This window comes from Rattus rattus, chromosome 9, assembly GCF_011064425.1.
Source record: "Rattus rattus isolate New Zealand chromosome 9, Rrattus_CSIRO_v1, whole genome shotgun sequence".
In the NCBI taxonomy this organism is placed as follows: domain Eukaryota; kingdom Metazoa; phylum Chordata; class Mammalia; order Rodentia; family Muridae; genus Rattus; species Rattus rattus.
In genome coordinates, this window is record NC_046162.1 from 83969030 (window position 1) to 84090925 (window position 121896).

Genomic DNA, 121896 nt, shown 5'->3' on the forward strand with positions numbered 1-121896 from the left:
TTCCCAAATTATATATACATATATATAAAATATATGGTATATATGTATATATACTTCTTTCTTTCTTTTTTCTTTTTTTTTTTTTTTTTTTTTTTTTTGGAGCTGGGGACCGAACCCAGGGCCTTGCCTTCCCTAGGCAAGCGCTCTACCACTGAGCTAAATCCCCAACCCCCTTTCATTTTTTTTGAGACAGAGTTTCTTTGTGTCACTCCGGCTGTCAAGGCTCACTCTGTAGAGCACACTGGCCTTGAATTCAGAGATCCACCTGCCTCTGCCTCCTAAGTGCTGGTATTAATGGTTTGAGCTATCACTGCCAGACTGCAATATCTTTAATGAATAAAGAGATAAAGAAGATATCTTACTAAATCTGATCATTCAATACCAGACTTTTAATAATGCTTAGCATAGATTTTAATGGTAGCACTTATACTTGTCAGCCCTTTTTTTTTTCTCCTATAAAGAAATTTTATTACATTAGAAAAGTCAAAAAGGACAATACTAATTAAAATATTAAAACAGAAAGCAGTTGGTTGCACTATGAAATATGCCTATATTAAATATGTATACATGGTAATTCATGCCTTTACTTCCAGCACTCAGGAAGCAGAGGCAGGCAGATCTCTGTGTGTTCGAAGCCAGTCTGGTCTACATAGTGAGTGAGTTCCAGGACAGGCTGGGCTAAGAACATAATTAGACCTTATCTCAAACTTTTTAAAATTAATTATTTATGTTTCAATTTTCCACTTTTTTATTTGTAATAATTGAAAGGTGCTTAGTTTGAGAGAAATGGTACTGTTTAATTTTTATTTTAAATAATGTTGATGCTGAAGTTTCTCAAACAAGCCCAGCTTGCCACCTTCAGGCAGCTGCAAGATTTACATAGACCATAGAGATAGAATATTAATTTTTCATCTTTCTCAAAAATCTTTAATTAGTAGTATTTTGATCTAATGGTACCTTTGCATTTTGCTCTCTTAAAGTTTCTCTAGCATTTATCGGAATGTTCTGGACTTCCAAGGCTTAGTTCATTTGTCATTAGCTACAAAAAGCTTCCCCATCATTTTAGCTCCATTGTGTTCCTCAGAATGGCTTCAGGATACTATGTATTTTCTACACAACTACCACATGCAGGTGAGCCACCTTACCGATCCCTTGATCACTTTTAAATGAGAAGAATACATCTGAGGACACCTTGTTTCCTTGAATCCCTTCTGCTAGATCTTTTCCAACAGCATTGAACATTCCTGTGCTAGCCCACTTGACAGTTCTTTGTCCTTTCTCCCGATCCTTGTATCATTACACCTTCCTTCTCTCTGCTTTCCCCCAAGACCCTGCTGCTTCTATCAAAGAGAAGCAAGCAAGCACAGGAGGCTCTAGTTTGGTCCTCTGCTCAGGAATATCCTTGGATCTTTGCTTTTGCCTTGGGGAGAGCTGAGAAGGAAGGCCTCACTTTACCAGTCAAATCAAAAAGGGAAAGAAAAAAAAACACAGAGAATCAGATTGATATCTAAGGATTGGAATTTGCTCCAAATGTAAATTTAAAATACTAATCTTAATGATTCTGAAAATGTGACTTCTTCAATGCCCCTAAACATGTTTAGTTATGCCCCAAATAATTTCATTGACCAAGTCTTTCTTTTTGAGTCAGGGTCTCACTATGTAGCCCCATTGGCTTGGAACTTCAAGTGTAGACCAGGCTAGCCTCAAACTCACAGCGATCCTCCTCCCTCTAGATCCAAGAGCTGGGAGCAAAGGTGTGTGACACCATCCCCTGTCCCAGCCTTTTCCTAACCATCACACATACACTGAGCCTATGGTGTCTTCACCATGTGTTCTCTCTCCCTTTCACTTTTCTTCATCCATTGGAACCAGTGATCGACAAGCTCATCAAGGACATTCTGTTTGTGTTGTAATTCTCTTCCCATCCATGTACAGTATGGATTCTGTCTGCTTTTCTTTATGTGACCAAAACAATTCTTACTTTAATAAGATTAGTGAGTAAAAAGAATCCATGTGCTGTGGTACTACGGTTCGGTCTTTCTATGAGCCAAGAGCCATCACGGTCTGTCCTGGGGTCTCTGACATTATCGTGTGTCTAGTGTTTGTAACTCTGCTTATTATTATATAAACAACACATGATATCTTTGATTCATGTATTGGCTTTACTTCACAATATCTTATTTATTATTGTGTGTGAGAGTGTGTACAGTGAGCATGTGGGTAGGGTGGTGGGTTAAGTGTGCACATGTACGATGTAGTCCAGTGGGTAATAATTGATGGGCCCTTTATCCATCACAGCAGGGACCCTATATTTTGCTTTCTTTCTCAAAGATGATGTAATCACGTTATTTCATTGTTTTGAAAGTCTTTACAGTTGAGACCCTGATGTTCAGAACTAGATTGCTTGGAATCAAGAACATTTTGGAAGCCTGCTCATTGAAACAACAGCAGCAAGGTGCAACCCATAATCCTTGCTTATCACTTGTAATCTCTCTTCCGATTCAGAGGTAACTAGACATAGATTCAATTTTGGGGATCCTTACTTTTTTTTTTTCAAAATTCAGCCCACACATTTTCCATTTTTATTCTGTGTTTGTGTTCTGTTTGATGTTGTAATCTAATCTTAATGATTCTTAAAATGTGGCCACTTCAATAGCCGGGTTACAATGCCCTTAAACGTGCTCAGTTACACCCCAAGTAATTTAATGGACCAAGTCCTTCTTTTTGAGTCAGGGTCTCGCTATGTAGCCCTGTTGGCTTGGAGTGTAGAACTTGAAGTGTAGACCAGGCTAGCCTCAAACTCACAGTGATCCTCCTCCCTCTGCTTCCATTCTAAGCTCAATGGTCTGGAAACACTAGTCATATCCATAGGTCATTAATAGTAACATATTCTGCATGGCCTTGGTTGGGGAAAGAGCAGTGCTACCATCTGGGCTCCTTGACTTTATTTTCCTTCATGCTTGGCTTCCAGTTTTACTCTGGATATTTTACTAAGTGGTTCTCAAAGAATGGAGTCAACTCTTAGAGTTACAACCACTGAAAGAAACTCCTCATTTAGATAATTCCACTTCTCATTCCAGTATTGGATTCATATGTTTCAGAAATTTCTCACACGTGAAAACCAGAGAATAGCAGCCTTTAATCCTATTGCCCTGGGCAGGCGAATCTCTGGCAGTTCAAAGCTAACCTGACCTTATGTACTGAGTTTCAGGCCACCCAGGACTATAGAGTGATATATAGTGAGACTTTGTCCAAAACTGTATATATCAAATACTTTATCTTAATCATCCGAATACAAATTACTTAGTAAATGGTCACAATTATAGATTTTAAATGATTCTGCTGATTTTCTAAGGAAGTGACTTTGTGAAATAGCTGGTCTATCGCTCAGATACAGAGGTCACTGATATCTTCATGGTCTTACTACAATTGTATGCTTTGATCTCTTCTAACATAATAGTTTGAATTACTAATAGAACTCAGAAGGTTCAGAGATGGTTCTAATGTTTTGGTGAAATCTAAGCTATTCTCCTGTTACTAGGGGCTATTGCTGTAGTGCCCCAGCTATTAGAAAGTTACACCTTTTTTGCTATCATTTGAAATCTGACAAACTTGCATTAAAGGAGTTGTCAATCAGTTCCATTAAAAAGTTGTTGATACACGTACATTTTAAAGCAAAGTCTTGGATTCTAACAACATCTTACATCTTTTCAACCCAAGTAAGGTCTTGGGTTGATAGGTGAACGGCAGTTTTATGTTGCCTTCCTATAAACTGTGATTAGTTTTAACAGCAGAAACTAATGAAAAGTGCAAGAAGCAAATGGACATGATACCATCTATCTGTCATCTTAGCACTTGGATACCTGAGGCAGAAAGATCATGAGTTCCAGGGTAGCCTGAGCTACATAGTGATGAAGTGGAAGAAGCAGGTTTCTTCACATTTTGTTACAACTGACTCAACTTATACAATCAGCCGGTATTATCATTGAAGGACTGGTCCAAGATCCTCCCCACCGATCTCCCTCTCTCCTCCCCTCTTTTCTTCTCCTCTCTTCCTCTCTCCTCCCCCTCTTCTTCTTTCTCCCTCTCCCCTTTATTCACTTCCTCTTCTGAGACAGGATCTATTTCTCAGAATTATGTCTGTGGTAACCTGGAACTCATAGTAATTCTTCTGCCTCTGCCTCCCAAGTGTTGGAAACATGGGTACAAGTCACCACATTCAGCTTTGATAAAGTTTATGTGTTGTTCTGGGTATTGCATCCCAGGGCCTCCCATATAGTAGATAAGTATTCTACCACTGAACTATATATACTCCAAGTCCCCAGTGTTAAAGGTATATTGGGGACTTAGTGTATAAGTTCAGTGGTAGAATACATAAACAACCCCACCTCAGATAGTGTGTACCTGTAGAATTTTCAGCAGTTGTGTTTCCTAAGGAACATACTTCCATTAAAAGTCAGCTTATTTTAAAACAGACGGTATTCATTCATGTATTCTATTACCCACCTTGAGTCACAGCTCCCGTTGGGTGTACAATGAATAGTGTTTGTAAAGTCTAACTCTTGTGGGCCTTCCCAGCTTCTTGGAGGGTATGGGAATATGCAAATAGATGTAAATGAAGGGTTTCACGAAGGGAGTGAAACAGCATGGGAATCTAAGCTTTGAAAACTGCAGAACTACAAGTTGGAGGGCAACTCAGAAGCCATGTGTCTTGATAGGGAGATAGGTAGAGAGTTGCCCAAGGTCACATTGTAGGATGGCTTCGGCTCCTGGAAAAGGGTCATTTCAACTGGTGTGAATGGAGATAGACAAGACTTGGGATGCTGTAGCACCTAAGGGACGTATTGCTCTGCCATATTTCACACCAGAAAAATTCTGAACTGGCCTTCAGGTGTTCAGGTGTGACTTCGCGGCTGATGGAGGCACGTGGCAGTGGGCGGGACTCCTCGGGGGTGGGGCCTCGGACCCCCAGGAGCGCGGGTCCGTGCGCGTCCAAGCAGACGCCGCCACGTCACCGAGCCGCTTCCCCACCCCTCGCAGCCAGTCGCACGCGCGGAAGTAAACACCCCAACGTCATCAGGGCGCGCCCTCGCCTTTCCCCTCCCATCTCCTCGGCTCCGTGGACGTGTTCGCTTCTTCTCCGGACCGGGTCTATGTCCCGGTTTCCCGCCGTCGCGGGCAGGGCGCCAAGGCGGCAGGAGGAGGGCGAGCGGCCAGTAGAGCTCCAGGAAGAGCGGCCGTCAGCTGTTCGCATCGCTGACAGAGGTGCGGTCCGCGGGACGCTGTGGGAGCCGGCGGGAGTTATTTGCGGGGTGAAAAGTATATTTGTGGGTGGCAGAGGAGGTGGGGAGGAAGCTTAGGTGTTCTTTTGGTCTTTTAAGCCAGACGGCGAACTTTGCGTCCAGTGAGCACTTTGGCTTAGAGGGGGGCGGTCCCAAACCCAAGTTGGGTGAGAACCTCGCTGGGGGGCAAGAAAGTGGACCCCAACGCCCAAATGCCTTCTGCTGTTCTACAGCCTCATAAAGCCTTTGTTCTCTACCCGTTCATCCCCCTCCCCTTCGTCGGGCCGCCAGCCTGCCTTTGGGTACGGTATGAAGGGAGCCCGTTTCCAGGAGCCAGTTTCCATGGTTACCCACCACTTGGCCTTCTGGGATATCAGTCACTCTGAACAGGGACCTAACTTGAACTGTGAATCAGAAGCAAATACAGGTGGCTTCTTATTCTTCTCAGAGTTGTTCCGCTGTGCTCAGGTTTTTGGTCTATTGTTTAATAAAATTGAGTTTAGTACTTCTAGATAGGTATGCATACATACACATTGCCTTGTGCTAGACTGACTTTGTCAAGTACGTTGAGTTACACATCAACAATGTTGAAGTTGTTTGATTTTGCCAAAAAGTTATTCTGAGTTTATAAACTTTCACGTGTGATTTGTATATGGTTGACATCACTTAAAAGTCATAGAGTGACCCTTCCGCTCGTGTGATTCCTGCACATTCTTCTTTCAGGACCGAGGCATTATCAGAGAGATCTTCTCAGGTGTTTCAATCGCATAATTATTTTTGTGTTGTTACAGAAGAGAAAGGATGCACATCACAGGAGGGAGGAACAACTCCAACGTTTCCTATTCAGAAACAAAGAAAAAAGCTCATTCAAGCTGTGAGGGACAATTCGTTCCTCATCGTTACTGGAAATACAGGAAGTGGTAAAACAACTCAACTCCCTAAATACCTCTATGAAGCAGGTAATTTTATTCTCGGATAAAACTGGAGGCACTAAAGAGAGAAAACTTCTTTAAGGTTTAATAAAAGTACTGTAGTGTGCAAATGCCCATTGCTGCCTTGCTTTTCCAGAACCACCTTCCTATGTCTCCTTGTCTTTCTGGATTTATTTCAGGCTCTGGAATTGTTTGGGTAACATTTTAAATTACAATGATAATAATAATAGTAATAATAATAGTAAACGAAGAAGGCCGATCATGGTGACACACACTTGATCCTAGCACTTGGTAGGCAGAGTCAGGAGCATCTTTGAGTTTTGAAGCCAATATGGTGTACATAGTGAGTTCCAAGCCAGCTATGGTTATATGATAAGGTGGAAAAATAAAAGGATGTTATTTTTCTTTTTTAAGATAAAGTTATCTTGTTAGCCAGTGAGAACTGAAGCTATTGTGAAGCAGAAAGGATAATTGATCTCTGTTGCTAATATATTTTTGTTATTGGTAGTGGTTTTTTGAGACACGGTTTCTCAGTGTAACCCTGGCTGTCTTGGAACTCACTCTGTAGACCAGGCTGGCCTGGAACTCAGAGATGTCCCTGCCTCTGCCTCTTGAGTGCTGTGATTAAAGGTGTGTGCCACCACTGCCCTGCTGTTGCTGACATTTTATTTATTCTTCCTCTAGACCTTTATTAGGCAAATATTCTCAGATTCTACTAGAATCAAGCTAACAAATAAAGTGTCTCATCAGTGTGACAGCGTTCTCTTTCATAAGTTCAGAAAGAGAAAATTATTTTGTATATGATTCATATCAAAATAAAAGTTAATTTTGGGGGTGCTAGAGAGGTGGCTCGGCAGATGAAGGCTCTTGCTGCTTTTCCAGAGGACCAGATTTTTGTTCCCAGCACCTACGTTGGCAGTTCATAACCACCTAAGACTCTAGTTCGAGGGAATCTGTCACCCTCTACTGGACTCCCGGGGACCTCAATGTGCACATTCAAGTACAGAAATATACCCACTATACATAAATAAAAACATATCCTTTGAATTTTCAAATTTTTTTTTTTTTTTTTTTTCCTTTTTCTTTCTAAGACAAGGTTTCCCTGTGTAGCCCTGGCTACCTTGGAACTCAGAGAGCCACCTGCCTGTGATTCCTGAGTTCTGGGTTTAAGGTGTGTGTTACCATTGCCTGGGGAAATTTTAAGTCTTTTTGAGAATGGCCTATGTATGCTGTTTAAGCCTCCGTCATGCCTTGCCCTCATAGTAAGTTCGTCTCATGCATCCATCCATCGTAATGATGATCTGTTAAGACATACCATTATTTTACATGCCATTAAGAAAGAAAGTGCTGGGCTGGAGAGATGGCTCAGTGGTTAAGAGCACCGACTGCTCTTCCAGAGGTCCTGAGTTCAAATCCCAGCAACCACATGGTGGCTCACAACCATCTGTAATAGGATCTGATGCCCTCTTCTGGTGTGTCTGAAGACAGCTACAGTGTCCTCATATACAAAATAAATAAATAAATCCTTAAAAAAAAAAAGAAAGAAAGAATGTGCTACCCATGGTATAATATAGCTCCATTGGCAGAGATGTTAAAATGGTTAAAATGTCTGCAAACTTGTATGCAAAAGTGGTATATTTAAGTCCAATTTTATTTCTATGGCAAAGAAAAGTTTAGGAAGTGTGTGGAGTTTTTTGCACTTCAGTTTTACTGTTCTTCCCTTTGGCCAGGTGCAGTACTCAGGCCCGTAGTACTAGCTACTTGGGAGGCAGAGCCAAGAAGATGAATAGAGCCCAGGACTTTGAAGCCGATATGGTAGACAAATGGGATCATGTCAAAAAGGAAAACAAACCAAAAAGCCAAACTTACAGATTCCTTGGCTTATTCTTTAAATGCTTTTAAAATTTGAAAAATAAAAACCTCAAATCCAATTAACATGTATATTTAGAATGGCTATGGTTTTCCTTTTAATTGCCTTTTATATACTATCTATATGTGTGAATATAGGCACGTATGGGACACTGCATATAGAGGTTAGAGAATAACTTTAGGAAGTAGGATCTCTCCTGCCAATATAGGATCTGGGGTGGAACTCAGGTCATCAGGTTAACATGTTTACCCACTGACCTATCTTTCTGGCCTATGAATGTGCATTTCTATTTTAAATTATTAGTAAGATTGTTTTGATGCAAGTTACTGCAGTATGTTACTAATCTGTAGGGTTTTCTTTTAGAAACATACCCTTTGTATTGATTGACCAGGAACAGTTTTAACTTTAGTTCAGTAAGAAGAAACAATTGCTAATTAAACTTTGTGTTTCTATTTCTGGCTTTAATAGGGTTTTCACAGCATGGTATGATTGGTGTAACTCAGCCACGGAAAGTCGCCGCCATATCAGTTGCTCAGAGGGTTGCTGAAGAAATGAAATGCACTTTGGGATCTAAAGTTGGATACCAAGTTCGTTTTGATGATTGCAGCTCCAAGGTATAAACATTTACGAGTGTACATTTAAAATACACTCACACCCCAGCCCATACGTGTGTCTGTGATCTTGTAGATGCACATATGTGTTGAGCTAGAGGACAACTCTGAGTGCTGTCCTCCAAGTGCCATGTATGCGAGTTGTTGTTTGTTTTTTGTTTTTGAGGTAAGGTCTCTCACTGCCTAGAACTCCCCAAGTAGACTTGCACCTTCATAAAAAGAAAAAAAAAATGTAAAGGAATTGAGGGAACAGGACATGGCCTGGGGAGATAGCTCAGTTGGTAAAGTACCTGCCTGGCAAGCATGAGGTCCTGAGTTCAATCCCCAGAGTCCACATACAGTAGTTTAGTTTGTTTGTGTGTTTTGTTTTGTTTTGCTTCACTTTTTTTGAACATAAGTATTTTGTCTGCTAGAGTCTTTGTACACCATGCTTGGTACTCAAGGAGTTTATAAAAAGGATCCCAGATACCTAGAACTAGAATTACAGATGGTTGTAAGCTATCATGTAGGTGCTGGGAAATGAATCCTTGTTCTCTGTGAAAAAGCAGAAAATGTTCTTAACCAACTACTAAGGCATCTCTCTAGCCCCTAGAATTAATTTTTGTTGCATATTGGTAAGGCTTTGTCTTAGGTACCTGATTCTTTATTTCTCCATCCTCAGCTAGTTTATGTATTATCAGATGATGTTGGTCTTAGGGTTTTACTACTGTGAACAGACATCATGACCAAGTCAACTCTTATAAAGACCACATTTAATTGGGGCTGGCTTATAGGTTCAAAGATTCAGTCCATTATCATCAAGGTAGGAGCATGGCAGCACCTAGGCAAACACAGGACTGGAGGAGCTGAGAGTTCCTCTTGTTCAGAAGGCAGCTAGGAGAAGACTGACTTCAGGGAGCTAGGATGAGGGTCTTAAAACCCATACCCACAGTGACACATCTACTCCAACAAGTTCACACCTCCAAGTAGTGCCATTCCTTGAACCAAGTATATTCAAACCATGACAATGCTAATGGTTTTTTTCTTTTTAAAGATTTATATATTTTATTTATATGAGTACACTGTAGCTGTTTTCAGACACACCAGTGGATGGCATTGGATCCCGTTACAGATAGTTGTGAGCCACCATGTGGTTGCTGGAATTTGAACTTAGGACCACTGGAAGAACAGTCAGTGCTCTTTTTTTTTTTTTTTTTTTTTTTTTGGTTCTTTTTTTTTGGAGCTGGGGACCCGAACCCAGGGCCTTGCGCTTCCTAGGTAAGCGCTCTACCACTGAGCTAAATCCCCCAGCCCCTACAGTCAGTGCTCTTAACCGCTGAGCCATCTCTCCAGCCCAATGTTTATTTTTCTTAAAATATTTTTTTTTTTTTTTAAATCATAGGTTCCTTAACATGTTGAATTTTAAAAAAAAAAAATGGAGAGATGGCTCGTAGTTAAGAATACTTGTTACTCTTGCAAAGGACCTGGGTTCAGTTCCCAGCATTCATATAATGGCTCACAACCGTCCATGACCCCAGTTCCAGGGAATCCACCAGACATACACAGTACACATAAACTTATACAAACAAGATATTCATACACAGAAAGTAAATAAATAGATTTTAAAAACGTATTTATTACTTTAAAAGTCCATTTTATGTATGGGTATTTTTGTCTGCATGTATGTCATGTACCACATGCATGCCTGGTGTCTGAGAACGCCAGAAAAGGGCATTGGAGTTCCTAGGATTGGAGTTAATAATTGGTTGTGAGCTGCCATGTGGGTGCAGGGAACCAAAGCAGGCCCCTCTGCAAGAGCAGCCAGTGCCAGTAAACAGTGGTCCATCTCCTCCACCTCAGTGTTGGTTGCATTCATATTTAAACTTTATTTTGTTGTAATAAATGTACATAATAACGTAATATAAACTTTACCATTTTAACCATTTTAAGTGCACAATGCTATATTGTCAGATACAGTCACAGTTTACAGTGTTGTGTAGCTATCACTGTTAATTAAATCTCGAATAGAAACTGTGTATTCAGTCCTTATAGACCTGATCTCTCTCTATGAAGATGCCTAGTCAACGTATCCAAGTGGAATGACAGTAGTTTTATCTTGTGTCTTTTGCATAACACTTAGCTGTTTTCAGAGTCTCTCGAGTGTATTGGTTTGGTTTTCTTTCTTTCTTTTTTTTTTTTTCTTTTCTTTTTTTCGGAGCTGGGGACTGAACCTAGGGCCTTGCGCTTGCTAGGCAAGCGCTCTACCACTGAGCTAAATCCCCAACCCCCCCTTTTTTTTTTTTTTTTTAAAGATTTATTTATTATATGTAAGTACACTGTAGCTGTCTTCAGACACATGAAAAGAGGGCATCAGATCCCATTACAGATGGTTGTGAGCCACCATGTGGTTGCTGGGATTTGAACTCAGGACCTCTGGAAGAACAGTCAGTGCTCTTAACCACTGAGCCAGATTTCCAGCCCTGGTTTGGTTTTCTTTACTGTGATAAACCACCAGCCAAAACTAACTTGGGGAGGAAAGAGTTTATTTGTCCTATAGGTTACAGAACATCTTCCCATGACTAGCTTGCTTTCCATGGCTTCCTCAGTTTTCTTTCTCATAGAACTACCTAGGACCATGTGTCCTAGGAGGGTACTGTTCCATCAATCATTAATCAAGAAAATGCCCATAGTCATGCCCAGAAGCTAATCTTTGAAGACAGTTTCTCAGTTGAGGATCCTGCTTTCCAGGTGGCTGTAGTTCATATCAAGTTGACAAAAATTAGCCAGTATATTCAGTGTGTTGTGTCTTAATGTTCTCTAAGTCAGTGGATAACTTTTTTTTTTTTTTCTTTTTTTTTCGGAGCTGGGGACCAAACCCAGGGCCTTGTGCTTGCTAGGCAAGCGCTCTACCACTGAGCTAAATCCCCAACCCCTGTCAGTGGATAACTTGACAACTTAATAACAAAGCCAGCAAAGTTTTTATTTTAGTTTGCTTGCGGTGCCACAGATAGAGCCTAGGGCGTGTGCATGCTAGAGAATGCAAGCCCTCTGCCGTTGAAGTATCCCTGTTATCTGTAAGTATTTGTCTTGCTACATTCCATGCATCTTTTTATCTTTTTATTGGCAATTTGTTCTATCTCAGGATACTCCTTTGTTCCTGACTGTATAAGTGACCAACCATCCTTGTCACACAGTTTTATGTTCTCTTTTATGTAGATCTTTGTGATTTGATCTATGCATTTGGGAATAGAGACTTAGTTGAATCATGGCAAAGTTTTGTGATGCTTCAAGTTGATGTCCTCTGCTTTTATACATTAGGAAACAGCAATCAAATACATGACTGATGGGTGTTTACTCAAACATATTTTGGGAGATCCAAATCTTAACAAATTCAGTGTCATTATTTTGGATGAAGCCCATGAAAGAACTTTAACTACAGTGAGTATTTTGTTTGTTTGTTTGTTTTTAATTAATGAGAAGTTTGTTTGAGGTAGCTTTTTCCTGTATGGAGAATTGTCTTCTCTTACATTTTAATCTGTTGAACTAGAAATCTCTTGATTATAATAGCAGTCTATTTTAAATAGTTCAGGACTGGCATGGTGGCATAAACCTTAAACCCCAGTGTTCAGGAGGCAGAGGTAGGCAGATCTCTAAGAGTTTGAGGCCAGTGTCTATAGAGGAATTCCATGCCAGCCCATGCTACATAGTGATTTTCTCAATAAAAATAGGTTACGTGGACTGGGGATGTAGCTAAGTTGGTAGAGTGCCTGCCTAGCATGTAAAAAGCCCTGGGTGTGATCCTCCACATCACAGAAATAGGTCTGGTCAGGCGGTACACGCCTTTAGTTCCTGTATTCTTGAAATGGAAGCAGGAGGATTAGAAGTTCAAGGTCCTCCTTGACTATGTGTTAGTTTCAGACCAGCCCTGGACTACTTGAAACTCTCTCAAAAATAAATATTCCTAGTACTCAGGAAACAGAGGCAGGCAGATCTCTGTGAGTTGAGGGCTAGCCTTGTTTACTTAGTGAGTTCTAAGTCAAACTGATCTAAATAATAAGACCAAGCTTCAAAGATAGGTAGGTAGGTAGGTAGGTAGGTAGGTAGATAGATAGATAGATAGATAGATAGATAGATAGATAGAGCGATCAAATAAATGAAATAATAGAATGCTAGCATTTGTGGCTTACTAGCTTTTCCTTTCAGGATATCTTATTTGGTTTACTGAAGAAGCTGTTTCAGGATAAGTCTCCTAACAGGAAAGAACATTTAAAGGTGGTGGTGATGTCAGCAACTATGGAGCTAGCCAAGCTCTCTGCATTCTTTGGAAATTGCCCCATATTTGATATACCTGGAAGACTCTATCCAGTCAGAGAGAAATTCTGCAATTTGATTGGCCCACGAGACAGAGAAAATACTGCATATATTCAAGCGGTATTACCTTGCAATCTTTTATCTTTTGTGTGTGAGATTTCATTTACTTGAATAATTTGGTAATGTATGTTGTTTTTATAAATTTCATTTATTATAGTGTATGTATAATGTGTTGGGGGGATGTTCACATATGCGATGGCATGCAGATAAAGGTCAGATGACAGCTCTGTAGCCTTTGTTGTCTCCTTCTACCTTTATGTGGGTTCTAGAGATTAAATCAAGTCATCAAACTTAAGTGGCAAGCGCCTTACCCAGTGAGCCACCTGGCTGCCCTTTTTTGTTGTATATTATCAGTAGCCTTAATGAATGCTAAGACTTCTTGGGAACCTGACTGAAATTTTTTTGTGTGTGGAGCAAGGGGATATGGTAGTTGAGGAACGAGTATGTTTACCTGCATATCATTTTTATGTGTTTTTTTCGTTTGTTTGCTTGCTTTAGATTGTGAAAGTGACCATGGATATTCATTTGAATGAAATGGCTGGAGACATCTTAGTTTTTCTGACTGGTGAGCATTCCCTACTAGGTTTAATAATGTCTGCTATTTGTAAGCCCAGTGTAGTTGTGGATGCTGCTAACATTAGAACTCTGGAGTGTGAGGCAGGATTACTGCAAGTTCTAGGATAGATAGGGTTATGTAGTTCAAGACTTTTAGCTCAGTGGTAGAGCGCTTACCTAGGAAGCGCAAGGCCCTGGGTTCGGTCCCCAGCTCCGAAAAAATGAACCAAAAAAAAAAAAAAAAAAAAAAAAGATTAGCCTGGGCTGTATGATAAGATGCTGTTCAAAAACAAAAAGGAACAACAAAAAATAACCTTAAATAAATCAATAAATAAATAAGTAAAGAAAACAATTTTGTGGTTTTTGAGACAAGGTCTTTCTCTCTTTTTTTTTTTTAAGATTTATTCATTTATTATATATAAGTACACTGTAGCTGTCTTCAGATACACCAGAAGAGGGCATCAGATCTTATTACAGATGGTTGTGAGCCACCATGTGGTTGCTGGGAATTGAACTCAGGACCTCTGGAAGAGCAGTCAGAGCTCTTAACCGCTGAGCCATTTCTCCAGCCCCGACAAGGTCTTTCTTGATATATTGCTCAGGCTGTTCTGAGAGAACACCAACACACCACTGTGCCTGGCTAATGTCTTCCTTTTGTATTCAGGAATTATGGCACCAGTGTAGACTGCAGCTTTTCGTAGGATGTGTGGACTCTGTTCAGCTGTTGCCTTATCTTTTATGATTCTCTGTTAGATAACAGGTACACAGAATGTCAGGATCACCAGTAAGCACATGGGATCCACACTGCCCTTTCACAGAAAGAAATTAATTCTGCAAAATGTGTTTGTTTGTTTGTTTTGTTGGTTTGTTTTGTTTTGTTTTGCCTACTGCATACAGAGCTCTAACTTGACTAAGTCAACCTGGTTCTGAATAATTAATTCTGTTATTCAAATGGGATCCCAACTGTCATTTCTTGAAGTGGTGACATGGCAGTATTGATAAAGTGTAGAATCCATGCATTGCAGACAATCTTGAAGAAGCTTCGTGGTAGGGCGTCAAAAATAGAAGAGTTACATTCGAGAGTATGAACCTTTGTAACTAGCTGCTTCTGAGCAGGATAAATCATTTCATTGCTGATAATCTGAAGTAAGACATTGAAACTATGTCTTGTCTTTTGGAAGTAAAATTCAAGTTTTTTAATTGTACCTGGAGTCAGTATTTCCTGTATTAGTTTCCTTTGTGTGTGAGTAGTTAAGTCCTCCTGAAGCTTGGTATTAACAGCATGAAGGCTTGAAGATGATAAACACTTCGGTTTGTTTAGAAATCAGGAACATGCTTCTGCTTAAATTTTGTTGTTGAGGTTGGGCATATCCTACATGCTCTTCTTCTTTAGATCAAAAGAATGATTTAGAATAACCTTAAACTAACTTTAAGTTGGACATTAAAATGATCTTTAAAATTTGCAGTTCAATTCCCCAAGTTTTCTCACGTCTCCTCTCAGGCCAGTTTGAGATAGAGAAGAGCTGTGAGCTGCTTTTTCAGATGGCGGAGTCTGTTGACTATGATTACGATGTACAAGACACCACGCTCGATGGCTTGTTGATCCTGCCCTGTTACGGCTCTATGACAACAGGTAATTCCTTACTAGGAAAGAAGACATGACTGGCTGGTAAAGAGGTTTTTAAATGACTTCTTTTTTCTGTACATGTATTTGTGTGTGTCAGTGTGAATATGTGTACAGCTTCGGGGGGGCAGCTAGGCTAGCAGGGGTAATTGTGTACCTCAGCACTGTAGTTACAGACAGTTGGGAATTGCTTAGTATGTATGAGTATTGGGAACAGAACACTGGTCTATTCAAGAGATGTCTCTCTCTGTGTCCCTTTCCCTACCCCTTTTCTCCCCCCCCCATGTGAGTGTGAATGTGTGTGTGTGTGTGTGTGTGTGTGTGTGTGTGTGTGAGAGAGAGAGAGAGAGAGAGAGAGAGATGAATTGTTCTGTGCTCTACTAATTTGTTTTCCATGGTTTAATTTGCCATCAAGCTCCAGTGGTAAACATACTTTCCAAAAGCATACTTCTGGTTCCACCATGACTGCAGATAGGATCATCTTTATTTCTGAGTATATGTGATTTTCTGTGTTCACATATATATCTACATGGTGGAGTTATAGGACTGGGTGTGATATAGCTATCATTAGAGGTGTGGGGTTAAGTTTTCTTTTGAGTGCCATCATGGGTAAGCTATTGCTGACCCATTATGAGCATAATTATTATAGTAGTTTTAGCAGTGCAAAGTGGCATTGAGATGAAAATGATGAAATATGGAGTAAAGTTCTAGGAGGTTAGATGAGGAAGAGAGAGACCCCAGATGCCTGGGATCTGCCCTTCCTTTAAAGATTTTTCTTAAAGATTGATTTTTATTATTTTCAATTATGAATATGTCTGCGTGTGGGTATTTGCACATTTTTGCTGGTGCCTGCAGAGGCATTGTCCACCTGGACTTGTAGTTGCAAGCAGTCTGTTGTGAGAAGAGTGTGTGCCCTCACAACACGCTGCATCTCCGCAGCCTGTGGATCTTCAGCTGCTTTCAGTCAGGTTGCTGCACCACTGCACCTCTTCTCTGTGCTGTTGTTTCTGTGGGTATTGGGGATACTTTTATAACCTTATTTCTTTGCATTCTTTTTTTTTTCCTTTTCTTTTTTTCGGAGCTGGGGACCGAACCCAGGGCCTTGCGCTTCCTAGGCAAGCGCTCTACCACTGAGCTAAATCCCCAACCCCATTTCTTTGCATTCTTGTCATGGTTTGGTGACACAAAAGCTTCACTTGAGAATAAGGAGATGGAGAAGCATTTCTTGGTTGCATCTTATTGAAGAGATTTTTCCCCTGACCCGTAGCTGGGTTGGATGAATAGGTAAAACTAATGAGAGGATGCTGTGAGGCAGGATCTTCTTTTTTCGTTTTTTCGGAGCTGGGGACCGAACCCAGGGCCTTGCGCTTGCTAGGCAAGAGCTCTACCACTGAGCTAAATCCCTAACCCGTGAGGCAGGATCTTATTATGTATCCTAGGTTGGTCTTGAGTTGGTTTCCTCTGACACTCTCCTGAGTATTGAATTTCTATGTGTGAAATACTGTGTGCAGCTCAAGGCAGAATATTTTCTATTCACTCTTTTTTCTACATTAGCCATGATATTATCATTAAATGAATATCTTAAAATGTCTTCCCGATTGAAACATCTAATATTCTCATCTGTCAAATGTGGATAGGTGCTATGCAGTCCCTTGTAAGATTACATGAACTGGCTCTTTGGCCTGGACTGTGCCTAGCAACCACTTATTACCTTAGTGTAGGCGATGTTTTTATAATTATGTGTAAATATATGTGTGTCTGTGTGGGTGTGTGCAAGTGCGAAGCTGTGCATGAGAAGGCCAGAGGAGGGTGTCAGATCCTTTGAGCTGAAGTCACAAGTTGTTGTGAGCCATCCCTTGTGGACTCTGGGAACTGACATGGGTTCTGGGATCCAAGTCTGAGTCTTCCACAAGAACAGTAAGGTCTCTTAACTTCTAAGATATTTCTCCAGTTGGATTTGAAAATCTGAAAAGTGAAACAGTTTTAGTTTTTGTTATTACAATCTAGATTATTTAAGAGGTGATAAACTAGGTGTAATGGCACACCCCTTTAAATCCAGCACTTAAGAGGTAGAAGTAGGCAGACCTCTGAGTTTGAGGTCAGCTTGGTCTATAAGGAGGGTTCCAGGACAGTAGGACAGCCAGGGGTACACAAGAAAGAGAACGAAGTAAAGTGTGTAGGGGTTGGTGGGTGGAGGAGATAGACACAGAGGAGGGGAGAGAGGGAGATGAAATTACAACTTGTAATGAAAAGAAATGAGTTATTGTAAAGCTTGATGTCCATAAGAGCTTGTTTTAAACTAACCTTTTTCTCCACTCTGTATATATTTTAGATCAACAAAGGAGAATATTTTTGCCACCTCCACCTGGAATTAGAAAATGTGTTATATCCACCAATATTTCTGCAACATCTTTGACAATAGATGGGATCAGGTACAACTTTTAAAAGTCTTTTATTTGCTTGTATGTGTGCTACAGAGGTCACACATGACAGCTTGTGGATGTTGGATCTTGCCTTCCACCATGTGGGTACTAGAGTTGAATTCAGATGGCCAGACTTTCGTACAAGTGCCTTTACCCACTGGACTGTCTGGTTGGCTCAGGTTTAATAACTTTTTTGCATTCTCTAAATGTAAGGCAATTATTCGGTTAGTCATAAATCATTACAGACTTTGCAAACCCGTGTTCTTCACTAACTCCCTTGGCCCCTGTTGATTAGTGTTTCTTTTTTTTTTTTTTTTTTCGGAGCTGGGGACCGAACCCAGGGCCTTTCGCTTCCTAGGCAAGCGCTCTACCACTGAGCTAAATCCCCAACCCCTTGATTAGTGTTTCTTAAGTGTCTTTTCAGTGTGCATACACACAGAAGCTACAGGACATTGTGTGTCCTCCTCTGTCACTCACCTTATTCCTTTTGAGACAGGATTTTTCACTGAACCTAAGGATCCTCTTTTTCATCCAGGCTGACAGCCAACAAACCCCATTAATCTCTGTCTCAGCTGCCCTGCTAGAGTTACAGGCATGCCAGGACCATGCCTGCCTGGTCCTTACCAGGGTGCTAGATCAGAGTGCCAGTCTCTCCATGATTGCATAGCAAGTGCTACAACTGCTGACCTATCTTTCCATCCTCTTTTTTTTTCTTTTTCTTTTTTTCTTTTTTTCGGAGCTGGGGACTGAACCCAACCCTCCATCCTCTTTTTAATGTTCTTCACGTATGTTCACTTTTTAAAAACAATTCGGGTCTCACTGTGTAGACCTGGCTGACCTGGAGCTCATAATGTAGACCAGGCTGGCCCCAAATTCAAATCTGCCCGTCCTTGCCTCCCAGGTGTTGTGATTAAAGGTATGCACCACCACACCTAGCTCGCCTTTTATTTTTTTATAATTACTGATTGCTTTAAATGGAAACTGGAGTAGGAAATACACTCTGAATTGTGTATTCCTTATAATTATTTGATAACTTGAGGTCTTTTTTCCTAAATATAAGATGATACTTAAAATGCGTCATAGATTTCAGCCAGCTGTTGTTCTGTCTTATTAGTGTGGGCCCGGCATAATCTGATGTGTCTATCTGTCCTCCAGCCCAGTTTGGTAATTTTTTCCATGTAGTGTTTATGTGGAAGTACTGTTTCTTCTCACTTCCTTGTAAAACTCAATTATACGTCTTTATTGTTTTGGATGTAATCAATAATGTAGAGCGATTTTGAGTAAAATGAGAATCACCTGCAGAGTTCATTTCTGGATTCATAGCTCACGTGAGATTCTTTCAGGCTTCTGAGCCTCATCTCTTTCTAATACATTTTTATTCAGTATCTTTTATATCCTTAGCTAAGTCTGTCTGCCTTCCACACAAAGGCCAGACCACAGTCTTTAAGACTCAATTATATTTCTTTTGAGTGAATGAGTAAAGAGAAACTACATATCTTTTACTTAAAAAGATGGTTAAGGGCTGGAGAGATAGCTCAGTACTTAAACACACACGCTGTTCTTCGGGAGGACCTGGGTTCAGTTCCTACCCTCCACATGACAACTCAGAATTGCTTGTAACTCCAGTTTCATGGGATACAGTACTCTTTCCTGGACTCTGCAGGTACCAGGGACATATGTACACAGACATGCATGCAGGCACCACACACACACACACACACACACACACACACACACACACACACACACACACACACAGAGACCGAGAGAAAGACAGACAGAGATTTAAAGAGTATTTGCTGTGTCTACAGGGACCTGGTTTTGATTCCTAGCAACTCAAAACCGTATGACTTACAGTTCCAGGGGTTCTGATGTCATTTTCTGGCCTCTGTAGGCACTGCATTTATATGGTGCATGAGCTCCTGCACACGCACATGCAAACATCTATGTGGTTAAAAAATAAAAATAGGGCTGAAAAGATAGTTCAGCAGTTATGAGCACTGACTGCTCTTCCAGAGGTCCTGAGTTCAATTCCCAGCAACCACATGGTGACTCACAACCATCTGTAATGAGATCCAATGCCCTCTTCTGGTGTGTCTGAAGACAGCTATAGTGTACTCATATACATAAAAATATATAAATAATTCTTTAAAAAAATAAAAATAAGCAATGGTTTCTTATTCAGGTGAGTTGGAATGCATCTAATTCTGGCATTCAGGAGGCAGAGGCAGGAGGATTTTAAGTTTGAAGCCATACCGAGCTACATAGTTGACTTTAGAGTCCCCCTGTGCCACATAGTAAAACCTTATACCAAAAATAAAACTACAGATAAATAAGTAAAAATTAAAAGAAAAAATAGTGATATTTTAAATAAAGGCGTTAGTAGAAAAGTAGAGTACATTGACTTCTTTAATTTTATGTTTCCCATACGGGCAAAGCCTTTAGAATGTTGTTTAGTGAAATGGTACACTTGCTACTTTGGTTTGTACTTGAGAATGAAATTGCTAGATCATATGGTAATTCTATTTTAGCTTTTTGTAGAGCAGCCAAAATGTTTTCCTCATTACCACCACTATTTTGTGAAGGTCTTCCTTACCGTCAGCTTTGGATGTGGAGTCCATGGAGCCCATTTCCTGAATTTCCGTTTACATATATTTGCATGTGTGTGTGTGTGTGTGTGTGTGTGTGTGTGTGTGTGTGTATGTGTGTGTGTGTGTTTAGGTGTGCAGGCGTGCAGCCGTCAGAGGACCACTGTGTGAATTGGTTCTTGTACCATCCTGGTTCCAAAGATTGAAGTCAGGTCATCAGGCTTGTTGGCATGTGCCTCGACTCTGAGCCACCTCACCCACCTGACTTTAAAATTTTATATTTAACGTAAATAATGCTGTAAGTGAGGTACAAAAGATATTCTGAAGTGGTTAAAATTCACAAGTCTAGGGGCTGGAGAGATAACTAGTGGCTAAGAGCACTGCCTGCACTTGACTTGGTGACTTACAACAGTCTATAAACTTCATTTCCAGAAGAACCACTTCTTGCCTTTGTGAACAATAGACATGCATCTGGTGCACAGTACAAAATGCACTGGAAAACACTTGTGGGGTTGGGGATTTAGCTCAGTGGTAGAGCGTTTGCCTAGCAAGTGCAAGGCCCTGGGTTCGGTCTCCAGCTCCGGAAAAAAAAGAGAAAAGAAAAACAAAACAAAACAAACAAACAAAAAAAAACATTTGTACATATAAAATAAAAGTAACAATTAACACCCCTAGGCTTCCTTTCTAGCATTTAACTTGCTTTCATTCTTTTAGGTATGTGGTGGATGGAGGCTTTGTGAAACAATTAAATCACAATCCGAGATTAGGGCTGGACATCCTGGAGGTGGTTCCTATTTCAAAGTAAGTCTCTTTATCTAGCTTTTCAATTTAATAACACAGCTGGCTGGTTAGAATATTTCTACTTGGTTTGAACGTTGGAAGTAAGTTATTTGTCAAACCCACAAAACAGTTTTGGGACTGTTTTTGCTTTCTTTTGTAGAAGTGAAGCATTACAGCGAAGTGGCCGAGCTGGCAGGACTGCCTCAGGAAAATGCTTTAGGATTTATAGTAAAGATTTTTGGAACCAGTGTATGCCTGATCATGTGATCCCAGAGATTAAGAGAACTAGTTTGACATCTGTAGTTCTGACATTAAAGTGCCTTGCCATACATGATGTCATAAGGTATGTGGGCAACCATGAACAAACTATGGATAGAATGAAAGAAGCTTGGTTATTTCTCAGAAATTGTTGTGTATTATTTGGTTTGTCCCTAAGAATTGAAACTAACATATTTCCAGGGTTGGTTCTCACGTTGGCTGCTTTTCAACTAAACCAAAAATGTTAATCCACCTAAAATAAATGAAGTATTACAGCCATTTTAAAATATACAGTTCAAATTGTTGTTAATTGGTTCACAGTATTATATGACCATTACCACTCTCAAATTTCAGAACATTTCCACCAGCCTCAAACTGCTGTAATTTAAGTTTGAGGAATCCAGAAGTAAACATTATTTAACACTATTTGCCTTTAAGTTTTTTGAAATTTTTATTTTAAAGCTTCCATCACTTTATTGAGATTTGATCCACTGCTTATATTTATTTTTGATAGTGAGTTGGCCCCTAACAGCTGAGCCATCCCTCTAGCCCCCTTTGCTTATATTTAAACTTTGGTTTTTTTTATGCTAATGTTCTTTTGACTAACTTTAGTGACTGCTGTTTAGTTTTGTTTTGTTTTGAGACAGGATTTCACTATAACTGGCTGTCCTATACCATGTTATATAGACCATGTTGGCCTCAGACTTACAGAAACCTGCTTGTCTCTGCCTCCTGGGTGCTGGGATTAAAAAGTGTGCACCACTGTGCCTGACTTTACCACTGTTAATTTTTAATTTAAGGCACGCGACAGTAATTCTAATTAAAAAGTGTTTTTTTAGAGCCATATTTAATGGTACATACCTTTTATGTGTGTTATTTTGAGTCATGGCCTCACTATATATCCCTGGCTGTCTAAGAACTCACTATGTAGACTAGACTGGTTTCAGCTACCCTCCTGCTCTTGCCTCTTGAGTGCTATGTTTATGGGCAGGCCTAACTCTTAGGAAGCCAATTTAGATGGTTTCAAGTAAGACTAGAGATCTTTTGTCTTGGGACAGGGTCTTATTATGTATTCCTGGCTGCCTAGAACATGCTGTGTAGACCAGGCTGGTCTCAAACACACAGTGATCCACTTGACTATGACTTCCAGCTACTAGTATTATTGGTGTGCAGCACCCTATCTGTCTCAAGACTAGAGATTGTCTAATTGAGAATGCAAAGAAAAACATGTAAAATTTAACCATATTCATAAATTATACCAATGAAGTAACAAGTCATTGAAAGATCCAAGTGATCCAACAGGTTTGAAACTTTGAGGTTAATCCAGATTTGAAAACAGTGTTGTTATATCTTCTCATTTAGGAAGAAGAGCTCTGAAAGCAACTGCCCAGTAAGCTTGGCATTAATTCCGAGCATATTCTTCCAGAACTACAGAGTACAAATAACCAAGAGTGACTATACATTAGAAAATAAGAACGACTATTCTTGTATTTTTGGTAGTGAACCTAGCCTTTAACGGCTGAGCCATCTCTCCAGCCCAAGAATGAATATTCTTTTTTTAAAGAATGAATATTCTTATTAGTTTGTTTTAAATTGCTTGTCTGTACCATTATTCTCTTGCTTTAAATTTTTTATTAATTTTTATTTTAATATTTTGCCTGCATATAAATGTGAGTACCACTTTTATGCCTGAGATCAGGAAAGGGTATTAGATCCCCTGGAACTGGAGTTACAGATGGCTGTGAGCCACCATGAAGGTATTAGGAACCCAGCCTGTGTCCTCTGCAAGAGTCACAAGGGCTTTCAGTGCCCGAGTCATCTCCAGATGCTCTGGCTGTTTTTTGAGACAGGGTCTCATGTTTTCCAGGCTGGGTGTGATCTTGATATGTAACTGATGCTGGCTTTGAACTCAATGATCCTTCTGCCTCTGCTTCCCAAGTGGTAGGATTGCAGGTTCGTACTTTCACAGCACATACCTGTCATCTTCGTAAAGGAGAGCTGAGGTGGAAAGACTGCTGGGAGAAGTGGGGATGCACAGCACCCCTGTCTCAAATAAGACCAAAGAGGAAAGAGCAAAAGGAAAACAAGAAACAGAGTAGATGTAAGCCTGCTGTGGTAGTACTTTATTCTCTGAGCCATTTCCCCTTGTAATTAATTTCACTTCTTAGGAGGCAGAGTCAGGGAGGTGTCTGAAATCAAGGCCAGCCCTCGGCTACTATGAGATAATGTGAATTTATCGAGTAGTTGCTTTCAGTTGTTTTTTCTTTTTATTTAGATTGTATGTTTGCACACACATATGTGCTGTGGTGCACATGTGGAGGCCAGCACACAACTTACAAGAATCAGTTCTCTTCTTCCACAGTGTGGTCTTAGAGATAGAACTCATCGTCAGGCTTGATGGCAAATACCCTTACTCACTGATTCATCTTGTTGGCCCTCTCCCCTATTTTGTAAAAATTTAGTAAAAACAGTTGTGTTTCAGAAGAGAAGAAAAGAGAGAGTAGTTTGCTACAAAGTATGAGTCAGGATTGGTTAAGAGCACTGACTGCTCTTCGAAAGGACCTAAGTTCAATTCCCAGCAACCACATGGTGGCTCACAACCATCTGTAATGGGATCTGATGCCCCCTTCTGGTGTCTGAAGACAGCTACAGTGTACATGTACACATAAAATAAATAAATAAATCTTTTTTTTTTTTTTTTCTTTTTTTTTTTTTTTTTTTTCAGAGCTGGGGACCGAACCCAGGGCCTTGCGCTTCCCTAGGCAAGCGCTCTACCACTGAGCTAAATCCCCAACCCCTAATAAATAAATCTTAAAAGTGTGTGTGTGCAGGGGGAGGCTAGAGAGATGGCTCAGTAGTTACGAGCACTGACTGCTCTTCCAGAGGTCCTGAGTTCAACCCAGCAACCACATGGTGGCTCACAGCCCTCTGTATTGGGATCCAATGCTCTCTTCTGGTGTGTCTGAAGACAGCTACAGTGTACTCACATATATAAAATAAAATAAAAATAACCTATAAAAAAGATAAGAGTATTCCATTCAGCCAAGGAGAATGAAAAGATGTATATTTTGAACGAGAGGAATGTGATTCAGAAAAAGCTAATTTTTCTTGGTGATAGAATGTTTTCAAGGAGAGGAGGACTCGAAAAATGGAGCCAGGGCTGGGTGTGGTGGTGTACAACTTTAATCCCACCACTTCAAAGGCAGAGGCAGGTGACTCAGAGTTTGAGGCCAGCCTAGTCTACATAGTGAGTTCCAGGACAACCTGGGCTATGTAGAAAGATTCCTTATCTCAAAAAGAAAACAAAATAAAACAGAATGAAGAAAGACAAAGAAAATGAGGTGGAGAAGTGAAATTTTTTAAGGAAGTTTCTCTGAGGGGGTTAAAAGTCTTGCTATGACTAACCCTGACTTTCTCCTATCTTATTTAAATACACAGGTTTCCATATTTGGATCCACCTAATGAGAGACTTATTTTGGAAGCACTTAAACAGCTTTACCAGTGTGATGCTATTGACAGGTAAAAAATACAATCCAAACATAACTTTAGTCTTTTTGTTTGTAGCTATGAAGCTCAAGCTGGCCTTGAATCATAATCCTCCTGCCTCAGCTTTTTAAGTACTGGAATTACAGGTTTGTCCTTTTTTTTTTTTTTTTTTTTAACACAGGTTCTAAGTGTTTAACAGTAGAAAGCAATTTATTTCAATGTGAATGAATCGTTTTACATAAACTTAAAGTCTGTCCTTGGTCTTTGCTCACCAGTTCTTAAGCACTGTGCTGTACAGACATTTTCTTGTAGTTAAACATGGTAGTACATGGCTGTAATGTGTAATATCAGGGCCTGGGAGCCTGAGGCTAACATTTGAATTGCTGGGAGGAAAAAAAAAAAAATCCCTCAAACAGCCATAAAGTTCTGTAAACAGGAGAAGAAAAACTAAAAGCCAAACTAAAGCAGTTTCCGCACTACTGTTTAATGTGTTTAATGTGGACAAGTCATTATTAACACCACTTCAGTGCCAAGCATTATTCTAGCTGCATAAAAATGCTAAGCACACTTTATTGTCATGGGGTTTGATAATTGTTATTCCCTCCGTTTCTTCAAGGACATCTCTGTTCTGTTGAATGTTTGTAGCTTTATAGTACCTCTGTCTTACTGAGTAGATTTTTGGATGTATTAGACTTCTAGGCTGGTGAGATGGCTCAGCTGGCAAAAGATGTCTGCTGCTAAATTTGACAACGTGAGTTTGATCACCTGGATCCATGTGATAGAAGAGGAGAACCATTTTCCTGCAAATTGTCCTCTGACTGCCCTCCCCCCCATGTGCTGTTTCATGAGCATGCACATACAATAATTAAATAACTACACAACAAGAAAACGGGGGAGTAAGATTTGACAGTAGAAGAGTTCCTCTTTTTTTTTTTTTTCTTAAAAAAAAAAAAAAAGACAGTTTCTCTGTGTAGCCCTGGCTAGAACTTGTTCTGTAGACCAGGCTATCCTTGAACTCAGACATCCACCTGTCTGTGCCTCCTGAGTGCTAGGATCAAAGGTGTGCACCAAGACTGCCTGGCCTTTCTGCTGTTCTTGCCAGTGACCACAATGGTTCATTCTTTAAATTGATTTCTAGAGATGAGTTGAATTAATTAAATTACATCTTACTTGTTCTGAGTGATGAACATTATATTGTATTGTCCCAGATTTGAAAGGCCTAAAAACTTTCTCTTTCTGTTAAGGAGTGGTCATGTGACAAGATTGGGTTTATCCATGGTGGAGTTCCCTCTTCCCCCACATCTGACGTGTGCAGTGATCAGGGCTGCTTCTCTTGATTGTGAAGATTTGCTGCTTCCAATAGCAGCAATGCTATCTGTGGAAAATGTCTTCATCAGACCTGGTAAACACTTTATCTTATTTATTTATTTTTTTTGGTTCTTTTTTTTTTTTAGGAGCTGGGGACCGAACCCAGGGCCTTGTGCTTGCTAGGCAAGCTCTCTACCACTGAGCTAAATCCCACACCCCGCTATCTTATTTATTTTAAAAGCTCTCCTTTTTATTACGTTATTTGATCTGTTCATGTATGTGTGTGCACATGTGCACAAGTGCACACACACCACAGTGCATGTATAGAAGTCAAACCAACTTGAAGGAGTTGGTACTCTTGTTCACCCTGTGGGTCCCGGAAATCAAATGAAAGCTTGGTAATTAGCTCCCTTTACCTGCTGAGCTATCTAGTGGACTCCCGTAAGCAGTTTTTATTTTTCGTAAAAAGTTTAATTGCTGGTTATGGTGAAACATGCCTGTAATGTGTGCTGTCTTGAGATAGAGGCAGAGGATCCTGATTTAGGGCTAGACTGGGCAGCTAATGTGACTCTGTCTCAAAGAAAACAGGACACTGTCACCCTGTGCCTTATAGACTGTTTCTTTAGGACAGTTTACATTTACAGAAAAATGAGGAGTAAGTTTAGAAAGTTCCATTCCCTCAGCCACACATTTTCCCCAGTTATTACTGTCTTTTATTTGTGAAGTATGTTATGGTTTTATCATATCTCCAGTAGCCTGTGGCTACCACTGCAGAATCATAGTGAACAGCTTTACTTGTTTAAACATTTCCTGTTCTCTAGTTATTCATCCCCTCATCGTCTCTCTCTGGTTGTCCCTGGGTTTTCAGGTACATATGAGAATGTACATGCCCCCCACACACACAAAATAAACCAGCTCAGATGGCATTTGATCTTATGACTGTCTTTATGGTTTTGTCATTTCCAGAATGCCTTCTGTTTGTGAAAAATATGTAACATTTCAGATGAATTCTTTCACTTAGCAGTGTGTATGTATTTTTGTGACATGATGGCTCATTTCTTTTTTAATCACTATACTGTATTCCATTCTGATATATGGAATTTGTTTATCCATTTATTTTTATTTATTTTTTTTAAAGGTTTATTCATTTATTATCTATAAGTACACTGTAGCTGTCTTCAGATACACCAGAAGAGGGCATCGGATCTCTTTACAGATGGTTGTGAGCCACCATGTGGTTGCTGGGAATTGAACTCAGGACCTCTGGAAGAGCAGTCAGAGCTCTTAACCGCTGAGCCATCTCTCCAGCCCCGTTTATCCATTTATTAAAGGGAATGGTTATATTCTCATGTTTAGGCTATTTTAAAAAAAAGTTGTAGCCAGGTGGTGGGAGCACACATCTTTAGTCCACACCTTTAGTTCCAGTACTCAGGAGGCAGAGGCAGGCAGATCTCTGAGTTCAAGGATAGCCAGGGCTATACAAAGAAACCCTGTCTCAAAAAACCAAAGTAAAAAAATGTTGCAATAACATCACTATCCATTTTGTTTGTTTGTTGTGGAATTTTGAAGTAGGGTCTGTCTATGTAGCCCTGGCTGTTCTGGAGCTTACTGTGTAGACTAGGCTGGCCTTGAACTCACAGAGATCCACCTGTCCCTACCTCTTCCTAAGCACTGAAACCAAAGGTGCAGGCCACCACCTCCTGGCTGTTAAGTATTTTCTTCAAATCTTTCTTAGTAGATGGAAGGTTTTGATTTAATGAAACCCAATATAACTCTTTTCTTATGTGGCTCTTGCTTCTAGTGCTTTATTAATGCAGTCATTGCTGTACCACAGTCATCTGGATTTTTCTCTTAATGTTGTCATATAGTAGTTAGATATACATTTGTTTCAACATCATTTGTTCAAAATACTGTTTCTCTTTTGAAATGCCTTTCTTCCCTTTGCCATAGATCAGTTGACTATTCTTATATATTTGGTTGTGAGCCTAGCCTTTAACGGCTGAGTCATCTTTCCAGCCCCAGTTGACTATTCTTGTATTAACCGTGGTTTTTTTTTTTTTTAAGGATTTATTTATTTATTATATATGAGTATACTATAGCTGTCTTCCGATACACCAGAAGAGGGCACCAGATCCCATTACAGATGGTTGTGAGCCACCATGTGGTTGCTGGGAATTGAACTCAGGACCTCTGGGAGAGCAGCCAGTGACCTTAACCGCTGAGCCATCTCTCCAGCCCTTGTATGAACCTTCTTAAGAAGTTAGATAAGGCAATCCCTGATTTTGTTCTTCCTCTTCAGTATTGTCCTCGCTGTTCTTGGTCTCTTCCTTTCCACATGAACGGCAGAGTAGTTGAAACCCAGAAAGTGACTTGGTGGGATTGTGTGATTTGTAAGTCAAGTTAGGAAGAATTACTCTCTCAGAGTGTGGAGATTCTAACCAGGAAATGGAGTCCGGCTGTTTACTCTGGTTTCCAGTAGTTCATGGAGCCTTTTAGGGGGCTTACCGTACTGTGGCCAGGAGACAGGATAGGTAGTTGTATAGTTCGTTATACTTTAACCTAGTTGTTTGGCATAGGAAGTATATAACATTCCTAACTGAAAGTTAATTTCCCTTCAGGATAAAGTTAGATATAAGGCGAACCTTTGTTCTTTTGTGGTAAATTAGTAATACATTAACTTGTTTTCTTAGATTGAGAAGAACAGGCAGTTCAGCCCTTTATTCATAGAGTATCTTTTTTAAGGTTTCTGTGTCCTTGTATATTTTCCTTTCCTTATTTCTTGGTGTGTCAGTATGAGACATTTTAACATGTGTTGGCTTGGTTTTCATCTAGAGAAATAACTTCTTCCACAGGGAGCTTCAGAGTAGTTGCTATGCCTTGTCAACAGCTCATACCATAACAATAGAGTATACACCTCACCGGCCTTTCTTTTTATAGGTTTTGAGTATTGGTTGAGACTAGTTTGTCACTGCCACAATTATAATGGGGGATCTATTTTTCTGTAAAAGTACCGTATTATTGAATCAGTTTGCTGTCTACCCCAAGCAGACCTCAATTTTAACCATCAAAATTTTGATTCTTGGGCCTGCAAGATGGCCCAATAAGTAGAGGCATTTTTGCCGAGTCTGATGTCCTGAGGTGTTCATTGTTTGTTTTGTTTTTTTTATATGTATGGTATTTTGCCTACATGTATATCTGTGCACCATATGCTTGCCTGGTGCCTGGTGAGGCCAAAAGAGGATGTCAGATCCCCTGGAACTACTGAGAAGAACAGCTAGTTGTCTTAACTGCTAAGTCATCTCTCTGGTCCTCATGTCCTAAGTTCCTCAGAATTCAGAGCATGATGGAAGGAGAGAATTAACTCCCATAAGTTGTTCTCTGACTATCACATATATGCCTTGGCAAATGAGTATACACAAACACAAAATAAATAAATATAATAATTTTTAACAAAATTATAATTCTCATAATATGCTCAGTTGCATTTTTTCCTAGTAACATAGTATGTACAATAAATAATGTTGATCAGTTTCTATTAGGGAGTATCAAAGCTAAAGATACTTCCAAAATTACTGGAGAGTATAAAGTAGAAGTAAGAGGTTGAGTGTTCTAACTGTCCTGCCCTATTATCCAGGTATCTGACCATGAGCCTAGCTTTCTCAGACTCCCATGTTTTTCATTTAAAAAACAAGAGAGCCATGTGTAGTGGTGCATAACTGTAATCCTAGTATTTTAGAAGTTAGCACTGGAGGAACTCAGAGTTTGATGCCATTTTGGGTTATGTAGTGACTATTTGACCATCTGTGTGCATATGTGGGCAGGGGGTGTGAAAGGAAACCTTGGTACCTTGTCTCAGGTAACCAAAAGGAAAAAACTAAACAACACTAAAACCAACAAGATAACAAAAAAACAAAACAAAACAAAAAAACCCAAAACCCCAGGATATTGGGTCCAACTCTAATCTAACTCCAATAGGTAAGGCTAGAAAAAGATGCAGAATGGGACAATCAAGTGATTTTTGAAGGCCTCATTTACATTTTAAAGGCATATTTTACATTATGTGAAAGGTATACATATTAGTATAAGTCAGCACATTTTGTGAAATGGATACACCCACATAACAGGAACCCCTATCCAGACAGAGAATGTGAGTTCATTTTTGGGACCCACAGAGTGGAAGGAGAAAATAAGTCCTCCATGTTATCCTCTGACCTCTGTATATCAAAATGGCATTTTTGTGCCCCACTCTCGAACATCTAAAAACATCTTTGAGACAGCATTTCTCTTTTGTAGTCCTGGAACTCCCTCTGTACACCAAACCAGCTTGGAACTCAGAGATCCACCTGCCCTTCTCAGTGCTGAAATTAAAGGTGTGAGCCACCATCACCCAGCTTTTTGTGCAGAGTGTGTGTGTGTGTGTGTGTGTGTGTGTGTGTGTGTGTGTGTGTGTGTGTTAAACATTTTCAAAAGATACAGAATGGGTCTTGTTTTTCTTTCTTTTCTCTCTCTCTCTCTCTCTCTCTCTCTCTCTCTCTCTCTCTCTCTCTTCTCTCTCTCCCCCCCCCCTTTTCTTTCGATGTGCATAGTCCTTGCTGTCCTGGAGTTCTCACTGTGTAGAACAACAGGTTGGCCTTGAACTCACAAAGATCCTCAGCCTGTCTCAAGTGCTGGGATTCAAGGCATACACTTTTGTTTTAGTTAGGGCTCCATTGCTGTGAAGAGACACCACGACCAAGGCAACTCTTACAAAGTACAACGTTTAATTGGGGCTGGTTTACTCATCCTGAGGTTCAATCCATTATCATCATGGTAGGAACATGGCTGGCATAGAGGAGCTTAGAGTTCTTGTTCCGAAGCCAAACAGGAGAAGACTAGCTTCCAGGCAGCTAGGAAGAAGGTCTCAAAGCCCACCCTCAAAGTGACACACGTCCTCCATCAATGCCTTAACTACTCCAACAAGGCCGCACCTCCTTGTCACGCCTTGGGTCAAGTGGGTGCAGACCACCACAACCACTATGCCTGGTGATAAGGGATGCTTTTAGTCACTAGTACAACAGTGGTTCTCACTTTAGCTTAACTTAAAAAAAACCAAAAACTTGGGAAAGAAATTGTGTTTTTGATCAAGTTTGTGGTTAAGAAACAAGGTGGGTGTAGTACTTAATCTCAGCACTAGGGAGGCAGAGGCAGGCGTAGTGCTGAGTTTGAGGCTAGCCTGCTCTATATAGTGATCTGAAAACCAGTCAAATGTTATCTCAAAGTAAACATGAGAGGGCAGCGTGAACTAGCTTGTGCATGCCCTCTTCCACATTTGGTACTTGCAGAATCTTTTGCATTTTACACATTATATTATATATTTATGTCCACTTTGGCTATTTGATGGCTAACGATGAGGTTTTTTGGTTTTGACACATGGTCTGGACCTCTCAAATTCAGAGAAATTTGTTTGCCTCTCCAGTGCTAGGATTAAAGGCATGAACTCTCACGCCTGAAGAATAATGGGTTTTTTTCATGTGTTTATTTAGTAGATTAATTAAGAGATTAGACAGGGTCTCACCATGTAGCCCTAGCTGGCCTGAAACATTCTGTGAAGACCAGACTGTCCTTATACTCAGAGATCCACCTGCCTTTTCCTCCCAAGTGCTGGAATTAGAGGTATGTGCTACCACACCTGGCCTTGGTTTTTGCTTTCCCTTTGACTCTGTATTTGTATCTTTACCTTTGTGTGTGTGCAGGTGTGTTTGGGTGTGGAAGCCGCAGGACAACTTCAGGTGCCGTTCTTCAACATTCTTCAACATTCTTCAAGCATTATCTTTTTTTTTTTTTTTTTCTGAGATAAGATTTCTTCCTGGGTGTGGTGGTGCATGCTTTTAATCCCAGCACTGGGGAGGCAGAGGCAGGTAGATCTCTGTAAAGTCTACAACAGACTGGGCTATGTAGAAAGACCTTGCTTAAAAAAAAAAAAAAAAAAAAAAAATTGTTTTTTTCTTACTGGCCTGCAACTTGCCAAGGCCAAGTAAACCGGGCTGGACTAGCCAGTTAACCTCAAAGACCCACCTGTCTCGCTGCCACTGCAAGTAGAGACCAGCGCATTTGATTTAAATTTTTCTTTAGTTAGTTATTTTCATTATATAGGTCCTAGAGATCAAACTCAGGTGCTCATGCTTGACAATATCAAGAGCTAGTATCACTGAGCTAGCTTCCCAGTAGTTTTGTTTGTTTGTTTGTTGAGACATGGTCTGTGCATCCCCAGGGGACCCAGCAGAATAAAATAATCTGATAAAGTGTTGGATGGGGAATTTGGCCAGAGAGCATGTCAGTCTTAAAATGAATTCAGGAGAAATAGGATCAAAGTAAATAAAAGGTAAATCTCGAAAACGATGTTGAGCGAAAGCACTTAAACTCATCAAGTACATATTATGTGATCACATTCATGTAAAGGTTAGGAACAAGGCTGGTGAGATGGGCCAGGGGTAACAGTATCGACCACTAAGATAGGCAACCTGAATGTCACTGTTGGGACCCATATGATGGAAGGAGAAAATTGGTTATTGCAAGTCATCCTCTAACCTCCATAGTGCATGCTATGGCATGCTCTCATACACAAAATAAACAGACGGTTTTTGTTTTTTGTTTTTTTTTTCTGAGGGTTTTACTGTGTATCCCTGGCTGTCCTAAAACTCACTCTGTAGACTGGGTTGGCCTTGAACTCAGCGATCTGCTTGCTTCTGCCCATTAAGCTCTGGGAGTAAAGGTATTCACTTTCATGGCAAAAAAGCATGTTTTTAAAGGTTAGAAACAGTGGTAGAGCGCTTGCCTAGGAAGCGCAAGGCCCTGGGTTCGGTCCCCAGCTCCGAAAAAAAGAACCAAAAAAAAAAAAAAGGTTAGAAACAGGAATGACCCATCTGTGGAGTTAGAGGTTAGGTATGGTTGCCCTTCTGGGTGAAGTGTTAGAAGGTTATTAGGGTTCTCTAATGCTGGTATTTGTTGATCTGTTTGAGTGCACTATTACACTATGCTTATGACTACCTCCAGGGGGATACATTAACAGCGTGAGTAGTTTTCCTTTACTTGTTATACGTTACTGTATTTATATAGGACTGTTTATATGTAGGTCCTGTTTAATTACCCAGTATTCTGAGTTCCATATATGTTGACTGGTTAAATTGTTTTTATTCTTTATTCATTTAGGCAGTGCTTGATCACTCTCTGTATGTGTATGTTGTATTCATTTGCTATGGCATTGTATAAGGAAGTAAGAAGACAAAACTCTATAGGCAGTTCTCTCCTCCTACCTTTACATGGATTGAACTCAGGTCATCAGGCTTGTGAGGCAAGCACTGTTACCTGTTGAGCCATCCCGCAGACCCTTGACTGGTTTGATCGTTGAGAACCATATAGTGGAAGGAGAAAAGTGGAAAAAGTTGGAAGAACACAAACTTAATACAGATGTTCTTGATTTACAGTGAGGTACATATTGATTCAATTCATCAAAATTAAAAACATCCAAAGTCAAATATGCATTAAAAACACTAACCTACAAAAAGCTGCATGGTGTACTATGTCTCTGTTTTTATCTTATCCTTATGATTGTATGGCTGACAGGAAGCAGAGGCTCCTTATGCTACTAGTATCGGGAGGGACTGTTGTGCAGAATGTTGAGAAAGGATGGAAATAGAGAGTCAGAGGCACCCCTTGGATGGGATGTAAAGTGTATACTGCTTTACACTGTTATTCAGTTAGAGTAGTCTAAGTTGGGACCATCTGTAATAGTGATCAGCTTTGAAGACTGTTCATGTGACAAACTGTGCACATGGAACTTTTACCTTATATTCTTTTAACTGTCGGCTACTCTTAGGTTTTTTTTGAGAAGAGTAAATTCCAAAGAAAAATAAATTTCAGATACTATTTTAAAGACCATTGATTGAGAGAAGTAGTGTTTACTGTCATAAATCTCTAGCATGTGTTTAAAAGAAAAATAGGGGTTGGGGATTTAGCTCAGCGGTAGAGTGCTTGCTAGGGTTCTGTCCCCAGCTCTGAAAAAAAAAAAAAAAAGAAAAGAAAAGAAAAATAGCTATGTGTGGTGGTACACTTCTGTAATCCCAGTACTTGGGAGGCAGAGGCAAAAGAATTTTAATGGCACACTATGTTCCAGTGGGCTCCATGCCAAATTCCAGGTCAGTCTGAGCTGTGTAGGGAGATGGTCTATCTTGTAAAACAGCGTCAAGGTGATAATCTTGGTGGGGAACGACTGATGAGATTTAAGGAGAAACAGAACTTAGGAAGAGCTGATTTACTTCTGTCTCAGAGTGAGGTGAGAGACAGCACAGTGATGTGGGGACTTGATTCAACATGGAGCTAAACTAAATGTGACTTCTAGTTGATCCAGAGTATCAGAAGGAAGCAGAACAGAAACATCGGGAATTGGCAGCAAAAGCTGGAGGATTTAATGACTTTGCAACTTTAGCCGTCATTTTTGAACAGTGCAAATCGAGGTATGTGAGCTTGTCCTTTGTACTGGAAAACGTCACTTTGATCTGCAGCATCCTTACATACTCAGGATGTATGAGCTTAGTCATTCAGGCTCAATGTTGGTTTTCCTTTTTCCCTCAAATCCTGAAATGAATTTCACAGAGTTTTGTTTTCATGTAGATACTTAGATTAAATGATGGTTAGATATTTGTTAATTCATGTATGTAAAAAAAAAAAAAATCTCTTTACACATTTTTTTTTTTTTATTTAGCCAGAGGACCTGATGTTAATTCTTTGTCAAATTTTCTTCTCTTGATTTAAAAAGACTTATTTTAGGCACAGGAATGTTTTGCTTGCTTGTGCTTGTGTATCACTGGCATACGTGGTGCCCATGGAAACAGAAGAAGGCCTTGGATCCCCTAGAACTAGAGTTACAGATGGTTGTGAGCCAGTATGTGGGTGCTGGGAATTGAACCCAGGCAGGTTTTGTGAAATACCCGCTCTAGTCGGCTACTTCCCTGCATGCCACACTGTACAGCCATCTCTCTGACCTGGTGAATCCTCCAAGAGGTACAGAAATGTGTGGAAATAATGAAAATGTGTTTAGATCGTTGTACTGAAGAATAGCTGACACACACTGAACTTAACATAGGCTGCTGAGAAGAGCAGGAAACACTCCTAAGGGGTGAGCTCTCTCAGCCCCTGATGCTAACTTTTTGTCACATTTTCTAAAATGCTGCTTCAGTGCTTGTCCAGATCTCGTCTTTTGCTTACAGGTTTCTTTTGTTGTTGCTTTTGCTTGCCTGCCTTTTTGAGATGGTCTTTTGTAGCCTAGGCTGGCGCAGCCTGCTGTGTAGTAGAGGATGCCTTGCACCCCTGGTTCCTTCTACCTTTACCTCCTGGTTGTTGATTACAAGCACCCCAGCCTGAGTCACCACACCCGACTGGTTTCCATTTCTATAGAGGCAATGAGGATGTTTTTGTCTGACTTAGAGAAGGTGTTTTGAAGGCAGCAGTGTTTTTGTGTTGCAGTGGAGCTCCAGCTTCGTGGTGCCAAAAGCACTGGATTCACTGGCGGTGCTTATTTTCTGCGTTCCGTGTGGAGGCTCAACTTCGGGAACTGATCAGGAAACTCAAACAGGTGACTGCTGTGGCTTCTGCTGTCTGTTTTCTCCTCTGCCACTGTAGGGCTGTGGTCTGTATATGTCAACTGAAATTTCAGTGCAGTAAATTTATATTTGTGCCACCCGCTCTAGTCGGCTACTTTCCCTGCATGCTACACTGTACAATCATCTCTCTGACCTGGTGAATCCTCCAAGAGGTACAGAAATGTGTGTGAAATAACCAAAGTGTTCTTTAGTTGACACACACTAAACTTCATATAGGCTGATAAGATGACTCCGCAGGTAAGGGTGCAAGCCACCAAATCTAATGACCCAAGGCTAACCTTGGGAGCTCACATGTTGGAAGGAAAGAATCAACTCCCAAAAGTTTTCCTGTGACCTCCACACATAGGCTTTGGCATGAGCATGCCTACTCACCAGGTAAATGTAAAAAATACTTTAAAACATTTTTTAAAAAGTGTATAGTTCTCTGAGTCTTGATATCTGTATATACTTGTTAAGTCATTACTACGATCAAGACAATAGGGCTGGCCTGGTGCATACCTTTAAACTCAGCATCCTTGAGGCAGAGGCAGGTGGATGGATCTCTGTTATGTAATAAGTTTCCAGGCTAGCCAGGGCTAAATAAGGAGAGCCTATCTAAAAAGGAAAAAGAAGAAAGGTTAATAGTGCTGGAGAGACTGCACAGTGGTTGGATCACATCCTGCTCTTTTTTCTTTTCTTTTCTTTTTTCTTTTTTTCTTTTTTTTCGGAGCTGGGGACCGAACCCAGGGCCTTGCACTTGCTAGGCAAGCACTCTACCACTGAGCTAAATCCCCAACCCCGCACATCCTGCTCTTGAAGAGGATGAGAGTTCATTTCCCAATACCCACACCAGGTGCATCATGACTGCCTGTAATTACAGCCCCCAAGAATTGGATGCCTCTGGTTTCCATCCTGTATATATATACTCATATATACTCTATATATACTCATATATACACATTTACATATTTTAAAATGATAATATGTACACCTCCCAAAGTTCCATGCTATTTTATGTGCATTTTCTGAGGGAGCAGTGTCTTGGTGTGACTGTGCAGCACTGGCTAGCCCAGAACTCATTATCTCAGGGCCAAACCAAACTCAGCAATCTGCTTGCCTCTGCCTCCGAAATGCTGGGATTAAAGGTGATCCTTTTGTAGGTGCTCCATCCCAAACCAGTTCTTAGAAGGTATTCACAGTACCATTCTCTGCCCGTAAGTCACCAAGCTGTGATCTTGTTATTTATTTGGGCAGGTACTTTCTGCAGATCTCTCATATTTTTTGTTTTTGAACATCTCTCCTGAACTTACTCTTTCCTGTAAATTCTAGTCAGTCTCTTGACTCTGTTTCCTTAGTAAGTTCTCTGGGTTCCATTTGGATTTTTTTCCTTATGCCATAGTCAGAACTCTTTCTTAAGACTAGGGTGGAGCTGTCTGATACATATTATTTGGTAAATTATTATTTTATATATACTGTTTGCCTTTTGACTATTTTGGGTACAATGCTAAATGTAATCCTTCTCATAACATTTCCCAGAAGTCTTTAGAAATATGAACTTTGAAAGATTAAATCAGGGGTTGGGGATTTAGCTCAGTGGTAGAGCGCTTGCCTAGCAAGCACAAGGCCCTGGGTTCGGTCCCTAGCTCCGGGAAAAAAAAAAAAAAAAAAAAAAAAAAAAAAGATTAAATCAAATTGTACTTGAGCTTTATCATTGAATACATACTCTTTCTACAGCAAAGTGATTTCCCAAGAGAGACTTTTGAAGGCCCTAAACATGAAGTACTACGAAGATGTCTTTGTGCAGGCTACTTCAAAAATGTTGCTCGAAGGTAAGTTACACACTGGAGAGAGTTTGTAGACACTCCTGTACTTAACTGCAGTGCTAAACAGCCTAAAGCTTGAAGATGTGAGATAGATTCTGTGATGATGATGACAATTATAGGAACTCTTTTCATAATTGCCATCTGTACACAGGGTACTACAGCGGTTCAGATTGGGGCCCTGGAAACCAGCGGGGATAAGAGGAGAGTGCATGGCGGGCGGATGTATGGGCACCTGAACAAATGACAAGGGTTTTGTAATTTGGTAGCCTCAGATGGAGTATAAGAGCCAAGCCAGACAGACGGCATCCTGGGGAAGGTCAGCATGGGTGTACAGTGTCAGGCTCAATCATAAGGTGGAGAGAGGCAAGAGACTTTTGTAAGGAAAGTAGTAATGTTGGTAATGGGAAATGCATTATATAACTGAAGGATGAGTCACTTAAGTAAATACGGTAAGGATAATGGTGAAGGTAGTTGGAAATACTCAAAGGTCGTAGGCGTGGTTTATGCCTGGTGTCCTCACAGTATCACCTGGAAGAGACTGGGAACAGTAAACCACCATTTAGGTCAAAAGCCTGACCAGGTGCTCCAGCAGGAGGACAGGGAAAGTAAAGGTGGTTCTGGTTCTAAATGGAGTCTTCTTGCTTTAAAAGATGTTGTTAGGCCATTGCTGATACTTCAGTGGGGTCTCAAAATTTGATGTTAGTAATGAGTCAGTGTCAGTTTTCCGGTTCGATGGTTTATCACAGCTACAAAGATGAGTGGTTATGGGTGTGATAACGGGTTGGAACCTTACTTCCAGTTGTCAGTCCTTCCAATAACAGTCTTTTCTTTGTTTTGCTTTGTATTTGTCCTTTACTTTGTAATTTTCTGTAAATTTAGTTTATTTTAGAATGAGATGCAGGTTGAGAGAGACACCATTGTCTTAAATAAAGTGGACAGCTATAGAGGAAGATGCCCTGAATTGATCTCTGGCCTTCCTATTTGCATGCCTATGCACACATACAAAACAATCCAAGAAATGTGAGATGTGCTAGCATCTCTTATGCTTAAGATACACTAGCATAGAGGACCCAGCTATACCTCTCTTGGGCATATACCCAAAAGATGCCCCAACATATAAAAAAGACACATGCTCCACTATGTTCATAGCAGCCTTATTTAAAATAGCCAGAAGCTAGAAAGAACCCAGATGCCCTTCTTTTTTTTTTTTCTTTTTTTCCGGAGCTGGGGACCGAACCCAGGGCCTTGTGCTCGCTAGGCAAGCGCTCTACCGCTGAGCTAAATCCCCAACCCCCCCAGATGCCCTTCAACAGAGGAATGGATACAGAAAATGTGGTACATCTACACAATGGAATATTACTCAGCTATCAAAAACAATGACTTTGGGGTTGGGGATTTAGCTCAGTGGTAGAGCGCTTGCCTAGGAAGCGCAAGGCCCTGGGTTCGGTCCTCAGCTCCGGAAAAAAAAAAAAAAACAAAAAAAAAAAACAATGACTTTATGAAATTTGTAGGCAAATGGTTGGAACTGGAAAATATCATCCTGAGTGAGGTAACCCAATCACAGAAAAACACACATGGTATGCACTCATTGATAAGTGGCTATTAGCCCAAATGCTTGAATTACCCTAGATGCCTAGAACAAATGAAACTCAAGACGGATGGTCACTCCTTCTTTAAAAGGGGAACAAGAATACCCTTGGCAGGGAAGGGAGGCAAAAGATTAAAACAGACACAGAAGGAACACCCATTCAGAGCCTGCCCCCACATGTGGCCCATACATATACAGCCATCCAATTAGACAAGATGGATGAAGCAAAAGAAGTGCAGGTCGACAGGGCCGGATGTAGATCGCTCCTGAGAGACACAGCCAGAATACAGCAAATACAGAGGCGAATGCCAGCAGCAAACCACTGAACTGAGAATAAGACTCCCGTTGAAGGAATCAGAGAAAGAACTGGAAGAGCATGAAGGGGCTTGAGACCCCATATGTACAACAATGCCAAGCAACCAGAGCTTCCAGGGACTAAGCCACTACCTAAAGACTATACATGGACTGACCCTGGGCTCCAACCTCATAGGTAGCAATGAAAATCCTAGTAAGAGCACCAGTGGAAGGGGAAGCCCTGGGTCCTGCTAAGACTGAACCCCCAGTGAACTAGATTGTTGGGGGGAGGGCGGCAATGGGGGGAGGGTGGGAAGGGGAACACCCATAAAGAAGGGGAGGGGGAGGGATTAGGGGGATGTTTGCCTGGAAACCGGGAAAGGGAATAACACTCGAAATGTATATAAGAAATACTCAAGTTAATAAAAAAAAAAAAAAAAAAAGATACACTAGCATAAAAATATAATTATTGGGGGCTGGAGAGATGGCTCAGTGGTTAAAAACATTGACTGCTCTTCCAGAGTTCCTGAGTGCAAATCCCAGCGACCACATGGTGGCTCACAACCATCTGTAATGAGATCTGATGCCCTCTTCTGGTGTGTCTGAAGACAGCTACAGTGTATCATATATAAAATAAATAAATCTTTAAAAAAATATATATTATTATTGGGTTGGTAAAATGACTTAGGGTAAAAATGCTTGCCTGAAAACCTGATGATCTCAGGTTGAACCGTGGAACTGAAATAAAGGTAGAAAGAGAATTGACTCCAAAGTTGTCTGTGGTTTCCACATATGACAAGGCATGCATGCACCATGCCCCACCACCCACATTAATATATATTTTTAAATGTATGAAGTGTAAACCCACCAGTTAATCTCTTATAACAATTTTCTTTCTTTAGAATTGTGATGAAAAGAGATGTTTTTACCATATGGATAGATACTCATTAGGAGAAATAGAAATTGAGGATGATAAGTATTTAAATCAGTTCTTGTGACATTGTTACTTAAAGTGATTCTTCTTTCCTAGGTAAACCACTGCTCATTTTAGTCAAAAAAAAAAAAAAAAAAAAAAAAAGCAGTTGCCTTATTGCTTTACTATTTTGATCTTTAGCATTTGTTTTTTTTCTGTTTATAGATCTGTTGGCAGAACATTTTGTACAATGGATGGGCGTGGAAGTCCAGTTCATATTCATCCTTCCTCAGCAGTAAGTTCTTGTGTATTTGGTTGGTTGGTTGGTTGGTTTGAGCGAGGGTCTCTGTTGCTGAGGCTGTACTCAAGCTTCCCTTTCCTCTGCCTCCCAAGTGGTGAGATTACAGACTTAAACCTTCGCCTTGTAACTAACTCTTTCGTGGTTTTGTTTTTTGTTTTGTTTTCTCTTGCACTTTACATTCTCAGCCCTTAAAAAGTACTCTTTAAATAAAAGGTTTTGTGGGCGTGTGGAGAGGCATACACTTGTGAAGGCCAAGAGAGTAACTTGTAGGAGTCAGTTTTTCCCTTCCACTACTGGGTTCTGGGCCCTGAACTCTGGTCAGTTGAGCCATCTTGGCAGCTCTAATGTATCTTATTTTTAATGACAGGTAGGCATTTATTTTTTTTTTTAATATTTATTCATTTATTATATATAAGTACACTGTAGCTGTTCAGACACACCAGAAGAGGGCATCAGATCTCATTACAGATGGTTGTAAGCCACCATGTGGTTGCTGGGATCTGAACTCAGGACCTTTGGAAGAGCAGTCGGTGCTCTTAACCACTGAGCCATCTCTCCAGCCCGACAGGTAGGCATTTATAAGAGTAGAATACTAACATACCAGCATCTTCTAGTTTTCACTCTGAAATTTCTATATATGTAGAGCTTAAAGGTATCGGTTAGCTTATGACTTCTGTTTTATGGAAGAAAATAGGAATTCAGAGAGTTTCAGGTTATTTTTTGTTATTTTGGAGACAGGCTCTCTGTATGTAGTCCTTGGCTGTCCTTATTTTCTTGCTCTTATTTAGAATGGGGCTGATTATTACTAGTAATTATTCTTAAATTTTTATATAGCTTCATGAACAGGAAACGAAACTTGAATGGATAATTTTTCATGAAGTATTAGTTACCACCAAAGTCTATGCAAGAATTGTGTGTCCAATCCGTTATGAATGGGTGAGAGACTTACTACCCAAGTTGCATGAACTTAATGCACATGATCTGAGCAGTGTGGCTAGACGTGAAATGAGAGACGATGCAAGAAGAAAATGGACAAATAAGGAAAATGTGAAACAGCTAAAGGGTGAGTGAATCACAGTTCTACTCTGTTTTTCTAAGAAGGGTTTTATGTTGTAGACCAGAGTGGCTTCAAAAGGTCTGGCGATCCTTCTGCCCACCATCCTCAATACTGGGATTATAGGTATTCTCTTACCTATGAAGCTGTCGTTTTCCCAGTGGGTTTTTTTCCCCACTTTGGACAGTGTTTCTCTGTGTACCCCTGGCTGTTCTAGACCAGGCTGGACTTGAAGTCAAAGATGTTTGACTTCTAGGTGCTGGGATTAAAGGTGTACACCACCACTGCCTGGCTCCATTTTTGTTTTCCTTTTTCCCAGTTTTACTTATTTTTGTTTTATCAAATTTTGTGACTTACTGCTTCAGAACTTTCATTTTTCCAGCAGATTTTCTGAATCGTTAGGGCTATAGATGGAAGATGTATAAAAAGTTGTAATAATGAATAAAACATAATTAGCTTATATACACCAAAAGACTTTTAAGACAGAATGATGATTCGTATTATATTTATTTATTATTTCCCTGGGAAATAGATGGTAGAAAGTATTGCCCAAGGAGTCACAGAAGGGTTTTTGTTGAGACAAAGTTTCACCATGTAACTTTTGCTGACTGGACAGTTGCTATGTAGACCCAGCTGGCCTTGAACTCACTGAGATCTACCTACAGCTGACTCCCAAGTGCTGCCACCAAGTGCATGACCCACCATGCCTGGCTCATCAAAAGGTTTTCAAATATGGTAATTACTAGGTGTTTTATTGCAACGTTAAAACACTGTCCTATATGCTTGAATTTCAGTTTTTTTCTGACTGGTTAGCATTCATGAACCTTTTTATTATTATTCTTCAATTACATCTATTTTTATTTGTGTATATAAGTTCAGGCAGAGGATGATCTATGGGAGTTAGCTTTCTCCTTTCACATAGGTCCTCACGATCAAATTTAGGTTGTCAGGATCAGCAGCAAGTGCCTTTACCTGCTGACTCATGTCCTTTTGTTACTGTACTGGTTGTCCTAGGGCCTTGTTCATGTGAAGGGTGCATTGTACCACTGAGCTCAGCATCCCCACCTGTGTGCTTTTTCAACCAGATTTCTGGTTAGACAACATTTAATTTCCTTGTTGATCTTTTTTTCTGTAATAAAAAAAATATTTGTATGTATATGGTATGTGTACTCCTGTGTGACCATGCACATGGGAAGGTCAGAAGACATCCTCAGTTACTGGTGCTTGCTTGAGTCATGGTCTCTGGTTGCCACTGTGTACTCCGGGCTAGTGGCTCTGGAGCGCCGAGTTATTTTCCTGTCTCCATCTCTGATCTTGCTATACAAGTGCATGCTGCTGAACCATCTCCGCAGTCCTTTTTCTTAACATTGAAAATAAGGTATATTTATACTATTTTCAGATGGAATATCAAAAGAAGTTTTAAAGAAAATGCAAAGAAGAAATGATGACAAATCCATATCAGATGCGCGGGCTCGTTTCCTTGAGAGAAAGCAACAGAGAATCCAGGACCACAGTGACACATTAAAGGAAACAGGCTAAGCAGTGGATTGTCCAATTCAGGAAGCAGGAAAGCAGCCAGGAAATGTGCTTCTGTTTTGCCAGTTATTTCAGACAGTACTATCAAAAGGAAGTGGTCAGCAGCTGCTCATAGCCTGTGAGCCGAAAGCAAATAAATCACGTCTCGTCAATACTAACAAATGACATTTTGAAAGAAAAGATTGGGTTGCATAGTCATAGTACATGAAACCAATGAAAGATGATACAATATTTTCCTCACTTCTGTTTTGCTGGCCTTAACTGGTATCAAACAGTGTCACGAGATATTTTCAAAGAACACTGAATTGTATTTAATCAGCGTGTATTCCATTTGCATTGAAGCATTAAAGATTATTTTCCTTAAATCTCTTTAAGGCCTTCTTATTGCTATTAGAATAGTGTTGTATCAGGTATGTGAGCATTTCCTTCAGAAGGCTGAACGTACACAAGAGGTTTTTACTCAGCAATACTTAGATGTCTAACAGTTTAATTGCTCCAGAGCTTTATAGATATTTAAAGACTCAATTAGTAAATAAAATTGCCTATGGCAGGACTCTTTCTTAAATTAATCCTAATCCTTAAATTGATTTTTTGGGGATTATACAAATTCCTTTTTATATAAAAGTATATTGTTTAAAACAGTAGCTATAGCCATTAACCAAAGGACAGATGTGTGTGTATATAAATACATATGTGTGCGCGCGTGTGTGTGTTTGTGTGTGTATCATATGTATCATACACATACATACATACACACACATTCACACACAAAGTTCTTTTTAACTGTTCCTACATACTTGTGTGTCAGCTCATGTATGTAGGTGTGACAGCGATTTCAAGCAGCCCCTCCACCTGGCCTACTCTATTGACTGTAGCTGCTTGGGCAGGACCATTTAAACACCTATTATGTTAATCCTGGGATGAGATTTTCAAAGCAGCCAACACTTCACTAATGTTTGAAATGAAAACCTTGAGGCTAATATTATACTCAGGCCACACTCAGCACTTGCCTACTCTTGTTTACTGCCTTGTATTGTGGTTATGTGTGTATATGTTTGTCTTTCTCATTAGATTATACGCTCCTTGTGGGCAGGGTCTATGTCTTTTTCACCTTTGTACCATTCATGGCACCTAGCATAGTGCTTTGCACATAGTAGTCACTCAGTGTTTGTTAAATAAAGCTATTAGTGTCATTAAAACTCTATAGACAGTATGTGGATTTTGTTTTCAGTTTTTGCTTTTATTTCTTTTTATGTAGCCCTAGTTGGCCTGGCATTACTGTATAGTAATGTACAGGCTGACCTCAAATTCAGGATTATCCTCCTGTTTTTCTCTGCCTCTCAAGTACTTGTGCCACTCTACTTGGCAGGGTTTTACATCTTTAGTATAAAAATTAAGCCTAATTTCTTTTGTTAGGTAATTATATCCTTTATTATCTAAAACGTTTTTTAAGTTCAGTAGTTAGACACTTGGAGCCTTTCTGAAAAATTGGTGATAGCCCAAATCTTGCTTTTCCTTGAAGGTAAGTAGTGATAATTTTTTTTAATGTTTGCAGTATTGTGAATCTGTTTTTAAAAAATCATTTAGGCCTTCTAGTTTTTCTTTTCAGGTGTATTTTATCAGTGTGTTTTATCCTTAGAAATAAAGATGTGGGTGGATTCTTCAAATGAAAGCTGTTTTATAATTTTTTTGTTTAGATTTATTTTTATCTTATATGTATGGGTGTGAATTTGTCTGCATGTATGTCTGTGTATCACATGTGTACCTGGCACTGCTGGAGACCAGAAGCAGGCACTGGATCCCCCGACCTGGATTTACAGTTCCAGCCATGCAAGTGCAGGTGTCAATCAAACCAAGGTCCTCAGAAAGAACAGCTAGTGCTTTTACCTGCTGAGCCATCTCTCCAGATCCTGAAAGCTCTTTTAGATCATAAGATATTAACCACTATATTCTACATTTTTGTCCAAATTCGAATTTCATCACTTGTTCCAGTAATCTCTTTTACTTTTTTAAGCAGAATGAAAGTAGATTATAGAGGAATTCCCAGGAAAGGTTCTTAAGGGAGGACTATGCCTAATATTTTGTTGTTGTTTGTTTGTTTGTTTGTTTGTTTTGAGCCAGAGTTCCTCTCTAGCCCTGGCTGTCCTGAGTAGTTATTTTATATGGTATTAGTTTGGCATTCTCTCTTTTCTCAGACCGTATTTGCATGCTCACCAGCTCATGAGTAGGCCAGGGGTAGGCATCAGGTGTTACCATCAGATACTTTTCACCCCATTGTTTTGAGACAGTGTATCTCACTGAACCTAGAGTGCTTATCAACTGGCTAGAATGGCTGGCCAGCAGGCTCCAGGAATCATCCTGTCTGTACCTCCCAGTGCAGGGATTACAGGTACAAGTGCGCTGAGGATCTGAACCCAGGTCCTCATGATTGCACATCAGTCTACCCAGCCCCACAATTAGACAATTTTTACTTGAATATTACATAAGCTACTAGAATCTTTCCTAGGTTATCACAGCTGAACGTATACGTATTTGTCCTCATTAGTGATACTAATCTTTTTTAGATGGTTTTAAAGGAAAATTTCTTCAACATACTTCTTTTATAATTCCAAAGTATTTTGGGGCTGGAAAGATGGCTGTTCAGGTAAAGGCACTTGATATACAAGCCTAGTAGAGCCTGAGATTGATTCCCTGAACCCATGTAACCGAAAGAGACAACCAATGCCAAGATGCTGTCCTCTGACCTCCGTCTTTGTGCATGGCACACAAGGCCACACAAACACATCATGCCTACACACATATAGTGATAAGCATTTCCAATTTAAAAAGTCATTTGAAGGGAAGATACTTTAGGATTATCAAAATATCACATCACAAAACAAGGATCTATGTAAACTGTTGATTCTTAACCTAAGTCAGCTTTATGGGTGTAATTTTGCTTGTTTATTTTGAAACACTGTCTTGTTTATAGGCTGGACTGGCCTAAAAATTTCCGTTTTCCAAAATGCTGGGATTACAGACAAAAACAGACCTGTTTTTATGTGGTGCTGGGGACTGAACCCAGGGCCTCATACATGCAGTTATTTTACCAACTGAGTTATAGCTCTAATTCCAGGTACTTTTAAATTCTTATTCTGCATATTTATCTGTTGGTATCATAAGGAAAAACATTCTTTGAAGAAGGAATTTCCAATAAACGTGGGAGTTCTAGGAACAACATGTACTTAAATATACACTCATATACATGTAATTAAAGTCTTTGGGCTTGAGAGATGCCTTAGGGGTTAAGCGGACTTGCTGTTCTAGAGAAGCAGAACTCAGCTCTTAGAATCCATTGCCTTTTCTTGGCCTTCATGGTTCTGCATCACATGCACATATCCAAGCAAACAGACACATCTCTACACATGTGACCCTGCCTTTAATACCAGCACTGGGCAGGCAGAGGCAGGCAGAGGCAGGCAGAGGCAGGCAGAGGCAGGCAGAGGCAGGCAGAGGCAGGCAGAGGCAGGCAGAGGCAGGCAGAGGCAGGCAGAGGCAGGCAGAGGCAGATCTGTGTTTGAGGGTGGCCTGGTTTATATATAGTTGTTGCAGGCCACACAGGTTTACACAGATCCTGCACCCTTCAAATAAAACCCAAAAACCTTTGGGGTATTTGAGAAGGGTGACTAACATTTGTTATATATGTAGGAAAGTAATGATCTGAAAAGCCTAAAATCACAGATCATGGAAACCTGTGGATTGGGAACTATGGAACATATAGAGTAATTAGAAAGGAATGACATTACAGCTTTGACATAATTGTGGTGAGAATATTAATAAAATCCTCTCAATTTCCTTTTTTTTTTTCTTTTTCCGGAGCTGGGGACCGAACCCAGGGCTTTTCGCTTGCTAGGCAAGAGCTCTACCACTGAGCTAAATCCCTAACCCCTCTCAATTTCCATTAAGAGGATTATTACGGAAATGCATGATCTAGTTAAGGCATGAAGGTGAACGGAGGTTGAGAATTAACATAGTGGTTTTAGAGGGGTCTGCTCTGGAAAGAATGGAAAGTTGTCTTCAAATTGCCAAATTAGTCATCTCATTAAAAAGTAAGAATGAACCTTAATTAAATGCTGTTTCTTTTTGCAAGAAAAGATCTTAATGAGATTTCAGTTTTCATCCCCTGTGCTAGTGTTTGTGTGTAGCATGTGTGTGCTACAGAATGCATGTGGAGATCAGAAGGACTCCTAGTGGGATTCGGTTCTCCCCTTCCAGTGTGTGGTTACCAGAGATGGGACTCAGGTCATCAGGCTTGGGAGCAGGCACCAGCAGCCACTAAGCCCCCTGGCCCTACCAAATTTAAATTGCAACCTTCAGTCTCCTATAGATTTTCAAAATAATCCTTATTACTTGTTTACTGTTCTATAAGTGAGAGAAGGTAAATGAGTTTTAAGCTGGGTTATCAAATAATAGGATTTAAATGAAACAAAAATTACAGAAAAGGAACCAGAGTTAAGCACTGGGAAAGACTTTGAATGTACTAAGAGGGGCTTTAAAAGAGGTTTTACAGTTTTCAGCATGCATCTGGGGTAAACAACATGTCAACTAATAGTTTGAGTACCACTCATTTCAGGGTCTCTCAGACTCAAGTTCATTATGTAGCTGAAGGTGACCTGGAATTCCTGATTCTGCCTGCACTCTCCATATTTTACTACTACGCTGTTTTTATGTGGTGCTGGATATTGAAGCTAAGGCTTCATGTGTGCTTGGTAAGTACTCTACCAACTGAGCTCATATCCCCAGCCTGAATGCCCTTCTAACAGAAAACTTTTGAAGTCTGCTGAGATTTTCCTTTGAGGCAGGTAGTACTTACCGTCCACCATTGTGTGCCAGTGTGCTCCTTCAGTTAATTCCCTTTGCAGAAATAATACATATTTTTAATCTTCCCTTAATAATGAGGCTCATCTAGAGGCTGAATTAATTAATTAAAATTACAAAGACTTTATAAGAGCTGTTTTTGTCAGATTAGTTTTTATTTAAAGCTTTATATTTGTGTGGCTAGTGGACCTAAAAGAGAACCTTTCATGACTCTTGGTATTATTATTTTTTTAAGATGTATTTATTATATATGAGTATTGTATTTTATATGAGCTGTTTTCAGACACACCAGAAGAGGGCATCAGATCTTATTACAGATGGTTGTGAGCCATCATGTGGTTGCTGGGATTTGAACTCAGGACCTCTGGAAGAGCAACTGGTGCTTTTAACCAGTAAGCCACCTCTCCAGCCCGGCTCTTGGTATTAACAGGGCTGACTCAGAAAAAAAAATGTCATCATTAAGTTTAAGGTAGGTTTCTATATTTGTTAACTGTGATAAAACAGCATGACCCAACGCAATTTTAAAAAGGCAGAGTTTATTATGACTTATAGTTTCAGAGGCATAACAGTGGCAGGCATGGCAGCAGCATGAAGCCACGAAATCAAACTTTGAATAGCAAGTCTGAAGCAAAATGAACCAGAATTGGGGTTAAGCTATATGCTCTCAATGCCTGCCCCAAGTGATAATGCTTCTTCCAGAAAGAATGTGCCTCCTAAGCTTTCCCAAACGGCCCCACCAACTAGGGACCACATATCCAAATGCATAAGCCTATGCGTTATGTATTTCTCATTTAAAGTATTATAGCTTATATCATGAATTTTTAAAAATCATTGCAGTATCACAGAAGGAATAGAAGCTTTATAGTTGTATTATTGGACAATGTAAAAGTTAATTACTTAGAACATGAGCAACCAGGAAAAGCCAATCATCAGGTATATAACATTTTCACAAGTTTTTTTGTCCCCCTGTGTAGCCCTGGCTATCCTGGAACTTGCTTGTAGACCAGGCTGGCCTCAAACTCTCAGAGTTTTGCCAGCCTCTGCCTCCCAGGTGCTGGGATCAAAGGAGTGTGCCACCATGAGTTTTGACAGGATAATTTATTTAAATTATTTTATTTGTATGAGTACACTGAAGCTGTCTTCAGACACACCAGAAGAGGGCATCGGATCCCATTGCAGATGGCTGTGAGCCACCATGTGTTTGCTGGGAATTGAACTCAGGACCTCTGGAAGAACAGCCAGTGCTCTTAACCACTGAGCCATCTCTCCAGCCCTTGTCTTATTTTTTAAAAACACCTTGCTGTGCATTTGTAGATATCCTGGAACTTGCTATTTAGACCAGGCTAGCCTCTTAAGTCACATTAATTCTCCTGTCTCTGCCTCCCAAGTGTGGGAATGTGGGTCTGTGGTAGAGCACTTGCCTAATAGATGATGCTCCCAAGTTTTCTTTTTCTTGTGCTCCAGGATTGGTACATATAGAGATGAGGTGACAATGTTTATTAGAGTATTATATAAAACTTCACAGTGGGGGTTGAGGATTTAGCTCAGTGGTAGAGCGCTTGCCTAGCAAGCGCAAGGCCCTGGGTTTGGTCCCCAGCTCCGAAAAAAAGAAAAAAGAAAAAAAAAAAAAAACTTCACAGTGGTGACCATAAGACCTTTTAAGATTCAGAATTGCTTTCCTGTACCAATTTTCTGAACTTTAAAAATTATGTTTATGTGCAGAGAGTGTTGGATCCCTGAAGCTGGAGTTCCAGGTGATTATGAGCTGCCCAATTCGGGTTCTGGAAACTGAACTCTGATCCTCTGAGACGATTCTTAACCGGAAGCCCCTACCATATTAGTTTTGTTTTTTTTTTTAAAGCCTTTCAAAAAGAATTTAACATCTGTGTTATTTGACTTTACAGATGCTGAAAAATATTTAAAGGCATAAACTAGGTTATAATTGCTTAAAACTTTATTACTGATTTAAAAGAAACTTTACTAAGTTTCAATCCTTAACTAGTCTTCCCTTAAGTAGAGAAAGTTTACTACAAGGCATATACACTTGTTACTGAGAACTGTTTGAGTGTGTCAAAACTGATTGCTGAAGGAACGTTTGTGGGTCATAACTTTGCTTTGACCTGGAGACAGTAATAACACTAGAACAAGAAAAAGACAGTTCTACATATATAGAACTGGGTGAAGGAGCTAGGAAGATTACTTAGAAGGTAAAATGCTTGGTATGTAAGCATGGAAACTGAGTTTGATCCTCACTCATTAGTTTTAAAAGATTTTTTTTTTTAAACCTGCACACGGAGGTATGTGCTTATAATCCTGTGCAAAATGAGGTGGACAGTTCCTAAGGATCATCTGAGGTTTCCTTCTGGCCTCCATGTACACGTGTGTGCATACACAGATTTAAGAAATGTGGGAGGGAAAGCCATGTAACAAATCATCCCCACGTCTTACTCTCATTGCCTTTTCATTAAGCAGAAGCTCTCAAGCTTTTGTGACCTGTTACTGGGGGAAAGGATGATTATCACTCACTGATCATCAGATCCATCATGAATCTACTGTATCTAAAGATTATATTTATGTATATGAGCACAGTCATTGTCTTCAGGCACCCCAGAGGAAGACATCAGATCCCATTACAGATGGTTGTGAGCCACCATGTGGTTGCTGGGAATTGAACTCAGGACCTCTGGAAGAGCAGTCAGTGCTCTTAACCGCTGAGCCATCTCTCCAGCAGTCGAATCTACTATATTTAAACCGATGTTTTAAGATGACTTTTTGGGGTGAGCTGTTTTAAGAACAGGGGTCTTATTCTGTAATCCAGGCTGATCTGGAACCTATTGTGTAGTCTAGGCTGGCTTCAAACTCAAGGCTGATCTTCCTCTTGACTTAGCCTTCCAAGTTCTGAATTAAAGGTATGACCCACCACTGCCTGAAATGACCTCTTAAGGGAATGTTCCAAGCTCCTTCCTTCCTTCTGCCAGAATCTGTTAGAAACTGGAGGAATCTATTTAATGTGACCAGAGTCAAGGTTGGTTCCCACAAGATTAGTCTTAGCCTTTCATTTGGAATATATGTGGTACTATTAAGGTGAATACTCACCACCACAGATCTTATTGCCATCCCTGATAAATTATAAAGCTTGTTTATAGGGTGTTCAAGAAAAGCTTGGCAGTGAAAGACGGTTATAAACTCAGGTTCATTTCATACTAAAATAGAAAGGCCATATTGCTTTGCAAATGTTTTCTGTCCACTCTTCATACCTGTTGAGGAACTTTGCCTACAGTCTGCTCATACTGAACTGAAACACAGTGGGTACTCTGTTGACCAATCCTGAGACCCAGGGAACATTCACTTTCTCAATGGCAAGTACTATGGTTCTCTTTTTATCTTGCATGAAAAGATAAAAACCCAGTCTACTACTGCTTTGATTCTTACCAGTACCTCTAAGGGGCTGAGATATTTCAAAGGTGCTGTTTCAGTGGCAAAACCAGTTATTTTATCTGTATAATTCCAAAGTGTCTCTTATGGTTTCTAAAATCTGAATTATATTTGGTACAAGGCATTAGAGTTCTGCTTCCCACTTACTCTCTGTCTGATGAATGTCTTTCCTCTGTGACTTTTACATTGCAATGAGCTCAAGCTGTTTTTAAAAGGCTTTGGGATTGCCTTAAAATGAACAACTATGGAGGGATCCTACACAAAGGGTTGGCTTTGGGGTTGGGGGTAAGGGAACAGACATTTTCTCAATAGTGTAGGCTGTCCTTGAATTCCCATCCATCTCAGCCATGGAAGTGCAGAGACTACAGGAGTAAGCCATCATGCGTGGCTATCAAGGTTTTTGTTTTGAGGCAGGGTCTCATGGAGCTCAGTCTGGTCAATATAGGAAAAGAGCCCTGAATTCCTGACTCTCCTCTCTATACTGGCCTCCCAAGTGTCAAGTGCCAGGATTACAGGTATGTACCAGCACATCTAGCCTTCCAGAATGGTTATACACACTTAGACCTCAGAGTTCTTGGCATAAAATACAGAACTGGTGAACAATACCGTTTTCTTGTGTAGGTTTTGAGAAACTACAATTCCTCAAAATAAAATACAAAGCAATGTTTTTGTTGAGGCACTTACTATATAAGGGCCTGCTGTTGATAACTCTGTAAAAATAGCTTCAAATTCAGACCTTGACCATTTAGTAACATGGCCTCTTTACTAAAACATGGGAAACTAAAAGCCAGGGCGATGACTCATCCATTGCAGCAGTCTGTTCTGGTAAAAGAGTTACTTACTCTGGACGACAGGGTTTGCTTTAGGGCTTATCAGGTTATTTATTTTAAGGTAGGGCCTAAAACCATGCCTTTAAGGTACAGCTTAGAAATCTTAGTGCCTCAGCCTTTGGGGTTTCTTTTTTTTTTTTTTTTTTTTTTTTTTTTTTTTTTTTTGGTGCTGGGGGCCGAACCCAGGGCCTTTCCCTTTCTAGGCAAGCGCCCCCCCCCCGGGCTAAATCCCCAACCCCGCCTTTGGGGTTTCTAAACCAGGGAACTATCCTTTCCCCTGTCTCTGTACTGTTGGAAATTTAGATAGTATGATCTCATAATAAATATCTTTTATTACAACAAATTACTGATCTTTAAGGGGCATGCCAGTTTGGAGGCTGTTTTAGTTTGGGGGAACAAGGTCCTGCTATGTGGTGGGGCTCTCTTAAATTCTAGATCTTCCTGTCTCAGAAGCCTCTAGTGTAAGGATTACACGTGAGCACAATGCATTGGGTAGCATTATCATTTAGACCATTTTTCGCTTGGAAAAAAAAAGTGCATTAACTGTTTATGGTGCCTTTGCTGAGTGAAATCTGCTTAGTCATTTTAGTTGCTTTTAGTGTTTTTCTCCAATACTGTCTTTCATACTTAGGCTGAGAGGAGACTCTGGCAGGCAAGACAACAGTCCTATTAATAAGCAAAATGATTTGGGATATCACCATCTACTTTTCTTCTTAATGATTTCTGAAAACAACTCATTCTTGAAATTTCTATGTGTGATGACAAAGCAGTCTCAGTGCACTTTTTGGTTAGGTATTCCACACCAAGGAAGTAAAATCAACTGCTCTGGGGATTTGAAATGTCCTTACAACTGCAGAGTGTGTACGAAAGTATAAGGCACTTGTCAATAAATTAAACTGTGGTGATCTGCTCTTACACCCCAAATTCTGAGATTGAAAATGCCATTTGATTAAGCTACTGACATTTCTGCAGTAAAACAATAGCTCCCTTTGAATTTTAATTTAGAATTTGTCCACTTCTAAAAAAAGACTTAAAGCCTTTAGACTCATATTAAAACAATCATTTCAAACGTTGCAGGAGAGAGCATTCAAATGTTTAAGTGAAATTATACAAACACAAAGCATCCTAAATATGGTGGCAAGGCTCTTCTTCACAACGGGGGTTTTGACTGCCTTCTCACTTGCCTGGTTCTCTCAGCCCAGGTATGAAAGGCAGTATTTGGAGAAACACTAAAAGCAACTAAAATGACTAAGCAGATTTCTGTAAGCAAAACCGCTTACACAAAATTATTGTATACCCAGTGGTGTCTTATGTTCTTTAGGTGAAAGGGGCATTGAAAATAACTTTCTCAAGAACTTTCAGGGGAATTAAGATGAAATATGTAGAATTGAATTCTCTAAATCATCCTTACTGGTGCTATTGTGAAACATTACACCTTACACTTTAGCAAGAGCTCTGGGGCGGCTATTAATCGCTAATGAATGCTGCAGATACCTTAGTGCTGTAGTCAGGCAAGGTGCTCCGGTTTTGAAGAGCTTACACTGCCCACTTTGCTACTACAGGCAATGATCCTACTAACGTGTATGACCAACAGTCAATCCCTCCGCTCCAAGAAAGCCCTCGAGGTTTCTTTCACCAGCCATCCTTTGATCTAAACCTTTAAAGATTTTCAGGTTGCCGAACACTCCCAACTCTCAAAGGCCAAACTGATCTCTACATTAGGCTGGTCTAAGTCCACCAAAATGTCCGCGGAAGCTCTCTCCAGGGCCAGCAGGAGACACTTCTCACATGGCCTTCACTGTCCTTTGAGATGGTTTATCTGAGGAACTCGAGAGCCATCCGGCTCTCCTGGCGTCAGAAGGGCGTGCGTCAGGGCAGGGAGGCTTGCAGCTCAGCACGATCCCCCTCCCTGAGGTGTCAGCAACCACCCACTGCGTGAAACCGGGCGGGGGAGGCGCGCCGCAGCCAGCCGCCCGAAGAGCGCTGCGGCGGGGCCGTTTTCCCTTAGTCACCGCGGCGCCCACGCCGCGGCCTTCTCCTCAAGCACTCGGTGTCCTCACGCCCCGGCCGCCACGCCGGCAGGGGGCTCAACGGCCACCTCAACCCCAGGAGCAGCGGCCAGTCCCTAACTCTCGCCCTCCACTCTGGCAGCCGTCAACCGACCCTTCCCTACCCGCATCACGTGCACCTGGAAGTGCGTGGGTGGGTCCTACAGCGCCTACGGAAATGACGTAGTTCGCCCCGAGTCGCATGATGTGGCAAAATGTTAAAAAAAAAAAAAAAAAAAAAAAAAAAAGTGGGGGGGAGGGGAGGAGGGAGAAACCGGAGCCTGGGGAAAGTGATGAGTCTAGAAAAAGTAGTCCCTCGGTTCCTCTGTTTCCCCGCTGCCGCATCAGCGAAGAGCGATCCGCGCACTGCGTCCCTGAATTCCTACGCCTGTCCGCTGCACGGGGTTCGTGGAAGGCTACATAAGGCGGACAGGGTGAGGAGGCTGGGCGGAGTTCTGCCCCGGGATCCTTCCGCAGGGCTCAGCCGTTTCCGGAGTCTGCGCTGCTCCCGGTTCCGCCATTGCGGCTCTCCCGGCCCTTGGAGCCTCCGCCCCCGACCCAAGCTCTCTCGTCTGCCTGCCAGTTCCCTACGTCCCCGGAGAGTATCCCTCTGAGCCCAACCTCCCCCTCCCTTCCCCTTCTCCTCCTCTCCCTTGGAGAGCCCGGGCAGGCACTGCCCTGCAGCCCCAGTGACAGGAGGAGACCATACTCCCCGACAGCGCCATGGCCCAGATTCTGCCAATTCGCTTTCAGGAGCATCTCCAGGTGCGTGTTAGTCGGGGCTGCTGAGGGACTTGTCGAGGGTATTGGGAAGGAAGCTAGCGGCCCGGCCCGAAGGGGATCGAGAGAACGGGAGTGGGGGGGGGGTGTCGGTATTTGGCATTGATGGAGGAAGGACACTGTCTTAAAAGCTTAAAGGGTTAAACGATATGAGACTAGGATGGAAATGACGAATCGGAGTGCAAAGGGCGGCGAGGCCAGGCCTTACGTCTGACGGCCTCTTATTCTGCTTCCTGGATTGCAAGAACTGCGCATACCAGACCCCCCTTCCCATTTTACTCAGTTCATTCATTTGGGTAGGGGCTAGGTGGGGGAGCTTCTCGCGCGTTTCTCCCAGAGCAAGAATTCTCGTTAACTCCGGGCGATGCAGGGCTGTCACCTTCCCTTGGTCTATTCCCATTTCCACATCGAGTCTGCACCCAGGAATTGTGTGGCGGGTGGGTTGGGGAGGAGCTGCATCTTCGCTCTGCAGCTCACAGCTGAGAAAGGCACCTTGGGGTTAGGGTAGCAGTGGCTTGTGTCTTGCCTTCCTTGAATCTGTAAGGAACCGAAGGTCACATTCACTGAAGGAACAGAAAGAAGATAGAGGGGCGGCTAGGGGCGGTGTCAGTCTCAGGGTGCCTGGGGTCAAGGTCCCAAGGGGAACGCGCATATTTTTCCTTTCTTGGTTTCTTCAAGGGTTAGTGTAGTTCTAAGACTCACTTTGATTCTTGTAGGTAGGGAGAGTTATTTAGAGGTTATTTATGGTCTTTTGGAATCTAGCAGGTAGTTGTGGGATTAAGGCAGGAGTATGTCTCACAGGACTGTGGAATTCAGCAGAGCCTGGAGTGCTGTAAATGCATACCTGCTCTGAGACAGTACCTGACAAGTTGATCTATAACTGGCTTCTTTTTAATAGGCTGGGGCGTCCCCCTCCCCCCACTGCACCTTATCCTGGAGTCAATACACCATTGTCTAACCTGGCACCATGCCAGCAGTTGGCCTAGGCAGGTGACCATTGGAGGGCTTCGCTGAATTAAGCTTCTTCTGAACTGCTGCTTTTCCTGGTTCTCTTATCCTGACTCTTTAACATCATAATTTATTCATACTAATTTACTTCCCCCCAAGGATCCCCATAAAGAAATCTGCTTTCAGCTTCATCTTTTGAAGGGCTAATTTCATGAGGGAAGGTGTAACGATCCAGTTCAAATATTGGTAACTTATTGAGTGCTTTATCATTGAAGGCAATCTGATTTACTGTTCTCCGTTGATACACGTAAAAGATGTTTGATAATAAACAGGGTTAACTAAAATTCAGCTACAAGTAAAATAATTAAATATTTCTTTATAGACTTTTACCGTGTTGATTACATTAAAAAATTATTTTACTTTAGGACTTTAAATGTAAATGATAATAGACCTTTGCCCATAAAATGAGCTAAATACACTTTCTTCAGTCATCACTAGTTTTCAAATAATTCACCTGATTTTGGCAATAAGATCTCTATTTTGCAAAGGTCTGAAAAATGTCAAGTGACAATGCTGACAGAGAAGTTAGTTTTGTCCTCAATTCAAGCTTGTTTGAGTTTCCTCTGTTAAGAAAATAAAGAGTTAGGAAGGCACTGTTCTGGATGCTAGCGGACAGTGTGCTGACCTCTTCAGGCTGAGCTAAGAGGGAGGCAGCCTGTGTACATTAACGAAAAAAAACTAGCTTTAATTAATTGCTTGCTTTAATTAATTTGGCCATGAATTGGATTGCTGTTTTCTCTCCTCCCATCTTTGGAATTAACCCTTGTCCACACTGAAGTTTATCAGAAATAGCCTTCTGCAAATATGTATATAACCATACTCAAGAGAAGCAAAGACAGCTGCTGATCACATGATCATCGATGATTTGAGTAATAGTGTTTCATTTCTGTTAAACATGAGACCAGAATTGTTGAATGGTCTACAGACTGGAATCCAAACATGTCACTAATTAAAAACAGATTTAATGCAGGTGTGGCATGTGAGTAACAATTTCTGCAAATACTTGAAACTGTTTTCCTAAATTTGAAGATTTTGAATATTTATAAAATAACTTTACAAGTGTTCTTGAAGATCTCTGTTTGTTCTTTGGAGGACCATGTTACACTTTAAGCTTTGGCTGGTAGGATTCCACTCCAGTAGATGGTGATCAGTTGCGTCAAAAGGGCAAATCACCAATCTTTTCCAAGATAATGTATTCTCCTGATCTCAGATTCCCCCCCCCTTGGAGCTGGGGACCAACCCAGGGCCTTGCGCTTGCTAGGCAAGTGCTCTACCACTGAGCTAAATCCCCAACCCCTGATCTCAGATTTTATCCTCTCTTAACACTTCAGTGTAAGGAGTGTTTCAGTTGTCATCTTAAGTCTTTGATTTCCAAGCCTCTGCCATTCTGCTTAGAAAACAACTTTTAAAACGCTTAGGAGAAGAACTGGAAAATGAGGAACTAGAGAGTGTAGAGTTCACTTGTGAAAGTTAACAGCAAGCTCTACATTTTTTTAAAGCTTTTTATGAGAGTGTTGCAAATAAAAAATTGCTATTTATTTTCATATCCCTTTGTGCATGTTTAGATAAAGATCTGTCATCAAGGCTTGGAACTACATCACATAATTTTAATATTTTATGTGATGAAGGAATTTTTGTTGAGTTGCAGATTCTGAACAAATTCTAGGCTGCAGGACACAGTAAGTTCAATGCTAGCCAGCAAAACCCTGTCTCAAAGGACAAAACAACAAAATCCCACCGCCTGCAATTTTCAATTCCTTGAATATTAAGCATTTTGCTATTGGCACATTTTGTTGAACACTTGGATACTTTTAATTTTTATTTGTAAACCTCTCCACCCTATTCTTCTCGCTTTGATCCATAAGTGAAGGCATGCAATATAATGTTGAGTTGAATAGTAGGATTCTTGCCAAGGTTGGTTTTTGAAGAGAAAGCAGTGTTTTCCTGGGACATAATGTATGCTTAGGTAGACGGGAAGAGTGCACCACCTGGAAATAGACGCTGATCTACCGTGGAAATAGTTTCGAACTGGAGACAGCTTTCTTTTCAGAATTTTCTTAAAGGTTAGTTTACTCAACTTTAAGGAGTTCTAGGTGTTTTCCATCAACCCAGAAACTCTAGTTAATGCTATTAACTTGAAGGGATGGCCAAAAGCTTGGATTTGAATGTGTTACTGCAGAGTACATCTGTCAAATGTAGGCTCTGAGTTTCTTTTCTATTATGGGAAGTATTTTTTTTTTTTCTGCTCTAAAAGAAATAATTGTCAAAACTTAATTGCCCTCCAAATCAAACTCTATTGACTGTTACAGCCACTTAAATAATACCTTTATGTACTAAAAACCTGTTAAATGTTTTCTATTCATCCCTCTGGGTAGTTTAACTTAGCATTCTTTTAGAGAGGAGAAAGCTGAAGTTACTGCAGTTAACTTATGGAACCACACAGATAGTGATTAGATTTTAATATTTATATTTTCAGCTTGGCAAGGCATGTTCTTCAGTGAATAATTACATAGTTTTAGCTGCAAAATTTATTACAATCAGGTCAGTGAGATCCTTCAACTGCTAAAGGCACTTTGCTATGTAAAGGCACTTGAACTCCTGCACTAAATGAATGCAGAGCTGTCCTTTGACCTCCACATATGTAGCATGGCATGCATATACATGCACACACACATTGTGCACACATACAATAAATAAAATTAAAAATATTTATCACTATTGCTTGTTCTATACTCAGGTGTTCTTTAATATTTACATTTAGTCTTATTAATTTTTTTTATGCATTTGAGTGTTTTTATGTAAGTGTATGCACCAAATGTATGCAGTGCCCACAGAGGCCAGAAGAGGGCGTTGGATCCCCTGGATCTGGAGTTGTAGACTACTGGAAGTCACCATATGGATGCTGGGAAAGAGCCCAGGTCCTCTAGAAGAGTAGCAAGTGTTAACTGCTGAGCCATTTTTCTAGCCCCAGCACTTTTATTTTGGATGGTTTCGTTTTGGAGACAGGGTCTTGCTGTGTTTGTAGACTAAGTGCCCTTGAATTCTTCATCCTTCTGTCTTAGCTAGAATTATTATGTCTGGCATAATAGCTTTTACATGAGCCGACATTTGTTTTTTCTCTTTGCCTTGATTATTTAGATGATACTAAAGGGGTTTTCTCCAAGTTCTCAGCAATAAAATATCCAAGAAAGGTTAGGATGAAATTAATTTTGACCAGGATTATGTGTATTCCTCTCATAAAGTAGTAGCTTTGGGACTTTCCTATTGTCTTTTCCTTAATGACAAGAGTGTGTTCCATTCCAAAGCCACCGTTGTGTATTTCACTGTATATTCATGGTTTTGGATTTATACTAACACAGTGTTAATACTTCCTGTTCTGACTTAATAGGTAAATAATTTTTGTTGTTTGGTTGGTTGGTTTTTTTGTTTGTTTGTTTGTTTGTTTTTAAGTTAGATAATGCAGCCTTTCTTTTTCAGTTATTTCTGAAAAGAATAGGAACCACACTCATTAAAACCACACTTCATCATACTATGAAATTTAAACTGCAGTGTACAATTCTGGAAAATGCCAGTTTGGGTTTTATTTGATTATGTCAGGATTTTAGCTTGTCTCAACTTCCTCGTTTAGTATATACTTCCTGGCAGCTGTGAAGTTAGACTATAGTGTAGCTTGTGTTTATGGCATAATACTTAGCCATAAATGTACATGTAAATATTAATTCTTCCCAACCGCCTCGGAGAGTTGTCGTTTCATCTACTCGAAGCGCACATGCACAGCATGTTGAAGGAGAAGACTACAGTCTGCCCATTATTGAAGCCAAGATCTTGGAGTTCTGCCAGACTGTTTCCCGTTTCTCATTTTTCTATACCTATGCTATTTCTGGAGTAGGGAAGGGAGGCACTCTATAGTGATGCACACCGAGGGGTCTTAGAGATGATGGTGTTTTGATGGTCTTAAACTATTGAAAATGAGTCCTAGTAGCTGAGAGATAGGATTTGGTTAACAGTTGCTTTCATTTATTTCTGATTAGCTGGCTCATCGGAAATGAAACCACCAATGACAACATGTGCTCAGCTTGTAGAATTTATAAACATATAGATTTAGATAACTCTGAGTGGACCTTAATTATTTGAGAATGATTAATCAGGTGAAAAGAAACCTGTAAGAGGTTCATGGTTTAGGAAACCCATCTCAGGTTTACTTTCCCCCATATATAATATAAAGCAAAGCAAGTGACTGGGTTATTTATTAAGGCTACTGAGTCTTTTAAAGTTTATACTTTCAAAGGGGCTAAAAGCTTTTGCATGTGAATGTAAGCGTGTATATGTGCTCTTTTGCTGGCAATAAACCCAGAGGGCCTTGCCCCAGTTAAGTGTAAGCTCTTATTTCTCAGCTAACACCCTAGTCTTTACAAGCCTTTTTCTTTTAAATAAAATTCACAAAACCTAAATTAGCCGTTTTCACAGCATGCCGTGCGCAGTTGTGGCACTCTCTCAGAAACCCTACACTCACCGGTATTCTCAGCTCTAGGGAGGCTGAGGCAGGAGTATGAGGTTAGACAAGACTTTATAGGAAGGCTTTATTTCCAGATAAATAATTGAATGACAATAATTGAACGACTTAGTGTTTAAATGTGACATCATGTAGGTATATTGATTTTCAAACATTTTCTTGCCTGAGATGAAAGTTGTACCTGTTAAGCAATCTTCCTCTCATTTTTTCTCTTGGCAGCTGATAATCTGCTTTCTGTCTCTAAGGACTTAATTTTGTGTCTGTTTTGCATTGAATCATACATTAGGTTTCATCTTGTTTCTGCTTTAATGGGCAGAGGAAGGCAGGGTTTGGCTGTGTAGCCCAGCCTAGAGCTAACTTGGCATCTTCTTGTCTTAGCCTTTTGAATCCTAGGATTACAGGCGTGTATCACCATGCCTGGCCAAGAACAGGTTACATATTTAGGAATTAAAGAGACCAAAATAAATGGAATAAAAGTTATTTTTAGATACTGAAAACAAACTTTGCTTATATGAAGGAAACAAGATTAGTATGATAAACTAAAACTTATAAGCAATAAAGATAGCCCTTCTCCTTGAGCAAACAAAAGCAAGATATTTCTTTTTCTTTTTGAGACAGGGTCCTACCTGAAACTTGCTGTGTAGACCTGTTAGCCTTAATCTCAAAAAGATCTGCCTGCTTCGGACTCCCAAGCGCTGGGAATGAATGACTGCACTGCCACTCCCAGTGGCCTTCAGTTCTCAACCTGTTTAGTGGTTGTATGTCACTGAGATGGATTTTTTTTCCCTTTTGGAAAAGGTGCTCTACAATTTGAATACAAGTCCCTAAAAACCTAACATCTGCTGCTTCCCCCTCAATTTCCTCAGAAATAATTGTGATAAAGTTAGAATTTAATACAGTAAAAGTTTGATACAAAAATTGTACTTAAAATACTGGATTGAAGATGGCTACTGGGGACACATGCTTGTAATTCCAGCACTTATGGAGGCAGAAGAGTCTCTCTCACATTGTAGCCCAGCCTGGACTCTACATTTGAGATTCTTTCTCAAAACAAAGCAATCAAGTTGCTAAATAGTAGGTGCTTAGTTGGTGTTGAAGACAAACTAATTAATAATTGCAATCTTGTTCGAACGTCCTGGAATGCTAATATTAAGTGATTTTTTTTTTTTTACATAGACAGAAACTTCTTGCTGAATGCAATTTCATTCATTCATGAGAACCTGAAATTTGTGGCACTTAAGTTCACAAGAAAATATTTCAGTAACTAATCTGTAAAATAAAATGATTCTGGTTTTGTAGTTTATAGCCCTGGTAAACTGTAAGCTGGTCATGCTATAAATAAGTAATCCAAGCAGAAAATGAGCAGTACAGCATTATGTCTAATTTCCTAACAGGTGTGTCAGCGTATAGTAGAAAATTCACACGAGTATGTGCAGCAGTGGGGCTGCTGGAGTTGAACTGAATGTGACCTGAGGAGCTAAACAGTCTATGTCGAGGAGTTAGGACCTAGAAAAGTGGTTTTAGTAGTCAGACCAGGAAACCCTGGTTCATACCAGCTGTGTTCATACCTAACAGCTGTGTAAGTGATGTTTTGGTGGTTGTTTTTGTGCAGTCCTGAGGCCTAAACCCAGAGCCTTGTGCCTGTCTTTGCTGTCGCTGTTTTTGATGGTCTGTCCATTCCTGAGCTCTTGAAATAAGCCCCTCTCCTCCCTGTGGTATGTTCTTTGCCTACACAATGGCATTTGTATAAGAAAGGGCCTAATCTTGGAATGACATTTCCATCTTCAAGATTTTGGGCATAAAACTTCTATATTTTCTGAATCTTAGTGAAAATTGATCAAATATTTCCTCTGATAATTGGATTTTTAAATGAATGAATAAATCTTGAATTGTTTTTTCTTTTATTTTTAATTCCCAGTAAGTAGTAGGTTATAAGTAGAAGACTGGTATGAGCCGACTAACCATCTGTTTAAAGTCCATGTCTCTGTCTGTGGTCGTTGCTTGCATTGCGCTCAGTTTCCGTTTACTGCTGAGAGTCAGAAGTCCTCCCAACAGCGACTCCTTCAGAGACTCTCCTGTCTAGGAACTAACCTGTGTTTTTATTTTATTTTACTTTGTTTTAGTTTTTTCAAACAGGATTTCTCTATGTCGTCTTAGCTGTCCTGGAACTCTCGGTAGGCTGTCCTTGAACATCAGACTCACAGAGAGTCACCTGCTTCTGCTTCCTGAGTGCTAGGTCTGAAGGTGTGCGCCACTACTGCCTGGCAAAACAGTGTGGGATCAGCAAAGGTTAAAAGTGTTTATTTGTTGTTTGAAATTTGTGGAGCCAACAGAAACAATGGCGGGCATCCTGTTGATGAAACAGACCAAGGATTGCTGCAATCTCAGCATTTTTCTTTATTTCCTGAAAACTACAGCCTCTGCGGTTTTTGGCATTCTTCTTTCTAGTTTTCAGGAAGGTCTCAGCGAAGTGACAGCTCAGCATCTTCCAGTGTGTCAGTACCAGTGAAAGAGGGAGGGTGTTTGGAGTTTAGAAGAAATTAGGCTGAATGAAATACTTAGGCTAGGTTAGAAGGTAACTAAGTCCTGAAGCACATGCCTATGGAAGACCTACACGTATATAGATCGGTTGACCTTTTAAATTGGCGGCTCCTATTTAGTAAGTCCTTCCATGCTGCAGGGATTAACAGAAGTGTCCATAGAGCACTGAGAAAATGGCTTTGTCTGAAATGCGGTAGCTCATACATACGTGCTGACACTGTCACTGTTCAGATGAAACAAGAAGGATCTGAAAAGTGTGGTGCCAAGCACTAATTGTGAAACGCGTGTAAGTCTTAAGTAATGCTGTCAGAAATACGAGCTTTAATGTATTTCAGTTTTCAGCTGATGTAGCTGCTAAAGAGCTGTGCTCCAGTTTCCTAGGCAGTTAGTGGGATGTACCTCCTTGGTGTGCTTATGGAGAAGAGGATTTGTGATTCATTTCTTCCTGGCTCATCCGATGTCGTAACTGCTGGGTGCATGAGGCAGAACAAACCTATTATTTAGTAAGCACAAATACAGTTGCAAGTGATGGCAGAGATTGAGGCTTTGGATTAGTGGGAGAATTGTCTTACTACGAGCCAGTAGTGTGGTTTTATTTAGTTGTGTGCTAGTATTTTGTTCTGCGTGTGTATTACCAGCCTGGGAGTGTTTATGGTTCATGCAATCCTTTAACAATGTTCTCACGGTTTGGTCACTACATATTCTGATGTTGACTTACTTCCTGGTTCCTTGACTTATCAAGATTTACCTGTTCTTTTCAGGAAAAGAACAAAACAATTGTTCAGGCAAAGCTTACTTAGGAAATGGTAGAGAGAGAGTATGCACTGCGCTTGCCGAAGGCTTGAATCTGATTTATGAGGCTCCATGTTGGGTGCCTCATAACTTACTGCACTGCAGCTGCATGTGGCCTGACTGTCCCAGCTCTGATGGGCAGGCGCTCCGCCAGCTGAGCTCCATCGAAGCCCAGCAGCCCAGCTAGACAGATGTGGATAGCACTTTGCCCTGTTTACTTTTGAAATTTTGCTTAAACATTTTACAGGGTTTCAATTTTCTATGGTATTTACCTCTAAATACTTGAGCATTTATCTTTAGAAAATAAGAATATTTTATAATTATATTTTTATAACTATTAATACTTAACGACTGAATATCTACAAAAGAGTCCAAATGTCTGTCAGCACCTGGTATTTTGGTTTGTTTAAATCTCGATCTCAGCCACATCTTTGTGTTGCTTTTAGATTGTCTAAAGTTTTAAAAACATTTTTGCATGAATTTTGATTTAGAACAGAATTTCCAAGTCCAGGTTTTATCCATGGTCATCAAATGTTAGCTTTTGTGGGGAGGGCGGGCATTGGAAACTTAAGCAGTTTGAAAGCTTGTGATCCTCCTGCCTTAGCTTCGTGGGGGCTGCAGTCACAAACATGAACCTCCTCCTGGCCAACCTGCTGTTTTATTTCATCTGACTTGTGTTCTGTTGGATTAAGTGTGCTTCTTAACTATTTGACTGTGGTTGGCAGATGTGATACTTCTCAGTATTACTCTGTAGTATGTGTTTCTTAAAACAAATATACAGTTACATCTTTCAAAACTAAGCTATAGTTACTAGAAAGTCGTAACTTAACGTGGTTATCTCAGGTCTTGCCCAGCGTTAGCCAGTTACTGCAATGATGTTGACTGTATCAAAAGGTAACTCAAACAACAGGTTGAGTTTTTAAAATCTAGAATGTGCTGTATTCAAGGCACTTTTGGAAAGGCACAGTTATGTATAATTTTGTGAAATGTCCCTCAGTTTGGGGCCATCAAATCGGTTGTAGTGATTGGGTTGTCTTAACTTGGGCAGGATATCTTTAAAGTGATAGAAAGCAGTTGCTGTCAGACTCATTTCGTATCTTGATGAAAGTCGTTGCTGAGTTTTCTGCATCACAAATTTCCTTTTCCTCCGTGTTTTAGGAAGAAAGCAGCTTTTGAAACCGACCTCATGTCAGTTTTAGCATTTTATATTATGTCAGTTAAAGCCTTACAACTCTGAGAGTAAGTAGGTTGGTATCATACCAAATGTTTAAGATGAAGCAATACACAAATATTAACTTGTCTATTCTTAATTTTAGTGGAAAAAACTAGGGCCACATCCAGGCATTTAGACTCTTTAGGAAGAACCCAGCAATTAATTTTGGTGCCACTTGAACTTTATTATCAAATTATGAAATTTACTGTAATTGTCTACTTGAATGACATTAGCCTTACCAGATTCCTCTTTCATGACAGATGTTGGGACCTCAGCTGTGACAGACTTTTTTAGCAGTGCTCTTCTGTAGACTAGTAAAAAGTTAAATTGTTACTTCTCAGGAATACATAGCATGGCTTTGTAGATTCTTTTCTTTGAAACTTAATTAGCAAAATAAAGAGCAGAATCACAAGTGTTAAGTATAGTTTCTTTCTGAAAGAAAGAGAAAAAAAGATTTGGTAGCACATCCTTGAAGTCGGCCCTGAGGAAAAAGTATCCCTGTTCCTCACTGTCTGTCCAAGGCTAACCTGGAGTACATAGTGTGTTGTAGGGCTCCGAGGCCTACATGGCAGGGTTGCCTTAAAAAACAAATGAGGGGGGGAGAGAATTACTTTCTTGAGTAAGTTTCTGAGAGCCTACTGTTATCAGTGTAGTGAAATGAAATTCACACCCATGACCTGTGGACAGCTGAGTGAAACAGATAATGAGATGCAGTGAAAGACAGTTGACGTGAGCTGAGCGAGCCCAGTTCTGTGTGTAGTTAGTTACTGATAGTGTCTATGAAGACCTGATGGTGCCAGGCGTTGTTTGAAGTGTTTCACAGTAAATCCTCACAGCTCTGAGAATAGGTACTGTCATTCCAAATGTTTGAGAGGGGGAACAGTACACAGATGCACTTTAGTGGAAGAACTAGGGCTACATCCAGACATTCCTCTTTATGAGGAATCTAGAAAAGCAATTAATTTTAAATGCTACTTGAACTTTATAATCAAAATTTGAAATTTACTGTGGAAAAGTTGAAATACTATATTGTACTGCTACAGAATCTTAGACTAGAGTGCCTTCCATCTCCAGTTTGATCTAAATTGAAACCAAGAGATCATAAAGCAAAGATTTTTTTTTCCTTTTGGTTTTTTTTAAGACAATTGCTCTGTGTATCCCTGGCTGTGTTGGAACTTGTTCTGTAGACTAGGCTATCCTTGAGCTCACAGAGGTCTGCCTGCCCCTGTCTCCCAAGCATTGGAATAAAAAGTGTTTGCCACCACTCCTGGGTCATATGTAAGGAAAAGGTTTGCAGATTGTTTATAACTGGGTAATTCCAAGATACTTGGAAGTTTTGAATTGTTTGATACCAGTAAGTCTGCTTATATTTTGTGAGGTAAGTTCAAGTTTAAGTCCTAAAGTAATGCCACTTGAGAAACAAATCTTGCATGGAAATCAAATTACAGGTTACAGAGATCATGTCTTTCTCAGAAAGAAGCATTTGATAATCAGTATGCTTTTGTTCATTATCCTATTAGTTTTTTTTAAATGAGAATGGAATTATATGCTTAGAAAAATATTAATTGCTTGAGTGAGAGACTGATGAAGTGAGTGGCTTCATAGGAATGTAATGAAACCTTTTTTGCCATTTGAATGTTTATTATATACATGTGAATCCAAATTCATTTTCGCTTTAGCTTTTGAGGACAGTTAAATAAGAGTTCTTTGAAGTTAAAAAACAACTTTATTATTGACATTTCAAGCTTTCCTAAGTTTTGTTTCTGTTGCTCACATCCCACCCACAGGCAAGAGAAAGGACTGTGTACTTGATTCTGCTCTTCTCAAAGCAGTTCAGGGTGCCAGGCTTAGGGAATGGTGCCACCCACAGGGTCAATTAGCAATTTAGATAATTACCCCCCACAAGCCTACCTGCTTTAGACAATTCCTCCTAGAGATTCCTTTTTTCAGGTGACTGAAATTATGTCAGGTTGAGAACAAAAACTAACAACCAGACAAGCATATCTCAGAATAGGATATCTTTAGCCTTAACAGCAATATTTTGTCATGGCTACTGAAAGTTGGCTGTAGTTAGGATATTGCTGTGTGTCTTCGGAAAAATTTGATGTAAGTTGTAGACTTAGGCCTTCAGAATTCATCACTTTCTCTGGCATAGATCATATACCATCACACCTTTATGATTGATTTAATATTTTCTGGCTGTTTTGAAGATAAAAACTTTAAAAGTATTGCTACTTTTTTTTTTTTTTTTAAGATTTATTTATTCATTTATTATTTGTAAGTACACTGTAGCTGTCTTCAGATACACCAGAAGAGGGCATCGGATCTCTTTACAGATGGTTGTGAGCCACCATGTGGTTGCTGGGATTTGAACTCAGGACCTCTGGAAGAGCAGTCGGGTGCTCTTAACCGCTGAGCCATCTCTCCAGCCTAGTATTGCTACGTTTTTAAAGATTTGGTCTATACAAATATTATTAAACATAATTATCTAGTATAGGAACCTTTTATGTGTTCTTAACTCTGCTGGTGCATCTAAGCCAGAAGTAGAGTTAATGGTGGCTGACCCTGTTCACTATTGTTAGGATATTTTTCTGTTTGCCTATATTACAGGAAAATGGGAGCAGAATTAGTGAGTAACCTTAGCATTTGCCTCAAGCAATACCAGGAAGGGAAAAGAACTTTTCAGAGGTGGAGGCAAGTCACCTTTCTGTTGACTACTAGGATCCTCGAGGTCCTGCGCTTTGCTAACAGTTAGGGGAGACTTTCTAGGAAAGCGCAGCCTCCTGTTAGTTATACAAATGGTCATCGTTTAAGTATGTTTTTAAACATATTTATTTACTTTAGTTTCAATTTAGTTCGCTTGCTACATGCACGTACACACATTCTGATTCTTGCTGTCTTGTTCTTGGCCCTTTGTCTCTTTTTTCCTTCCTGAGTTAAGAGTCTGATATATAGCCTAGGTCAGCCTTATACTTAGGCTCCTCTGCCTTAGCTCCTAAGTAAGGAGGATTACTGGTGGAAGGTACCAAACCCAGCTACTTTGAGTATTTTCAAGTCCTTTCACCTTTACCCTTAGTAACAATATTTAGTTATGTGATTCATTCTTCAGTTTATAATGGATTTCTCCTTTTCTTACAAAAATGCCCTTACTTATTCTCCATGAGACTAGACTAAACTCCTTATCATCCTGACTAATTTCTAAATATTCTATGCCAAACCACCCTCCCTCAGCAATGTCATTCTCAACCAGACTACACAGTTTTTTCTGCATTCTTCCCTCTTCATTCTGTTCCTCTTTCACTTTTCCTTTTCCATTCTATTCTGTTCTGTTCTTTTCCTGAGATTTTGACTTGTTCAAGCTGGCCTGGAACTCAGAGGTCTGTTTGCCTCTAGGTCCCAAGTTTTGGGATGCGTGCCCCACCACAGATAGCCCTAATTTTTTTTTCAGTTTTAAATAAAGTATATGTCTGTTTCACATGGAATATCTTGAATAGGGCTTAGTATATTCTTGATAAGAAAACAAAAGATTCAAATGCCTAATTATCTTGGTAGGGTCTGTATAGTAAGAAAGGAATATAGTGTAGAATTATGTAGATTGCAAACAACTCAATTTTTTAAAACCAAATCTTCATATTTTTTTCCCTACAAGTAAAATACTCTAAAGGTAGACATAGTACCATTTAATAGTTTCCTTACTTTCTCCTTCCCCTTTTACTTTCTCTCTCTCTCTCTCTCTCTCTCTCTCTCTCTCTCTCTCTCTCTCTCTCTCTCTCTCTCTCTCGTGTGTGTGTGTGCATGTGCGTTGTGTGTGCACAGTACACGGACATATATGCAGGCCAACAGCAGTACACATAACATTTTTCCAAATATATATAAAAGAACAGCCAATTCTCTTAATGCAGAGCCATCTCTCCAGCCCCTAGTTTTGTTTTTTCTGTGAGACAGGGTCTCTGTAGTCCAAGCTGGTCGTAACTCCCAGCAATCCTTCTGCCTCACCCTCTTGTGCATAGTTGTTGCAGGTATTGTGCATTGGGTCTTGCTCCTTATATTACTTTTTTAATTTTACTTTTTGGCTGACACTTTTATAGAAGTTTACATTTTTCAGATACTAAAGAAACTAAACAGTGGTATCTGAAATTCAGTGTAGTAGGTGAAGACTTGGGGTAGAGTCATAGTTCTCATGGAGTAATGTAGAAGCTAGTGTGCTGTGTTCCTATGCATGAACTCTCTGAGCCGTCGAGATACTTTTTGCAACTATTGAGAAGGAAACAGTCTGAATGAATCCTTTGAGGGTCTAAAAACGGATGTGTATTCCTCCTCAGAAACTAGATGGGTAACTTGGTTTTACTTAGTTTATCAAAGGAAAAGACCTCCCTGAATTCCACTCATATTCCATTCATACATTTTGGGAAAACTTCCATTCATCTTCTCCAGTTCTAAAGTTAAGAGTAAAATCAATTAATGTGTTTTGCTATAACCACATTGGTTATAAGTTACCTGTTTTATGCCTGTGCATTTGTCTGGCATTGCAGCACATCTTGAGTTTGTAAAGCTGGTCAATGTTTTACTTTAGTGCTGTGTGTGTATTAATGGTTAGATAGTTGCTTGGCTTTTTGCCCTGGGTACTGTGTCTGAGTTATAACTACATTTTATTACTGGTTATACCTGTAGTATTTGAGGAATTAAAGGGAAGCGAAAGTAAGAGTCTTAGTCTCATTCTGGACCTTACTCAGATCCTGGCCCGTGTGTAGTGAAAGAATTCCATAAAGATACAGCTGACATTGCTCAGCCACTCCAGTGAAGGGAGTGCATAGCTGGGGGACCAGGGCTTATTTCTCAGTTACAGCATGTAGGGAGAGGACAGGATGGGACTGCTCTGACTAGTAGAGCCAGCCCTTCAGGCAGACTCTTTTTTTGAAGGATTTAATTACCCAGAGAATTAGTGACCCACTCTGGTAGAGCTCTTTCTAGTAATGGGTGACTTCTGTACTCACACACTTTTTGGTTTTCAAAGATTTACCATCTGTAGAGCTACTGTTTATTGAGCAAATACTGTAGCATCTGCTATTGTACAGAGCAAAAATTCCCTCCCTCTCTCCCTCCCTTTCTCCCTTCCTTCCTCCCTTCCTTTCCTCTTTTTTTTTTTTTTTTTTTTTTTTTTTAGGTTCTTTGAGACATTTTCTCTGTGTAAGCCTGACTGTCCTAGAACTTTCTCTCTGTAGATTAGGCTAGTTTCAGACTCAGATCTGCTTCTGCTTTGATTAGAGGTATGTGCCTCCACACCTGGCTATTAAAATTCTTAAATAGTGCTTTCTACCTCTACTGTAAGTTCGATTATTTATTTATGTATATGAATGGCCTGTGTGTACACCTGTATGTCAGAAGAGGGCATCAGATACCATCATAGGTGGTTGAGCCACCATGTGGTTGCTGGAATTGAACTCATGATCTCTGGAAGAGCAGACAGTGCTCTTAACAACTGAGTTGTTTCTCCAGCCTCAAGATCCCTATTCTTGAGAGGTAAATTTAGCTTGTCAAGCAAGCATTTCTTTCTTGTGTCTCCGTATAATCTTTATTCCTTGCTCAAGCCTTTCCTAGTCTATACTCTGATGGCATTTTTAAAAGTATCTGAGACATTTGAATACCCCTGTGCATTAGCGCATGCTCCTGGAGAGATTTCTCTAGCCTGGCTCCTTGAAGATGAGTAGAGTGTGTTTTGACTCTGCAGAGGTGTGGAACTTTGCTCAGGCTGCTAGTCTGTTTCTTCAAGAATACTGACCTTTTAAATCTTTTACTCCTTTTTAAAATATGACTTAGCTTAAACTACAGATCCCTGAAGACTAATGCAGTGGATAAATAATTGTGTTAAATGTTAATGAGGGTAAGAGAGGGTAAGTTCAACAGTTCAAAGATTGTAAAATTCACCAAGAAACACAATGATTGTAAATCCCTTGACCCAGAAGTGCCAGCCCTCAGAAGTTGCTGTCCTTTTCCTTCGTCTCTTACCTCCATAGTTTTAAGTACCAGAGCAGTTGGATGTTACATTTTTTCACAATTGTCACTATTGGTCTTGCATTGATAGTTAAATTAGGTTTATAATGATAATATATGAATGTCAAATTTTACTTACAAGTTTGGTAACATGGTCTATATATTTTTCTCTAGCTCCAGAACCTGGGTATTAACCCAGCAAACATTGGCTTCAGTACCCTGACTATGGAGTCAGACAAATTCATCTGCATTAGAGAAAAAGTGGGAGAGCAGGCTCAGGTGGTGATCATTGACATGAATGATCCAAGTAATCCGATTCGAAGACCAATCTCAGCAGACAGTGCCATCATGAATCCTGCCAGCAAAGTGATTGCACTGAAAGGTATAAGGGATTGCGGATGGGTTGTTTTGAGATTCTTATGTGTGTTGTATGCAAATAAAGTTATTGATTTGTACTTTTCCTTTTATATGTTGAATAAATTTAATTAGATCTATAAAGTTGAAATTAATCCTGGACTTGATTGAGTTAGTATTCATAATTTTAACATGAAATGTTTCTCTGAAATGTTGTAGAATAGATATACTTGAAATAATTTTAAGTTTTAGGATAAATACATTTATGTTTTATATCTGATATCATAAAAGACTAAAAGTATTTTTGTACAGGGGAATGAAATTAATATTCTGCAATAAATCATAACAGTATTAGGACCTAAACATTTCAGAGGTTATTTTAACAATTGGCTTCTCCATTCTGTGCCTTTTTATAGTTTAGGCTTCTTTTCACTTAGATCATTAAGTGCAAAAAGGGAATTTAAACTGGTTAGAGAGAGTTGGAGGAGAATAAGAATTAACGAATACCAAGTACACTGTTTAAAATCTATTATCTATCTATTTTAGTTGAATCTAAACCAGTCCCAGTCATACTAACTTGTTTCCACAAGGAACAATGCTGGGGATCAATATAAATAGAGTTAAACAATCTCATTTTATCTGAGAACCTGATTTCTTTTCCTTTGAACTTTAGAATGAAGGTATAATAGAGGACTGGAAGTTACTAAGAAGTCTAGGGGCCCAACTGCTAGACCCTTGAGATGGCATTTAAAGCTGCTTCCTTTTTCTTGGTGCTTTAGTTAGGGGTTGGATCCAGTGCTGCACACATGCTAGGCAGGTTTGCAGGTGGTTAATGCTGAGTTATGTCTTAGCCTTTGTTTTTCTTGATAAGAAAGAGGATTCAGTTTCCCGGTAATATATAAAGTGTGGATGAGTTTTTAGAGGTGTTGAACTTTTTTTTTTTCTTTTTTTTTCTTTTTTTTTATTTTTTTATTTATTTATTTTTTTTATTATTATTATTAACTTGAGTATTTCTTATATACATTTCGAGTGTTATTCCCTTTCCCGGTTTCCGGGCAAACATCCCCCCCCCCCCCCCTTCCTTATGGGTGTTCCCTCCCCCATTGCTGCCCCTCTCCCAGGTGTTGAACTTTTTAACCTGTCTTTTCTTCACATCATTTAAACTGGGGGCCTGATTTGGTGTTAAAGTTTTGTTTTGGTGAGATAGGGTCTGATCTTGCTATTAGACCAGGCTAGCTTCAAATTCATAAAGATTCACCTGCCTCTGCCTCCCTAGTGCTGGGATCAGAGACACACAACACCATGCCCAGCCTATTTTATCTTTAAAAAACCATCTTGAATAATTCTTACTAGAAATGTTCAGGTCTAGAAGTATTGAGAACTTTTTTGGCTTTGAGATTTTTAGAATTCTTTTTATAAAATTTTGTTTATTTTGTGTGTTTATGTGTGGGGTGTACATGTGAAGGTCAGAGTAGAACTTGGGGAAGTCTATTCTCACTTTCCACCCTGTGTGGCTGACTTGGTAGCAAGTGCCTTTCTCTGCTGCGTATTTCACAGACGTAGATTTGGGATCTTTAAATAGATTTTATTCTTGAGCATTACTAATGTGAAAGCCAAAGATTAGAAACCTGAACTTTCTGGTTTCATGGTACAGATTTTGGAACATTTTGGAGTGTCTTACTGGCAGGTTGGGAGCCAAGAATAATATAATCAGCAAAACACCAAAATTTGTGTCAGGCAAAATTGATCTCATCTTCAGGAAGGATATCCAACCTTTTACCTATGACCAGATATTTTGTGATCGTATACCTTTTGCTTTTATCTAAAGTACATTATGTTTTAAAGTGTTAAAATGTCCTTCAGCCTCCTTAAATCATTTGAATTCAAGTGCTTTGCATACATCACACTTCTCTCTTTAAAGGCCAGCAGTTAAATTTTGCCAAGTTCTTTTCTATTTTTAATGTTACTGTTATCTTATCACATTTCTTAATGCTTTCTTATGTGTGCAGATGGTGAGTTCCCTTAAATTAGATTGTGTCAGTCATTGTCCTGTTCTATAAAAAGAATAATTGAAAAATTTTAAAGCTTTGCAACATAGTGTGTTATACTTTGTCTGTTACCCCTTGTTTCCTTCCCCAGACACACAGTCCAGCCCCCTTTGTGTAGAACAGAATAAAAGTCTAGTTATCTAGAGGTTGGTGGATGCAGTAACGAAAAGCAAATTCTTAAAAATCCTGCTTCCCTCTGAAGCCAGTTTAAACTTGATGCTTTCTTTTTATAAACAGGACTGTAACTTTCACAATTTCTCCAGTCTGGTTGTGGATTATAAACCGTGTGGGTTGGGAGTCATACACTCTGTCTTATAGAAGAAGGCTTTGTTATGTAGTAAGATGGGTTGTGGAACAAAGCTCTAGGCTTTGTCTGTTTCCCACTTCCCCTGTCACCCTCCTACTCTGACAGCTTTTGTCCTTTAGGAGCCAGATTCTCTGTGGCTCAGGAACAGAGTTGTCCTCAGTCTCCGAGGATTAATCTTCATAGCCTAGTCATAGCTGTGGGCTTTGGCTGCTGCTGATTTCAGTGAAATCACCTTTCCGACTATGATAAATTTCAAACAAGTATAAGCCCTTGCATCTGACTCTGGACTTTTAACATTAAGTGCAAATTTCATCCTCCTTTTACTAAACACTTACTGTCTTAACTGGATGAAGCTTGAACTTTGTTCTCATCTCCAGTATATTAACAGCATTTGAAACTACCCTCCTCACTGTCTCCCTCTCCTTTCTCCAGCACTTCTATTTTCCCTTTGTATCTTAGACCAGTTAAATGTAGCATGCACTATGGTGACCCAGCAAAGTTGAAGTACAACTTCTTTTCAAAACGCAGTTTCCACAAAATCAAGTTGGGTGAGAGATGACTGCATTTTAAAAAGTGGATATTTCCTCCTTGTGTTTCTATTGGATTGGCTTTGTCTTTTTATATACAGATACCTTAGTTTATGTGTGAGCTAAGTAGGCAATGACAGTTACAGCTTTGTTTTTATCAGTAAGAAAGCTATTCCTTCGTCTCATTTTCATTTGGGATGTAGAATCCTGTAGAAGTCACCTGTTTATAGTATTGCTGATGTGTTCGTTAGAATAATAGAGTTTTGCCTAAAGGTGTAGATGTACATTGGTTTGCTTGGTCTCAGCTGTTAATCCCTTCAGAGTCTGTAGTTTTGGCAATGTGAATAATGTGGCAATCCTTTAGTCCCAGGACAAAACCACATTATTTGGCACTTAAGGGCTAGTGTAGCTAGGCATTAATTAATTTTAAACTTTGCTTGTTTTCATTCTTTAATTCTGTATTCAGCTGGAAAAACTCTACAGATATTTAACATTGAAATGAAAAGTAAAATGAAGGCCCACACCATGACCGATGATGTCACCTTCTGGAAATGGATCTCTTTGAATACGGTTGCTCTTGTTACGGATAATGCAGTTTATCACTGGAGTATGGAAGGAGAGTCTCAGCCAGTGAAGATGTTTGATCGTCATTCCAGCCTCGCAGGATGCCAGATCATCAATTACCGTACAGATGCTAAGCAGAAGTGGTTGCTCCTGACTGGCATATCTGCACAGGTATCACTTGTTAGTTATTGACAGAGTGGTCTGAGGAACTGTTTTGGAATTTATTTTGGAGTCAGTGTGCTGCAGAGTGAATCTGTATTGTTGTAGTAAGATGGGTAAAGAGATGATAGGGCGAGACATGTTTATTCACATTAACCTTTAACAAGACAATTTTGGCGTTAAACTTTTGAAGTTGAGTATCAAATCTACAATAAGACTAACAAGTACAACTGAAGGCCACAGGCTGTTGTAACTGTTTCACTAATTGAATCTGAGATCTTTTGGGCCATTGGATCTCTAAAGTTTTGGTCTATTTATTTATTTATTTATTTTTGTGTGTGTATTTTTTTGGCAGCAAAATCGTGTGGTTGGAGCTATGCAGCTGTATTCTGTAGATAGGAAAGTTTCTCAGCCTATTGAAGGACATGCAGCTAGTTTTGCACAATTTAAGATGGAAGGAAATGCAGAAGAATCAACGTTATTTTGTTTTGCTGTGCGGGGTCAGGCAGGAGGAAAGGTAAGTTGTTTCGATAATTATTTTAGTGAGTCTGTTTTGCTCTTGTCATCTAAGTTAAACATACTCCTCTTTCTTCCTTAGCTTCATAGTATTCAGATTTGTGGTGCCTGACAAATAGTATTTATAATCCTATCATCTCTGGATCTTACTTTTAACAGTGTCTTGTTATATACCCTAGGCTGGTTTTGAAGAAAGTCCTCTTGTCTCAGGTTCTGAGTGCTGGGATTATAGACCTTTAGACCATTGTGCCCCAGATGAAGTCTAGTCATCCTTTTTAAATTCCCTAGTTGACTTGAGGTAGATGAAATGGACAGCAGCTTAGAGAGCCTCATCTCTAGCTGTATATTGAAATTACCAAGATAGGTTAAAGTATTTTGTATTGGGATTCTTAGTTGAGGACAGCAGAAACAAGTTCTGGTTGATTGGAGTATAAAAACTTATTGATAGGCACAGGATACCTGGCAGTAGTAGGACAGCTGTATAACTAACCTTGGGAAAGGAGAAATAAGCAAAACTGGGTGGTAGCCAGGCTTCCAGGCAGAAGTCACGCTGCAGATCTCTGAACTGTGCTTCTGTTAGGCCTGCACTGCTGGGGGCCTGGTGATTCAGTTTGCTGCTATTTTCGCTTCCAGAGTAGACTCTCCCTCAGTCTTAAAATAACCTGATGTCCTGAACTCCCTCTTTGAAGTCTATATAGGCAAAGTCACATGGCATGCATGCTAGCTTTGAGAGACATGGAAACAACTGTTTGTGGCCTCTAAAATGTAATACTGGCCCTACTCTCTACCAGAGCTTGAGTACTTTCCTCTCCGTCCCCAAGTCAGAAAAAGACAAACCTCATCTTTGCTTTGTATTTCTCCACCCCAGTCACCCTAGTAAGTACTTTTCAGCAATGAAAAACAAGATTGCAGCCATCGGAATCCTAGCACTTAAGGGGTTCTAGTGAGTCTGTCCTAAGAGTGCTGGGATTACAGCTGTGTCTGGCTTTTTTTACATAGCTTCCAGGGATTGAATCTAGGTGGCAGGCCTATTCCGTAAGTGCTTTCACCAGCGTAGCCATCTCGTCAGCCTCAGCATGACTTTAGTCACACCCACTTCCTACCTCCTTAGGAATGGCACTGAGCTTGGTATGGCAGGTGGGCGGGCAGCACAGCACTTGAGGCACACAGATCTCTCTGAGCTCTAGGCCAGCCTGGTCCTGATTTTTTTTTTCTAGGTCATCCTGGGCTACATTGTGAGACATTGTTTCAAAAACAAAGTAATCGTATAGGAAATGTGTGACTTTGAGTTCATCCTCCACCATTCAGTTTTAATTTTATGGAGGAGCATCCCACACTATAGATGGATCAAATACAGTTCACCTACCATACAACAGTCAGTTATTTTCACTTGGCTTCAAAAAACGTGCAATGACCAAGTGATACATGATTGAGGTTGATAATAGATTTTATGTTCTTTTAACAGTTACATATCATTGAAGTTGGTACACCACCCACAGGAAACCAACCCTTTCCAAAGAAGGCAGTGGATGTCTTCTTTCCTCCAGAAGCACAAAATGATTTTCCTGTTGCAATGCAGGTATTTTATCAAAATAAAAATCTCATCTTAAGTTAATTTATATCCTGTTCACAGTTGGTATGAGTAGTTCTCTAAAATAAAAATTATTCATAAAACTTGGTAAAATAATACTCTTGCTTTCATGTAATAATTGGGTCACCTTAAGTTGTCAGAATGATGTGCTCTTTTGTGCTTACATATGTTACTCATGCTCTTGTGTTTTACATATTTGCTTCAGCTATCACACATTTAAATAATCTATAATGAAGGAAACCTTAATATTACTTCAGCATTTTTTCCTTTAAGCTTCATGTTGGAGTTTTATAAAAGTGTTTATTTTTTCTGTTCAGATCAGTGAAAAGCATGACGTGGTGTTCCTGATTACCAAGTATGGTTATATTCACCTCTATGACCTTGAGACTGGCACGTGCATCTACATGAACAGAATCAGTGGAGAAACCATCTTCGTTACTGCTCCTCATGAAGCCACAGCTGGAATAATAGGAGTCAACAGAAAGGGACAAGTAAGGAAACCCTGCAACTTAAGCATTTAAGTAACAGACATTATCATTAGCGCTTTTTTTTTTTTCTAAAAGGTAATTTTGGATATCAGAAAAGAGTTCTTAATTTGGGCGGGGAGGGATAAAGAGAAGAAATGAGATAAAGGTCAAAGGACATAAAATATAGAACAGCATATGTAGGATTAATAGGTTTTGACATCTGTTCAATGTAAAGGTTAAAGTAACTAAAATGTATTTGTGTGTGTGTGTGTGTGTGTGTGTGTGTGTGTGTGTGTGTGTGTGTCTGTCTGTCTGTCTGTCTCAGAGGTTGGTAGCAGGTATCTTATTTTTCCACCTCATTTTGAAAGAAAAATTTTTTTTTAAGATTTACTTTTTGTGTCTTGAGTGTTTTACCTGCACATATGTGTACTCTGTTTATGCAGTAGCTATAGAGATCAGAAGAGAGCATCAAGTTCCCCACATTACAGAGGGCTGTGAGCCACCATGTGGATGTTGGGAACGAAATCGAGGTCCTATGCAAGAGGACCAAGTTCTCTTATTCTGTGAGACATCTCTTCCAGCCTCTCCTCCATTTTAGTTTTTGAGATAAGGTCTTTTCACTTTATGAATTGAACCATTTCCTCAGTCCCCAGGATATAGAAATACAATATAACCGTCTCTATAAAACTAAACAGAAGTTGATGTGAGGGTCAGTTAGGACAGCTCAGCTGCTAACAGTGACTTGAGTTCAGTCCCCAGAACTTGCATGTTGTAAGGAAAGAGACTCTTGCATGTCCTCTGACTGTGACAGGGACATACATGCACTGGAACACACATATGTACCCATACAATCAACCAACCAATACATACATACATACATACATACATACATACATACATACATACATACATACACACACACACTAGAGCACACATGCACACACACAATAAATAAATGTAATTTGAAAAGGTACAGAGTGATGTTAGTTTTGTTTACTATGACCATTTGCTATTTATCATGTGACATTATTTCAAAGGTCTCAAACACACATAATAAAATTTACTTAAAAAGATTATTGGGGGCCAGCATGCTGGCTCAGCTAGTAGATGTGCTTGTCAGCAAGCGTGGTAAGCCGTGTGTGATCTCTTGTTAGCAAGCGTGGTAAGCCGTGTGTGATGTCTTGGTCTCACATGGTAGAAAGAAAGAACTGACTTTTCCAAGTTGTCTCTGACATCCACAAACATGTTAGGATGTGTGTGTTTATACATGCGCTCTCAGCCTCAAGGCCGTCTCTCCAGCCTGTTTTTAGTTTTCATATGCAGTTTCATCTTTAAAGTAAAAGTTTGATCACCAAAATAAATGCATACAATGTATAATTATAAAACCTTTTTAATAGTGTCTCATAAGAACTACTTGATTTAGAGCTGGTTAGGTGTGTCTATTTTTAGTATCAAAAGAAGTAAATATATGTGAAAAATCCACTCTAGTTACAAATTTGACAAACTCCCTTTAATAGGGGTTTCTTTCCTGTTATCCCTAAGACAGGATCCATCAGCTATAGAGATAAGAATTCTACCTGCATCCTCCTTAATTTCTTTTTTTCTTTTTTTTTTTTTTTTTTTTTCTTTTTTTCGGAACTGGGGACCGAACCAGGGCCTTGCGCTTGCTAGGCAAGCGCTCTACCACTGAGCTAAATCCCCAACCCCTTAATTTCTTAAGTATTAAGAATATTTAGTATCAGCAGGCCATATATTAAAATACCTATTATTGTGTCTGGGAAGTTAGCCATTTGGGTAGGGTAATGTACAATTGATGTTAGCTGTTCTGAATTTGGGATATTTGATAACTCTTCATCTTATCTAGCAAGTAGTTCTCTTTCTGTGTGAATATAGTACTGAAATTATGAAAAAATGCTACCAGAAAGTATTTTGTTTTCTTAGATGGTTAAAATTCTTTAAAAGGTAGTGTTGTATTGGTTTTGTCATTTCCTGGTTTTCCTCCAGATTAGTAAATATATTCTTCCCAAAAGTAAATGTTTTCATTTAGCCAGCCTTTGAAAAGTGATATGTTTATGACTGGGCGGATCCTCCCTTCCCTCAGTCCCAGGCTCGGGTGCTTTGAGTCCCTGTAATGGAAGAATCTTTTTTTGTTAACATTTTTGTCATACTGAATTAAAGTTGCTTGCTGTCTCAGTTTCTTTTCTTCTTCAGGGTTTATCTTTGTTTAATTGTATTTTTAGCACCATCCAAAGGTGGTTTTGAAAAGTAAGTAGGTCCCCTCTCTCTATTTAGTTGTATGTATCTCTGATGAAAAAAGATTAAGAATGAGTTGGTTAGGGATGATTTAATAATCAGGAGTTAAAGAACCTCGAGGGTTTCCTTCCTTCTCTCTGCTTCTGGGGTTAAAGGTAAAGCTTAACCTAGAGCTCCTTCCATAATTTACCATACACTGTGATACACATTGATAGCCTAGATTTTACAAATTACCATGGTAGCAAAACAGGCAACTGTCAGAATAGTTAATTACCTTGTGACTTAGTCTAAACAGATTTAACCCAATGAAACTATTCTCTGATGGTTAAACTGCAGGTCCTATCAGTTTGTGTGGAAGAAGAGAACATAATTCCTTACATCACCAATGTCCTACAAAATCCTGATTTGGCTCTGAGAATGGCTGTGCGGAACAACCTAGCTGGTGCAGAAGAGCTCTTCGCCCGGAAATTTAATGCTCTCTTCGCCCAGGGAAACTACTCAGAGGCTGCAAAGGTGGCTGCTAATGCACCGAAGGTAAACAGTCATGAAATTAAAGTTGCTGTGCCAAGATATTCTTAGTAGTCTTTGCTTTTGATACTGTTAGAAGAGGAACCAGCTCTGTAAGATTAACTGTTTTCCAGTTACGTTTTTCCTTTGATAGAATATGATAATTAATTCTCAGTGTCTCTAGATTTAGTGTGTAAAAATGCAGAATCTTAGGATATGTAGAGCTGCAGACATATAGTTGATGTAGGTCGAATTATGTCCAGCTACTAAAATGCAACACTCTTTGGGTTCATACATAATTGATAGCTATCTATTTTTAATTGGAGCAGTTTATCAATAAATGGATGGTCTTGAGCTTGTAGAGTTGTCAGAAGATGAGCAGAATTTATTCCCTTAGCCTTTACGTCAGTTCATGTTGAACCGAATTGATAGCTTGCATTCCTAACTAGTGTCAGTTATGAAGTCTGTACTTACTGAACTTGACTTAATGACTAGTGGTTACTATTTCATGAATGTGCTTATCTCTTTTCACCTTTAATTTTTTTTAGTTTTTGAGATTTTAATATAATTTCATCATTTTTCTCTTCCCCTTCTTCCCTCTAAGCCCTCTCAGGTACCCCTCCTTGTTTCTTTCAAACTCATGATCTTTTCGTCATGGTCATATCCATGTGTATGTGAATATATTCCTAAAGACATAAGTACAACCTGTCTTGCCTGTAATCCTGCTTCTCTGTTTTCATGGCTGATAGTAGATAATCAATTGGTGTCGTCTTCCTTGGGGAAGACTATTTATGCTTCTTTCACATGTTGACATAATTACCTTGACAGATTTCTGATTTTGAATAATTTTGTGTCATTGAACCAGAGATGTGACAGACTTTATTGAACCTTTGCACTATGTGGTGACTGTTTAAAATGTGGAGGCAATAGGACACCCACGTGGTTCAGATTGCCCTAAGGATATAGAGGGTCACTGAGGAGTCAGTCTTCAACCTTTCTTTTTTTTAAAGGGAATCCTTCGTACTCCAGATACCATCCGTCGATTCCAGAGTGTCCCAGCTCAGCCAGGTCAAACTTCACCTCTGCTTCAGTATTTTGGAATCCTTTTGGACCAAGGCCAGCTGAACAAATACGAGTCCTTAGAGTTATGTAGACCTGTCCTTCAGCAAGGGCGGAAACAACTTTTGGAGAAATGGCTGAAAGAAGATAAGGTACATTAGTTTACATTATTATGATTTTCTTTTGTTTAAATACCACGTTAGCAGGTTAAAATTGTTGGTTTCTACCAAAATATCTCTCTCCATCTGTTATTTGTTGTTTGTGGAAATAAAAACAGACCTTGCCGTCTTAATACATGATCCAGGATTATTGCTTGGTAGTTAAAATTCCTGGGCTAGAAGTAAGTTACTATTGGTCTGGCCTTGGAAAAAATTAACACGAGAAGCTTCCTTCATTGTACAGGCATGTTTGTCAGTGTATTTGACATTGCTTAACATGTGGTCCTCTACATCCCACACTTGATGTGCGTGCCCAGCACTCCTGCTTGCTGTAAGAACTTATAAACTGCCATCAACATTGCAGCATGTTATATAAAATGTTGAGTCATTCATATGTTTATGTGACAGCCAAGCTGGCTGTATTTAATGTACTGAGGTTTTGTTTGACAGTGATTTCATAGAATGTTAAACTCTGTTGATGTGAAAAAGTATTTAAAAGATTATAAATGGGAGTCTTTTGTGAAGAATATTTTATGATTTTTTTATATTATATATGTCAATATAAATTTATTATCATTTACTAGCTTTTTGTGCTGTCAAGTATATCTTTTATATTCAGCACTTCATACTGTTTTGCAGAGCACACTTTTTTTAATGGTGAAGAGTGAAAAACAAGCAATAAATATTTGTAGGCCAACAAACAAGTTTTAAGCAATTTATAATTATTCTTTTTATATAATTACACAAGCAAGCTTTCTTGCCTACCTGCCTAAAGTAGCAGTTGGTGTTGCCATGTTTTATGCCATTGTCAGGGCTGAGGTAGCACTCTTGGACTGATTACTCATCAAGATAGCAAACCTTTCAACATCTATATGTGTTGGTGGCATTGGTACGGTCCAGAATCATGAGTTCCTGTTTCTTAAACTGTCTTCTGCAAGACTTGTCTTCAGGGTACTAGAGGACAGTACGTCAGACTTGAGAGACTTGGCATATACCATTCTCTCCTCAAGAATAGCCAAGCTAACGTTTTTGAAAGCTCTTCTAATTGTCTAACAGGATGGGAGCAGCCAGGATAACTGAGATGACCTGTGTAATGGGGCATTAAGTTTTTGAATATCATTACCTTTCATTGATAGTCATGAGGGCTCATTTGTAGTAAGATTCATTCATTGCCCAATTAGCATGTTCAGATAAAATGTGTAGATTGACATGAGTTTATAAGAACTATTTTTAAAAAGTTACCTCTGGGACTCAAGAGACGGCTCAGTGGTTAAGAATACATACTGTTCTTGCAGAGGACTCAAGTTAAATTCCCAGCACAAATTCTCACTGCTGCCTTTAACTTCCAGGGTGATCCTGACCTCTATAGTCTCGGGTAGCCATGTGTGTATATGTACATAAACCCACACAGTGTAGGTAATTAGCACTTTAGAGGCAGAGGCAGACTTAGAGGGAGCTTGGTCTACATAGTGAGATTTTTGTCCCCATTCCCCTCCCCAAAAGAAAGGAAAGAAAGAAGAATGGAAAATTGGACTGGGGGTTGTGGGTTAATGTCATAGGACTAATTTATTTATGATATACAAAGCCATAAGTTCAATTCCCAAAACTGGGGGAAAAAATTAGAAAAACCATACAAAGCAGAACTCCTAGGAAGCTGATTTGAAGAGGTGTCTGCTGTATACTACCTAGAAATTGTAAACTTCGTATCTCTTTAACTTTGTACATTTAGTGTCCTGCCTAACCATCTCATCCTAAAGTTAAAACCAAAGATAAATGATGCATCCTAAGGCTCTTGAATTGTAAAAGGTATATCCTAGTTTAAAAATTACCCTTACAGTTTTTAAATAATCCTACTATGAGTAGAGGTCATTGGCTTATTTTCTACAGTTAATTGATTTACTTTTTTAGAGACAATGAGACAGTGTCTTTATTTGTGGCACTGGCAGGTCTTGCACTCCTTCCTTAGCTTCCCAAATGTTACTATTACAGGCTAACTGGCATTGTTGATTTTTTATTGAGAATATTGCATCAGAAGTTGTATGACCGGGCTGGAGAGGTGGCTCAGTGGTTGAGAGCACCGACTGCTCTTCCAGAGGTCCTGAGTTCAAATCCCAGCAACCACATGGTGGCTCACAACCATCTGTAATGGAATCCGATGCCCTCTTCTGGTGTGTCTGAAGACAGCTACAGTGTACTCATATACAAAATAAATAAATAAATCTTTATAAAAAAAAAAAAAAAAAAAAAGTTGTATGACCAGGGAACTGAAGGCGGGCGGCATATTGCTTCAGAGCCTCTATTACTCTTCTAGAGACTGAGTGTGGTTCTAGCCCCATGTCCTGTGGCTCACAGTCACCTTCAAGTCCAGCTCCAGGGGACCTCATGTCCTCCTTTGCTCTCTGTGGGCACACATGTAAATAGAAAAACCAGTGATATTATTTTTTTGAAACATGGCTGTAATATTTGAATATCATAGTTAGATGTATAAGATTCTGCTATAAAGAAAATGTACATTAACAAGGTAGTAGGAACTACCTAAAAGCAAAATTTCAGTTGGGCAAAGCAAAATCCTTTTTTAAGGAGTAGTTCTGGAGAATTAGACAGTCGTTACTGTGAATATAGTATCCAGATTTTATCAGTCACAAACACTGTATACTTATCCTTTTTAGAAAATGATTAAGTATCTTCTATATGAGTTATATTTATAGAAAAATGGTATCAACTACGCGTTTTTAAAAAGCAAATAGATCACTAACAAAATTCTTTTTCCTTTGGCAGCTGGAATGTTCTGAAGAACTGGGTGATCTCGTAAAATCGGTGGACCCAACGTTAGCACTGAGTGTATACCTTAGGGCCAATGTCCCTAATAAAGTCATCCAGTGCTTTGCAGAGACAGGTCAAGTCCAGAAGATTGTTTTATATGCTAAAAAAGTGAGTTCAGTGGGAAAAATTATCAATACAAGTTTATTAAAAACAAAGAAATTAGCCTTAACTTGATGCATTTTTTTATTGGTGAATTTCTTTAAACTTTGAACTACTTGGAAAAGAATAAAAAGTTCCTTCTTAACTGTCATATGTAGAGTTATACCTAGTGTTAATTCATGAAAGCAACTACAATTTTAAGGTTGTGGAGGCATATTAAACATGTGTTAGTTCCTGTTATCTTCTAGCAAGTTTGTCACCACAGTGGTCATACTGAGTGTCTTAAAGTATAAATAGAGTTTTATAGTCACCAGTAGTTCTCTGTGAATAATATTTTATTGTAGAAAAGACTTTAATGCTTTAAAAATGTAACTTTGTGGCATGATTGACATCTTTGCTTATTTGTAGGTTGGCTATACTCCAGACTGGATCTTTCTCCTGAGAAATGTCATGCGGATCAGTCCAGATCAAGGACAGCAGTTTGCCCAAATGTTAGTTCAGGACGAAGAACCTCTTGCTGATATCACACAGGTAATGACATCTTAAAACTCTGCTTCAAGGAGTTGGAGGTTGTCGGGAGTCTGAGTCTCACAAACTTTTCAGAAGAATAAGTTAAACTTTAACTAACAGAAATTATATTCCTGTGTGCCTGCATGAACAAACCCCAAATATCTTACCACAACATATTGCAAAAGAATAGGCAGCAAGATACCATCTATTCTAACTATTGATATAGGCAGAGGTGCACCATGGCGTGTGTGTGGAGGTCAGAGGACAACTTGAGAGCACTTTTTGCAGCCTGGTTGCATTCAGGAGTCAGCCTGCATACAAGTGCTTCTGTCCAATAGTCACTTAGTTCTTGTTACAGAAGAACTGTTTTGTTTTTAAGTAAATAGTAATAGATATAATATTTACTGTTTTAAAATAAAACAAATACCACTTTGGTTAGGGAAAGATAAGTGAAAATGAAATACTTTATCTTAGTCGAAAAGCCAAGAAGTGGTATATATGAATGATAAAACACAAACTCGTGTCCTCCCTGAGTTGGGACACGGACATAGAGAATGTGTAAGCCAATATTTCATATTGTGTATCCTTCAGGTTTTTTTTAAACTTTTTAAAAACTAAGAGAACTTATTTTTCAATCACATTTTACTTTTAATTTGTTTTGACAGAGAATCTCATATAGCTTTCTAATTCTGGGATTCATATGGAGACCAGGCTGGTCTGGAACTTCCTACTGCTGCTCCCTAAATACTGGCACTTATAGGTGTGAGCTGGCATACCCATATACCTGGTTTAAATATGAGGCTAGGTGGATAAGTAATATTCTTTAAATCTGGTATCTGGTCTAGATAGATGGTTCAGCAATTTAGAGCCCTTGTTGTTACAGAGGACCCAGGTTTGATTCCCATCACCCACATGGTAACTCATGGTAATTCTAATTCCACTGGATATGTTGTCATCTTTGGCCTATGTGACCGTAAGGCATGCATGTGAAATACATGCATATATGCATGCAGAAACTCAAAGTATATGTGATATATTCACACCTATAAAATAAGTAAATATGAAAAAAGAATTGGTAAAAAGTCAAACTTGTTCTTTGTATTTTTATGCAAGAAATATCATTAATTTTATGTATATGTTGTCAATTGGGAGTTTTAAAATTAATTTTTATTGGGGTTGGGGATTTAGCTCAGTGGTAGAGCGCTTGCCTAGGAAGCGCAAGGCCCTGGGTTCGGTCCCCAGCTCCGAAAAAAAGAAAAAAAAAATTAATTTTTATTGAGTAAAAATGGAGTTTTGTACATTGTCATTTGTTCATATTTTTCCCCTACACTGATCACCCTTTTGATCTTGCAGCTCCTCCCCCTTCAGTAGTATCTTATATCTGATTTTTCTCTTTTAATAGATTGTGGATGTCTTTATGGAATACAATCTAATCCAACAATGTACTGCCTTCTTACTTGATGCTTTGAAGAATAATCGCCCTTCTGAAGGTCCTTTGCAGACGCGATTGCTTGAGATGAACCTTATGCACGCACCTCAAGTATGTGCTCGTCTTATTTAGGATTCCCACTTCTGTGATAAACACCATGACCAAAGTAACTTCACTCCATCACTTAGGGACGGCAGGGGTCGGATCCTGGAGGCAGGAACTGAGGCAGAGGCCAGAGGCCATGGAGTAGTGCTGCTTATTGGGTTGCTCAGCCTGTTTTTTGTGACCCAGGACTACCTGTCCAAGGGTAGTGTTTTTCCTGGTGGACTTTCTGGACTTTCCCTTCTCCCCATCGTTAGTCAAGAAAAGGCCCTACAGACTTGCCTCATTTTCAAATTTGAGGTTCCCACTTTGAAGATGATCCTCACTGGTGTCAAGTTGACAAAAAAATGTAGCCAGCAGAGTTGTCATGTTTTTAAATCTGCCTCCAGTCCTGTGGTTGATTATGCAGAAGTTCACAAATTGTCGCTTAGTTTTGAGATGTTTATTTCCTAAGATAATTTAGCTAGTATTCTTTGATACTTCATACTTTTATTTATTCAGTATTCAATCTTAATGTACTTTTCTGGGTGTTGGTGTGTGCTGAAGTAAAGGAGAAGGAAAACCAAGCTCATCTGCGTCTGTGGTTTTCTAGGTTGCAGATGCCATTCTAGGGAATCAGATGTTCACCCACTATGACCGGGCTCACATCGCCCAGCTGTGTGAGAAGGCGGGCCTACTGCAGCGTGCATTAGAACATTTCACCGACTTATATGATATAAAACGAGCAGTCGTTCATACCCATCTCCTCAACCCCGAGGTATTTTGTTCTTACCCGTTAGTTGTGATTAGTTAGTGTGGTTGTACTGGGTGATAGTAAATTATTAATTTGTTCATTTATTTTTTCCTCTAGTGGTTAGTGAATTACTTTGGGTCCTTATCAGTTGAAGATTCCCTAGAATGTCTCAGAGCCATGCTGTCTGCTAATATTCGTCAAAATCTACAGATCTGTGTTCAGGTCGCCTCTAAATATCATGAACAGCTGTCAACTCAGTCCCTGATTGAACTCTTCGAGTCATTCAAGAGTTTTGAAGGTAATTAGGAATGTATCGATCAAGCTGTTGGAAACTGTCTTTCTGAAAAACATTTATTATGGGATATGTCTTCTGGGCATGGGATCCTGTATAACTATATACAGGGTTGAAGAACACCTGCTTGGATATTTTATGAACTAAAGGCAGAAATTTGGGATTAGTTATGTATTGTCCTTGTGTTATAGAAGATGAAAATACTAATGACTAATTACAGTAATAGTGCAAGCAGAGCTCTGGCTCTTGTAATAGTGAGTATTTCTCACAAGGGCACTCTGTACCTCATTCACCCAGCTGTGCTTCTCCCTGGGTGACTGCTTACCCTGTGCAGCTGCCCTGTGTGCGCGCCCACTTAGCACCCCACTAAGTTGCATTCATCCAGATTGTGCTTGGTTAATCACTTGTTAGGTAGCTCTTAGAATCACTAGCTCAATCCTGGTCCCTCCTTAACCTTCTCTCTCTCTGTAGCTCTAGATAGAAGGGGTATGATATGCAGTTTCTTTTGATTTTGTTTACTAACAGAATATAGCTATTTAAAATTCAATTAAATAATTAAAATATAATTGAACGTTTCTAGAGTTAGTCTAGCTGCATTTGAGGTGAGCCATGGGAGGTTAGTGGCTAAGGCAGACAGTGAAGGTCATCACTGCAGGAAGTTCTTATGGGCAGCACTATGGTCTGTCATTTAAAGTCTCTCATAGGAGACATGGTATAAATTTGCTCTGCTATTGAGTAGCTGCCCCTTACTATTTGAAAGCTTTAGAGCCAGGTGTAGTGGCCACTTTCCTGTATTTTAGCACTCAGAAAAATGAGGCAGGGGGATGACGGACTCAGGGACATCCTGAACTATATAACAAATCATCTCAAAAAACTAAAACACGGAAAGATACTTTTAAACCGAATTTTTTGTTCTGTAGGGATTGAAGTTTATATCAATTTGTATTTCATTCAAGTGGTTTCTGGATTAATTTGTATTCTTACTAAACTTGTAAAGCAGCCAACTTACTAGGAACATTTTCCGTCATCTTTAAAAATATAGCCAGGCTTTTAATCTCAGCACTTTGGAGTCAGAGCCAGGAGGATCTCTGAGTTTGTGGCCAATCTGGCTTACACAGCAAAATCCAGGACAGCCAGGACTCCATAAAGAGATCAGGATTACACAGTCAGACCCTGTCTTAGACAGATGGACAGACAGACAGATAAGGAAACATGCCTATGTTCCTTAATTTCGTTACTTTTGTTTCTTTAAGGCCTCTTTTATTTTCTGGGGTCCATTGTTAACTTCAGTCAAGACCCAGATGTGCACTTTAAATATATTCAGGCGGCTTGCAAGACCGGACAAATCAAAGAGGTGGAAAGAATCTGCAGAGAGAGCAACTGCTATGATCCAGAGCGCGTCAAGAATTTCCTCAAGGTAAGTGGCTTTAAGCTACATGATTCTGGATTGATTTAAGGTCAGCAGTTCTACAAGGGTTCAGTCATGCTTGAAAATATTTTTCTTACATTTGAAAATCTTAGCAGTCTTCAATTCTGTGCTGGGTTATTTTTTCTAAACTTAATACTCTGTGGTTTCTCAAGAAATAAGGAAGGAAATTAGTAAGTAGTACCTAAGAAAAACCATCTGTTTAATAAGAAGGATAAAGTTTGATTTTCAAAGAACTTCCTTTTTTTCTTTTCTCTTTTTCTTTTGTGACAGGGTCTCACTCTGTAACCCTGGCTATTCTAGAACTCAGTATGTAGATCAGGCCGAAGATTGCCTGCCCCTGCTTCCTGAGTACAGGGACTAAGATGTGTGCCACTATGGCTGGTTTAAGAAAAACAGTTCAAAATTGTTCTTGATCATATTTTAGAATATTCAGCTCTTTGCCCAGGCTGTGACACATGCCTGTAATGTGTACATTATTAATATGTACAAAAGAGGTGACCTGCTTCTTGTCCTTAGAATGCTTTGATTCCTTTATTTTTTTTAAAGGTAGTTTTATATTTTGTTTTTTTACTGCCTCAAAATTTTTTTGTGTGGGGAGAAGAATGTGGGTAATAGGTAGTAGTTTTCTCCTCCATCCTGTAAGACCCAGGGATCCAACTCAGATCATCACATTTACACAAGCACTCTTACTCTTGAGTCTTCTTTCCTATTTTGTTGAGATCATCTCACTTTACAGTGTCTAGGCTGGCCTTGGGTGTTATATCATTCTTGGCTAAGGTTTCTTATATTTTACTCTTCACATTTTTTTTAAACATCTATTTATGTTTTCATTTTGTGTTGGTATTTGTGTTGGTGCTGTAGAACTCAGAAGGTTAGTCTCCATACAAGTGTCTTTACCTACTGAGCCGTCTTCCAGCCTCTGCCTTAGATGTCTGTAGCTATCTATCTACGAAAGACCAGAAAAATACTTAGCCCCATGACTTTTGTGGGGATCCAAGCTAGCATGATAATGTCAAACTTTCTAGGATCCCAAACTTGCCAAATGTAAGGAATTGTTGGTGCTGCTGGCGCACCCCCACCATCTCACAGGACAACGCTCACTCACTTCCTCTGGTGTCTCATTGCAGTTTATGGGGCTTTTTGCTTTTGTTTTTTAGTACTTCTTGGTTGAACTTCTTTTTTGTAATTGAACTCTTTTCTTTAAATTTCTTTAGCCTTAGGAGGTAATGTTTGAGTTATCTTTTATGTTAAACCAGAAGTAAACTTAACTATTACAACTTGAGTATGACATTCGCAAGATTAAAGAAGCATTTCTGTAATTCTTTAACATTTAAGTTAGATATGGGAACACAGAGAATCCCAACACCCACTGATAGACTGAGGCAGAGGGACCTGGAAGTTGAGGCCAACCTGGAGTATATGTGGCCTGTCTCAGAAAAGTGATCTTAGTGAATAAGTAGAACAGTGTAACACAGCACAGTATATACAGCATATTATATACAGTACATTAGTGAATAAGTAGAACAGTGTAACACAGCCCAGTATATACAGCACATTATATACATTAGTGAATAAGTAGGACAGTGTAACACAGCACAGTATATACAGCACATTATATACAGTACATTAGTGAATAAGTAGAACAGTGTAACACAGCACAGTATATACAGTACATTAGTGAATAAATAGAACAGTGCAATACAGCACAGTATATATAGCACATTACATACAGTACATTGTATACAGAACACTGTACACAGTACATTATGCACAGCACATTATACACAACATATTATATACAGTATACTATATACAGTACATTATATATAGTACATTAATGAATAAATAGAACAGTGTAATACAACACATTACATACAGTACATTACATACAGTATATTATACACAGCACATTATACACAGTACATTATATACAGTACATTAATGAATAAATAGAACAATGTAATACAGCACATTACATACAGTACATTATATACAGTATATTATACACAGCACATTATACACAGTACATTATATACAGTACATTAATGAATAAATAGAACAGTGTAATACAGCGCATTATGACACAATACGAAAACAGTAGCCTGTGTGGACCAATGTTACAGGTCTTCCTTACTTATAATCCTAGCCCTCAGAAACCTAAGGCAGGAAGGGTTACGAGTCCAAAGCTAGCATTAGCAACATACTTAGATAATGTCTGGAGAAAAAACAAAGCCCAACTACACTGTGAGGGATGAGAACATTATTCATTCAGTAGCTCTGTACTAGCCTGCCTAAGTTTCTCTTAGAACCTATAGAAAGGTTAAAGTACCTACAAAGAAGTCCAAACAATGTTATTAGCATTATTTGACTAGCACACTAAGAGTGTCTCTAGCTCTTTTACTGTGACAGTGTTTCAGACCCACGGTCTACACCTTGCTCCCCTTTATGCCATGCTTTGTCTCTTGCAATTGCCTCAGTCTCCCTGGATGACTCACTGTTGCTGGCCCTTGGCTGTTGGAAGCTTTGTGTCTGCCCTAGACTGTTTGTTTGTTTGTTTGTTTTTCTTTCTCTAAGACCTTGATGGCTTACTCCTTGACCTTCAGGTTTCTGATCAAATGTCATGAGAGGTTTTTCTCAAGTTACTTGACCTAAAATAGAAATTACTAGAGTTAGTGAACTAGCTTAGTCAGTAAAGTGCTTGCCTTGCAAGCCTGGGTTAGATTCCAGAACCCAGGAGAGAATGGTAATTCATGCTTGTGGATCTTTTGGTGTTCTCAAAGCCAGTGAAGAGACTCTCTTAAGTAAGTGAACAGTGCTCTTGAGGAATGGCACCTGAAGTCCTCTGCTCTCCACATACATAGGCAAACAAACAGTAGGCTCTCTGTACGGGGTCCTCCTCCATTGCCCTGCTCTGCATTCGCTGTAATACTCTGCTCTGTCGCAAACTCACCTTTCCCCACTGGGAGGCAGGTTCCGTGATACAGAGGATTGCTTACAATAGTTGTTAAATTTGTGTTGTAGAAAACTTGTGTATGTATTTACACAATTCCATTTTTTTGTCTTAAAACAGTTGCTAGCAATAATGGTTAATAGCTTAGTAAATGGTTAACGTGTATAGAGAGCATGGGGCTGGAGAGATGGCTCTCCAGTTAGCAGTGTTGGCTGCTTTTCCAGTGGACTTAAATTCATTTCCCAACCCCTGCATGCTGGCTTCTTCACAAAGTGCCTGCACTTCCAGGCACACCCAGTGCCTCTGGCCCTTGCAGGCTCCTGTATTCATGTGCACATCACCATACACATAATTAAAATAAAATATTTAGAAACGTATAGCATCGGTTTTATGCATGAACTGTTGTGAAGGTTTGGCTAAACAGGAAAACTTAGGAATGAACTAAGTAACTTGCTTGCATGTTTTCGCCTAATTGATGAAGCTTGTGTTTTATGTGCTAAATGTTTATTTAAGAGGAAAAATTGGCCTGGGAGCTTTAAATTTATAGAAGTAGACATCCTTTCTAGAAATGATTGAAGTGGCCGTTAGCACAGTGTTTTCATTTCTGAAGTAAGGCCTCACGTGCTTTGATTTTCCTTCATGTGAAGCCTGCAGTTGGGCTCTAATTTCACAGTTTTAGCGATTTTCATTTTTTAAAATTTATAATAGCTCACAAAATTTCCTTGGTATTTTCTGAACTTTTCATGGATTAATCATTTGATTTATAATTGGGTGGCAGAGCTTAGTCTTAAGAACCATTTTATTGTCTGATTACTTTCCAGCCTAATCCCCAGTACTGGAAGGGGGATTTAAAAAAAAAAAAAACCCAGACTCCCCCATCCCCAGGGCATTCTGTTCCAAGCTTTAAAGGGAGTGGCTACCATTGGGGAAAGTCCTGTCCTGCTTAGTTTGTATTTCCTTAGTCAACTCTTAGAGGAATCATTTATTGAGGAATGTGTCACTGTGTATAAATGAATTCCTGATGGAAATTGTTGTTTTTTGTGCTATACCTTATGTCTGTGGAATATAACAGGACATGTATCAGGTAATTGCCCCACACAGGTCTTACCCTTACCTGCCTGTCTATAACATCTCTGTCAGTCTATAAGTAGGACTGTAGCTTCGTCTTTGTAATGGTAAAAGCAATGGGCAATTTAAAGATCCTTTTCTTTAAATTCTTTGGTGTGTTTAATTCATGGCCATTATTACAGTGTTCTTTGTAGATTTAATTGTAATAGATTGTTAGCAGCTGGGTTTTTTTGGTATTAGAGCTTGGTATTGGGGAGGCTAGAAAATAAATGAGTAGTTTGAAACAAATGTGAGAATTTGTGCCACCAATGTGAGAATGTCACTAAATCAACTGCCAAATTCAGCTGAAGTGTTTTTTATTAGTGAAAGAGCCCACGTAGTGATTTTAAAAATCTGTGTACTGCTGCTGGTGGCTCACAAATCTTAATTTGTTAATTTCTTTATTAAGGATGTGCATGGGAAGGGCTTGGTCTTTTGTTTGTGAATCTAAGTTGTACTTTGTAAAATGTTTTGAAATGGGGAGATGTACACTCAGCCTTGGGGGTTGTTTCTTTTAACAGAAGAGCTACGTTTATGTAAGCTTCTCCCATCAGCACAGAAAGGATTCTCATATTTTATTCATGCTATGAGGAAATTGAAGTTTCTTTTTTCTTTTTCTCCCTTTTCAGGAGGCGAAACTCACAGACCAGTTGCCACTCATCATCGTCTGTGATCGCTTTGACTTCGTCCATGACCTGGTGCTGTATTTATACAGAAACAGTCTTCAGAAGTACATAGAGATATATGTCCAGAAAGTAAGTGCTTTGGGATTTAGATAATTTAAACATCACTATAGTATTTTGAATTCTTCTCAAAATTTTGTGCCTGGTAAGAATGGCCTGCTAGAGTACTTTCCATGTTTTCCCAGCTCAGTCTTTTCTTTGATTAAAATTTAACATCCATGCTAGAATATGAAGTGTGAGAACTTCTGTAGTCTAAAGGGTTGCAAAGTTGAGGAATCGAAGCCCAGAGCACATGTCTTAAGTTAGGTATTAGAACCTTTTATCAACTTCAAGATACTCTCGTAAGGCAGTGCTGCCGGTGTTGGCTTTTTACTTAGTAATCGTCACAGTCATCTCTGCTGTTGTTACTGTATACTTCAGCATTTGGAGCAGTTCTTAGGAGGAACTGATCAACCAAAGCAACATGGGAGACTAGGGTGAGCGCTCGCCTGCCTCTTAGTAGACTATGAGGTCTTTCTAGCTAGACTTTTCCTTCATCTAACCATAATTTTGGATTCATAGTTTACTACTAATTTAAAAAACAGGGCTTTAACAGAAGAAATTGGTCTTTATGTTTTTGCCTCAGTTTTGCTTATTCATGTAACGGTGTTCTTTTTATTTTCTCTTTTTCCAACATAGGTAAATCCAAGTCGACTTCCTGTGGTTATTGGAGGATTGCTGGATGTTGACTGCTCTGAAGATGTCATTAAAAATTTGATTCTTGTTGTGAGAGGTCAATTCTCTACTGATGAGCTTGTCGCTGAAGTTGAGAAAAGAAACAGGTGTGGTACTGTTTCCTCTCCTATAGCACATAAGTTTGTGGCTTCTGATAGTGCAGGAAGAGTTGAAGTACAGCTCACTGACTGCGGCCACTCAACACATGGGGTAAATTTATGGAGGCAGCTGACAGAAGGGTGACACGCTCGGTTTTAGAGTTGAAAGGTTAGAGTTGAAAGGTTTTTGTTAGTGTTTTTTCCTGAAATGTGACTATATTTCTATAGTTATGAGAAGATTGTGCTGTTTTTAATGTGTTAAAACAGGGTTCTGTTGTTTTTACTAGATTGAAGCTGCTTCTTCCTTGGCTTGAGGCTAGAATTCATGAGGGCTGTGAGGAGCCTGCTACACACAATGCATTAGCCAAAATATACATCGACAGCAATAACAACCCAGAGAGATTCCTTCGTGAAAACCCCTACTATGACAGTCGTGTCGTGGGAAAGTACTGTGAGAAGAGAGACCCACATCTGGCCTGCGTTGCTTATGAACGTGGCCAGTGTGATCTGGAACTAATCAATGTAAGTACTGCTTGCTGAGTGTGACAGAGACGTCTGTATTTCTTTTAACTAGTTGTTTGAGTTTCTATATGATTTTTAGTTAATACAGAACAGTTTGGGGCAGATGGGTGCTATTTTAAAACTGTGTTTGGAGATAGTAGTAAACCCAAGTCTGTACACTCACTCTCGGCTGATTTGTCCTGTATCAGCTCTGCTTGTGTTCTTGTACACGCTCACGCGTACCTTAACATAGCATTTCAGCCACAGTACATTCCTCATGGGTTTGCATCCATCGGCTTCTACTTTCTAGGAATGAAGACGTATCTTTATATAGATACCAGCAACAGTCAGTCAGACGGTAACGAGAAACTCTGAAAGGTTTGTTTTCAGTGTTGTCAGGGTTTTCTGTAGTTTAGCATCACCATTGTGTCCACTCTTCAGCCTCTTTATTCTAAATTAGTCCTTGGAAACTTTTTTGTTTTTTAAATGATAGATACCTTTGCTAAAACTCATTTTGAAATTTGTATTTAGTTAGGTTTTTTGTTGTTGTTGCTGTGAAATAAGTGCATAATCAAATTTTCCATTGTAAAGTGAACATCTCAGTGGCTTTTAGTGAGTTGAGTGTTGCAAATCAGAACTCTTTCCCACTTTCCAGGCTCTCAGCACTGAGAAAGGAGAGCTTCTTTTTAGTAAATCTTCATGTACTCCCTTCTCATAGAACCTCACAGCTGCCAAACCACACCCAACTCCTGTGGCTTTCCCTGTTCTGTATTTTTTTTTTTTTAATTAAAGTATTTATTACTCGTGCACAAGTATGTAGAAGTCAGAACGACTAGTGGGAATCTTTTATCTCCTCAATGTATGTGGGTCTCATGAACCACTCTGGTCATCAGCCTTGGTGGCAAGCTACCTAGTAAGCCATATTGCTGACCCCTGTACATTTCATATAAATGTATGGCCTCTGTTTCTTTCTCCTGCAGTGCTGAATGCCTGGCCGCAGAAAAACATTTCTGAGTTTCCCTGAATCATTTCTTTGCTTTGCAGCTAAAATCAAGTATTTCAATAATGGTTCTCTATAATTAGATTTTTAGATCATACATCTCTACTTGGAATACTGCTTAAATAATGTTTGCTCTATGCTGCCATTTTCTTTCTTTATGTTACCAGTCTCCACTGAATTGTCCACTTCCCATTCGGGAGTACTTTGGTAAAGAAATGAGCACACTCACCCAGAGGTCCTTTCTCCTTGTCCCTGCTTACTTAGCCTTTGTAACCTAAGACATTGTTACTAGGTTGATGACTACTGTAGCCCTTTCTCCTGTTTACCAGTTACAGGTTAGAGTTACTGGGCCTGCATGAATGAGGCCCTGATTATAATCACAGCACTGAAAAAAAGTTCTGTCGTATTTATTCGTCAGTATTCTCGGATTCATAGACTCCTGTTGTACTCTGAATTACAGTCCATTACTGTAATTTCTGTTAGCATTCAGATTGTTCCCTGGTTGTTGATGAACTTCAAGGCTCATTGTGCAACTTTCCCAGATTAGAGTTACCCATTTTTCCAGGCAGCCCCCACCCTTTTTAATGAAAGATGCCGTTAGTAACTGAGTTCTACCCTGAAGATGGCTTCTAGCATTGTTCTGTGGTCAGATCTTAGAAACTTATCTGTGTTTGTATGTGCTTTCAAAGATAATACATATTTATATATGCAGGTGTATGGAAAAGTGTTCAGTATCTAATGAAACACTGGAAGAAAGTTTTGAAGTCAACCAGACCTGTATTAGAGTGTAATACAAAGCTATGATTTAAAGTTAATACAATACTAGTGCTTGAACATCAAAAATAAGCTAAATATGCTAGTGTGTGTCTGTAGTTCTAGCATGTGAGAAGTAGAGGAGGATAAAGAAATTTGAAGCTCAAACAAAAAAACCAGATGCTATACTGGGAGTCTTTTAAAAAGCTCCTAAAATTTCTTTTTTCTTTTCATTGTTGAATTTTAATGGGAATATTTGACTGTGATATTCCCTAGATTTTTTTTTTTTTTAAAGAGTTGACATGATTGCAAATAACTGTCAGACTCGTTTTCTGTAATTGCGCTGAAATTAACCCTGGCTGTTTTAATTAGGTTTGCAATGAGAATTCCCTCTTCAAAAGTCTTTCTCGCTACCTGGTCCGTCGAAAGGATCCAGAGTTGTGGGGTAGTGTGCTACTGGAAAGCAATCCATACAGAAGACCATTAATTGACCAGGTAAATGTGACAAAAATGTTTCACTTCTTTCTGACCTGGAATACTTTCCTCTCATTACATATCCAAATATATTCAAATGGGTCATATTTAACTATAACAGAAGGTACAAAAAGTAAAAAAAAACATTAAAATTGTACTATATAAATGTAAAATTGTTTGTGTGTGTGTATGTGTGTGTGTGTGTAAGTGTGTAAAATATTATAAGGAAAGTGAAATCTAAAACCATAAATTTATATTAAGTTCATCACCATTAAAGAAAGGGAATAAATTAGGATTGACTCCAAATCATTAGCTGATACATGACTGAAATCAAGACATTGAAAGCAGTAAGTCAACACACAAAAGGATTGATAATTCAAAAACCAAAAATCCAAGTAATGTTTGGGTCTGACAGCTTAAAGTCCCTAGTACTTAGGAGTTTGAGAGAGGAAGAAAGAGTATGAGTTTGAGTTCATTAATATCGTCCTGTGAGTGTAGCAAGATTATATCTCCAATTCTTTTCTAAATTCCAAGTATCATGAATATTATTGGTAAGTGTGACCCAGTTTCTGGTTACTAGCATCGCCTACAAGCAGGGCTGGGTAGACAGACAGGAAGATCTCTGGAGCATGCTGGTGACTGGCAAGACACAGCACCTGTTCACATTCATGCACACACTGTACCCAAACCAGTAGTAAGAATTCCAACTAAGTAACACAGCACTGCAGTGGAGATTTTTATACCTATATGAAATTGAAATCTTGAATTTAAAGCGCTAATTATTGCTTGTTATAATAATGATTCTTAAATTCTTCTGACAGACAAAAAGAGTGACACACACTGTCTAGAAAGCATTTCCAAGGCGCATTCCTGCGTAGATAAAGCTTCCTGCACTCAGGGCATCTGGCATATGAAAGTAGACAAACAAGGGTTGTTCATTTCCTAATCTGTGTCCAGGGATGTGAAGAGGACCCATTACAGCAATAGTGATAAGTTATCATGGCTAGTGTTCTATCAGGGAAAGTGACAGTGACATAACTGCTGATGGGAACATAATTATAAACAACGTGCGTCCATGTATATTGTGTACAAAGGTCTTCGAGTAGAAAGGGCATTTTTCCTTCTATTTGAGATTTTCTAATGAGATGTTAACTAACTTATTGTTACCAGCCAATGTCTTTTTAAAAATACCTTGATTTTTTATTGTTTTAACCATTCCATGTATGTCCTTTGTAGGTCGTACAGACAGCTTTGTCTGAGACTCAGGACCCAGAAGAAGTGTCCGTAACTGTCAAGGCTTTTATGACAGCAGATCTTCCTAACGAACTCATTGAGCTGCTGGAGAAAATTGTCCTTGATAACTCTGTATTCAGTGAACACAGGTAGGCTGGCAGGGATTGCACTGACTTTCTCCGTCTTTCATTGTGGCCTGTCAGTTTGGGGAAGGAACAGAAAGCAAAGTGAATAGGCAGCTTTCTGGACTGTTATCTCCTAGTACTGTCTCTCCTTACCTTGACCTTGACACAAGCAACAGTGTTCCCTCATCATTGATGACCTTTTTAAACACTGTGGTTGAATGTTTGTTTCTCAAGGAATCTGCAAAACCTCCTCATCCTCACTGCGATTAAGGCTGACCGAACCCGAGTTATGGAGTATATTAACCGCCTGGACAATTATGATGCGCCAGATATTGCCAACATTGCCATCAGCAATGAGCTCTTCGAAGAAGCATTTGCTATTTTCCGGAAGTTTGATGTCAATACTTCAGCAGTGCAGGTAAATCATGAAATTACATAAATTGAGATACTGACTATAATGTCTTGATGTTAAGAATATATTGTCTTGTGAGGGTGTGCACAGATTGCTTTCACAGAATAATCATAAAATGCTATCTGTTTAAATGTAATTCTGTTGGGTAAGATCCATTTTACTGTAACACCAATTCAAAAATGTTGCCCAGGTGTTAATTGAACATATTGGAAACCTGGATCGTGCATATGAGTTTGCTGAACGCTGCAATGAGCCTGCTGTTTGGAGTCAACTTGCAAAAGCTCAGTTGCAGAAAGGGATGGTGAAGGAAGCCATTGATTCTTACATCAAAGCAGATGATCCTTCGTCTTACATGGAAGTTGTTCAGGCTGCCAATACTAGTGGTAAGGCTTCTTGTCTTTATGTCTTTAAGACCTCCGAAAAATTACTAAGTCAAGCATTCAGTACATTCTATACTTTTGCTAGTATAGAGGTTAGCACTCCCTGGTTACTTGTGAAAACGTTCAGCTCAGCATCTCAGACTGACTGAATTATATGAATTTAGAAAATCCAGGGGGCTGGAGAGATGGCTCAGCGGTTAAGAGCACCGACTGTAGGGGTTGGGGATTTAGCTCAGTGGTAGAGCTCTTGCCTAGCAAAGCGCAAGGCCCTGGGTTGGTCCCCAGCTCCGGGAAAAAAAAAAAAAAAAAAAGAGCACCGACTGCTCTTCCAGAGGTCATGAGTTCAATTCCCAGCAACCACATGGTGGCTCACAACCATCTATAAAGAGATCCAATGCCCTCTTCTGGTGTATCTGAAGACAGCTACAGTGTACTTATATGTAATAAATGAATAAATCTTTAAAAAAAAAAAAAAAGAAAAGAAAATCCATGGAGAAAATTAATTTTGTTTTGAGGTCTGATAAAATCCTGATAGAGCTCTAGTATATAACTTTAAAGTGGGGAGAAGTATCAAGCAATTTTAGGGCAGTAATAATACAGACATGTAGTGGAATTTTTAGACTTTAGATATATCCAGTTTTACATTTGTCATTCTACATAATATTTCTTTGAAAAAAGAGTTATGCTGGTGTGGTGATGTACTCCTGCCACTGAGGCAGGAGGCCTTAAATTCATGGACTGCCTAGGCTATATACATAGCATGACACTCTCAAAAAACAAATTAGCAGGGGGAACTATTAGGACATCTAACATATTTGGTTGGAAATATAAAATAAGAGTGCTAGTTTATGGGCTTATTTTTCTCTTTATTTAGGAAACTGGGAAGAATTGGTGAAGTATTTGCAGATGGCACGCAAGAAGGCCCGAGAGTCCTACGTGGAGACAGAATTGATATTTGCACTGGCTAAAACAAACCGTCTTGCAGAATTAGAAGAGTTCATCAATGGGCCAAATAATGCTCATATTCAGCAAGTGAGTTTCCTGTTTAAATTCCCTCCCCCCTCGTGTGTGTGTGCGCGCGCGTGCGTGCGTGCGTGCGTGCGTGCGTGCGTGCGTGCGTGCGTGCGTGTGTGTGTGTGTGTGTGTGTTTGTGTTTAGTGGGATGCTCGCATAAAAGTGCATATGAAGGCCAAGGGCAGGCTTTATTTTTATTCCTTAGAAACCATCCACTTAGAAAAAAACAACAGGGTCTCTTGTTGGCATGGGTCTAAGTAGTTTGAGCTAGCTGGCCAGCAAGCACAAAGGACTGACTTACCACTCTGCTGGGATTCCAAGCACACACTACACCTGACTTTTTATGTGGGTCATGGATATTAACTCACATCCTATTGTTTACACGGCAAGTACTTTCCAACTGAGTTATCTCCCTACCTCCACATTTTAACACATGAAAATTCAATGAGCAGCTTACCACCCTGGCAGAATCAACGTGTTAGGACTATGAAATTAAACTGTTCTTAGGAGTGTGTATATGTTCATTCATTTTATTTGTAATTTTTGAGATGGAATTCCTCAGTGGCATGAAGGATGTGTCCTTAAACTTGGTAAACTGCCTCAACTTCTGGGTGCTGGATTACAGCATATGCATATCTGTTCCTTTGGTGTAAGATACAAATTTTGAAAAAGGATTGAGCTGAGACCTGTATTTTACTGATCGTGGATTGCTTTTTCCCCCTAGGTTGGTGACCGTTGTTATGATGAGAAAATGTATGATGCTGCTAAGTTGTTGTACAATAATGTTTCTAACTTTGGACGTTTGGCGTCTACCCTGGTTCACCTTGGCGAGTATCAGGCAGCAGTTGATGGTGCTAGAAAAGCTAATAGTACTCGAACATGGAAAGAGGTAATCTAAACCCAGGTTCCAATCAGGAGTTAACGTTTTGTTTGAAAACTTTTTTCTACTGTTGAGTTGAAATAATTGCATTTATTTATATTTGAGTTCTCATAGTGGAAAATGTTTTTTCTAGGTCTGCTTTGCCTGTGTAGATGGGAAAGAGTTTCGCCTTGCTCAGATGTGTGGACTCCATATTGTTGTGCATGCAGATGAATTAGAGGAGCTTATCAACTACTATCAGGTAATGACACCAGACCTTTACATGAATTGAAACCTTTGTACGCATATTCTCTCTAATTGCATTTTTTCTTCGTATAGGATCGTGGATATTTTGAAGAACTCATCACCATGTTGGAGGCAGCCTTGGGACTAGAGCGAGCTCACATGGGAATGTTCACAGAGCTAGCAATTTTGTATTCTAAATTCAAGCCACAGAAAATGAGGGAACACCTAGAGTTGTTTTGGTCAAGAGTGAATATTCCTAAGGTAACCAGTCTTCACCACTTTGAGGCGACTCTAATAATTTAAAATACATTTTCCTTGTTAGGCTGATAGCAAGAGTCAGATTTACATCTAAAGCAACTGGTTTTGTCCTCAGGTGCTGAGAGCCGCAGAGCAAGCCCATCTTTGGGCAGAGCTGGTGTTTCTGTATGACAAGTATGAAGAGTATGATAATGCCATCATCACTATGATGAATCACCCCACCGACGCATGGAAGGAAGGGCAGTTCAAAGACATCATCACCAAGGTGGCTAACGTGGAACTGTACTACAAAGCAATCCAGTTCTACTTAGAATTCAAGCCCTTGTTGTTAAATGACTTGCTCATGGTGCTGTCTCCACGGTTGGATCATACTCGTGCAGTCAATTATTTCAGCAAGGTAACTTCTTGCCCTGAACTCTACAGTGAGGATTTTGACAGATTGGATAACAGTTCTCAGCTGTGGATATCTTTCTAACAAACTTTATTTTAAAGGTTAAACAGCTACCACTGGTGAAACCATATTTACGCTCAGTTCAGAACCACAACAACAAGTCCGTGAACGAATCCCTGAACAACCTCTTTATCACAGAGGAGGATTACCAGGTAAAGCCTTGGGTTCTGTAAACACTCAGCATCACACTCTGACAGGGTTGACTGACGGGCTCTGTGGTAACAACCCCAGTTAGCCTTACATTTCTAAGTAGCAGGCACATCGATGCTTACGCCCTAAATTCAGCAAGGTTTTCGTGATGGGTAAGTGTTCGGTTTTATAATAAGTTCTACTCTTTGGGTTAGACACATTTTATATATGCTTTGATAAAACAGTTTAACATGTGGGTCCTTGCTCTCTTACATCCTAATTCCACATCCCAGAGACACTGATCTTTCAGTCTATAAACTTAATTGCTATAAAGTGGACTTAACAATTTGTCACTTTTCTTACCTAATGTCTTACTATTTGTCATGTAAGTTTGCTTTTGTGAAAGATAACACATAAATAGAAACTGTCTAGGTTAATCTAATTGCATTTTTCCTTCACTTCTTGGCCTGACTGGGATTTACTGGCAGGCTTGCCTCCCAGGCAGGTGTCTGCTCAGCCTAAGTGTTTGAAGTATAGCTCTGTGTCAGCACACCTGGCTTAGCATGATTTTCCTTTAGGCTCAAAGTCTATAGTCTATAAGGCTGAACAGTATGAATAGTTTGCTAACAGCATAAGTGCTTGTCTACATTACCTATTCTCCAGTTTCATAGTCATTTAAGTTAGTATCAGTACTGGATATTTATATCTCAAAGAAAACTGCACCTTCGGAAAGTTGTACTGTCCATTTGAACATCTTATTTATCAGTTTAGAAGTAGCTCCAAGAAGATTGATACCTGAATAGAGGTTACAGCTTCTGTAGTTTGGTGCTCGTGTCCTCTACGCTGTTACATTCGTGCTGCCGTCTAACTGCTTCCATCAGAATGAGTTGTGGAGCGTAAGTGTTAAATGAGAGCCAATAGTTGACTTCTGAATGCCTTTGTCTCTCAAGGCTCTGCGAACATCAATAGATGCTTATGACAACTTTGACAACATCTCACTCGCTCAACGTTTGGAAAAACATGAACTCATTGAATTCAGAAGAATTGCTGCTTATCTCTTCAAAGGAAACAATCGCTGGAAACAGAGTGTGGAGCTGTGCAAGAAAGACAGCCTTTACAAGGTCGGTAACATGGGGTGTGCTGTTGGAGCAGTGGGAATTGGCAGTGTAACTCGCTTTTGTGAAGGTTGTTTTTAAGTCAGTGGATTGATGACGACGACGACGACGATGATGATTTTAACTTTCAATGATGGTTTAAGTCAGCATGTGGGGTTAACCATTGTCTTTCATTGTTTCCTTCGAATAGGATGCAATGCAGTATGCCTCTGAATCGAAAGACACAGAATTGGCTGAAGAACTCCTGCAGTGGTTTCTGCAGGAAGAGAAGAGAGAATGCTTTGGAGCTTGTCTCTTCACCTGCTATGATCTTTTAAGGCCAGATGTTGTCCTGGAAACTGCATGGAGACATAATATCATGGATTTTGCCATGCCCTATTTCATCCAGGTCATGAAGGAGTATTTGACCAAGGTAATGACGCTCAGAAGTGTATTCAGAGCTAAGAATCTTGAGGATATATAACATTCTACATGCATATTGCTTTTCAATTTTTTCTCTAGTATAAATTATTTACTTGACCATAAAATGTTCCTATTATGGATTTTTTTTCTTAATAGCTGACAGGCGACATGATTAGGAAGGGAACTTAAGCTTTGTCAGTGTTTACTCTCTGTATTCTTAAAGTAAATAGTACTCTTTTAATATTTGAAACATTTTAAGATAGCATTTTGAAATTAATTGCTACAACTCAGATTTCCATGTATTCCAGATTGGTTTGGCTCCTGACTTCATGTCTTTGCCTGTTTCTCGTGCATTGTATTCTCAGCTCCCTAGTCATCACAGATTTTTGATAATCAAATACATAATTTAAAATACTGTAGGAAGTTTGAAATTAACCATGTTTCCTAAATGTACATTAAATAAACTAAGGATTCAGCGACATTACAAAGTTTACTATTCATCTTTGCATCTCTTTTTGATGTGAGAATAGTTCTTGCTTTCCTGGAGTTAACTAGCTTTATGCATAGAAAATGTAAATGACTTTAAAAGATCCATTTTGCCAGAGTAAATCAAACTTGAAGTCTCTCTTGATTTCTTGAGCATGCCTGAGTACAGGGTGGGAACACTACTAACACCCGCCCCCATAGAGATGTCTTCCTTTGAAGACCACATCACTAGATACCTTGTGTTGCTCTTACGGTTTTTAAAGCAGTAATGTTTTATATGTAAGTTCAGTGTGATTAGAGCAGTTGCCACAGCTTAGCCACAGGTGAGGGAAGCTTCTTTTCTTACGCATAATGCCACCTTTGAGACCTGGCTGCTGTTAACCTAAATGCTGTCCATTTTACTAGCCATTAAGCTGCTTCCTTTCACACTGACTTAGCATAAATTCTTGTGCAGTGAGCTTTGAAGTTACACAGGATTCTAAGTCTTGCTTCCTGTACGCCCTAGACTTCCACTTGCTCCTCCCTTTTTTAGTGGTTACATGTTTCTCCCCTGAACCTTTGTTGCTGATTCTACCTTTTTATGCTCAATATGGAATTTGATTTTTTTCTAAGCTGCACCTTCTGAATTCCTTTGCAGGTTGATGCAATAAAGGAAAAGGTGAAAGTTGATTCTTTTGCATCTTTAAGTCTGGAGGACTAAGTCTAAGGATTTGCATGATTTTTTTTCCTTCCTTTTCTACACTGCTGCTGCTGCTTCCCCCTTCCCCCAATAAATTTTCACTAAGCCTCTGCAAGTCCCTTGAAACATAACTATAATAGAGCTGTAGGACATTAGTAGATGTTTGCTACTAATCGGCTAATAGGCTTTAGGAAGGGCAGGAGGCTAATCAGTAGTTGGTTCACAGTCTCTCTTTAATATATTATTAAAACTGAGCATGGTGAGTTTCAACATTAATTCCAAACTATCAGGAAATTTCTTTTCCCTGTCAGGGTATCTGGACCATACTAGGACTTTCTTAATATTTGAAATAAATCAAAACATCTTTTTTTATTTTGTGAGCTTGCCTGACAGTTGTTGAATTTATATCTGTATGTACATGCCCTAAGAGGCCTTTGGAGTTCTGTGGGGCTGTTTTTTTGTTTGTTTGTTTTCTGGGTTTTTTGTGGTATTGAAGGACTGTGATCCAGTTTCTGATCTCTTGATTCTTACTAATTTTTTTTTGCTGAAAGTAGATACAAGAGATACTAGCTGCTTCCGAAGAGACTTTCCTCATGTTTCTCCAGGTGTCCAGTTCTCATGGTGCTAGTCCATTTTTAAGAAGAGCCAAGATCTTTTCAGTCCTGAGAGAGCCAAGCTTGCTGCAACTGTTGCTAAGCAACATGGTTTATCTGTGTGTATAACAAGGCAACATTAACCCTTATCTGTAATCAGCACACCTTCAAAACTACCAAAATTTGCTGTCAAGTTGGTTCTTTGGCTCATTATCCAAGAATGCCAAATTAGCACCATTTGGTTGCTGCTTTCTCCATTGGCTTATCTCTTTCCCACTATAAATAAAATGAACGTTAAAACGTATTCCTGACGTAAGATTATGGCTAGAAAGCGATGGGGCTATAAAGGAGTGTTAAATTTTAAATGAATTTGAGTGGGGCCAATGCCTTGGGCTTATGTTGTTCAGACTGGAGTCACCACTGGAACTTAGGGCAAACCTGAGTAAATGCATTGTGTGTGAGACCCTTCAGCAGCTAGTAAGCAAGGCAGCTAGAAAGCGTGTGTGTGAAAAATGGGGAACTGAACTGCAGTGTTTGCGTTGTTTTAAATCAAGCATGTACAAGTCATTGCAATTACATCATACTACTCTGAAACATAGAGCATTGCTGTGGGCTGTGTGTGTTTCTTGAGAGCCTGTATGGCACCAGTCATCTTCAGATCTCACTTCTTGCTTCAGTACTTTTGCCTTTTTTTCATGCACACATACACCAAAATAACTGACTGCATGTTAACTTTTCCTCTGCAGCATATTGCAGTCTTTGTGGAAAAGCCTTTTGCATTTTAGTGGATTTTCAATATTACAGATGGAACTGATTTCAGTGACATGCTCATGTTAAATTTTTCTTTTTAAACCCAAGGATCAGAAACTTTTGTTACAGCTCTTAACAAAAGCTTGTGTTCATAAAATCTCCTCCCATTTTTCTTCTTTGTGTAATCTAAATTGGGCTTAAACCAAAAAACTGGATGTTCCTGTGCCAGAGGCTATCCCATAATATAAAAACATCAGCATTTTTGCTTATGTTGGTGTTTCTCCTCTGGGATTTGTGCTCTTCTTCCTTCCTCCCTGCCTATGTCAGTGACTGGGCAGTTAGATAATGCTGGCTCTTCTAGTCTCCCATGTGTTTCTGTATCAGACCTGTGTTGAACATTTAATCAGACATTAACTTTTGTATGTGTCTGTATACTTAAGATTTATTTTCCTTCAAAGTCTGGGGTTTTATTATAAAGTGCTGGGTTTTGCTTGTTTGTTTCATTTTTCTTCTATCTCTTTGGAGTTACTTATACATAGACATCCATGTGTTCCCTGTATAACCCCTCTGTAGGTCATTCTCACACACTAGCTAGGTCAGCAAACCAGGAGACCTCGATGGCAGAGCTGTGCTTTCAGTTCCAGAGATGGATAACGTTTGTTGTAAACTTGGATGCCAAATAGTGGGTATTTCACAAGACTCCCTAGTAGTCTTTAATTTGATACTAAGATAATTTGTCACATATCATGTAGGCTGTAAAATTAAAAAACAGTATGTAAAAGCAAACCACTGCCTAGGGATACACAGTGGCCCTCTGTTGTTCCCCACACCCACCCCAAAACCCCCAAACTCCCAAACTGAACAGAGCAAACCCATTTTTCTAGGGTAGACAGACTACTGAAGCTTACTTCTCAAAACTCTTTGACAAGACTGGATTAGACCTAGGTTGTCTTCACATGGAGTAGTGAGAATGATCACATTGTCTGGGGCTGCTTAGCTGGGATATGTGCTTGCTGCTAAGCTTGACACTTGATTCTCTCCTTGGCATCCACACGGCAGGATGGGAAAACTTAACTTCTACAAATCGTCCCCTGACTTCCATACGCACATGCTTGTTGTCCCTTGCGCCCCAAAGTACATGTAATACTGTCCTAACCCTCTGCCTGTGTGTACACTCAAAGGCACTATTTTAAGTTTCCAGTAGAACCTGGGTACTGCTTTAACATTTTAGAAAAATGTAGTTTTTAACCCTTTTTCATGGACCAATATGTCTGCCCATGTCCTGCTCCTCCTCCCATTGTACTCACATTCTTAGCACACTTGGCCTTGAAAACAGCACATAGAACCCTTGAGATCTGAAGATTAGTTATAAACAGAACCAACTTCTAAATATAGTTTGAAATACAAATAAAGTACAGAGTCAGTGAGAGTGCACGCTATAGAAGATACAGGATGAATCATGATAGCCAGTAATTGACCCTGGAAACAGCAGCTTCTCTCAGCCTCATTTTCTAGAAGGAAACTCAAGGACTGATGAAGTGGTTTGTCCTCTTCCCCCCTTAGCTCTTTTTTTCTTTTTTTCCAGAGCTGAGGATCGAACCCAGGGCCTTGGGCTTGCTAGGCAAGCGCTCTACCACTGAGCTAAATCCCCAACCCTCACTTAGCTCTTAAAAGGATCTGGGTAATACTACTCCTGTCTTTGACTCACACACTTAGACCGATATTATCTGATGTTGCCCACTTTGATTAGCTAGTATATAACAGCCATTTATTTCTTCAGCTTCATTAAAAGTAAAAGCTTTTCTCTCAAAGTTGGAGCCAACTCGGGCAGTCCTAGTTACTTCTTAGAGCCATTTACCATTAAGTTTTTGCATTTTGTCTCAGGCAGCTAAGGAAAATGATGTTCTACAGTAAGGGTGGATGTGGGGCTGCTTGAGACTTGAGTCTCAGGCTGTAAAATGTGAGGCCCAGCAGGGGCTGTGCACAGTGAGCAGAGCAGGCTTACTGCAGCCGTTAACTCATTTCACTTTTTTGTAAACCTATTCTCCTGGGGAAGGAGGTCTGGATGGTTCCTGAACTCCTTGTTACCTCTGATAGTGCATTCCTTCATTTGAAAAGTGGTTCCTTTCCACTTTGTCCTTGCTCAGGCTGCATCCTAGCATGAACAGCCTTAGCCTGGCGTGAGCTGTTATGGCATTTATAAACCCCCCTTCCTGAGGGTTTATAATGGCAGTGCTGAGAAACACCGTGACTGAAGTCTGAATACTGACATTGAATCTGAGGGCTGAGAAGGTTCCTGCAGTCTGTTTTATTTTGACAGAATTTAACATACTAAGGCTTTTCCACTCTCTGCCATAAACCTAAGTTTGTAATGCTTTTGAGGTTCTAACGTGACTTGTTTTTCTTTAGGTGGATAAATTAGATGCTTCGGAGTCACTGAGAAAAGAAGAAGAACAAGCTACAGAGACACAGCCCATTGTTTATGGTAATCTGCCTCTTATGTTCAAAGGGCTGCATTAGACCTTCTGCCATGTAGCAAGCTTTGAGAGGGCAAAACATTTGCTGAGTTAAGGAATAATTCTCCCAGCTGTTCACATTCTCTCTTGAGCACCATTTAAAACTCATTCTTATGGTATCCACTCTGATGATCTTCCATGCATAGAGTCTCTCAAAAATAGTTATTAAAGGTGGCCTAGGCTTTCTTGTTGCCTGATTGATGACTGATCTATTCATTCCTAAGTAGCTAAGAAAGAATTCAGTTTTGGAAGAATCAATGTAGCAAGGCTGTCTTCAGTGTGCCTTGCATAGAGAGTGCATCCTAACTCTAAATGTAACTAGGACAGAGAGTGGGGGTTAAGTTTCCATTCGAGAACTTTCCAGAGAGAGAGAGCTTCCAAACCCTAAAGTAATCATTTAAAGCAGTTTGACTTCCTATACTAGCCAGTGTGGGTTACTTAACCCTTTGCATCTCACACTTAATGAGCATTGGATTTGAGGAGTATGATTAAAAGTTTTATAACCCGGTTTTCTTTGGAAGGAAGTATAAAATTAGGACCATTTTGTCTCAGGCAACAAAGAAAAATGATAGTACATGAGTCTTTATTTCTGCAGATAAACTGGGGGGACTTAGGGGACAGGGTAGTTTTGATAAGGGAGACCTAAAGTACATGAGCTTTGACATATGTGAAACAGGGAAAAGATAGCTGTTTTTTTTACCAGGTATTCATGGCCTGCTGGGCTTTCATGGAGTTTTAAGTAGGGAGTTGAAATAGAGTTAGATTTTTCAATAGTCCAGAGGTGATTCTTTGGTAAAGCGGTTTCCATACTTGCTTACTAAATAAAATTTTGGTTGTGCTACAAGAAGGGGACGCAGGGAACCAGTTGTGCTGGGCGTGCAGTGGCTTCCATTCTAGTGGGAGATGATGTGTAGGAATAAGGAGGTATTGTGTTTCTCTCTCTAAAAGTTCTTTACGTGTCATGTTTTCTTTATGTGGTCAGCACCTATTTCAGCTTCATCAGCAAGTATTTGATAGAAGGTATATACGTTCTTGTGTTTTCATACCTAATGCATTGCCTATCTTAGTGCATATTTGAATGTGGTTTTTTTTATTGCTGTCTCTAAATTAGCGCTGGATTTCTTTGCTAGAACCGTATAAGGTTTCATTTTGATTCAGATGTTTAGAATCAGATATTTAAATTAACTTTAACAACTTGTAAAGTTTTCCTGTGCTAAAATTTTAGTCACTAAATGTAATGTGTATTATGTGATAGGCTTGTTGGCAGATGTATGGCCTGATAATGTCAAATGTGCATGTGTTACTGCTTTAAATATAGGATGTTGTGGCCCTCAGCCCTGCTCCATTGGCTTTTTTAAGACAGGAACCTTCTCAGGGCAAGACTGTACTCCAAATTGAGACAGTCAAAAGTGCCCACACACAACTTAGTGAATTGTGAGTGTGCTGCTGGAGTGGGAAAGAGGATAGTGCTAACTCTGGTGCTAACAGATTCTCCTCCTCTTTGTCACTTTAGGTCAGCCCCAGCTGATGCTAACAGCCGGACCCAGTGTGGCAGTCCCTCCCCAGGCACCTTTTGGTTATGGTTATACTGCACCACCATATGGGCAGCCACAGCCTGGCTTTGGGTACAGCATGTGAGACGGAAGCTGATCCCGTAGTCTCCTATTTTCATACTGAAGCATCGTCCACCCACTTCTCAGTTTATAAACGGGAAACAGGCAACGTGTTCTTGTAACCTTTACTTCATGAAGGACTACTTTTTTGTTCTAACTATAGACTCGGATCACCTATGTTAAAACTTTATTTTCACATTCCGCATCATTAGACCTTCTTTTCAAAGGGGAATAGTACTCACGTGGGCTTTTTCTCCCCCTCATTCTTTGAAGAACTGCTTACTATTCAATCTATTGTGAAGAACCTGATTTGCACTCTGTAGTGTTTAAAGAAACAAAGAAACTCTAATATTGAATCTCTTAAATTTAGTGTATGTAAACAGCTTTCACTATGTATTGTCTAAATGCATTTAATTCTCTTTTATTCAAAGAAAAGCTAACGTGAAAATACTGCTATGTGACCATGCAAGACTGTCAGAGCCAACAAAGACAACACTAATCAGCATATCTTACATTGGATCACAGCGCTCTCCAAATTATTTGAAAATGCATACAGACAACTTGCCTGATTTTTTTTTTTTTAAACGAGTATCACAGGCCCTGTAACCTATGCAGGTTTCCCCATTATGCATATAGAAAATGCTAGTGTGTTGCTCACTTCATGTGTAACAGGTGCCCTCATGTTGTGCTGTATCCTGTGCTTTTTCTGTGGGACCATTCCATTCAGGAACAAAGAGCACCATGACTGCACACGTGTGTATTTACTAACCCTTCCCTGAGGTGTGTGTATGTTGGATATTGTGGTGTTTTAGATCACTGAGTGTACAGAAGAGAGAATTCAAACAAGATATTGCTGTTCTTCAGTTTTGTTTGTGGAATTTGAAATTACTCCAATTTAAAATAAATTACTGGACTGTGGAAATAACATGTAGAATTGCAGTTTTAATTAAATACATCTCAAACCAGAAGAATGGTGGTTTTCATAGTTTCATACTGGATACTGCTGGAGCATTACAGAGAGGCATAGAGGGAAATTATGAAGAAGACATGCATTATGTCATTTACATTCCTGTAGTTATGAAAGATTATGCAGCCGTCACTGAATAATGGGCTCCTCACATTTCCAACATTTTAACCTAGTAGCACTCGGGTTTTAAGCATTTCCCCTAACTAAATAAATTATAGGTGTTATATTGACTTGAAATAAAGGTGTATTTTTTTTTTAAAGTAGTTAGCATGGTATTTCTTTTCAACTTGAAAGGCTCCAAATTTAAGTTTTTGCCATGGCCGAGAATATTGACTTTCCTTCAGCACGACTGAATCCTCTATAGTTACAGAGTGAGCTGCCTAGCTTATATCTACAACTCAGGCAGATTAGCATAGGCTTCATATACACACCCTTTGCAAATTAGGATCACTATTAAAGTCAGTTTTCATTTGTCATAGTGAAAACGTGGGCTCTCAGGCCAAAGCTGCCCTGTGTTCCAGATCTCTACCTACTCTCATCAGAAGAAATCAAGAGATAATCAGTTCATTCTTGACTTCCTGTACTTGTGAATGATGCTCCTTTCCCTTCCTTAATAGAAGCAAATTGAAATATTGTATTTTATGGGTATGGGTGTTTTGCCTGTGTATATGTCTGTGGACTACGTGCACGCGGTGCCCTCAGAAGCCAGAGGAGGGGCTCAGAATCCTCTAGGATAGGAGTTCAGTTACCCCGTGGGTACTAGGAATTGAACCTAGTCCTTTAGAAGAGCAGTCAGTGCTCTTAAACACTGAGCTATTTCTCCAGTCCTACTCTTTCTTATTGTTTCCTTGAGGATTTTTCCCAACAAAAATTCATCATGTACTGTTGTCCTGTGATGCCAAGTTGCCACTTAAACCATCCATATTGAACGAGTCAGCAGGCTGCTGAATTGTTTCTTCTCTATATATCAAATACTTTCAGAATTACTATGCAGATTAGTTTATTATGTGTATGGATGTTTATGTGTCTGCATATCATATTTGTGCCTGTGGATATAGTAGACCATTGCTCCATTCTTTCCAGTCTGTTGGTTTTTTTATTCAGAATTTCTGTGTAGTCATTCCAGGCTGGCCTTCCTTGGACTTGAGATTCTTTTATTCCCCCCTCAGCCTCCTGCATGAGGGAATTATAAGTATGCACCATCTGCCAGGTTATCTTTAAATCACAAAATGCCTAGTCAAGGATTGGGCTGTGGTCATCATAATCCACCAAAGTGAATGGTAAGGGAGTTGGTAATTATTACTCTTGAGTTTATCACTGTGGTAGGTTCTAGACTAGGAAACTGAAAACTACTGTACTAACTAGTATAAATGTTGCTTGATCCAAGGGGAAATGGGAGAAGGAAATTCATGTGGCAAAGCTGTATGATTTAGTGATATATAAAATAGCCCCTACATGAACAAATCCGTGTTAACAACCATTTCAACATGGCCATCTTGGTGTAACAAGTACCGCTTGGCCTTTCTCTGTGCAGCTGTGATCTCACTCTGAGCCTCACTGCCAAACTGCTGAGGAGGTGTTGTGTCGGTCATTTCTGTCAGTGACAGTGATAAAAACAAGGAAAGCTTTGCATACTGATACATAAAACGTGTCGCTTTCTGGAACAAGAGCCCTTGCCCAGCATGTGAGGCATGAAGCTGGATCTCCAGCACCGCAAAGTTTGTTGGGTTTCTTTGTTTTATGATCCGATTCTAGTACCTTGCACACAGCAAGCGATGCAGCCCAAGTTCTCCAAACGTCTTCCAGTTATTTTCCTTAAAGTGGCTGGTTACATTAGTATTTGAGGAAATGTCTACCAAGCACTCAGGGTTGGAGCAGTTATAGTCCCTTTGTCTTGTTCTGGAAACAAGAATCTCAGTGTTGACCTGGAACTTACAGAAGTCAGTGGAGTGAGCCACACCTTGCCTTTTTCAGGGTAGCTGGCTTTTGAATGTGTATTCTGTGATTAGGTGGGCTCCAGAGATCAAACTCAGATCGTCAGCCTTTACATTGAGCCAACTCAATAGCCCTAATTTAATTTGTTTAAGCTTTATTTTTAATAATCCATGTGTTAACATACTTATGTAGGTAGGTATGCTAACATGAATGTTGATGCCTGTGGAGGCCTTAAAAGTGATGGATCCTCTGAAACAGGTAGTCATGATTCAGAAACCAAGTGTGGATTTTCTGTAAAATTTTAACTCCAGACTCCTGTTTCAGTTCTTATAAGGTAAAAATGTTCTATGAAATGAACTGAGCTCACAAACCAGACACCAGCCATTTAGACAAAGACATGTGAACACAAATAGTCATGGGTAAAAAATGTTTTTAGTCATTTTTTTATTTGCTGAGAATTTCATACAAGTATACAATGTACTGACCCTAGCACCCCAACCCTCATCTCCCTCTCAGGTTAATCACTTTTTCATAACAGTGCACTGAGTTCAATCAATGCTGACATTGTATGAAAGCATGTTGGGCCATCTACAGGAGTGTGGGCCACCTACCAATGAGGACTTCCCTGAAAAAAACTTTCTACTGCCCAGCTTTCAGTTCCCAAAGCCCCTCCCCTACATATGCTAGGAAAGAAAAATATTGCTCTTTAATTGCTTCATCAGGACAAGTGAAACTTGACTGTGAATGTGGGGCTGTGAAGGCTATGATGGTCGCTTGTTCATGTAGATCATCAGTAGGAACACACCAGAGAAAATGCCTTTCATTCAAGCTAATGAAAACAGTTATGTAGCGAGTATGCTTTGAGAGCTACTCGGTAAGTCCTACAAAGTATATAACAAGAATAGGTGAACCAGAAAAATACCGTGACTTGTCACCAGAATTAGCAATTTTTATTGTGTCCTTCTAGGTAAGCCCGAGCTTATTACAGGTCCTTGAATCAGCCACCCCCGGCATCCTGCTGGGAATCTAGTCTTTTAGTGTGGGAGCATTTGTCTGCAGCAAGCCTCATAAATTACCTGAGTCCTAACCACGTATTAAGGTTGAGTTCACCTCAGTTACTTGTGGTTGCATCACTTGACTCCTGTATAAACATTCTGTCTAGAAACTGTTGCTACTGTGGCATCACTCAGTGTTGTGATTGCTCCTGTACCATTCATGCTTCTGTATGATAAAAATGCACCAAGCACTTTAACTTGGTGACTGCCTACAGCTGTCTTCATCATTCTACCTAGTTCCCACTTATGGTCTTATTCTCCTTAACATCATTATAGTTATAAAGGATATAATGAACTTACAAATCACTGTCAACCTTCTAGAACTATCAAGAAAAATGAATTCTAACAAGACTGTCAAGAAAGCTTTATGTAGGCAGGCATGCCAGTGCGTGTTTTTAATCCCAGCACTGGGAGGCAGAGGTAAGAGCGCCTCTGAGTTTAGATCAGCCTGCTCCATAGTGAGTTCCAGGCTCAGGGATACAGTGAGAAAAAGTGCCCTTAAATAATAAAATTCCCAGGAGAAACTGATTGGACACAACTTCAGTCCCTTAGTTCCCCTAAATTCTCAAAGTTCACTTCACAAACTCATTGGTTTCACTGTTTAAGTACAGGAATTTTCATAGTTTATGAATTAGAATCACTGTGAAGTATCTTGGCCCAAGTGGATCAGGAGAAATAAGCATCAAAATGCCACAAGATCCTAAAATTTCAACTATTCAGTAGAAATGAATTTCGAGAGTAGCTGGGTATGATGGCTCATTCTTTCAATCCCGTCAAGGCAGGAGAAATACCACAAGTTCAAGATTAGCCTGGTATGAGGCCACCTAAAAAACAGCTAGTTAAAGTTGCAATCAGAATTGCACAGTGGGTCCAGGCAATGGTCTGTTAATAATCAAAAGAGGTTATCGGTCATTCTAAAAGCAGCAGAAAAAATTGCAATAACTGTACATGGGAAGTGTAGCTTCCTTTCGCCCAGCAGTATCATGAACCCTGTCTCGCTTCCAGTCTGTTTTAGACCCGATCACTCTGCAGGAGCATCTAGAGAATGCATAGTTAGTCTTGAGACTTACTTTGTATTCTTTGCATTTATGAGGGCTTGCCTGCATGTTTATGGATGCTGTGTATGCTTGGTGATTGAGTTTGAGAGGGTTTTGGATTTCCTGGAACTGGATCTGGATGGTTGTAAACTGACATCCGGATACTGGAAACTGAACCTGCACCATCCTTTGCAAGAAGAACAAGTGTTCTTAATCACTGAGGCATTTCTCTACCACTTCAATAGTATTTTTTTCTAAAATTTTTTTATAAAGATTTATTTATTTATTATATGAGTACACAGTAGCTGGTGTCAGACACACCAGAAGAGGGCATCAGATCCCATTATAGATGATTTTAAGCCATCATGTGGTTGCTGGGATTTGAACTCAGGACCTCTGGAAGAGCAGTCAGTGCTTTTAACCACTGAGCCATCTCTTCAGCCTTCAATAGTATTTTAAGCTCAAGATATTAATGGTCCAGTATATGACAGAGAAACATGGGAACAGATTTTAAAGTGGGGATAAGAATTACGCATTTATTGTTACTGAGAGGCTCCATAGTCTTTGGACAGAATCACCATCAAGCAAAAGCTTATCTAGTAAAGTTTTAGGTGGCCAGTAACTTCATCAATTAGTTCTACTGGTCCTGGCCCAATTCCCAGGACAGTTCGAGAGCCTGGTTCAATCTGAGTACGTCCGGCATCTTGGATTAAACTTACAGTCAATCCCAAGGCTTTTGCATGGGTGAGTAATTGAATGAGGGAATCTTCATCTGGAGCTTTGACCACCACTTTGGGCTGGCCACAGTATTCCCACTCTTTGAGCACCTGAGGGTTTCTCCTTTGAGTCTGCTTGTAGGCAGAGACCGCAGCATGGGAACACTGGGCAGCAACCTTTCCTTTCCCCATCTTTAAGTCAGTTCGAACCACAAGAATCATTTTGTATTCCCCACTCTCTCCCAAGATGCTTGCTTCGGTTCCCGTCTCTGTGCCTCGGTTTGTCTCGCTTGTTGAGTTCTGGGGGAAGATTCCAAGGCGGCTCCGGAGGCCCCAGCCCAGGCACATGCCACAAGCAACTCCAGCAGCCAAGCTGAGTGTACCAGGATGAACCAAATACTCCATCGTCAACAACTTGGAAAGCATCTTAGGAGAAAAGAAGAACGGTATTATCTAGAACTGAAGTCTTACACTTCAGATAAGTCACCCACACGTAGTAAGCAGTACTTTTGAACCAAACTAAGTCATGCAGAGGAAAGGCAAGGCATTCTGGATCCCACGCATGGACCCTGCTTCCATTCATCCCCGAGTACTAGTTGATTCAAAGACCCATATGAAATAGTTTTGTTCATTCTGAACAGTCAGCAAAATCTCTTCAGTTAAAAGCCCCACTATACTATTCAGTCTTAAACTGTGAAGTATCCGGAGTAGGGTTCTTAAATTCAATTGCGTTTTCTAGAAGTGTAACTATCCTACAGGCATTTCTCTTCTTCCCTCCCTCTACAGGGTTCTACTCTTCATTCCACCATGTCTTGCAACCCAGACAGGCCCTGAACTTAAACAGTCCTCTGGCCTCCCTCAATCTTCCAATGCTGGGATTACAGGAGTGAGCAACAAGCCTGGTTTAGATTCCTTTAAGTCACCAGTTTCTTCCTCTAGTGTAGTGTCCAAGTATTTATATCATGAAGCCACCATTTTTACATTGCTTAAGCGACACCCTGGGAACTAAGCAATGTACAACCTAGGTGGAATGGATGGAAACTCTTATTTTATCAAAAATTTCCCTTTTATTATTCATAAAATAAAGACATGTTAACACATGCCAAATATTATACATTGATTATACATTACCAAAGATTTTCACTTGAGGATAGTATAGCAGTATAAATTCATCCATTCTTTCTTTCTTTTTAAAAGATTTTTATTTATTTTATGTATGTAAGTACACTGTAGCTGTCTTAGACACACCAGATCCTATTACACATGGTTGTGAGCCACCATGTGGTTGCTGAGAATTGAACTCAGGACTCTGGAAGAGTAGCCAGTGCTCTTAACCACTGAGCTATCTTTCCAGCCCATATTATTTCTTAAAAAGTAATTCAAAGCCGGGTGTTGGCAGTAGTATACACCACACTGTTAATCCCAGCAGCTGAGTGGATCTGAGTTTGAAGCCAGCCTGGTCTACAGAATGAGTTCCAGGACAGCTAGAGCTACACTGAGAAACCCTGTCAGAAAAACAAAAATGAACAAGCCAAAAAAATGTAATCCACATACATGGCACTCATACTATCAAATGTAACAAGATCTCACTACATTGCCCAGGCTAGCTTTGAACCTCTTTCTACCTCTCCTTCTCACATAGCTGGGATCACAAGCCTGGCACCAGGCTACTGAAGCAACTAAAACTTCTTGGCAGGTGTATCGGGCAGAGCATTAATACTCCACTAGACTGTATTCCTATAGCACTTGGTCTGAAGAATATTTTGAGTTGAGCAATGTTAGCTTCAGTCCAGGGCTTTTTTCTTTATGAGACAGGATTTCACTATGTAAACCAGACTGGCTTCATATTATAATTCTTTTGCGTTAGCCCCGGGCCTCCCTGGTAGGGGCTACAGGCACGTCCCATCACAACTGGTTCTATATAGTTTGGTTGTTTGTTGCCATGGTAGTTTTTGAAAGTGGGCCTAACATAGGTCAGAACTCCCTAGGAAGCCAAAGCTGACCAAACTGCTTATCTTCCTGCCTCTACTTCCCAGGCGCATGTGGTGCTGGGAATTAAACCCAGCATTTCATGCATGCTAGACAAATATTCTACCAAACCATCAATTACAGTTCTTAGTCACTATACAGATAAATACCATAAACTCATTTATAGAACAGGTAGGCACATGAACTATATAGTTCAAAACCAGGACAAAGTTTATAGTAGAAACTTTCTACGGTTCAGCTATCTATTTAAACCCAAGTGAATTAGTAAATACAAGCATGCAAGTGTCGGTATATGGGCTTTGATTATTTATATGATCATATGATGTAAGAGATCATTTTATAATACAAAGACTCTGATCTGGATGTAGGATTATTTAAAGCATGAATATTTCCTCAAGGATACCAGCCACACAGGCGTGTGCTGGAGTCCTAGGAAGACAGTAACAATGCACCAAGCTCCTGAGAAAGAGGAAGCATCAAATGATGTTGTGTGATTAGACTTGGTCAGAGGCAGACCTGTCAGAGGGCTGAAGCAAATGCAAACGAGTAGACAAAAGCCTGACTTTTCTATTAGAGAATCTAGGAAAATCAGAGAAAGATATAGAAATGTGTATATAAAGAAAATGCACACAACTTAGCTAGAATATATCTTTAGTGATTGAAGCAGAAACTAAAAACTGTATGCCCCTTATTTTCTTAATGACAAATGAAACAAAGGTTTGGGATAGCTATTAAGGTGAATGAAGAAGAGCATGTCTACCAGAACTGTGAAGTATTTAGGCCTGGGAACTCATGCCCTAAACATACAACTCTATAGATTTCCCAAGAAGGATCCACCTCAGTCTAGGAATAACAGGTGTCTATGATGGATAAAAATGGACACCAAGATAGAAAGGAACTGGTAAGGGAATGTTTGAAAGCTATGGTGTATGTGTATGTGTGTAGCACATGTACACAAACACAGATAAAAGGTGTGGAGGTCAGGACACTTCTCTGTGAATGTGTTTTCTTCTACCATGTGGGCCCGGGGATTAAATTTAAGTTTGCAGGCTTGTCTTTACCTGGTGAGGAGGCAGTTCACCGACCCCCTTCTCTCCTCACTCCTCTCTCTCTCCCTCCCTGTATTCTAGGGGTAGACTTTAGAGTAGTGGTTTTCAACCTTCCTAATGCTGTAAACTCAATACAGTTCCTCATTTTGTAGAGACCCCAACTATAAAATTATCTCATTTTATCTCATAACTGTAAATATCTGATATACAGAATATTTGATATATGACTATGTGAAGGGGTCACAACCCACAGGTTGAGTACCACTGCTCTAGAACCTCCTGCATGTTAGGCAAGGACTCTGAGCCTGATTCCTGCCTCTTTTTAGCCTGCATCTTGCTAGGTTGCCTGGGCTGCTCGTGTCATGATCCTTTTGACCCAGCCTTCCCATGAGCTGGGACTCCAGGTATGTATCCTGAAACCAATCTCCTTTTTCATAGTCTTTTCAAAGTACATACTGTCTGAAGATTTTAATGAATAAATCATTCAACATCCAAAATGAAGGCTGGGGGAACAGAGAAACTAAGACCAAGAGAAGTCCAATACAACCAATGTTTGGTAGCTGCTCACCAGGTAGAATTAGGAGCACTCACAATTTCTAGGTTGTGAAATAAGCAAATACCCACATACCAGAGTTGGGGAAAGTTAACATCTCTACGTAGTGTCTACTACAGGATGGGTAGTATACTGGTCTATCCAAAGTGCTGAAGAACCAGACAAGCCGTGTCATTGCCACCACAGTTCTTTCTTTTTGTGTTTCATTCTTGAGTTTTGTGCACCAATTCCTGGTGACTTTTAAAACTTTAAACCTTCCTCTGAATTATTTAACCCAACTTCCACCAATGCTAGCTTTACCTCTCACAGTTTATATTCTCCTAAGCAAAACTACCTGCTATTTGCCTGGATAGTATTAGACACACTTACATAGTTGGCCCATCTCTCTATACCTATGCTGTTCAATATCATAGCCATTCGTGCCATAGACGTATGGCTAGATATTCAGTTCTAAGCTTAGGCTGCATAAGCCAAGTGCTCAATTTCAAAGTGGCTAATGACCACTCTGTCCAACTGTGAGAAAGGACATTGCCATCACTGAAGAAAGCTATAAGCCAGGCATACTGATGCAACTTTGTAAGAGCCTCATGTGTGTTTGGGGCCAGGGATGAGCTACAAGAGAGTAACTCTGCTCCGAAGAAGGATGGAGAATGGAACCACATGGGGACAGCACTGGTCTATCAGCTCTTCTCCAGTTTCACCAACCAACCAGCCAGCCAGCCAGCCAGCCAGCCAGCCAGCCAGCCAGCCAGTAATCTCTGAAGACTGACTGTGCTCTCTAAACAAAGATGAAGTCTTCCTGCTTCTAGCTGAAGTTAAAGGCAATAAAGTCTGTCAGGTTGTCAGTTGTGAGGAAATAGACACCCTGTCACTCTCGGGAGTTACTTTAATCTTTTAGGTACCTCAATGCAAGTAAAATTGGCATTTGTGGTTTCAACACAAAGAATTTCAGGAAGCAGTTGGGATTTTATTAACTATAGATTTTAAGCTTGGGGGTTAGGAGAAAAAAAATAAATACTTGGAAAAACAGATAAACTGAACTTCTTCCCTTAAGATATAACCAAGCATGTGCTCAAGAAAGAGTCTCAGAAATCAAGACAGTCCCAAGTATGGGCCTGGGTTCCTCAAGAGAGGGTCACAACTGTCTTAGCATTAGACACAGATCATTTTGGGGGTTCCCAAGTAACATCTTAAAGGGTAGCAGCCAAGAAACATTTTTTTTCACTCTTTCCTCACTTTTTGGACACAAGGTGTCTTGGTTGGAATTATAATCCAGCAATAAAAAATCAGAAGTCACTAGGGTTGCACAAGGGTTTTTTTTTTTTTTTTTTTTTTTTTTTTTTGGGGCTGGGGACCGAACCCAGGGCCTTGGCTTGCTAGGCAAGTGCTCTACCCCCGAGCTAAATCCCCAACCCCCGCACAAGGGTCTTAGGACATGGTCCTTTCCCTTTAAATGGGGTTTCCTGTGAGATTCCTAGACAACTGCTGGGAGGGGACGTAGGCCTTAAGCAATTGTTCATTGTTAGCATTCTTTTTTTCCCCACAAGTGACATGCTTCTAACACCAGAGGAAGGGGTTGCTCCCTCTTTCCATGTCCTCACTAATTTTCTTTCTATCCTGTGTAGAGAGAATATCCTGTGTATTGTATGGATGCACTATCAATCAAGAAACAAACAAACAAACTATGGACTATAGGAAAGGGTAGAATAGAAAGTGGGACATCCCAGAGGCAGGAAGAATTCTGGAATAGAGCCAGGTACAGGAGATTCACCTAGGAAGATGTGACGAGATGGACCCACGGTACCCAAGCACAGGTAACCAGCCATGTGGCAGAACGTAGATTAGAATAATAGACTAGGTTATAATAAAGTTATTATCTAGTCAGAGAAGAGCCTAGCTATATGGCTATGGCCAAGGTATTTGTAA

The 121896-nt window shown here is 39.8% G+C and overlaps 3 protein-coding genes across 4 annotated transcripts; 2 read left to right on the forward strand and 1 right to left on the reverse strand.

Moving 5' to 3' along the window:
- Positions 1–5065: 5065 nt before the first annotated feature.
- Positions 5066–44406, forward strand: Dhx40 (DEAH-box helicase 40). The gene is made up of 18 exons (XM_032912358.1): positions 5066–5265; positions 6074–6241; positions 8553–8698; positions 11993–12112; positions 12878–13105; positions 13544–13610; positions 15102–15233; positions 17557–17656; positions 20950–21036; positions 21176–21358; positions 24712–24792; positions 26004–26161; positions 34445–34559; positions 35569–35677; positions 37419–37513; positions 40528–40597; positions 41438–41666; positions 43057–44406. The coding sequence occupies exons 1-18, from the start codon at positions 5154–5156 to the stop codon at positions 43194–43196; spliced, it is 2340 nt and encodes a 779-aa protein (XP_032768249.1). The 5' UTR covers positions 5066–5153; the 3' UTR covers positions 43197–44406.
- A 10398-nt stretch (positions 44407–54804) lies between these two features.
- Cltc (clathrin heavy chain) lies at positions 54805–111637 on the forward strand. 2 transcript variants are annotated; one of them, XM_032913230.1, is made up of 32 exons: positions 54805–55128; positions 71376–71583; positions 74904–75172; positions 75516–75677; positions 77142–77255; positions 77585–77758; positions 80324–80521; positions 81505–81705; positions 84490–84642; positions 85042–85164; positions 86546–86683; positions 87267–87431; positions 87525–87705; positions 88953–89116; positions 93815–93940; positions 94547–94689; positions 94968–95202; positions 97307–97429; positions 98645–98790; positions 99001–99184; positions 99369–99561; positions 100433–100590; positions 101297–101461; positions 101586–101693; positions 101771–101938; positions 102051–102332; positions 102428–102538; positions 103466–103636; positions 103821–104042; positions 105156–105176; positions 108950–109025; positions 110570–111637. In XM_032913230.1, exons 1-32 carry the CDS (start codon positions 55087–55089, stop codon positions 110692–110694), a joined length of 5049 nt encoding a protein of 1682 aa, XP_032769121.1. In that variant the 5' UTR covers positions 54805–55086; the 3' UTR covers positions 110695–111637. The 2 variants fall into 2 exon arrangements, with proteins under 2 accessions (XP_032769121.1, XP_032769122.1); XM_032913231.1 differs by lacking the exon at positions 105156–105176 and having other exon boundaries at positions 54807–55128; positions 110570–111596.
- Positions 111638–113984: 2347 nt separating this feature from the next.
- Ptrh2 (peptidyl-tRNA hydrolase 2) lies at positions 113985–117904 on the reverse strand. The gene has a single exon (XM_032914262.1). The coding sequence runs from the start codon at positions 116803–116805 to the stop codon at positions 116260–116262; it is 546 nt and encodes a 181-aa protein (XP_032770153.1). The 5' UTR covers positions 116806–117904; the 3' UTR covers positions 113985–116259.
- Between the last annotated feature and the right edge of the window lie 3992 nt (positions 117905–121896).

Bases quoted from the DNA above. Each gene is read 5' to 3' on its own strand.
- Cltc (XM_032913230.1), top strand. From the start codon at position 55,087: ATGGCCCAGATTCTGCCAATTCGCTTTCAGGAGCATCTCCAG. The intron at 77,256-77,584 runs GTATTTTATCAA...TTTTCTGTTCAG, and splicing joins ATTTTCCTGTTGCAATGCAG to ATCAGTGAAAAGCATGACGT. The intron at 87,432-87,524 runs GTATTTTGTTCT...TTTTTCCTCTAG, and splicing joins CCCATCTCCTCAACCCCGAG to TGGTTAGTGAATTACTTTGG.
- Ptrh2 (XM_032914262.1), bottom strand. From the start codon at position 116,805: ATGCTTTCCAAGTTGTTGACGATGGAGTATTTGGTTCATCCTGGTACA.
- Dhx40 (XM_032912358.1), top strand. From the start codon at position 5,154: ATGTCCCGGTTTCCCGCCGTCGCGGGCAGGGCGCCAAGGCGGCAGGAG. The intron at 8,699-11,992 runs GTATAAACATTT...TTTATACATTAG, and splicing joins TTGATGATTGCAGCTCCAAG to GAAACAGCAATCAAATACAT. The intron at 41,667-43,056 runs GTGAGTGAATCA...TACTATTTTCAG, and splicing joins AAATGTGAAACAGCTAAAGG to ATGGAATATCAAAAGAAGTT.